This window comes from Pristis pectinata, chromosome 32 (genome assembly GCF_009764475.1).
Source record: "Pristis pectinata isolate sPriPec2 chromosome 32, sPriPec2.1.pri, whole genome shotgun sequence".
NCBI lineage: Eukaryota > Metazoa > Chordata > Chondrichthyes > Rhinopristiformes > Pristidae > Pristis > Pristis pectinata.
The window spans coordinates 20435606-20565740 of NC_067436.1; the positions used below are offsets into that span (position 1 = coordinate 20435606).

The following is a 130135-nucleotide window of genomic DNA, read 5'->3' on the forward strand; positions in this document are numbered from 1 at the left end:
CCATCTTGTTATGTCTGAGTTCCACCCATAGAGCTTATTGGATGTTCCCCCAGGAGTATACTCTCTAGTACTAGAGTCACAGAGTAATACAGCTCGGATACAGGTCCTGCGACCCAATGAATCCTTGCTGACCACAGTCCCCACCCAGCTAGTCCCAATTTCCTGCCTTCGGCCCATATCCCTCCAAGCCCTGCCCCTCCATGTACCTATCCAAGTGCTTCTTAAATGATACTGTTGTACCTGCCTCACCCACTTCCTCTGGCAGCTTGTTCCATACACTCACCACCATCTGGGTGAAAAAGTTGCCCCTCAGGTCCTTTTTAAATCTTTCCCCCATCACTGTAAGCCTGTGCCCCCTAGTTCTGGACTCCCCTACCCTGGGAAAAAGACTGTTACCGTCCACCTTATCCATGCCCTTCAAGATTTTATAAACCTCTATAAGATCACCCCTCATTCTCCTGCACCCCAAGGAATAAAGACCCAGCCTGGCCAACCTCTCCCTATAACTCAGGCCCTCAAGTCCTGGCAACATCCTCATAAATCTTCTCTGCACTCTTTCCAGTTTAACCACGTCTTTCCTATAGCAGGGCGACCAACACTGTTCACAGTGCTCCAAGTGTGGCCTCACCAACAACTCGTACAGCAGCAACATAATGTCTCAGTTCCTATACTCAATGCCATGACTGATGAAGCCCAGCGTGCTAACTGCCTTTTTCACCGGCCTATACTGCCATGATGTTCTCCCTAATCAGAAACATAACTCCACCTCTTTCACACCTGTAGCATCTGTACCCCAGAACACTGAGCTGCCAGTCCTGTCCATCACTCAACCATGTTTCTGTAACAGCTATAATATCCCAGTCTCCTGTACCTACCCACGCACTGAGTTCCTCTGCCTTACCTGTCAGACTTCTTGCATTAAAATAAATGCAGTTTAGTCTATCAGACCGTCCTCAATCCCTGCCCATCCTTCCTACTGAAGTTGCTTGCTTTAACTTCTATATTTGCCTCAACTTTCTCATCTGCCACACGACTGCTTTGGGTCCCAACTGCCTGCCGGTAGCACTAGCAAATCTAGACCATGATATTGGTCCCCCTCCAGTGCAGGTGCAAACCATCCCTCTTGTACAGGTCACCTCACCCCCAGAAGGGGTCCCAATGGCACGTAGATCTGAATCCCCCCCCCCTCCTGCACCAGCTTCTCAGCTCCACAGTAAACTCACGGTAAAAATCTGCAGATGACACTAAAATTTGTGGTGTGGTGAACAGTGACAAAGATTACAACAGGATGTAGATCAACTGGGAAAGTAGGCCAAGGAATGGCAGATGGAATTTAACTCAGGCAAGTACAAAGTTATGTATTTTGGGAAGTTAAACCAGGGCAGGACACACACAGCAAATGACAGGGACCTGGGGAGTGTCGTAGAACAGTGAGTCCTGGAAGTAGAAGTACATAGTTCCTTGAAAGTGGTGACACAGGTGGACAAGGTGGCAAAGGCTTCATTGGATGTGGCATTGAGTACAACAGTTGGGATGTCATGTGACAGCTGTACAAGATGCCAGCGAGACCACACCTGGAGTATTGTGTACAGTTCCAGTCACCTATCTATTATAAGCTAGAAAGGGTGAAATAAAGGTTCACAGAGATGTTGCTGGGACTGGAGGGCTGGAGACTGGACAGGCTGGGACTGTTCTCTCCGGAACGAAGGAGGCTTGAGGGGTGACCTTACAGAGGTTTATAAAATCATGAGGGACATAGGTAGGGTGAATGGTCACAGTTTTGTTTTCCAGGGTAGGGGAGTCTATAACTACAGGGCATAGGTTTAAGCTGAGAGAGGGGAAGGGGACCTGAGGGATAAATTTGAGTTTATGGAACGAGCTGCCAGAGGAAGTGGTAGCAGGGGGTGCAATTACAATGTTTAAAAGACACTTGGACAGGTTCATGGATAGGAAAGGTGTAGAGGGATATGGCCAAATGGGACTAACTCAGGAAGACTCCTTGGCCAGCATGGCCAAGTTGGGCCAAAGGGCCTGTTTTAAGCTGTATGACTCTATGACACTTTGATGGATGAAGCTGGAAAGTTGCTGTTGGGGTTGGTGGGTAGTTTGTAAGGTGGTGCACTCCTTCTGCCACACACAAGGCGTCTGTGAGCTCCAGGTGAATGGACTTTTGGGTTGTCACCACCCTCCCAAATGTTCCTTCAGAGTGGTCCTGGGCCAGAGGAGCCAGGAGTGGGGACATCGCATGTTTCAGACAGACTTTAAGCACATTCTCCAGTCTTTCCCTCTCTCTGCCTGGTGATCTCTTCCCAGCACAGAGCTAAGAATAGACAGTGCGTTCTGAGGATGTGGTCTCCCCCATAGAGCCGAGGTGTAACTGGGGCGTGAGTGCTGGGGATGTCACCACGGGACGTTTACACCAATGGAGGCGGTTTTGCAGGAGCAGTCTGATCCCCAGGGCTAGAACATGTCCTCGGTGCTGGTGACCAGTAGTTTGGAGCAACACACAATCTACGTGTTGAGCAGCATCTGTAGGGGAAAGGAATTGTCAATGGTTCGGGTCAGACCCTGTATCAGGACTTTGACCCAAGACGTGAATAATGGATTGGTAATAACATCTCCTCTTGCTGACCATCACCACAGGTGCACCTCAAGGCTGCGTGCTTTGCCCCCTGCTCTGCTCTCCACACACACAACTGTGTGGCTAAGCACAGCTCCAGTGCCATCTTCAAATGGGCCGACTGTTGGATGAATCACAGGTGGCGATGAGTCAGCTTATCAGAGCAAGACGGGACACCTGGGTGAGTGGTGTCGCAACAACAACCTCTCGCTCTACGTCAGCAATACTAAAGAGCTGTCGTTGACTTCAGGAAGGGGGAGGAGGGTGAATGTGCGCCAGTCTAAATTGGGGAATCGGCAGTGGAGAGAGTCAGCAGCCTGGCTGTTATCATATCGGACGAACCTGTCCTGGGCCCAGCATGTAGGTGCAGTCACAAGGAAGGCACACCACAGTCTCAGGTGGTTCGGCTTGTCACCAACACTCTAACAAGCTTCTACAGATGTGCTGTTGAAAGTATCCTGACTGGGTGCATCACGGTCTGGTACGGCAATTCGAATGCACAGGAACGCAAGAATGTGCAGAGAGTAGTGGACTCTGCCCAATACATCACGGGCACATCACTCCCCACCATCCGTTAGTGTCTATAGGAGGTACTGCCTCAAGAAGGCAACGTCCATCAAAGCTCCCCACCATCCGGGCCGTGCCACCTTCTCGCAGCTACCATCGGCCTGAAGTCCCACCCCACCAGGTTCAACAACAGCTCCTTCCCTTCAAACATTCAGTTCTTGAACCAAGCGATACAACCCTAATCACTACAGTTGAGCAACACTCTGGCGACTTTGCACTAAAATGGACTTTGTTTTGTTCTAATTGTGTTCTTACTGGTAAAAATTGTATATAATTTATGTTTATAGATAAGATTTCTTTATTAGTCACATGTACATCGAAACACATAGTGAAATGCATCTTTTGCATAGAGTGTTCTGGGGGCAGCCCACAAGTGTCACCACGCTTCCGTCGCCAACATATCAGGTCCATAACTTCCTAACCCGTATGTCTTTGGAATGTGGGAAGAAACCGGAGCACCCGGAGGAAACCCACACAGACACGGGGAGAACGTACAAACTCCTTACAGACAGCGGCGGGAATTGAACCTGGGTCACTGGCGCTGTAATAGCGTTACACTAACCGCTACACTATCGAGCCTGTCTTCTTGTGAATGTGGCTTATCTGATGCTCTGTGCCTGTGATGCTGCTGCAAGTAAGGTTTTCATTGCACCTGTGCACAGGTGGACTTGTACATACAACAATAAACTAGACTTTGAATTCTTTTGCCTGCTCAGATGCTGCTCGGCTCACTGAGTTCCTCCAGCAGATTGTTTGTTGCTTCAGATTCCAGCGTACGCTGCCTCCTGTGTCTCCTATAGCTTGGATGTAGATGGAGGGTGAATTGTTGTGGGGAGGGGAAGGAGAGAGGTTTGGGGGGGGAGGATGGGGGGAGGTTTGAGGGGAGGAAGGTTCGGGGAGGGGGAGGTTTGAGGGGAGGAAGGTTTGGGGAGGGATGCAGGAGGTCCGGGCACTGGGGAGGGTTCCGAGGCCGGAAACGGAGGAGCGCAGTGAGCTGGGAGTTTGCGGAGACGGGGAGGGGCGATGCCGGGGAGGAGACGCTGAGTCTCGGCCTGACTGAGGCGGGAGCCGGTGGACACCAACGGGCGCAGTGTGGGGTCGGGCCCGGACAGGGGGGGGGGTCCCGGACAGAGTCCGGGGGGAGTTCTCCGCCGAGGGCGGGCGGGGGCTCAGGCTCGGGGGGAGCGGCGCTCCGTAACCTAAGCGCCGTCCCGGACTGCGGAGCCTAGAGGGCGGCCGAGAACTTCGCTGCGAAACTTGGCAACAAAACTTTGGCAACGGCCGGGCGGCGGCAGCGGGAGCCGGACACCGAGCACCGGGAGCGGAGCGGCGCCGGGAGCCGGGCACCGAGCACCGGGAGCGGAGCGGCGCCGGGAGCCGGGCACCGAGCACCGGGAGCGGAGCGGCGCCGGGAGCCGAGCACCGGGAGCAGAGCGGCGTCGGGAGCCGGGCACCGAGCACCGGGAGCGGAGCGGCGTCGGACACTGGGAGCCGGGCGGCGGCGGGACGGGGGTGCGGGCGACCCCGGGACCCCCGGCGCCCTCGGCGATGGCGTGCGCCAAGGCCAGGGCTCTGTACAGCTTCCAGAGCGAGAACCCCGAGGAGATCAGCATCAGCGAGAATGAGGAGCTGCTGGTGTTCAGCCAGGACTCGCTGGACGGCTGGCTGGAGGGCCGCAACAGCCGCGGGCACCGGGGGCTTTTCCCCGCCTCCTACGTGCAGATCCTGCCGGCCAGCGGGGCGCCCGGCCCCGGGCTCCCGTCCCCCGCCGCCAGCTACGAGGACGAGGACGAGGATGATTGGGACGACTGGGACGATGCGTCGACGGTGGCGGACGAGCCGGGGGTGAGCGCAGCCCCGAACGGCCACGGGCACCCAGCGCTGCCCTACCCCGGGGTGAACCTGCGGCCGAAGCCGTGGCTGGAGCGGCAGGACAGCGCGGCGGGTCGGCGCGGCGCCGTGGGCAGGAACTTTAACCGCTTCTCCAGCTTCGTGCGCTCGGGCGGTGAGGCGTTTATCCTGGGCGAGGTGCCGTCGGTGCTGCGGCCGGCCGAGACCTACTCAGTGGTGATGAGCGCGGACGGGCCGCAGTGGAGCGAGAACCCGCGGCCCTTCACCTGCACCATCGAGGAGCCCACCAAGCAGACCAAGTTCAAGGGCATCAAGAGCTACATCTCCTACAAGCTGACCCCCAGCCTCACCAACTACCCGGTGTACCGGCGCTACAAGCACTTCGACTGGCTGCACAACCGGCTGCTCCACAAGTTCTCCGTCATTTCGGTGCCGCACCTGCCCGAGAAACAGGCCACCGGCCGCTTTGAGGACGACTTCATAGAGAAGCGCAGGAGGCGCCTGATCCTGTGGATGGACCATATGACCAGCCACCCGGTGTTGTCTCAGTACGAGGGCTTCCAACACTTCCTCACCTGCACGGACGACCGCGCCTGGAAACAGGGCAAGAGGCGCACCGAGAGAGACGAGCTGGTGGGCGCCAACTCCTTCCTCACCATCCAGATCCCGCAGGAGCACCAGGACCTGCAGGACGTGGAGGAGAGGGTGGACGCCTTCAAAGCCTTCTCCAAGAGGCTGGACGACAGTGTGTTGCAGCTCAGCAGCGTAGCCTCAGACCTGTGCCGCAAACACGCCGGCGGCTTCAGGAAGGAGTTCCAGAAATTGGGCAACGCCTTCACTTCCATCAGCCAGGCGTTCGAGATGGACCAGCCGCACCTGGCCGTCTCCCTCAACAGAGCCATCTCCATCACCGGCAAGACCTACGAAGCCATTGGCGAGCTGTTTGCTCAGCAGCCCAAGAATGACCTCTTCCACATGTTGGACACGCTGTCTCTGTACCAGGGCCTCCTGTCCAATTTCCCAGACATCATTCATGTCCAGAAAGGTAAGGTCATCTCCATCAATGCTCAGCCTGCTCCCCAGGCCCTGGTTGCTTCACGTCTCCCCTATGTAACTAGACAGAAGGTTCTCCCTCAGTGAGGTGGCCAGTCTCCCAGATGTACTAGAGAAACAAAGGACTGCAGGTGCTGGAATCTGGATGAAAAACACGATGATACTGGAGGAACTCAGCAGGCCAGGCAGCATCCATGGAGAAAAGCAGGCGGGCAACGTTTTGGGTCAGACCCTTTTTGACCGCCTGCTTTTCCCCCATGGATGCTGGTTGGCCTGCTGAGTTCCTCCAGCATCATGGTGTTTTTCAGTCTCCCAGATGGGGGCTCAGCACAAAGGAGAGGAGAAAGAGCAACAGTTTAAAACCCCAGCCACGTCTTTCCATTGCTACTTAGGTCTGTATCAGTGGAAGTTGAAGGGCAGTTATTGCAGTCTGACATCTGCTTCTGGACAGGGGTGACACTGGCAGTGCACAGGGAGGTAGTTGCGAGACTGGAGCCTGGATTGGAAGGGACAATGTAGAGTGTGGTTCATGGAAATCAGTTTGGACTGAGAATTGTATGGACAGTTAAATGGTAAACTGTATGAACTAACAGGGGACTGATGCTGATTAAATAAAACACTGTGTGTACTGCAACATCCCAACGTCAAGGGACCATATTGTCTGAGGACTGCATTACATAAAGGCATTTGAACGGAAGGAACAGTGTGCCACACAGAGACAGCTGTACAAACTGAACAGTGTGTGACATTGCGGGAGGATGGTGGGAGCTGTACTGAGAGAACGGTGATAAGTGGAGAGTTAATGTACCAGCTAGTGTGTGAAACAGGAAGAGTTGTATGGACGGGACAGATTGTTTCAGCAGGGGAGCTGCTGGGACTGGGGTTGGGGGGGGGGGGGAAACGCAGGGCACCCCCTCAGCTGGGGCTGAGCTACACTGTAAACTGTGACCAACTTAATGCCCTTCCTGCCTGTTGACCAGAGGAAACATTGGAAACTTCAAACCCAGTTCACCGCAGACCCCAAGATGTGCTGAAGTGTACTGCAGGAGTTTCCCTGGTGTTGTTCTGGTGTGTTCATTGTGCAGGAGGAGGCTTCAGTCTGAGTTTGACAATTAGGGGTGATGAATGGGATAATGAGTGGGGTGTGGGATCAGGTTCTGATGTTAAGTAGAAATAAAATCGCAGGTGGTTACAGTGCAGAAGCAGGCTTTTCATCCCACTGAACTTGTTCTACCTGAGACCAGTCCAGCTAATCCCAGTCCCCGAGCCCCCGATACCCTGCACCCTCCAGGTGCTTTTGTAATCTTTCTCGATTCCCTTTTTCAGCGCACTATGCCGGTTTATTGCTGTCTCTCTGCTCTTGGGCTCCAGTTTATTTCACCTCTTCTCATTCTTCCCATGAAAATGGAACTCATCACATTCCTCTGTGTTGTTTCTCTGCCACCTATCTGCCCACATCTTCCTGCCGTCACTACCACACTCCCCACAGTTAATGACACCTCCAAGTTTTGTGTCACAAACATGGAGACTGTGCAATGTGCACCCAGACCCAAGGCATTGATATGTATGTTAAACAAAGGAATGATCCTGGTACCGAATGCTGGGAACTCCCCAGTTCCCCCTCCGGTCTGATAAACAAACTTCCACTACTGTCCTTCCTGTGACTCAGCCAGTCTTCTATTACTGCTGCTTCTCTCCTTTTATTCCACAACCTTTGATCTTGATGACAAACCTGTTATGTGGCATTTTATCAAATGCCTTTTGAAAGTCCACATGGGCCACACTAACTGGGTTTCCTTCAATGACCCTGTTACTTCATCAAAAATTCACAGTAGTTAGACACAATTCACCTGTAACTGATCCACATGAGCTTCCTGTACTCAATATAAAGTACCTGCCAATTCTCTGTCCCATTATTGATTCCAGAATTTCCACTCTCACCGGTAAATAAGGTAACGCTCAATCACCGTCAGAGATACCTTTAATCTATTTCTCTCGTAATGAGATCTCCACGCAGCCCAGGAAGCAATGGCTCTGCTCTGGCACTTGCTGCCTGTTGGTTGGCAACACCTCTGGGTGAGACTATGACCGAGACAGGGAGCTCTCACTTCCTACCAATGTGCATCGTCATGGCTCACAGACTGGTGCTACATCGGCCTGACCTTTGAACCTTGGGGCAACCTGACGGTTCAGCTCAATGAGTAACTCCCACCGTTAGTCAGAGCTCTGCATTCAAACCCCCATACCAGAGGCTTCAGCATTAAGCCCTGGCCTCTGCTCCGGTGGTTGGGCAGTACTGAGGGAGCCCCGTGCTGTGGGAGGGGTGGTACTTAGGGAGTGTCACACTGTGGGAGGGGCATTACCCAGGGAGTGTTACACTGAGGGAGGGTCACACTGTGGGAGGGGGCGGTACTGAGGGAGGGTCACACTGTGGGAGGGGGCGGTACTGAGGGTCACACTGTGGGAGGGGGCGGTACTGAGGGAGGGTCACACTGTGGGAAGGGCAGTATTGAGGGAGTGTCACACTGTGGGAAGGGCAGTATTGAGGGAGGGTCACACTGTGAGAGGGGCGGTATTGAGGGAGGGTCACACTGTGAGAGGGGCGGTATTGAGGGAGGGTCACACTGTTGGCAGGAACAGTACTAAGTAAAGGCTGCAGTGTTTCCTGCACTACTAAGGTTACTGGATTTGTTTTTGTCGGTGCTGACTGACAGATTATAAGACAGTTTGGAATGTGCTGAGGTTGCCAAGGTTACTATGGCCGGATGTAGGTGAAGGACTCCCCGGTGTCACCACCCATGGAGTCACCGGATCTCCTGGGGTCCTGTGGGAGGAGCTGACACCACCCAACCTGCTTCATTGGCTGTTCAGTGGTGATATCACTGCACTGCCAGCAGTTATCATCCATCCCCAGTGACCTGGGGGTCTGTCGGGCCCCCTCACATCTACACACTGCTGGAACGTGCAGCCACAGTTGGCCCAGAGTGACGGGGAAGGGACCACTGAGGTGCATTTTGTGACCATGACTGACACCAGATACTTACACCAGAATTATATATTCTCCAGCAGTCACCGTACATTCAAACGGCTCAGTGTACAGCCCAGAACAATGATGTTAGGTCAGGAGTCTGCGCTGTTGAGATCTTGCAGAGCGGCAGATTATGGAGCCAGGCAGTCACTGTCCCCCAGCCCCTAACTGGGTAATGCCCCAGCTGAGGAGGGAGAGGTCCTGGTGGGCTCTGGGTCCGAGATAAAGGGACTGGTGGTGGAACAGACTTGGGGCAGAGCTCCACCGAGGCGCCAGAGAGCTCGGGTGCTGGAAGACAAGTTGTGGAGTGGGGTGGTGTTTATGACACAGACTCTGTGTTGGTGACTGCTCCAAGCAGGATTCGTCACAAACACATTATTCAGCAAGCACGTCAGCATTGCTTAGACTGGGCTGACCGGTTTACGGGGTGGAACCGTTAAAGTTCCTTCACCAGGCTTTAACTTCACGTATTGAAGGGGCTCATCTCTGGGCTGCTCACCTCTCTCCTCTGTGTTTATCCGGAATCGGTTAAACAAGGCCCAGAATCATTGGTAGTGCACACACTTAATCAACAGCAGGTCCAGGCAGAGCAGTCACCAGGGAGAGGATAAGGTGATGGACTGCACCCATCACTCACCTGTTGATACAGTACTGGGCTCTAGACAGAGTTGTACACGAGGAATATTCAGAAGCAGACCCGTCCCCACCAATACTGTACCCTTGTGTTGTACAGTGACAAACCCGTCCCCACCGATACCATACCCCGGTGTTATACAGTGACAGACCTATCCCATAACACACAGAGCACAATTAGGCCATTCGGCCCATTGAGTCTGCTCCGTCATTCATTCGTGGCTGATTTATTTTTCCCTCTCAACCCCATTCTCCTGCCTTCTCCCCGTAACCTTTGATACCGTGTTAATCAAGAACCTATCAACCTCCACTTTAATACACCCAATGACTTGGTCTCCCAGCCATCTGTGGCAATGAATTCCACAGATTCACCACCCTCTGGCTAAAGAAATTCCTCCTCATCTCTGTTCTAAAGGGACGTCCTTCTATTCTGAGGCTGTGCCCTCTGGTCCCAGACTCTCGCACTACTGGAAACATCCTCTCCATGTCCACTCTATCCAGGCCTTTCAGTATTCAGAAGGTTTCAGTGAGATTTCCCCCTCATCCTTCTAAACTCCAGTGAGTACAGGCCCAGAGCCATCAAACTCTCCTCGTTACGTTAACCTTTTCATTCCTGGGACCATTCCTGTAAACCTCCTCTGGAGCTTCTACAATGCCACCACATTCTTCCTTAGATATGGGGCCCAAAACTGCTCACAATACTCCAAATGTGGTCTGACCAACGCCTTATAAAGCCTCAGCGTTACATCCTTGCTTCTATATTCTAGTCCTCTCGAAATGAATGCTAACATTGCATTTGCCTTCCTGACTACCGCGTTAACCTTTAGGGAATCCTGCACTAGGACTCCCAAGTCCCTTTGCACCGCCCATTTCTGAATTCGCTTCCCATTTAGAAAATAGTCGACGCCTTTATTCCCTCTACCAAAGTGCATGACCGTACACTTCCCTGCGCTGTGTTCCACCTGCCACTTCTTTGCCCATTCTCCCAACCTGCCCAAGTCCCTCTGCAGACTCCCTGCTTCCTCAACACTACCTGCCCCTCCACCTATCTTTGTATCATCCACAAACTTGGTCACAAAGTCATCAATTCCATCATCCTGATCATTGACATATAACGTGAAAAGTAGTGGGCCCAACACCGACCCCTGCGGAATACCACTGGTCACCGGCAGCCAACCAGAGAAGGCCCCCTTTATTCCCACCCTTTGCCTTCTGCCAGTCAGCCAATCTTCTATCCATGCTAGTACCTTTCCTGTAATACCATGGGCTCCTATCTTGTTTAGCAACCTCATGTGCAGCACCTTGTCAAAGGCCTTCTGAAAATCCAAGTAAACAACATCCACTGACTCTCCTTTGTCTATCCTGCCTGGTACTTCCTCAAAAAATTCCAACAGATTTGTCAGGCAAGATCTCCCCTTTAAGGAAACCATGCTGACTTTGGTCTATTTTATCATGTGCTTCCAAATACCCCGAAACCTCATCCTTAATAATGAACTCTAACATCTTGCCAACCACTGAAGTCAGGCTAACCGGCCGATAATTTCCTGTCTTTTACTTCCCTCTCTTCTTAAAGAGTGGAGTGACATTTGTGATTTTCCAGTCCTCTGGAACCATTCCTGAACCTAGTGATTCTTGAAAGATCACCACTAATGCCTCCGCAATCTCTTCAGCTACCTCTTTCAGAACCCTGGGGTGTAGTCCATCCGGTCCAGGTGACTTATCCACCTTCAGACCGTTCAGCTCCCAAGCACCTTCTCCTTAGTAATAGTGACTACACTCACTTGTGATCCCTGACTCTCTTGAATTTCTGACACATTGCTGGTGTCTTCCACAGTGAAGACTGACACAAAATACTTATTTAGTCCGTCATTTCTTTGTTCCCCATTACTACCTCTCCTGCGTCATTTTCCAGTGGTCCGATGTCCACTCTTGCCTCTCCTTTACTCTTTATATATCTGAAGAAACTTTTGATATCCTCTTTTATATTATTGGCTGGCTTACCTTCATATTTCGTCTTTCCTCCCCTTATTGCTTTTTTTAGTTGCCTTCTGTTGGTTTTTAAAAGCCTCCCAATCCTCTAGCTTCCCACTAATTTTTGCAATATTGTATGCCCTCTCTTTTGCTTTTATGCTGTCTCTGACTTCCCTTGTCAGCCACGGTTGCCTCATCCTCCCTTGCAGCTTTCTTTGGGATGATCCTGTGTCTTCCAAATTACTCCCAGAAACTCCTGCCATTGCTGGTCTACCATCATCCCCGCTAGGGTCCCCTTCCAATCAAGTCTGGCCAGCTCCTCTCTCATGCCTCTGTAGTTACCTTTACTCAACTGTAATACCGATACATCCAATTTTAGCTTCTCCCTCTCAAACTGCAGGGTGAATTCTATCATATTATGATCACTGCCTCCTCAGGCTGCCTTTACCTTAAGCTACCTAATCAAATTTGGTTCATTGTACAACACCAAGTGGGTTCGACCACAAGTTTCTCTAAAAAGCCATCTCATAGGCATTCTAAAAATTCCTTCTCTTGGGATCCAGTGCCAACCTGATTTTCCCAGTCTACAGTATCTGCATACTGAAGTCCCCCATGATCACTGTAACATTGCCCTTTTTACATGCCTTTTCTATCTCCTGTTGTAATTTGTACCCCACATCCTGGCTACTATTTGGAGGTCTGTATACAATTCCCATCAGAGTCTTTTTACCCTTGCAGTTTCTTTACTCTACCCACAAGGATTCTACATTTTCTGATCCTATGTCACTTTTTGCTGAGGATTTGATTTCATCCTTTACCAACAGCGCTACCTCACCCCCTCTGCCCACCTGCCTGTCTTTTCGATAGGATGTGTATCCTTGAATGTTTAGCTCCCAGCCGTGATCTTCATTCAGCCACGACTCTGTGATGCCCACGTCATACCTGCTAATTTCTAACTGCACTATAAGCTCATCTACCTTTTTAGGTATACTGTGTGCATTCAAATAAAACACCTTCAGTCCTGTATTCACCACCCTTCTCAAATTTGCCTCCATGTTGCCTGAAGTTAAATTTTTCTCCCTTTCTAAACTTTCTGTCTTATTCTTTATTCTGGAGACTTCAGGAACCTCTCCTGCATGCTCCGTCCCTTTTACTTTATCCATACTTTTCCAATCTTTTGAACCCACCCTCTACTATTTAGTTTAAAGCCCTATCTGCAGCCCTAATTATGTGATTCGCCAGGACCTTGGTCCCAGCATGGTTTTGGTGGAGCCCGTCCCATCGGAACACCTCCCTCCTTCCCCAATTCTGGTGCCAATGTCCCATGAATTGAGACCCACTTCTCCCACACCAATCTTTGAGTCATGCATTTAACTCTCATCTTATTGACCCTGTGCCATTTTGCACGTGGCTCAGGTAGCAATCCAGAAACTATCCTTTTTAATTTAGACCCTGGCTGCTCAAATTCCCTCAGCAGAACCTCTTTCCTTGTTCTGCCCACATCGTTGGTACCCACATAGATCACAACAACTGGATCTTTCCCCTCCCACTCCAAATTCCTCTGCATGTCAGACGAGATATCCCAAACCTGGACACCAGGCAGGTAACACAGCCATCGAGACTCTCGCTCCTTGTGACAGAGAATTGTGTCCGATCCCCTAACTATACTATCCCCAATTACAACTACATTTCTCTGTCCCCTTTTGAGTGGCTCCCTGAACCACGGTGCCACGGTTCGGTTGCTCATCCTTCCTACAGCCTCCATTCTCACCTGCACAGGGAGCAAGAATCTCAGACCTGTTGGACAATCTCGTGGACTGAGGCTCCTCCAGCACTACCTCTTGGATCCCCCTACCTGCCTCACTCACAGTCACACCCTCTTGTCTCTGACTACAGACCAAATTTGAAGTAATTAATTTGGTGGGGTTCCATCCCCACCAGTACTGTACCCCTGTGTTATACAGCGACACCCCCGTCCCCACCAGTACTGTACCCCTGTGTTATACAGCGACACCCCCGTCCCCACTGGTACTGTACCCCAGTGTTATACAGCAACACCCCCGTCCCCACCAGTACTGTACCCCTGTGTTATACAGCGACACCCCCGTCCCCACCGGTACTGTACCCCAGTGTTATACAGCGACACCCCCGTCCCCACTGGTACTGTACCCCTGTGTTATACAGCGACACCCCCATCCCCACTGGTACTGTACCCCAGTGTTATACAGCGACACCCCCGTCCCCACTGGTACTGTACCCCAGTGTTATACAGCGACACCCCCGTCCCCACTGGTACTGTACCCCAGTGTTATACAGCAACACCCCAGTCCCCACTGGTACTGTACCCCAGTGTTATACAGTGATAGACCCATCCCCACTGGTACTGTACCCCAGTGTTATACAGTGATAGACCCATCCCCACTGGTACTGTACCCCAGTGTTATACAGTGACACCCCCATCCCCACTGGTACTGTACCCCAGTGTTATACAGCGACACCCCAGTCCCCACTGGTACTGTACCCCAGTGTTATACAGTGATAGACCCATCCCTATGCTGGAGGAACTCAGTGGGTTAGGAAGCATCTGTGGTTGGAAATGGATAGTCGACATTTTGGGTTCAGATCCTTCACGTGGGTCTGACCCATCAGTTTGTTTTTTTGCTCTTGATTCCATCATCTGCAGTTTCTTGTGTCTCCTACCAGTACTGTACTGGTTGTGACTTTGGGTGCCACAGTGGTTGTGTTTGAGTCCAGCTGTTCATCATCTGGCTCAATAACTGGGATAAAGGGAGTCCTGTACAGAGGTGTATTGCTGTATAACTCTGCTGTTAATTACAGGTGTACTGTCATCTAACTACACTCCAGTACTGGTTTGTCATAGTTACAATGGGTTCATTTCTGGTGAGTATGGATCTGTAAGCGTGTAACACTGGTGTACACTACTGTACAGCTGCATAAATAGGTGTAAACTACCGGTTGCTTTGGAGGTACTGCTGTACGAATGAATATCCATAGTGGCTAAAGGTCAGTCACATTCTAATATGTGGTTATGATGTAGGTGGCCACTTGTGTGGGAATACTATCAAGCAACCCCCTTGTACCCAGTGGTACTGTACTCCAGAGTCATTGATGAGAGACCTATCGTCACGGTTATATACTCCACTGTTACAGAGCATTAGACCTGCATCAACAGTACTGGAGCCCAGTGCAACCCAGCAAAAGACCTGTGTGCAGCGGTGTTACATGGGCAGTTCTGTACCTGTTGGTACTGTGCACCAGTGTTATACAGCAACACACCTGCCCCATAGAAACCATAGAAAACTACAGCACAGAAAACAGGCCATTCGGCCCTTCTAGTCTGTGCCGAAACATTATTCCACTAGTCCCATTTACCTGCCCCATCTGCACTGTACAACAATAAATATTTGAAAATCTGTTGGAGTTTTTAAGTTGTAGCCAGAACAGATAAGGGAGAACTAGTGGGATCCCCTTGGACTTTAAAAATCTCTTCTCTAAGGTGTCACACAAGGGATTATTGAACAACGTTGAAGGGTATTGGGACTAACATTTGACACAGATTGAGCACTTTTTAACAGAGTACAGGTCATTTTTGGGTGACTGTGGGTGCTGCAGGGATTGGTCCTGGGACCCAGTTGTTCTCCATGTAACTCAGTGACTAGAATCAGGGAACCAAGTGTCATGTATCCAAGTTTGCTGATGACACAAACCTGGGTGTCTGTGCAGATTGTGAGGAGGATTTCGGGGGATATCGAAAGGCTCAGTGAAACGAGTACATGGCAGCTGGCAATAGAATGTGAACAATTGTGAGGGCATCCATTTTGGATGAAAAACTAGAAAGGCAGAGTGATTTTTTAAATGGGAGTTTGAAAGCTGTTGGTGCTCAGAAGGATCTGAGTGACTGTGTTTATGACTCACTCAGAGTTAAAGAGAAGTTACAACAAACAACTTGAAAGGCAAAGGGAATGTTGGTCTGTGTTGCAAGAGTGTTTGAGTGCAAGAGACATCGTACTCTGATTATACGGAGCCCTGGTGAGACGGTACCTGGAACATTGTGAGCAGGTCTGGTCTCCTTTCTCCTGATGGAGGAAGTACAGCAAAGGTTCACCAGATCTGTTTCTGGGATGACAGGCTTGTGCTGTGAGGGATCTGGGCCAGTACTTCCTTGAGTTTGGAAGAGTTAGAGGTGAAATGTACAGAATCCTTACAGGTAGGTGCAGGGGTGATTTTTTTTTTCCCTGGAGAGTCTGTAAGGAGGAAGTGCCGGACTGGAGGTACCGACTCCTCCCCACTCCTAGTGCTGACACAGAGAGCCCCCTCCACCAGCTAGTATTGTGACTTTCCTGGATACATTTATCAGCAACCTAGAGCAGGGAACTGTTCATTGGTCATTGCCAAAGGTGGGCTTCCAAACATCGCCCTGTTGGCCATCCAAAGTGCCACTGGGCCGGTGGTACGGGGGATCCGACGATGAAGGACAGCATGTGATGACATCGAAAGCTGGTCTCACACTGGCTTTGTTATGGTGATGGTTCCAGTTCTGGTCTCATCTCTCACCCCAAACCAATGGGTGGGTTGTCTTGTGAGGAAAAGTTGAACTTGTTTCTGCTGGAGATCAGGAAGTTGGAGCTGACTTGATTGAAACAGATAACATCCTCTGAGGGCTCTTTGATAGGGTGGATGTGGAAAGGATGTTGCCTTGTGAAAAAGCTGGAATTAGGGATCATTGTTTATAAATAAGGCAGAAAATGAGGTGATTATTTTTCTCTTAGAGGCTGAGAGTCTTTGGAACTCTCTTCCTTAAAGGATGATGGATATTTTTAAGGCAGAGATAAACAGATTCTTGATAAACAAATGAGGTGAAGGTTTACTGGACAGGAATGCGGAGTTGAAGTTACAGTCAGATCAGCCTTGACTTGTGGGGCCCAGCAAACAACTCTTGCTCCTAATTTACATGTTTGTATGTGTGCTCCTAACAAAACACACCACCTTAACACTGCCTGTTGTCAGCCAGGCTGTTCTGGAGAACTGAGCCCAGCCCTTCAGCTTCACTCATGTTAGAAGCTCTCAGTTTGACTTCATTCTAGTAAATCCTGTTTGAACAATCTCCAGGCCTATCATATCCAGTTCTATAATGTGGAAACCAGACTGTGCACAGTCCTTCAAACCGCACTGGAACACAGAATCAGGATGTTCCTGTGAGCAAGATAGGAGCTGCTTTGGGTTCCAGCGAGGCGGCAGCAGGGAGAGAGTTGGCCCAGTTTCTGAAACATCTGTCTCTAACACTAGACCCAGGCTATGTTTGTGGATCTGGAGCAGGGCAGCTGAAGAGCAGAGCCCTCGGGCGACACTGAGAACTATTGACATCACTCCTCAATGAGAGGACTCGCCTGAGGCAGCTGTCTGGCTCCACATGCCTACTTGTTTTGTGTATGGAAATTAAAACCAAAATTCAGGTGCACGAGATAGGCGCAGGAACAGGATCTCGTTACCAGCTCAGTTGTCTCAGATCATGGGGATTAACTGTTGCCTGGTAATCCCTGGCTCTGAGTAAAGTTTGTGTGTGTGAATCTATGTGTGTATTTGTGTGAGTGTCTATGTGTATGAGTGTGTGTCTGTGTGTGTATATCTGTTACATAACTGTGATTGAATCTGTGTGTCTCTGAACGTGTGTGACTGAGTGTGGGTGTATACGATTGTGTGTGGGTGTGAATCTGTCTGTGTGTGTATGTGTCTGGGTCTGGGTGTGTGTGAGTGGGTGAGTTCTTGCACCACTCCCACCGCACTGTCCCTCTGACAGTGTTTCCTCAGCACTGCCCCTCCCAGTAGTGCAGGGCTTCCTCAGCACTGCCCCTCCCAGTAGTGCAGGGCTCCCTCAGTAGTGCAGGGCTTCCTCAGCACTGCCCCTCCCAGTAGTGCAGGGCTCCCTCAGCACTGCCTCTCCCAGTAGTGCAGGGCTCCCTCAGTAGTGCAGGGCTCCCTCAGCACTGCCCCTCCCAGTAGTGCAGGGCTCCCTCAGTAGTGCAGGGCTCCCTCAACACTGCCCCTCCCAGTAGTACAGTGCCCCTCCAACAATGCAGCACCCCCTGGGTTCCAGAGTGGAGTATTGTTTTGGATTTGGGATTCATTTTGTTGGGACTTGAAGCCATAAACCCTCTGAAGGTGAGTGTGACCCAGTTGTCACAGAGACATGGACAGCATCCAATCTGCCCACTCATTCTGATAAGCATTTGCTCAAATTTCAGCTCTGGGATTTTGCCAAGTCACTTGTCATTTTATGATTTTCCTACTGATTTATTTCCTTGTTCTTCTTGTCCCCATCTTCTGAGGAATGTGGTGGTCTTGTAGAGGTCCCCACATGGAGAAGTTCTGGATTTGCGTTAACCCTGGCCTCACTGTGTGGTGAGCTATTCCCCCCACACTCGCACTCTGTCTTCACCCTGGCAAGGGCCAGTCTTTGGTGGGCCCAGCTTGGGTTTTTACCCTGTCAGGATGCGTGGTACCGTTTCTGCAGCGAGTAACGTTGGCTTGGATTCTTGGGATGGGCATTCTTCCCAACACGCTATGTTCGGGCTGCCAGTAACCCTTCCATGTGAAAGCCCCTCCACCCACTGAAAACTCCCCCCACTCCCCCCACCAAATACACCCCCTGCAGATTTCAAATGTAACTCTCTCCTGGGGGGGTGGGGGGGTGCCTGACAGAATGTCTCCTTAACATGCAGGGTCCCTGCCCAGGGAGCTGGGAGTTGGTGTGCCTCTCCTGAAGTGCTCAGTCAACTCGGTGTCAGTGTACTGAGGAGAGGGTGCAGGAGGGAGGGCTTTAGATTTCTGAGGCATTGGGACTGCTTCTGGGCGACCTGGGACCTGTACAAATCAATCAGGTTCCACCTCAGTGGGACCAGGGCCAAGATGATCGCAGGGGGATTGCTAGTGCTCTTTGGGGGTGGGGGTGGGGGTGGGGGGGGGGTGGTTTAAACTAGTTTGATGGTGGGACAGGAACAGGAATTCAGGAAAGAGAGAAACAAAGCAGGAACTGGAAGCTGGAGAAGTAGTTAGCAAAGTAAGTAGCAGAAAGGCAAGTGGCAAATGGGGTCAAAGTAAGTAATAATGTTCAAAAGTTAAAGTTAGTATGTCTAAATGCTCAAAGCATTCACGATAAAACACATGAATTAAGGGCACAAATAGAGCGACCCATGGAGCTGCCATGGCGTAAACGTAACCAAAGCTGGGACGGAACGTTCAAGGATATTCCACGTTTAGGAAGGAGAAGGGAAAAGGAGAACGGGGTTGGGTGGTGCTGTAGAGGAGGGAGAGCTGGTGCAGGGCTGGGGATTGTTCTGGGCTTGATGGGTCATGATGTAGAATTAGAATCAATTTGGGTCGAACTAAGAAGCAGCAAAAAGCAGAAAATAGTGCAAGGTATTTATAGACCATCAAATTGTAGTAATGATAGGATGGCAAACATCAGGAGATTAGAGGGGTGTGTATCAGGGATAATGCAGTTATTATGGGTGGGTTTAATCGTCATGTAGGCTGGACAAGTCAGATTAGAGGTTATAAGGAGGGCAAATTCATGAAATTATATAAGAAGCAATTTTCCAGACACCAGGAAGAAGGTGGCTATTTTAGATCTTGTTTTCTACAGTGAGGAAGGGTTAAATGACAACCTCATTGTTCAGGGGCCCTTGGGAAAGAGTGACCATGATATAGTAGAATTGTACGTTGAGTTTGGAGGAGATGGTGGTCAGTCCAAACCTAGAGTCTGAAATCATGAAGGAAGGAATGAAGCTATGAGGGGGGAGCTGGCTGTGGTTGGTTGGGAGAAGACATTGAAGGGTGTGACTGTGGACGGACGATGCCTGGCAGTTAAAGGAATATTCCATTAAAGTACAAAAACTGAACAGTGGACCAAGCTGACAGGAGAAATAAAATAAAGCAGCACACACAGTGCCGGAGGAACTCAGCAGGTCAGGCAGCGTCTGTGGAGGGAAATGGACAGTCAACGTTTCGGGCTGAGACCCCATCAGGAGTGGAAAGGAAGAAGGTCAAGAACATAGTCTCAGCTTGTTACATTACTCCCTTTCATCCCCCTCCCCCAACCACCTACCTTCCCCCTCTCACCTGGACTCACCTATCACCTGCCAGCCTGTGCTCCTCCCCCTCCCCTGACCTTCTTATTCTGGCTTCTGCCCTCTTCCTTTCCAGTCCTAATGAAGGATCTTGAACAGAAACATCAACTGTTCATTTCCCTCCATAGATGCTGCCTGACCTGCTGAGTTCCTCTAGCATTTTGTGTGTGTTAATGCAGATTCCAGCATCTGCAGAATCTCTTGTGTCTCCAAATAAAAGAAAGCATTAAGTTCACTGAAGATGCTTCCGAAGTCGCCAGAAATAGCAATAGATCCGATAATTAGGAGCAATTTGGAACTCAACAAAGGAGTTGATAAGGAAAAGGAAGAAAGAATCGGAGAGTAGACTGGCAGGAAACATACACCATCTGAGAGAACTTTGCATAAAAAGGGACTAGCGAAGGCTAATGTGAATCCGTTTCAGACAGAGACAGAATTCATAACGGGAATAAGGAAATGGCAGAGGAATTAAGTTACAACTTTGTCTCATCTTCACAGGAGATACAAAACACCTGCTGGAGAAACCAGAGAACTAAGGGTCTAGTGAGAAAGAGGAACTGAAGGGAGCTGGTGTTTCTTAAACAAAGGGTACTAGAAGTAGAAGCTAGTGGAGCTGACCACTCGGGAATCCTGGGAACCCCATGATCCATGCCGACCAAGATTCCCATCTAATCTAGCCCTGTTTTCTTGTGTTTGGTGCATTCCTTTTAAATGTTGTTAATGTACCTGCCTCAACCACTTCCTCCGGCAGCTCATTCCATACGTGAACCACCCTCTGGGTGGAAAACTCCTTCAGATCCCTATCAAATCTCTCCCCTCTCACCTTCAACCTATGCCTTCTCATTCTTGATTCCCCAACCTTGGGAAAAAGACTGTGTGCATACAGGAAAGATGGTGAATCTTTTGGCCACCTCTTCCAAAATCCTTCAGATTCTGGAATTGTTCCTATGGATCGGAGGGGAGCAAATGTGATCCCACTATTTAAGAAAGAAGGAGAGACAAATGGGGAATGTCTGACTTGTTAGCTGGATGTCAATGGAAGGGAAAATCCTGGAATCAGTAATGAAAGTTGTCGTTGAACAGAATAATTGGACTGAGCTAAGTCATTGTGGACTTGTGATAGGGAAACATGTTGTCAGACAGGAAATGGAGAGTGGGAACAACTGGATCATTCTCATGGGCTGCTGCAGGGATTGGTGTGTGGGACCCAGCTGTTCACAACCTATAACGATTGGCTGAGGGGCCAAATGTCACCTTCAGAAGTCTGAGACTGTTTACAGAGGAGAATGAAAAGAGATTTCCCGGGGATGAGTGAGCAGGCAATAAAATGTGGAAATGTGAGAAGTTGTCCACCGCAGCAAGGCAGAGTATTCTGTGAATGGTGAGACACTGCAAAATATTGATGTTCAAAGGGATCTGGATGTGCTTGTATACATCACTGAAGGCCAATGTTACCGGCGCAGTGAGCGATGACGAGGGCATCACTCTTACTGCAGTTGTACAGGGCGTTAGTGAGAACCTCCGGGAGTATTGTGTACAGTTTTGGTCTCCTTACCTGAAAAGGGATATACTTAAAGAGGGAGTGCAGCCAACATTCACCAGACCGTGTGCAGTTCTGGTGCCCACACTACAGGAAGGATGTGGTTGCACTGTGGAGAGAGTGCAGAGGAAATTCACCAGGATGTTGGCAGGATTGGAGGACTTTAGTGATGAGGAGAGATTGGACAGTCTGGGCTTGTTTTCCCTGGAGTGAAGGAGTCTGAGGGGTGAGCTGATGGAAATATATAAGATTATAAGAGGCGTAGATAGTCAAAATCTTTTCCTCATGGTAGGGGTCCATCACTAAGGACCCTCACCATCCAGGACATGCCCTCTTTTTGTTATTACCATTGAGGAGGAGGTACAGGAGCCTGAAGACCCACACTCAATGATTCAGGAACAGCTTCTCCCCCTCCACCATCAGATTTCTGAACGGTCCATGAACACTACCTCATTATTCTTTTTTTTTGCACTATTTACTTCTGTAATTTATAATAACTTTGTCCTTGCACTGTGCTGCTGCTGCAAAACAACACATTTCACCTCATATAAGTTGGTGATAATGAATCTGATTCTGCCTATGACAATAAACTTGAACGGTATTACAAATGAGGGCATAGGTTTAAGGTGAGGGGAAGGAGCCTCAAAGGGAATCTGAGGGGTAGTTTTTTTTACAGAGTGGTTGATATCTGGAACTCACTGCCAGGGGAGGTAGTGGAGTCAGGTACAATCACCACATTTAAGAAACGTTCAGACAGGCAATTAAATAGGCAAAGTATAGAAGAATATGGACCTAATGTGGGCAAATGGGGTCAGTGTAGATGGGCAAAAGGGTCAGCATGGACATGGTGGGCTGAAGGGCCTGTTGATGTGCTGTACTCTGGGGCTCAGTGCTTGGCTCCAGGGAGGACAGGTTTGCCACACAAGGAGAGATTGCACAGACTGGGACTGTGTTTGCTAGAGTTTAAAAAATGAGAGGAGACCTCACAAGCTTGACGGGCAGGGAGGAGGTTTCCACAGGCTGAGCAGTCTAAACCAGGGGGCACAGTCTCAGAGTAAGGGTAGGCTGTTATAGGAGAGTGAAGTGAGGTGGTTACTGACCCGGGGGGGGGGGGGGGGGGGGGGGGTCCGTGGGGGGGAGGTTACACGTGGTTGCACTGACCCTGGGCACAGGAGTGCCGACAGTGTGAAGGATACACCCTCCATACCTGATGAAGGAAGCTGAGGATAGCATCACATTGAAAGAAAAGACACAGAGTGCAGTGAAGATTAGTGGTAGGCTGGAGGATTGGGAAATTTTTAGAAACCAGAAGATGACTAAAAATGTTCTAACGAGGGATAAGGTAGAGTACCAGAGTATGCTAGCAAATAATATAAAACAGGCAATACGAACTGCTGAAAGATGACGGTAGTTAAAGTAAACTTTGCTCCCTCAGTGTGTGAGACTGGGGACTAGAGGAATGGCAGTAATTCATCGAACATAGAATAATGCAGCACAGGAACAGGCCCTTCGGCCCACGATGTTGTGCTGAACTAATTAAGCTAATGATGCCTAATTAAACAAATCCCTTCGCCTGCACATGGTCCATATCCCTCCTTTCCCTGCATATTCAGTAGTAATAATAACAGAAAGTCCAGTGCCATAGGGAGGGAGGAACTTAAAACAATCTTCATCACTACGGAAAAGGTGCTCGGCCATCTAACAAGGCTAAAGACCAACAAATCCCCTGGACAGAGATGTTGGATCTACCAGAGTTCCAGAGAACTGGAAAACTGGAAATGTAACAACACTATTCATGAGAGGAGGGAGAGAGAGTAGGGTGGCACGGTAGCAGAGCAGTTAGCGTAACGCTATTACAGCGATCCATCACTGTCTGTGGGGAGTTTGTACGTTCTCCCCGTGTCTGCGTGGGTTTCCTCTGGGTGCTCTGGTTTCCTCCCACATTCCAAAGACGTATGGGTTAGTAAGTTAACATGGGTGTAATCGGATGGCGCAGGCTTGTTGGGCCGGAAGGGCCTGTTACCGTGCTGTACAAATAAAGTTTATAAAACATCCAAGAAACTGTAGGCTGGTTATCCTGGTGTCTGTCATTGGGGAAATGCTTAAATGCTTACTTACTGCAACACAGAAGAGGACCATTCAGCCCAAGGATCAGTCCCCCTCTGCTCATCTCCCTGTAGCCCTGCCTCTCTCACATGCCCATCGACTCCCCTTCTGTTCTTTTGCCACTTATCCTACACGGTAATCTACAGCGGTCAATTCACCTACCTGCCCACCTTTGGGATGTGGGTGGGTAGAAACCGGAGCACCCTTGGGAAACTCACAGAGTGACAGGGAGGACATGTAAACTCCACGTAGACAGCACCCGAGGTCGGGATTGAACTGAGCTGAGAAGAGGCAGCACTACCTATTAGAAAATCGTAAGACAATCAAACAGAGACAGTGCGGTTTTATGAAAGGGAAGCCATGCTGGAAAAAGTTGCTGAAGTTCTTTGAGGATACAACAAACAGGGAACCAGTAGATGTGGAGTATTTGGATTTCCAGAAGGTATTTGATAAAGTCCCACACAAAAGGTTCCTGCACAAGATGGGAGTTGATGGAGATATGGGGAATATGTTGGCACAGACAGGAAATTGACTAACGAACAGAAAGCAGCAAGTCGGGATACATGGATCATCTTCAGATTGACAACCAGTGACTGGTGGGGCCGCAACTATTTATAATCTGTATTCCTGACTTGGACGAAGGGAGTGAGGGTTGTGTAGACAAATCTGTTGATGGTGCAGAGATCAGTGGGTGAGGGGACGCACAGAGTCTGCAGGGGGATGTAGAGAGCCCAAGTCCATCGGCAAGAAATTGGCAGATGGAGTATAATGTGAGAAGATGTGAGGTTGTCACTTTTGAAGGAAAGATGAAAAAACAAATTATTGTGTAAATTATGACAAAGCACTGTGGTGCAAAGGGATGTGGCGTCCTATTGCATGAAGATAGCTTTATTAGTCACATGTACATCGAAACACATTGTGAAATGCATCTTTTGCGTAGAGTGTCCTGGGGGCAGCCCACAAGTGTCACCACGCTTCCAGCACCAACGTAGCATGCCCACAACTTCCTAACCCGTACGTTTTTTTTGGAATGTGGGAGGAAACCCATGCAGACACGGGGAGAACATACAAACTCCTTACAGACAGCAGCCGGAATTGAACCTGGGTCGCTGGTGCTGTAATAGCGTTATGCTTTTCAGCATGGAGGTACAGCAACAACGTGAAATGTTGGTCTTAATTACAAGGAATAGGGAGTGTAAGAGCAGGAAGTTTTGATGCATCTTTGCTGGGCCAGGAGTGACTGCAGCTGGAGTACTGTGCACAGATTGGTCTCCACATTTAAGGAAGGAAATATTCACACTGGAGGCAGGGTAGAGCTCACTGGATTGGTTCCTGGGATAAAGGGATTGTCCAATGGGGAAAGGCTGAGCAAGTTGATCAGGCCTTTACTTGTCAGGCTTGTTGAAGGTCAGCACAGTGCCACAGCAGGTAGTGCTGCTGTCTCTCAGCTCCCGTGACCTGGATTAGATCCCGATCTCATGTTATGTGTGTGGATCTGTATGTTCTCCCTGGGACTATGTGGATTTCTCCTGGGTGCTGCAGTTTCCTCCTATATCCCAAAGACATGTAGGCTGATTGCGACTGTAAATTCCTGGTGTAGGTGGGTGGTAGGAGAATCGGTGGTGGGGGTGGGGGGGGGGGGGGGGAAAGAGTTGATAGGTATGTGAGAAAGTGCAGGTTACAAGAAATAAGTGGAGAATGGAACTGATGGGAATGCTCTAAGACCTAAGGGGCCAAATGGCCTTCTACATCCTGAAGGGGATGTTCAGGGTGGGTTCTGAGGACATTACCTCTAGTGGGAGTATTGGAACTAGGGGGCATGGTTTCAGAATAAGGGGTCACCCATTTCAGAATTGAGAAATGAGAAGGAATTTCTTCTCTGAGTCGTTAATTCCTGGAATTCAGTATACCAGAACCATGGCGATGGATTCAGGGTTGAAATGGTGAAGCAGGGGCTGGAGGGGCAAATAAGGCAATGATTCTGTCACAAAAGTTGCCAGAATCAGGTGTTTAACTGGTGCTGTTGAACCACAGAGGGTCGAATTGTGCTGTCAATTTAATGCAGGGATTGGTATTTGGTAAAACGTAATAAAAAGGTCGAGGATGTGCAGAGATGGGACGGTGGTGAATTGTGGGAGTGCTGACTGACGGTGTGTGTGTCGGTGACAGGTGCCTTTGCCAAGGTGAAAGACAGCCAGAGGATGAGTGATGAAGGCAAGATGGACCAGGAGCAGGTGGATGGGATCAAGAGGCGGTGTCGAGTGGTGGGATTTGCTCTCCAGGCTGAGATGAACCATTTCCACAAGCGCAGGATCGTTGATTTCAAGCGCATGATGCAGTCCTACCTGCAGCAACAAATCCTCTTCTACCAGAGGATCAGCCAGCACCTGGAGCAGACGCTGCACTTGTATGACACACTGTAATCAAGGACCTCCTCCTCCACCCCCAACCTGCCACTGGCTTGGGAAGGAAAGGCTGCTGAGATGTTTCCCAGTCCCCACGATCCTTTCTTCAATCCCCTCCTCCTTTCCCACAGTACCTTTGACACCCGACAATCCCCTCTGAACTTTCCTCATCACCTCGATCCCAATTCCCCTGACCATTCCCCAAATCCCAGACCCTTCCTACAATCTCCCTGACCATTCCTCAAATCCTGGGCCATTTCTACAATCCCACCATTCCCCAAATCCTGAACTATTCCTACAATTCCCCTGACCATTCCCCAAATCCCAGACCATTCCTCAAATGCCGGACCATTCCTACAATCCCCCTGACCATTCTCCAAATCCCAGACCATTCCTCAAATGCCAGACCATTCCTACAATCCCCCTGACCATTCCCCAAATCCTGAACCATTCCTACAATCCCCCTGATCATTCCCTAAATCCCGGACCATTCCTCAAATCCTGGACCATTCCTACAATCCCCCTGACCATTCCTACAATCCTCCTGAGCTGCCGGTGCCGGGTTCCATGAGCCTTTGTGGGGATGGAGGCTCCTGGGTTGACACATGAGCTGTGTTCCAGTGAAGGTGAAGAACTCTCCCCTCCCACGGCCTCACTCCATGGACACGTGGAGTTGTTTACACTTTGTACTTTAAGAACCAGCGGAGGGAGCTTTGTTCGCCCAATCCTGTGTTAGTCCCTGAATGCTATGGATCACGTTACCAGCCAAGCCAGGTGGCACTGTGCTCCAAACCACTGCAGGAGGCTTCTACATACTGCTTATAGCCACGTTTATCTCTATGACACTTACAGCAGATTTTATTTTTTGAAACAATGGGGGTGTAACATTTTTTCAGTAGAGGTCACTTCTTCCAGCTCTAAGGTTTACATTAATTTTCTGACAGAGACAACATTTCTTCCTCCAGCTACCACCACCAGAGCTTGCTCTGGGCCGCTGACTCTGCAGTAATGGCATGTTTTTGTATAGTGTTTTAACTATTGGGACAGTTAACCTTTTTCTATACAGGGCATAACAGGGAGATCTGTAATGATAGAGGAGCTTTTAGTTTTTCAGGTTGTGTGGAAAGTGTTGGTGTTAACTGTCATTGGGGAGTAATCATTGCTTTGCGGGGTTGGCAGATGTACATTCCACAACATTGGGAATGTTTGCTGGCAGATATTATTGGGGCTCAGCTGTGTAATTGGGAGCTGGAAACTGAATTACGGCAATTGAGAGACATCAAGAAAGTGAGGTCGGTGTGTGAGGAGCACAGGCAATGTGACGGAATAGGTAATGAGCTGTGACAGTGGATAAAGAGGCTGACTGCATTCCTTAATCTGTGTGAAGGCCACTGTTGGCATGGTGGCCTAGCCCTCAGGTGTGCTGTGGCCTAGCCTACTGGTGTGTAGCCCACAGGTGTGCAGCCCACAGGTGTGGTGTGCCCAAGCCCACAGGTGTGCAGTGGCCTAGCCCACAGGTGTGCAGCCCACAGGTGTGCAGCCCACAGATGTGGTGTGGCCTATCCCACAGGTGTGCAGCCCACAAGTGTGGTATGGCCTAGCCCACAGGTGTGCAGCCCACAGGTGTGGTGTGGCCTATCCCACAGGTGTGCAGCCCACAGGTGTGGTGTGGCCTATCCCACAGGTGTGCGGCCCACAGGTGTGGTGTGGCCTATCCCACAGGTGTGCGGCCCACAGGTGTGGTGTGGCCTATCCCACAGGTGTGCGGCCCACAGGTGTGGTGTGGCCTATCCCACAGGTGTGCGGCCCACAGGTGTGTGTCAACTACCTGGGTCCACAAGTGCCCCACTGTTTAAAGAGTGCACTGCACTTTAGATTCTCTTCTTTAAAGCTGTTCCACTACAGTGCTGTAGATCTTTCTTCAACTGTACACTCACGGTCTGGATTATAAATCAGTGCTTTATCTGTGATATTTAATGCTCTGGATATAAAGATTACATACTGGTCACCATAAGTGATGAATAATCCATGGAGTGTGGTGCAGAGGAGCTGTGAGGGGCAGCTGTTGTGAGTACCACCCTTCAAAGTGCAGTCAGGATGGAGTCTGATGCTGCCCACCCTCACACACATCAGATGGGTTCTCACCTGTCGTGGCCGCTGCTCTCAGTGTTCAGCATGTTGAGCCACAGTGTACATCAGAGTCCACACCCGGCTAGGTCTCAGTGACCTGGCAACGGGTCTATGGGACGTTGGTTAGGGAGAGTGTGGGAGGCAGACGTGACTGCAACGCCTCCCTGTCAGGGAACTGTGGGCTACTGGTTCCCCAGATCATGTCCCCCCACCCCACTCACAGGAGGCTTAGTGAGGATTACTGGAGGAGAAGCCCCCACTTCGGGACGGCTGTACTGAGGGCCCTGGACCATACCTGCTGCCGACCCACTGCTCCTGGGACAGCCGAGGGGAGCTGTTCCCTGTAAGCCACACCATCCACAGCCCAGGACCACCCATGTGTCCGGGAGCTGGGGGTTTCTGTTCATCACTGGTACTTCCAGGTGCAGGTTGGCACCATCAGGTGCCAGGAGTCTATAAACCAGCAGGAGAGGAAGGAGCGCTGATGCTCACTCTGAAGCCCTGGTGGGAGGGAGAAGTGGGTAGTTCACGGCCAGTGTTGGTGTCCACAATGGGCAGCTGTTGGCTCAGCCGCACCAGCGGGTGAACACATTGAAGTGGGTGGTTGATCCCCATTGGTGGGCATCCTTCCAGTGCCCTCGCATGTCAGCAGTTTCTGCACTGCTCCCGGTAACATCACTTAATACCAGGAAATAGTGAAATAAAATGAAAACAGAAACAGGAATTGGTTCTGTTCTGTTCACTAATCTACTCAATGGTGAGTTCATGTGATATTTTTGGACAATGTGCTGATTGCAGGATCGGGAGACCGGGAACAGGGAGGTGTTGGAGTGTATTCCCGGAGAAAGGACTGAGTAACATTCCTGGATCTGGGAGCAGTTGGAACCCTCCCTGATGGTCGGACACCTCTCGCCCCTCTCCCAGCCTCTCTGCCCACCTCCTGTTGGAAGTGTCCTGTGGAACATCAGGAATATTCCAGGAACCAGCAACGGAGCCAGCTCCACAAACGCCTCCCTCAGCCTGAGGGGGTGGGGGGAAGGAGAGAAACGACATGCTGGAAAGTGTTGGAAACACTCTGGGTGGGGCAGCTTCCCCAGAGAGAGAAAGGGTCAACACTCCAGGTCTGGGCATCTTCATCAGACCTGAGGAAGTGAAGAAACGGGGGTGGGTGGGGGGTGGGGACAGAGTCATACAGCATGGAAACAGACCCTGCGCCCCAATTCATCCATGCTGAGCCAGTCCCACCTGCCCTCTATCCATGGACTTATCCAGATGGCCTTTAAACGTTGCTGATGTGCCCGCCTCAACCACTGTTTCTGGCAGATCGTTCCAAACACGCACCACCCTTTGTGTGAAGAAGCTGCCCCTGATGTCCCTCCCACCTCTGCACTCTTGTTTGTAGCACCCCTCCCTGGGCAAAAGGCTGTGTACCTTCACCCGGTCTTGCTCCTGACAGGGGTGTCTCCGCTGTGTCAGTGAGGTTCTGGCTGATGGGGAGGGTGAACACTCGGGCAGATCTTCAGGACCCGGGGGATTCATCCGGCAGAGTGGAGGCGAAAGGGTCCGGTGAACATCAGGGGCACCCGGCGCTGGGATTGGTTGTGAACAGATTTAGGGATGCGTTTGTACTTGCAACAGACAGGTTCCAGTGTTTGAGGTGTGACTGGGGAATAGCTGTACATGGCTCAGAGATTGACTGCGCTCCGGGCGTGCGAGGTGACGCTGTTCGACCCCCTCCTCAGTAGCCGGGTGCTTGTGACGGTCACTGCTGGAGCCGATTCCCATTGTGTGGGGGTCAGCTGGTGTCCGCTGAGCTCCCATGACGCCCGCTGAGCTGCTACACTGGAGGCGCTCTGTTGTCCCTGGATACAGGCGGGGAGCGGACCCCGAGGTGGGTCCATCACCACACACGCCCCCAAACCCTCACCCTCACCCGGGGGAATATTGTAACCCAGACAGAGAGGCACAGCCTGCCCGCACCTGCCCCCATCACAGACAGTTCCACCATCCCTCCCCCACTCTCTCCCTCCCACCTCTCCCTCCCTCCTCCACTGCCTCCCCTCTCCCTCTGCCCCCCTCTACCTCCGCCCCTCTCTCTCCCTCCCCCTCTCTCCCTCCCCCATTCTCTCCCCCACTCTCCCTCCTCCACTCTCTCCCCCTCCCCCACCTCTCCCCCTCCCTTGCCCCTACCCCTCCCCCACCTCTCCCCCTCACTCCCCCTCCCTCCCCCTCACTCCCCCTCCCTCCCCTTGCCTCTCCCCCCTCCCTCACTCCCCCTTCCTCTCCTCTCCCTCCTCCCTCGCCCCTCCCCTGCCCTCAGTTTATTTCTCCCTTGGTCTGGAATGTTAATAGTCTCCAGGTTTCGGACTGGTAGCAGCTGGCGTGCGTCATGGAGAGTGCCTGCCTTCCTGCAGTGTCCCCTGTGGAAACAGCCCAGTGCTCTGCAGACATAGTGAGTCAAGAGAGCAGCTTCAAAGCACAACAGGCCTGGTCTGGCACCAGGTAACTCTGTGCTCTTCCCGCGTGAGCATATCCTGCCAGACCTTTCCTGATTCAAAGCCGCCAGTTGTGGAAACAAGCCATCAAAGGAGTCCATTCCAATTACATGCTGTCCCACACTCCCTCCCACAGTACAGATCCCTCCAGCACACCCTTTACAGTAGCCCTGCAGAAAGGCCCAGCTACATGTGACCATCACAGTGGCCACAGTCATAGAGTTCGGAAACAGGCCCTTCAGCCCAGCTTGTTCATGTGCACCAAGCTAGTCCCATTTACCTGTGCTTGGCTAAATCCCTTTCCTTTCCATGTACCTGTCTTTTAAATGTTGTAATTGTACCCATCTCTACCATTTCCTCTGGCAGCTCATTCTATATACCACCACTCTCTGCGTGAAGAAGTTGCCCTTCAGGTCCCTTTTAAATCTCTCCCCTCTCATCTTAAACCTATGCCCTCTAATGTTTGATTCACTTTCCCTGGGGACCCTATCTATGCCCATTATGATTTTACACATCTCTATAAGTCATCCCTCATTCTCCTACGTTCCAATGACTGAAGACCTAGCGTACCCAACCTTTCCCTGTAACTCAAGTCCTCAAATTGTGGCAACATTCTCGTAAATCTTCTTTGCACTCTTTCCAGCTAAACAACGTCTTTCTTATAACAGGGTAACCAAAACTGTACACAATAGTCCAGGTGCAGCCTCACCAACATCTTGTACAACTGCATTGGATGAACACCATTTGCCATTCCTTAGCCCAGTTACCCCTCTGATCAAGATCCCCTATAATCTTTGATAACCTTCTTCACTGACTATGACACCATCTATTTTAGTATCATCTGCAAATTTACTAACAATACCTTGTACATTCACATCCAAATCGTTTCTATAAATAATGACCAACAAAGGTCCCAGCACCGACCTCTGTGGCACACCACTGGTCACGGGCCTCCAGTCCTAGAAACCATCTTCCACCATTGTCCTACCACCAAGCCAATTATGTATCCACTTAGCCAGCTCTCCCTGGATCCCATGCAGTCTCACCTTCCAGAACAGCCTGCCACGTGCGACCTTGTCAAAGGCTCTGCTGAAGTCCATGTAGACAACATCCACCACCCTGCCCCCATCAGTCCTCTTGGTTACCTCTTCAAAAAAAACTCTAACAGATTTGTGAGACACCATTTCTCACGCACAAAGCCGTGCTAACTGTCCCTAATTAGACCCTCTCTCTCCAAATGCTGGGAGATCCTGTTCCTCAGAATCCTGCCTGTTGTGTACGGAGTGCAGGCATTCCACAAAACAGTTGCTTAGTGTACGCTTCATTTCACCACTGTAGACCAGGCCGCATCAAGAGCACAAAATGCAGTAGAACAGGTTGGAGGAGGTGCAGGTGCAGGTGCACCTCTGCCTCACCTGGAAGGGATGTTTAGGTCCCTGGATGGTGGTGAGGGAGGAGGTGAAGGGACAGGGGTTACACCTCCTACGGCCACAGGGAAAATTGCCAGGGAATGGGGAAGGGTGGAAAGGGATGAGCAGACCAGGGAGTCCCAAAGACAGCAGGCCCCGTGGAAAGCAGAGGGGTGGGGAAGATGTGGCTGGTGGTGGGTTCGTCTTGGAGTTGGCAGAAATGGCGGAGGATGATGTGGAGACTGGTAGGTGAAAGGTGAGGACCAAGGGAACTCTAGCTCTGTTCTGCCTGTGGAAAAGACGGTGTCAGAGCAAGATGTGCGTGAAATGGAGGAAATGTGTGTGAGGGCTTCATCAGTTACCCACTTCTAGGACAGAGGGGAGGCCCCACTTCCATAAGAAGGAGGACATTTCATAAGCTCTGGAGCAGAAAGCCTCACTGAGAACAGATGGGGTGGCAAAGGAGAAATTGAGAAAGAGGGACGGCATCCTTACAGGAGGCAGGGTGAGAGGAGGTGTAGTCGAGGTAGCTGTGGGAGTCTGTGGGTTTATGGAAGATGTCAGTGGCAAGTCTGTCACCTGAGATGGAGACGGAGAGATGCAGAAGAGGAAGAGTAGTCCAGGTGAACTTGTGGACAGGGTGGAAGTTGGTGGCAAGTAGCACCAATGCAGTCAGTGGAGATCCAGCTGGGAAGGTGTGTGGAAATAGACTTGGAACAAGGACCGTTCCACGTAACCAACAAAAGGACAGGCATAGCTGGGACCCCTGCAAGTGCCCACGGCCACACCTTCGATCTGTAGAAAGTGGGAGGAATGGAAAGAGAAGTTGTTCAGGGTAAGAACAAGTTTTGCCAGGAGGACAGGAGTGTTAGTGGAGGGCAACCTATCAACCCCTCCCCATCTGGTTCCACCTATCACCCACCAACCCCTGCTCCCCCCGTCCACATCCCTCTCCCCCACCCCACCCCTGCCCCTCACCCCCTCCTTGCATACTGCTGTATACTGGCATTCGTTCCTGATGCTGGGTCTCGACTTGAAATATCGACTATCCCTTTGCCTCCACAGATGCTGCCTGACCCGCTGAGTTTTCCTTGTGTTCTGCTTTTGTTCCGTCTCTCTCGATAGGACAACCCTCTCACCCCAGGAATGAGGCTGGTGAATCTCTTCTGGACCGTCCCCAATGAACGCAGAGGGCGCGCTGTCCCTTAGCTGTGGGCTCACCATCGCCCTGCACAACTGTAGCAAAGCGCCCATATTATTAAACGCCTTAATAAGTTATTAAAGTGCATTGCAGCTGAAGCCAGCCAGGGCAAAAGAAACCTCCATCTCTTCCCCTCAAACTGCTGGGAGATGGGATCATTATGGAACGCTGCCCACTGATGGGCGAGGAGGAGATGGGCCGAATGGCTTGTTTCATCCTGTACGGTTCCACGACTAAAGGACTTCGGATGCCGGAGCTGGTCGCCAACAGCGAGCCCGACCGACGGGCAGTTCAGACCGAAAGCCAGAACACGTCCAAGGCGCGCATGTCCCGGCCGTTTAGTTATGCTGAAGACAAGGACATTTAAACCCAGGGAGCATTTATGTAACAGTTCCCAGAGGAATCAAAACCAATTCTCCAAAAAAATGTTAATGACCTTCCCAGCATCATTATAACCCCTATAATCAGCTGTCTAATATTCCAGGAAAAAGACGGGAAATTCCAGAAAGTTGCAATAAAACGAGAGTCCTCCACACATGTACAGCAGGGCGGGAGAGGTCTCCGTCCTGTTGTATAACTCGTTTAAAGCGGCAGAGACGCCCCGAATGTTTCACCCCATATGATCCGGAACGTGCAGAGACTGTGTCGCTTCCACAGGGCGGGAGAAGGGGCGTCTCTGACCGGGGGAGGGGGAGCCACCACCTGTCCCTGTGTTTGGGATGGACTCAAACTGTGCGGGTTGCAGAAGGGAAGCGGGGGTTTGGTTTCCCCGGGCGCTCCCTCAGTAATCCCACCGTGCGACGCTTCCTCAGTACTGCCCCTCCCAAAGCGGAGCGCTCCCTCAGTAGTCCCCCTACCGCGCGGCGCTCCCTCAGTACTGCCCATCCACAATGCGCCCTTCCCAGTGCGGCGCTCCCACAGCATTCTATGTGTGGGACGGGCAGTATTGACAGAGGCTGCACTATGGTGCATTACTGAAGGAGCGCCGCACTATGGGGGGGGGGGGGGAATACTGAGGGAGCGCCGCACTGCTGGATGGGAATGTTAGCCGCGGATGGGTGAGATTGGCACTGGTTGGCCATGCGCTAACCTTCTCCCCGGAATCTTCTGACAACGCCCGTAGGACGGGCAGGTGAGGAGGAGAGCGGGGGGATGTGAGTTTATCCACTGAGGCAGGGTGCACAGTGAGGACGTGGCGTGCAGAGGGACCGGGGAGGGAGGAGCAGCCGGCAGGGTGAACGGCGTTGGCCTCCGGGGTGACGTACTGGAGTGAGGAAGCCTTCCCGAGGGTGTGCGGAATCGGGGCGTGAGCACAGCTGGGGGAAAACATCTGCTGCAGGAACTCAGCGGGTCAGGCAGCCTCTGTGGAGGGAACTGGACAGTCAACGTTTCGGAGGGAGACCCTCCATTTTGTGTGTTGCACCAGATTCCAACATTTGCAGTTTCTTGTGTCCCCACTGAGTTGTAAAGTCGTGGGTGAGGCCGCACTTGGAGCACTGTGCACAGTTTGGGTCGCCCTGTTGTAGGAAAGACGTGGTCAAACTGGAAAGAGCGCAGAGAAGATTTAGGAGGATGTTGTCAGGACTCGTGGGCCTGAGTTATAGGGAGAGGTTGGCCAGGCTGGGTCTTCATTGTCTGGGATGTAGAGAATGAGGGGCGACCTTATAGAAGTGTTTAAAATCATGAGAGGCAGAGATAAGGTGGACAGTAACAGTCCTTTCCCCAGGGTCGGGAAGTCCAGAACTAGGGGGCATAGGTTCAGGGTGAGAGGGGAAAGGTTTAAAAGGCACCTGAGGGGCAACTTCTTCCACACAGAGGGCGGTGGGTGTGTGGAACGAGCTGGTACAACAGGATCAGTTAAGGGGCACTTGGATAGATACATGGAGGGGTGGGGCTTGGAGGGATACGGGCCGAGCGCAGGGAATTGGGACTAGCTGGGTGGGCATGGACTGGTTGGGCCGAAGGGCCTGTGTTCACGTTGGGGACGGTGTAGGGTTCCCACAGAGATGCCCGGTCCTTGATCAGGGGGCTCGGTGTGATGGGCCGCCGAGTGTCCCCGGATCCCAGCGCTGTCACTGCCCCGGGGGGAAGCACAGAGCCGGGGCAGCGAGGCGCTGCTGGGAGCCGAGCCCACAGCCCCGCGGCCCATCCGCCGCTCCCTTTCCCCGCCATCCTGCTAACACATCCGGGTTGGCTTCACATTCCAGGAATCCACAGGCCCCGCCTGTAACCAGAGCAATTAACGTGCTTCAAACCGAGGGCACGTCCCCAGGGCCCGAGGAGCTGCAGGAATCTGCCCCGGGCTCCCAGCCAGCGGCCGCAGCGTCACTGAACCCAGCACAACAGTGTCTGTGTCCTCCGGCGGGAGGAGGAGTGGGGGGAGGGGAGGAGTGGGGGGAGTTGGGGGGGGAGGGGACCGGGAGAGGCGTGGGAGAGTGATGGAGGGGAGGGGGGAGTGGGGGGGAGAGGAGGGAAAGGGGAGGAGGGGAGGGAGGAGAGGAGTGGGAGGGTGACGGAGAGGGAGGGGAGGTGGAGTGTGGGGGAGAGGGAGGGGAGGGGGAGAGTGTGGGGGAGAGGGAGGGGAGGGGGAGAGTGTGGGGGAGGGGAAGGGGGAGTGTGGGGGAGCGAAGGGGGAGGGGAAGGGGGAAGGAGAATTGGGAGGATGGGAGGAGGCGATGGGAGGAGGTGAGGGGAGGATGGGAGGGCAAGGGGGAGTGGGGGAGAGGGGAGGGGACGTAACAAGACCAAACTGGCCTCTGAAAAATGTACAGGACCTGGAAACAAAACAGGGTCTGTCAGTCCCTGTGCTCCATCCTGCACAGACACTTAACACAGCAGCAGGCAGTGGGCCGCATTCTTCCCTCTCGGAATGTTCCGGGTTCAAATCCCACTCCAGGGAGCTGGGCAGAAACCTGCTGCATCTCCTGCTCCCAGGACTGCACTGAACTTCAAAGGTCCATGTCAAGGGAATGCCCAACGGCTGGAGCACGGAGGGGACTGAGGCAATACTTACTGACCATGACATAGAGGGGGCCATTCAGCCCATCTGTTCTATGCCAGCTCCCATCATACCCAATCCCCCTCTCCTTGTCCCCCAAAGCACTGCAACTCTGGATCTGAGCTATAGGGATAGGTTGAATAGGTTAGGACTTTATTCACTGGAGCGCAGGAGAATGAGGGGAGGTCTTATAGAGGTATACAAAATTATGGGGGGTATAGATAGGGTGAATGCATGCAGGCTTTATCCCCTCAGGTTCATTGAGACTAGAACTAGAGGACATAGGTTTAGGGTGAAAGGTGAAATATTTAAGGGGAATCTGAGGGGAAACTTCTTCACTCAGAGGGTGGTGCGAGTGTGGAACGAGCTGCCAGCGGAAGTCATGGATGCGGGTTCAATTGTAACATTTAAGAGAGGTTTGGATAGGTGCGTGGATGGGAGGGGTTTGAAGGGATATGATCCAGGCGCAGGTAGAGGGCAGAAGATCAGGTCGGCATGGACTAGGTGGGCTGAAGTGCCTGTTTCTGTGCTCTGTGACTCTATAACAACTTCTCTTTCATTTGCCCGCCAGCTCCCCTTTGATTCTCTGGAGACAGACAAGAGACTGCAGATGCTGGGATCTGAGGCAGGGTCTCAGCCTGAAACGTGGACAGTTCCTTTCCTCCCACAGATGCTGCTCGACCCGCTGAGTTACTCCAGCAAATTGTTTGCTGCCCTCTTTTGTCACTTGGCTACAATAAGAGCTAATTAACCTGAGACACAAGAGGTTCTGCAGATGCTGGAATCTGGAGCGACACACACAAAGAGCTGCAGGAACTCCGAGTTCCTCCAGCATCTTGGGTGGCATTATTAACCTACCAATGTATCTGGGATGTGGGCGGAGCCAGAGCAGCCAGAGATACCCACACCTGAGGTCAGGATCAAGCCCGGGTCCCTAGAACCGTAAGGCATCGGCAATGATATTGTACCACCTGCCCCGGACCAGGGAGAGAGCCACACCGGGAGCGGTCATACCAAGAACGAGGGCCGCAGTGTCGGGGGCAGGACGTCAGGAACGCAGGGCAACAACAAGAGTTAAAATAGAAAGTGCTGGAAACACTCAGCAGGTCAGGCAGCATCTGTGGGGAGGGAAACGGTTAACATTTTGGGTCTGAGACCCTTTTGTCAGAAGTGGGGAAGAGAGATAACTAGCTAGTCTTCAGTAGCAGTGAAGGTAGGGGAGGGGTCTTCAGAGCAGGGTCACCCCCTGGCAGGATGGGGGCCGTCGCTCCCTGACCCACAGCCTTCTTGTAGCAGTGCTGAAGGCCACAGACAGAGAGGTCAGAGTGCAAGGGGAGTGGAGAACTAAAGTGGCAGGCAGCGGGAGCTCATGGCCATCCCTTGGACTACACATGGTGGCTCAGCAAAGTGATCACCCAATGGATGGTTGTGGGAGACAGTGAACAGCCAATGCAGGACATCAGATTGGAAGAAGTGTGAGTGAGTCGCTGCTTCACCTGGAGACACTGTCTGTGTCCCTGGATGGTGGGAAGGGAAGAGGCAAAAGGACAAATGTTGTGTCCCCTGCAGTTGCCAGGGAAAGTGTTGGATCCCAGGGAGTTACAAAGGGAATGGTCACTTTGAAGTATTGGGAGGTGAGGTGAGGAGAACATTGTCTGTGGGTGGATCTCAGAGCTTGTGGAAGTAGTGAAGGAGACTGGTGAGGACAGGGAAACCTGTATGAGCTCTGTCCAGGAGGAGGGAGAGCAGAGGTGCAGACAAGGGCATCATCAAATACAGTCGAGGGAAGCCACGGGGAAGAAGGAAGAGAGAAGGGGGAAAGTCGCATCAGTGGAGCAAAGGCAGCGAAGATGGAGGAACTGGGAGAATGGAATGGAGTCCCTACAGGAGCTAGGGTGGGAAGAGGTAGCCATGGGGGTCTGTAGGCTTGTAATGATGTTGGTGGGTAATGTAGGCTTGTAATGATGGTGGGTAATGTAGGCTTGCAATGATGTTGGTGGGTAATGTAGGCTTGTAATGATGTTGGTGGGTAATGTAAGCTTGTAATGATGTTGGTGGGTAATGAAGGCTTGTGATGATGTTGGATAATGTAGGCCTGTAATGATGCTGGTGGGTAATGTAGGCTTGTGTTGGCGGGTAGCCTGTCTCCAGAGACAGAGAAACCCAACAAGGGAGGGAAGAGTCAGAAACAGCTCGTGAAGGTGAGGGCAGGATGGAATGGGCATCAAAAGTGATGAATGTTCAAGTTCTGTATCAGTTAGTTGATGTTCTGGAAAAAGAGCTGAGAGAGCAGTGCAAGGACTGAAACAACAGAGACACGCAACACTGCAGATGCTACAATCTGGAGCATCAAACAATCTGCTGGAGGAACTCAGCCAGTCGAACAGCTGAGTTGTTCGACCGGCTGGAGGACCCTGCATCAGGACTGAGGGTGCAGAGGGAAAATAACTGGTATAAAGAGGAGGGTGGCGGGGTGACACAAGAGGGTGGTAGGTAAACCGAGAGGGGTAAAGGATGATGGACAGAAGGAGCCAGGTTTGGGGGGGTGGGGGGGTGGAGTTGAGAGGCAGAGGCAGGTCGGTGATAGGTGGAAGCAGACAAAATAAAAGGGCAGATGGAGCCAGGTGGGGGCAGGGGGACTTAGAAGGTCCAGGTAACCCACAGAAAACACAGGTGTAGTTTGGAGCCATGTGAGTGTGTAGGTACACCTTTCATCCAATGAGAGTCCCACATTAGAGGAGGGAGAGTGCTGAGGAAACACTGCACTCTCAGGGCAGGGAGGTGGTACTGAGGGAGTGTTGCACTGTGAGGGGCAGTGCTGAAGGAGCAGCACTGTTGGAGGGTCAGTAGTGAGGGGTGTGGGGTGTATCAGTGTTACAGTGAGGGGTGTGGGGTGTATCAGTGTTACAGTGAGGGGTGTGGGGTGTATCAATGTTACAGTGAGGGGTGTGGGGTGTATCAGTGTTACAGTGAGGGGTGTGGGGTGTATCAGTGTTACAGTGAGGGGTGAACCATGTTACAGTAAGAGGTGTGCGGTGTATCAGTGTTACAGTGTGGGGTGTATCAGTGTTACGGTGAGGGGTATGAGGTGTATCAGTGTTACAGTGTGCGGTGTATCAGTGTTATAGTGAGGGGCGTATCAGTATATCAGTGTTACAGTGTGGGGTGTATCAGTGTTACAGTGAGGGGTATGAGGTGTATCAGTTATAGTGAGGGGTGTATCAGTATATTAGTGTTACAGTGTGGGGTGTATCAGTGTTACAGTGAGGGGTATGAGGTGTATCAGTGTTATAGTGAGGGGTGTATCAGTATATCAGTGTTACAGTGTGGGGTGGACCATGTTACAGTAAGGGGTATGGGCTAAAACGCTGCAATTCTGTGAGGACGATGAGCTTCCACGTGTAGTGTGGGAGATGCAGCTGTGACGCTTGCTGTACCCAGTGCGTGGATCGTTTGTCCCGTGCAGTGACACATTCGGGCTGGGCTGCTCTTTCACCTGGTACGTTGTTTGCTGGGGACTGTCTGTAAATGCCATTTCCCACAAAATAAGCAAAACATCTTTGCTAATCTTGCCCTAAACTTGTTTTGATATGAGATTGACGTAGAAAGGCTCCAGGGTGTGCCCGGGGTATTTTTCTCTTCTGTCTTAACGTTCTTTATAGCCGAGGATCATTAGAGACGGTGCCTCAATATTCCCAACAATCAGGTTCAAGATTCCTGGTTGAGGGTATGTCAGTGCTTGTGATTGGCTCTCAGTGATATCATGCTGCATGGTTCCTGTGCAGTGCTGTTTATTGGCGATTCCTCCCACACACTCCTGATATTGTGCTGGAGAATAAACAAATCTTCATACCAAGCATACAGATCCCCAGCCGTGTCCAACCCCTAACCGCAAGTGTGCACAACACTCCCATCTGCTGGTCAGACACAGTATCTCTCATGGTCCAGCTTGATGCCAAAGAACTGTGAATGGGCGTGAAGTTTCTCAGATTGCTCATCGTTTCTGTTTAATTACAAGGTGCGGCATCCCTGGCAAGGCCCCATTTATTGCCCACCCTTGAGAAGGTGGTGGAGGGACCACAGTGCAGTAAGGGAGGGAGTTCCAGAATTCAGATCCAGCAATGATGAGGGAGGTATTTCTACTGAGGAAGGGCAGTGAAAGTTCAGCAGATTGATCCCTTGGAGGGTGGGTTGGTCTTGTGAGAAGTGATTAGGCAAACGAGACCAAAACTGTCTAGAATTTAAAAGAATGAGGTGTGATCTTGAAACAAAAAGATGGGGTTTGATGGGGTAGATGTGGTGTTTTCTGTAGCCCAGATGCCTAGAAATAGTTTCAAATTAAGCACATGACTATTCAAGGCAGAGTGAGGAGAGATTTCTTCACCCAGGGGATGGTGAACCTTTGGCTGTGGGAGTTCAGTTGCTGAATATGTTGATGGACATGGATATTAAGGGAAAGCGAGAGATCTGCTGGGAAGCAGTGCTGAGGTTAAGGATCAGCCATGATTTCAGTCAATGATACAGCAGGCACAAGAGCTGACTAGCAACCACCCTAACAATGAGGAGGAGTGTGGGAGATTTAAAAAGTCCGTTTCAGGTGAGGAGTTTGTTAGTTTCACTAGCCACCACCCTACCGTCCAGACCATCTGGCAGAATGCCTCATCGCCAGAACTCACCAACAAGCACCAAGACCTCGCTTGGCTGGCAGTGAGAGGGGCCCTCCCAGTCAGATCCTTCCTGCATAGGCGGAACCTCACTCTCAGCATGCGCTGCCCCCAGGAGGACTGCGCTGGGGACGAGACGGTCGCCCACCTCTTTGTGGGCTGTGGGTTTGCGAGGAGGGTGTGGCGAAAGATGCAACGGTCCTTGTCATGGTTCATCCCCAGCAGCCGCGTAACAGAGGATTCTCTGATCTATGGGCTGTTCCCGGAGAGACAGAGACAGACAATAACTGCTGCTGGAAGGTCATCAACTCAGTGAAGACGCCCTGTGGGCTGCCCGAAACTTGTTGGTCTCCCAGCACTGTGAGATGTCCGTAGGGGAATGCTGCCGACTGGTACATTCCAGGCTGCAGGAGTACGTGCTGAGGGACGCACTGAAGCTGGGTGCAGCCAATGCAAGGGCTCTGTGGGGAAGAACAACAGTTTGGGGTTCTTCTGCCACAGGAGGGGGGGGGGCAGGGTCAGGTGAGGAAGCCCCTTAAAGACTGTAAATATGGGATTGGGGTATCACCCCAGGGAGCCACACGAGTGGCATCGGTGCTGTGGTTTGTGTAAAAAGTAACACTAATAATTGATCTGTACATGAATGTAAAGGTTTGCACTGTTTTATTGTTGTTTTATTATTGTATATAGTTTGTCTTTTATTATGAATAAAGTTTATTTTGGACTAAAAAAAGGGAGGAATGCTGCCGCGGCCAGCATGTTCCTGTTAGAGTGAAGGGCAAGGCTGGCAGGAGCAGGGAACCCTTGTTGATTAGAGATAGTGAGGGAAAAGAAGGAGGCGTATGTCAGGTATAGGCAGCCGGGGTCAAGCAAGTCCCCTAAGGAGTATAAGATATGTAGGAGTACACTTGAAAGGGAAATCAGGAGGGCAAAAAGAGGACATGAGGTAGCCCTGGCAGATAAGGTAAAGAAGAATCCTAAGAGATTCTACAAGTATATTCAAAGCAAAAGGATAACTAGGGAGAGAACAAGTCCCCTTAAGTTCAATGTGTAAGTTATATTCAGGAGATGGGTGAGAACTTAAATGAATATTTCTCATTTGTATTTACTGTGGAGGGGTTATAAAAGCAAGGGAATTCAGGGAAGACAATAATGATGTCTTAGAACATATCCACATTACAAAAGAGGAAATGCTGGTGGTCTTACAACATATTAAGGTGGGTAAATCCCCAGGATCTGACCAAGTGTATCCTGGGACATTATGGGAAGCTAGGGAAGAAATTGCAGGGACCTTGGCAAAAATATTTACATCATCTTTAGTCACTGGTGAGGTTCCGGAAGACTGGAGAGTGGCAAATGTCATGCCTTGATTTAAAACAGGCTTCAAGGACACAACTGGGAAATATAGGCCAGTGAGCCTAACATCAGTGGTGGGAAAGTTGCTGGAAGGTATTCTCAAGGATAGGATCTAACAGCATTTGGAAAGGCTGGTTAAGGATAGTCAGCATGGCTCTGTGCATGGGAAATTGTGTCTCATGAGTTTGATTGAAGTTTTTGAAGAGGTGACCGAGAGGATTGATGAGGGCAGGGCAGTAGACATTGTTCACACAGCCTTTGACGAGGTCCGATATGGTAGGCTGGTCTGGAAGATTAGATCACGTGGGTCCAGGGTGAGCTGGCCAATTGGATACAAAACTGGCTGGGTGGAAGGAGTCAGAGGGAGGTGGTGGAGGGGTGTTGCTCAGATCGGAGGCCTGTGAGCAGTGGTGCATTGCAGGGGTCCGTGCTGGACTCACTGCCATTTATAATTTATATTAATGATTTGGATGAGAATGTAAGTGGCATGGTTAGTAAGTTTGTAAATGACACCAAATTTGGTGGTATAGTGGACAGTGTTCACAATCTTATCTAAGATTACAACAGGATTGGGGTCAACTGGAAAGGAGCACCAAAGAATGGTAGATGGAACTTAACTTGGACAAGTACAAGGTGTTGTACTATAGTAAGTCAAACCAGGGCAGAACTTGCATAGTAAATGATGGGGAGAGTGTTGTAGAACAGAGAGACCCAGGATACAGGAACATAGTTCCCTGAAAGTAGAGACATGGGTAGGCAGGGTGGTGAAGAGGGTATTCGGTGCAGTTGCCTTAATTATTCAGGGCATCAAGTACAGGAGTTGGGATGTCATGTTACGACAGTAGAAGTCGTTAGTGAGACCACAGTTGGAGTATTGTGTGCAATTCTGGTCACTCAGCTATAGGAAGGATGTGATTAAGCTGGAGAGGGTGCAGAAAAGATTCACAAGGATGTTACTGGGACTGGAGGGCTTGAGTTATAGGGAGAGACTGGATAGGCTGGGACTTTTCTCCCTGGAGCCTAGGAGGCTGAGGGTTAACCCTATAGAGACTTATAAAATCATGAGGGGATTTATAAAATCTTGGATGAGGTGAATAGTAACTGCCTTTTTCCCAGGGTAGGGGAGGGCAAAGGCAAGAGGAGAAAAAATTTAAAAGGGACCTGAAGGGCAAGTTTTTCACACAGTGTGGTGGGTATGGGAATGAGCTGCCAGAGGAAGTGGTAGAGGCAGGTACAATTACAATGTTTAAAAGACATTTGTACAGGTACTTGGATAGAAAAGATTTAGAGGGATATGGGCCAAATGCAGGCAAATGGGACTAGCTAGAGCAAACAATTTAGTCCACATGGACCAGCTGGGGAGAACGACCTGTTTCTGTACTGTATAACTCTATGCCAGGGTGGGGGTGAATTGTAGGGAAACTTACAGAGGATGGCGTTCCCTTGCATCCACTGCCCTCATCCTTGGTGGTAGAGGCTGTGGGATTGGGGGTACTGTCAAATGGAGCCTAATGTTACCCTACGGAAGCAAAGTCACCTGAGTGTTACCAGCGGGTGAGTTTTGTGCAGATCAGTTTGAATTTAGATTCTGGAGGTTACTAAAATGTAAATTAGACAGTTAATGTCCAGTTTATTATCCTGTTTCCACAACTGGACAATGGCTGATAATAAGAACAAATGTCTCACTCATACACTCACTGATAACTGTTATTTAAGTGGGAGAGCAGAGGTTCTAATGGCTAACATTGAGTAGATGTACCGCCTCAATTCTTGAGTCAATATTTCAATCATGGAATTCCTTATGAACAAACAAATCAGTAGGTAAGGAATTGCTGTTGATCATATCAGATCCATGAGACAAGAGCTTGAACAGGATGATGATCCCTTGTTCCTTCCCCTCCCTCCTTACACCACAAGCGAGAGGCAATAAGACTAGAGGTGAAACTGCAAAAGCAATGTAGGAAAAAAGTCTGGAAAACTCTCCATCACCCAACCCTCTCCCAAGGTGATCTATCCTAGTCCAGGAGATAGCTTGTACCATGTGACATCCATGAAGACTCACAATTTTGATAATAATACATTCTCCAACATGAAGATGAGGCACATTGCAGAGTCACTCCTCTCAACAGTCAACACACCCGTCCCTTTTTACTCTTACGGTGTTTAAACTAGAACCTGTAAGACTCTCGGGCGCACACCTTAGTGACTCCAAAAGACAATGGTTTGAAGACACTAGGCTACTATAGCTGCCTCCATACCACATTGTTTGTGCATATCTGCAGGCAGTGTCGTTAAATCTCAAATAATGGTCTGTAGGAGAGAGATGTTCAAGTTGAGACAGTGGAAAGAAGCACTGTGATTGTGATAGAGTCAGACAGTCGACAACACACAGAATTTCAAAACTTGCATGGCTCTAACTTTGAATGCTGTCCAGTCAGTGCCTTGGCCTGTTTATCGCTACTCATCTGTATTTTTGTAGATACTGTCTAACTTGTGCATGTGGACAATACTATGCAATGTGTGCAGAAGAAAAATACTGCAGCTACTGGAAATGCATAATGTTTGTGGGTGTGTGTTTGGTTTTGTTTGTGACATGCATGGGTGTCTGTGAATACTTATTTTGCTGTTTCTGCTGGCAGATGACTGTTCATTTGTAGAGCTGTGGGTGACTGTATGCACAGATTAGGCAAGGAAATCATTTCACTCGATATCTATACTACCCCTGAGAATAGCTTCCCTCCCATTTAAACCTAGGTCTCAGTGAACAAAAATTGCACCATCATCTGTAACTAGTTGACTTCCAAACTCAGCTAACCCCTTGATTTCCTCAGGCAGGTACTATGTTACAGTAAGACATTGCTCTTCCCTGAGTCATATTACAAACCTGCTTGGAAAGAAGTCAGCCTCCTACAGACCTGTAGGCAGTTCTTGCATTAATGGATTATCGATCGGAATCTCCCTGAGGAATTCTGGACTGTATACTGCAGATGCCCAGGTGTCCTGTTCATTGTGTCTATGGGTTTGTCACATCCCACACTATCAGCCTACAGCCATGCTATAGATTCTACAGTAAGCCATAGCTTTCCACATACCCATAGAAACTAATGCAATGAATTCAGTTAAAACTATTTCCTGTCCTGTTCCTGCCAGCATTGTACTCAAAAGGCCTGGAGGGGCTGAGCCCTGGCAGGAACTTTGATAACAAACTGCATTCTTCTGGAATAGGTGAAATCCACATGGAAGCTGGTTCTGATGCTGTTTTCAAGAATCTCTAGGGTCCATTGAGTGGAATAATGGGAAGTTATTGTCAGTGTGGAGCACGTGGCGATTGCTGGAGACAGGCTGAGTCTGTTATCTGTCAGACCTTGAGGGATCCCAGGACTGCTTATTCAGATCTTATTCTCTCTGTTCTGCTGGTTCTGAGAATGCTCAAGCAAAGTTCCACCGAGTCCTTGCCATCCCCCAATACTTCATCCAGTGACCATGCAAAATGTGTGAGCCCGGGCAGTAATCGTTAAGAGGCTATTTGGCTACAATGGTGTCACCTGTAATTTCCACCTCCACGCACACTTTTTAGGATGATAACAGTCAGGAGCAGTCATCTGGGACTACCTTCCACCTCTCAAACCCAAGACTCTGTGATGGTTAAGGTCAGGAAGTCCAGCTCAAACCTGGGACATTGTTTGTTCATTTGGCTCAGAGTAGCTGAAAGAAAGCTCCACACTGCGACAAGAACAATGACTTTATTATATCCAGCCAAAAATGTACAATGTGTTTGCCAATTTCATACAACCCAGGCGTGTGCTTGGACCTTCAGTCCTGGAATGAAATGACTCTTTGTTGGTCCTGACCTCCTCCTGGAAGAGTGCACAAGTATTGCATGGACCTCGACACTGGGTTCATTGGAACGGTACATGTGTGTCAGCCAGATGGGTGTTATGACCAGTTGCACTTGATAACGTTTCTTGTGAGGACAAGAGAAAGATTTCTATAGAACTTTTCCTGGGGTTACATGAACTTTAGTTGGTTTTCTGACTCATGAAGTTTCAACTTCAACAAACTGAACCCTAGGCAGTGCACATGATTAAAAAAAGGTTAATTATAACATATTCAGACCTGAGAATGAGTGATTGCTGCTCTGATTTCCCTGCAGACAATGCTTTATGGAAGGGTTGATATATTTCTGGGAATTCCCACTCTGACAACAATGGGCCAGAACTGGTGTTCACATGCTAGGGCAGGGCTGCAGGAGATGGGGACCAATCCCCCATAGTCATTGGATTAAATAAAAGCAATCACTCAACACTCCTGTCAACTGAAGCTTGAGTGTGAGTATGAGCCAATTTCATATCTTGAGGCACCACCATCTCTGCAGTAGTGTAACATGGTGGAAGCCAGATCCATGTCTGGTATCAGACCGGCAGACATCAACACTCATTCACACAACAACATCTTCAAACATTGCCCTGGGGCCCAATTGTATTCCATCTGAATGGCACCAATATTGAAGAGTGCAGATGCTAAACTGTCAGTAGATTGCATCTTGTTAAAAGAAAGTAACACTCAGATTGTTTTATAACATCCAAACAAGGAAAAACTTCTGAAAGCATTTGTACTCCTAATGCAACAACAGAAAGCTCCAACAAATAATGTCAATCTATTTCGCGGATGTTGTCTGAGGGATAACATGGACAAGACACCATGGAGAAATTGTTTGAATGATGCCACAGGATATTTTAAATCCAGCTGAGAGAGCAGACCAGGCCTCAGTATAACTTCTCACCCACGAGCCAAAACCTCCTGCAGTGCAGCATTCCCTCAGTACTGAACAGGCATAACTGAGCGTGGATCGTGTTGTCAGGGCTCTGGAATGGATAATCAACCTTCAACTTTCAGACAATCAGACTTCTAGCAACTGTGACACGCTGGTGCAGCTGGGGCAAGGTCAGGTCCTTGCACTGTGTCAGCGTGGCCATGGGTACTGGGAAGAGAAGCTTGAAGCAATCTGGAGGATACAGCCAAAGCAAGGACATGAAGTTAAAGAGGAAGAGAGAGAGAGAGGTTTAGGGAAGGAATTCCACAACAGTCCAGGCAACTGATGAAAAGACCGTCAGTTGTGGAGGAGGCACAAGCAGCTGGACTCAGAGGCAAGGATAGAGAAGGCTCTAGCAATAGGAAAGGGTAACGTGGAAGGTGTGGGATTGCCAGACTATCTGAAGCCAACCAGTCAGCTGGCCTGAGTTGGGTCAGGCTGGGTGGTCAACAACAATAAACAGTGTAACTCAGGAAGGCAGTGGAACACATGGTGCAAGAGGAGGTGCGTTAGCTTCTACTTGTTTCCTTACTACACTGGGATCAGGCAGGACTACAGGGAATCAAGGATCCAATAACCAATCATCAGCAGGATTAGAAACCTACAGCAAATAAAACATATCACATAAAACATAGGGAAATGATCAAAACCAACACACTAGTCACTGGGAATCTGCAAGCTTTTATATCCTAGTGAAATGGATGGTGTCATTCATGTGATGGTATCATTCTACAAATCTTAGCCCACTGTAGAATACATTCTGAACCGGAGCAATGCCCCACTAAAGAACCAAACCTTTATTAATCCTATTGCAGCATACAACAAACACAGCCCCAAATCCCATCACAACCTCACCACAGCAAGTCCAAGTCATTACCAAGTTGGCAAGGTTGCACTTCAGCAGGGTTGCTTCTCCAAGGGCTTGCTTGAAATTGGAATAAATATTATTTTGATACATTCTTTTAAAAAACCAGTTACTTTAATTTCTGGAACGTGGACAGGGTCGTCTGGCAGCAGGCATTGGTTTGGTTTGCAAAATGATCCATTACCCTTCAACAGACATTTAGATGTAGCAGGAATGCCATCCAGCATGGAAGATTTTCTTCCGGCTGGGACTCTATTGCGATGTAAACGTAAAGGCACAAAGGGAACCTTCCTGTCTCCAGTTCATAAGGTGCAGAGAAAGATGTGGTTGTAACTCGCTTGAAGCACCTTCCTGAGAAGGGATGGTGGGGGAGTACACTGGCACAGGGATCATACCCAGTAGTGATTGGTTTTCACTGTAGGGTTGCTTGTCTGGGAGAACTGGTTGACTTCAGGGTTAACATGGCCACTGTTGGATTGTATTTCTGTGCCATTCAGTGGCCTGATATTCACTAGAGGGACAGACTGAACATGATCTGTTTTCCGAAAGGTCTCTTTCTCCACTGCACCATTCCTGGGTTTTGATGGAGGTGCCTGCACATTGTGCTTTCCTGTCTTGTTGCGTTTTGTAATGTAGATTACAATTATTGCAAAAACCAGCAACAGCAAAATGATTAGGATAACAGCAATGATGATCGCTATGAGATTATTGCCTGCTGCCCTGAGGGCTCTCTCGTTGCTTGCTGTCGGTTGGAACTCTGTTGTCACACTGACCGATATTGGCTCATTGCCTCTTCCTCCAAATTCAAAGGGACTCCACGTTACTGTAGGAGTGTACACATCCATTTCACCTCCATCCTGTGCTGTAGGGCTTCTGCTGGAACTTGGTGACTTTGTACTACTCAGGGAGGAGATCTTAAGCAGTGTGGCGTTGTAATGCTGATTGGGTATATATGGGACAGTCCTAAATTCCAAAGCAGCTATGGCAGGTGGCACTCCATCAGCTTTCAAGAGAAATTGGAAGCCATCCAACTCTGGGTATGTCCCAGCCTCATCAGAATCAAAGACTTCAATGGCTATACTTCTGTCTTCAAGGTCAGACTGGGTAAAGTTATTGCCGAGCAGACTTTGAGTTCCATTCTGTCTATGCACCCTGATTAGTTTTCCAACCCTGGGCTGTTGAATGATGTGGAAGGAGGGAGTACTCTGGGTTTTATTGCCCAGTTCACTTGCATCCAAAACATCTGTATCAATCAAAACGGTGGTATTTCTGGGCCACTGTAGGTCACGGGCCACTCTCACCAGTGGTTGCACTGTAATGTTCACCGTGCCTGATACGTTGCCCTCGTGGGTCAGGGCCCAAACGTGGAAGCTGTCCTGGTGAACAGAAAAGTCTGTCATATGGTATCTCAGTTCTCCATTGTCAATCTGCTTCTGCAAGAACTCAGTCACCACAGCCTGGTTTACAGTTACCTTTCCATGCCTTGGCTGCTGAGTTATTTTGTAAAGTATTATACCATTTCCTTTGGTATCTACTAGAAGCTGCTCTCTGGTTATGGGCGCTGCTGGCTCACCCTGTAGTAATACAGTCTCTTTGTTGTGGACCATGGTCACAGTGACAGGCAAAACTTCAATAGTAACAGACCCACCAACTGCTGAATGTTTCCCATCAGAGACTCTGAAATGGAATTTGCTCATAGCTGGTGGGCCAGCTGCTTTGAAGAGCACTTTGCCAGCATTGATATCAGCCTGTGTGAATTGCTTTATGGCTGTGCTGCTGTTAACCTGATGTACAAAGAAGCCATTGTCTGGTCCTGTGACGATGCTGTACTGAATTTCTTCTGGCGAGTTATCAGGGTCGACAGTGTGCATGTGGTCGTGAGTCAACACCAAGCTAGAGCCTTGCAGTGCGCGGAGAGTTAATCCCATGGTCACAATCTGTGGAGGATGCCCCTTCACTGGCACCACCGTTATGTTAAAGAGCTCAGAAATAACAATAGCAGTTCTGTCATCTGCAGACCACGATAACGGCTTTCTCCTTCGACCCAACCGGGCTCGGAAGGTGAAGCTGTCAGTCAGTGACCCTGACCCGGTGTGTGTGTACTCCAGTGCAGACGACAACAAGTCAGACTGTGTGAAGTGCCGTACCTTTCTTTCACCAGACAAGGAGAGAAACCCATGGACTGGCTGAGCAGTCACCTCAAATATCACATCGTAGGTGGACCGAACGGGCAGGGGGACTGAGGCCAGGAGGTTGGAAGCATCTAGTGCTGACTGGTCAATTGCTGCACTTTGACCTTGAGGCAGTTTAAGGCCTGGAGAAGAAAGAAAGACACTTTGCTCATTTCACAGCTGGAAACAACCCCTCTGAGCCAGCCAGTGTTTATCCTTCCAGTTACGGGCCTGTTCTGTTTCAAAGTTCTGACATTCTCCTTTCCTTCAACCATCACTATACCTTCTAATGTTGACAGCTGCTTCAGTCACTGCCCAGCAGAGCTCTCCATAGCCTCACAGCCTTCTGCGTAAAACATTTCTCCTGCTCTCTCACACAAGTATCTGTGACCTTTTGTTCGGAACCCCTGACAATTGTGCACAACAGCAATCCTAGGAACACCTTAAGGAGACCTGGGTGCTCTGATTTTCCTGGCTGTCACTCCTGCAGTGTGTAGAAGTCAAAGCAGTGTACATTCAATTTCAGAACTAGGTCTGGAGGGGATCAGTGATGATCTACATTCAACAGACTGCACTAGGTACAAAGGCACGTCTTTCCAGAGGCATTACTTTGTAAACTGCATAGTGTTTACAACAGCCTTGTCATTACTGACAAACTGAATGTTATTCATTAACTCTTCTTGATTGTTTCACTTGTAGTTTCCTGCGAGCTGAACTGACACCCATCTGGAGCCACACTGAAGCAAGCAATCCGGAGGGAGGGTGTGAGAGGGGGAAATGTAATTCACTGTCAAGTGCAGCCTGTGCCTTTCCAGGTGCTGGAGTGAATCAGTTCCAATTAATTAAAGTGAACGAAGCAGAAGTCACATTGTAAGTGCTTCCCGCGTATTGCCTCGTTCGTGACTGATCATCCACCCAAAAAGTTCACTGTGATTTCTTCTCCACAGATACCAAGTATTTTCAGCACCTTATTCATTTCTACACTTACTATGTTTGCCAATATCTGTTCCCAAGTGTCAAAGCTTTACATGAAAATCAGAATGCTGGTGAAAATCCCGATAGTAACAGCAAGGCATCAATTTCTCACCACTGCACCACTAATCTTGCCCCAGCTTGTCCTTCATCAATCGGGGAATTGAATTTAGGAGCCGAGAGGTAATGTTGCAGCTATATAGGTCCCTGGTCAGACCCCACTTGGAGTATTGTGCGCAGTTCTGGTCACCTCACTACAGGAAGGATGTGGAAGCCATAGAAAGGGTGCAGAGGTGATTTACTAGAACGCTGCCTGGAATGCGGAGCATGGCTTATGAAAGTAGGTTGAGGGAACTCGGCCTTTTCTCCTTGGAGCGACGGCGGATGAGGGGGGACCTGACAGAGGTGTATAAGATGATGAGAGGTATTGATCGAGTAGATAGTCAGAGGCTTTTCCCCAGGGCTGAAATGGTGGCCACAAGAGGACATAGGTTTAAGGTGCTGGGGAGCAGGTATAGAGGAGATGTCAGGGGTAAGTTTTTCACTCAGAGAGTGGTGAGTGCATGGAATGGGCTGCTGACAACGGTGGTGAAGGCGGATACGATAGGGTCTTTTAAGAGACTGTTAGATTGGTACATAGAGCTGAGAAAAATAGAGGGCTATGGGTAAGCCTAGTAATTTCTAGGGTAGGGACATGTTCGGCACAGCTTTGTGGGCCGAAGGGCCTGAATTGTGCTGTAGTTTTTCTATGTTCTATGACTGCCAGTCACAGAACAAATAATGAACACCAAGTTACAACTTTTGTGCACTGCCACCAATGCCTGAGCAATGAAAATCAGGGAGGTGAGAAATTTGGGGATGAAGGAGATGACCAAGGCAGGAAAGAACATGGACATGTGAACAAGGGAGCAGGACGAAGCCACCTGGCCTCTCAAGCCTGCTCTGCCTTTAAGTAAAATCATGGCTGATCTGACTGTAGCCTCAGCTCAGGTTCTTGAACTGACCTGCACAATCCCAGCCGTACCTGAGCAACAGAGCACCACAGACCACCTCTGGCACTGCCATGGACTTGTCTCTGATTGTGTTCTTTGCACTAGGTTTCTTGTTTTGCAGTCTTTTTTTTCTTCACTTTCTGGTATAATTTTTGTTCTGTGTGTTGTCTGTACCTACGTACCTGTGATGCTGCTGCAAGCAAGTTTTTCATTGTACCTGGACCTCACCGTACTTGTGTATATGACAACAAACTTGACTCAACTTGACTTGAACTCTGTGTTCAGGTCTACCCCAGGTAGCTTTTCACCCTCTTTTTTTTATCAAGAATCTATCTCCCTCTGCCTTAAAAATATTCAGACTCTTGCTTCTTGAGGAAGAGTTCCAAAGACTCCAAGGGAAAAAGCTTCACCCTATCTTTTCTTAAATGGGCAACCCCAAGTTCTAGATTCTCCCATAAGAGGCAACATCTTCTCCACATCCACCCCGTCAAGAACCCTCAGGATCTTGTACATTTCAATCATCACCTCTCATTCTTCTGTGGATACAAGCCCAGTCTATCCAACTATTTCTCATAAGACAATCCCTCCATTCCAAATCTCCTTTTATTTACATCTCCAGTACTCCAGATGTGGTCTCACAAATGCCCTGTATAACTGAAGTATAACCTCCCTGCTTTTGTGTTCAATTCCCCTTACAATAAGTTAGCTGTTAGCTTTCCTAATTACTTGCAATACCTACATACAAGTCTTTTGTGAATCATGCACTAGGACAGGCAGATCCTGCTGCATTTCAGAGCTCTGCACTTTTCACCATTTAGATAATGTGCTTATTTTTATTCTTGCTTCCAATGTGGACAATTTCAGATATTCCCATATTATATTTGTCAGGTCTTCGCCCACTTACTTACCTTATCTTAACCCTTTTGTAACTCCCTCAGGTCTGCTTCAAAACTTACTTTCCTACCTACCTTTGTGTCATTGGCAAATTTAGCAACCATGCCTTCAGTGCCTTCATCCATATAAATTGATCCCTGTAGCACACCACTCATTACACCTTGCCAATCAGAAAAAGATCCATTTGTGCCTTCTCTTCATACCCTGTAGCCAGCCAGCCCTCTGTCCATTCCCGTACGTTGCCTTCTACATGATAAGCAATTATTTAATGCAAAACCTTTGATGTGACATCTTATCAAATGCCATCTGGAAATTTAAGCACAGTAGCTCGACTGGTTCCCCTTTATCTGCCTTCCCCAGGTTGCACTTTGCATTCAGGAACCATTTAATTATGAGGCTGAGGCCAGGATCAAAGATTCTGAAATCACGAAATGAGTCGACTGGAAAACCCTCTCTGACCAGTTGCCCATTTTGGTGGGTCCCTAAGAGCCATGAATGCCTGTGAACATATCTCTGCTTACCTTTATTCCTCCAAAGCTGGGTGCCTTGTCCAGGACCATGATTTTCAAAGGAGATCCACAGTGTCAGGTTGTGCTTCTCTGTAACTGCTGGGGGAGAGGAAACCGTAAACTGGAATGAATCCTGACACTTCCACAGGGGCTCCTTGGGCCAATCATGTTGGTAGAAAATGTTGGTGGCCTCCAGCTGTTGGTGGAAGGAAGACAAGTCATTGTGAACATTGTCGAACATTATCCTGGACAGATGTTACTATCCCTCCCTCTGTCACACAGCTGTATGGAATATACTGCACAGAAACAGGCCCTTCAACCCCACATCCCACCCTGAGTTTCTATCACTCATCCTAACAACATCTCCTCCTGCTCCTTTCTACCTCGTGTTTATCCAGCTTCCCATTAAATCCATCAATGTTATCAGACCCAGCCAACTCCTGTGGCAGCCTCTCTTCCGTCTGCACCCCAGGGCCTCAGGGTTGGTACCTGAAAATGATCAGCAGCCCCCAGTGTCAGAGGTTGGGGATGGGTCACAGAGCCCAGCAGCTACACCACTGACCCCAGATCTCATCACCACCTAAACCCACAGATTCTGGGATTGGTGACAGTCCAGAACCTGGTTACTATTGTTACCTAGTTCCTGGTTGCTAGAATTAACTAGGCATTGAACCCCTATATTGCCCTAACCTTCACCCCAAAGGTGAACTAAGTCACTGTATCTTGTTGCAGGAGAGAGTCCTGGCTTGATCATGCTTGAATTTTCCTGGAAGTCACCAGTAAGCTGGTGATCTAAGTTGTCCTCCAATAGGATTGCTGCTGGTTTGAAGAACTTCACAAGAGGAATAAAAGCTCAGGGAAATATAAAGCTAGTTGAAATCTGAGTGTGGGCTATCAGGTTAACAATAAGGTTACACCTATCCAATGACCCCTGCTCAGAAGCATTGACTGCAGCTGTGAATGGATCTGACTTGGCTGCTAAATTGCCCAATGATTGGCAAGACCTTGACTGTGCAATTGGGTACAAGGTAAGACATACCAAATGGCCCTAGTGAAGAATGTGGTAATTGAAAATAACTGGATTGCTGCCAGTCCCATCACATGGTAACCAAAGCCTTAAGTGAACAAAGGGGTACTCTGGGCATGAAGCCAACACCTCCTGACCAGAGGCAAGGGTCCATAACGTACATGAAGATCATGGAGTAAAGTTGTTGACAGAAGTGAATTACCACATGCCTTCTCGTTCTTGGGTTGGTCAAGAGGTGATAGGTGAGTATCTGTGCTTTAGTGGATACACACTGTACCTATCTCTAAATGTGCAAATGGCAAATGTCAATGGCAAATATACAAATGCCTCCATCTTGTTGAATGGTGGAACAGGCCCAATGGGCCAAATGGCCTCCTCCTGCTCTTAGTTCTTCTGTTCTAATGCTCTGACACTGATTTACCTTCAAGTAGCTTTTCCCAATCCACTTTTGCTAATTTCTCAGTCCAATAGAAATGGCCTTTACTCCAGTTTATATTTCTCCTTTTCCACAACTATGCTACACCTAACTGAATCACGATCACTGCCATAAAAATCCTCTCCCACTGATATTCCTTCCACATGTTTCATTCCCTTAAACTAATTCCAAAATTTACTCCCCATCTCCTATTGGATCTGCCACAATTTGGGTTAAAAAGTTCTCCTGGATTTAATTTAGAAGTTCTGATGCTTGTCTGGTGGTACATGGGGAACAAGCCCCTCCCACCTGCAGTTCCCTGTACCTTCCTAGTCTACGGCTGTCACTGGGGGAGGGAGGCATTGGTGCTCCTGGAGAAGAGGCCATTTGCACCAGGGTTTCTCACACTGTGCCCATCACTGTTACTCCTCAGCTGACAGAGGATGACTATAATTGACTCAGTTCAGTGCTTAATTGATCACTTTAACCCAGTGAGAACTAACTGAAATGTTTGACTTCTTATAAATGTCCTGGTGGAGATGGCTTGGCTTTGACATATTAACATCTCTAGGACCCGAACCTTGAAGGAAATCATTCAGTGAGCAGGCAGTGTGTGAATAAGTTTCACAATAATCTGACAGATAAGGTAATGGTGGCCATTTATTTTAGTCTGGTTGGAGATGTAACACTGAAGTCTATGATTGTTTTCACTGGGGATATTAATTACATTCTTCCAGCATGAAGTATGAGCAATGCGATTTCAGAAACTCATTTATCTCCCCTAACACTAACGACAGCAAGAGTTAGAGAGGTATGCTTCAGCGACAACCCATTAAACCAAAACTCCAATGTTCAAATTAGGAGGGTAATTTATCTGATATCTTCCTTTGTGTTCTTGTTTTTACCCTGTACTCTGCTTAAGGTCCTGTCAGGCCTGTCACTGCTGAGCCAAGGAGCTTCTCCTCAGGGACCAGTCTCTGCATCACAGGAGACCATTCAGCCCATTGGTTCTACTCTGCTCTCCATTAGCCCCACGCTCTCTCTTCCTCACTGCTCTAACTGAAATAGGGGTGCTGCCAGAAAGCCTGAGCATTTGGAAATGTTACTCCCTGTGTAACAAAATGGGAATGTTAAACCAGAAAATTCTCCTTTGAAAGTTATAATTGAATCTTTCAGGTGTATTTGTCTGGATTGTAACTTGTAGCCCCTTGTTCTTTCACCGATTAACTCATGAATGATCTGGTTACTTGACCTTACGGCCACAGGACCAGACTTTGTGGATTTAGATGGCCCCGTTACATCTCTCTTTGGTGAACAATCCCTCCCTCTCCAGTCTTTCCACGGATCCCTCATGCCCCCATTCCAGTAAATCTCCCCTGCACCATCTCCCAGGCCTTCACATCCTTCCTAAAGTATGGGTCCCAGAACTGAACGCAATAGTCCAGCTGGTGTCAAACCATTAACATCTTACAATTTTATGATCAGTGTGACACGCTTGTGTATGAAATCTATGTCCTTCAATACTGTAATTCCAAGCAAACTCATCACCAAACTCCGAGACCTGGGACTCAACACCTCCCTTTGCAACTGGATCCTTGACTTCCTGACCAACAGACCAATCAGTAAGGACAGGCAGCAACACCTCGGCACGATTATCCTCAACACTGGTGCCCCACAAGACTGCGTCCTCAGCCCTCTACTCTACTCCCTATACACTCGTGACTGTGTGGCCAGATCCTGCTCTAACTTCATCTACAAGTTTACAGATGATATCACCGTAGTAGGCCGTATCTCAAATAACGATGAGTCAGAGTACAGGAAGGAGATAGAGAGGTTAGTGACATGGTGTCATGACAACAACCTTTCCCTCAATGTCAGCATAAAACAAAAGAACTGGTCATTGACTTCAGGAAAGGGGGCGGTGCACATGCTCCTGTTTACATCAACGGTACTGAGCTCGAAAGGGTTGAGAGCTTCAAGCTCCTAGGAATGAAAATCACCAACAGCCTGCCCTGGTCCAACCACGTAGATGCCACAGCCAAGAAAACTCACCAGTGCCTCTACTTCCTCAGGAAGCTAAAGAAATTTGGCCCTCACCAATTTTTACCAATGCACCATAGAAAGCATCCTGTCTGGATGCACCATGGCTTGGTACGGCAACTGCTCTGCATGGGGCAGCAAGAAACTGCAGGGTTGTGGACACAGCTCAGCACAACACAGAAACCAGCCTCCCCTCCATATACTCCATCTATACCTCTCGCTGCCTCAGTAAAGCAGCCAGCATAATCAAAGACCCCACCCACCCTGGACATCTCTCTTCTCCCCGTCAGGCAGAAGATACAAAAGCCTGAAAGCACATACCACCAGGCTCAAGGACAGCTTCTATCCTGCTGACTATTGAACAGTTCCCTAGGATGATAAAATGGACCCTTGACCTCACAATCTACCTTGTTATGACTTTTCACCTTATTGTCTGCCTGCACTGCACTTTCTCTGTAGCTGTGACACTTTACTCTGCATTCTGTATTGTCTTACCTTGTACTACCTCGATGCACTCTGTAATGAATTGATCTGTATGAACGGTATGCAAGACAAGTTTTTCCACAGTACCTCGGTACATGTGACAATAATAAACCAATTCCAATTCCCTGGTTTATAAAGCCTAGCTTCCTGTGTGCGATTTTAAACAATCTTATCAACTTTTGCTGCCACTTTAGAACTACTCCTGCACCCCTTTTCCTAACAAAATGTGTAACTTCTCTACTTTAAAGAGCACCTGGCCGGTGTCCACCCCTTTCACCCACTCTCTCATTGCCTGCACTGTTTATTACAATTCTCAGCTTTGTGAACTATGCAGACTTTGTAATAATGCCCTGTCAAGCCTAGTTTATGACAATAGTATATATCAAAAAGACAGTGGTTTCAATACCAACTCTAGGGGAACAATATAGCCCTCTGGTCCATATCATAACTGCTGTCTACTATTCTCACTGCTTTCTGTCGAATATTATATCCAGTCTCCTTAAACCCAAGGGCTTTGGTTTTGCTAATGCCTTGTGGTACCTTATCAAATGCATTTTGAAAGTCCACATTTACAACAACAACCATACTACCCTTATCAACCCTCTCCCTTCAACAGAGAACTCAGGTTAATCAAACATGGTTCACTTTTAATCCATGCTTGGCAGCCATCTTCCATTCCTATTTTTCCAAGTAACAAAGAATTTTGTCTGAGATTGTTGAATCTGTTTCCCCATCACAGGGTGACTGTTGTTTTCTGATTTAACTTGTTCCTGGTTTTTATACAGGGAGTAACATTTGCAATGCTCCAGCCATCTGGCAGCACAACTATTTCTATGCAGGTGTGGGCAACTGTGGTGAAGCTTTTGCAATCTCCACCCACAGTAACATTGGATGCTGCCACAATAAGAATAGAAAATGCTGGGTTCTGATGAAGGATCATTGGCCTGAAACATTAACTTTGTTTCTCTCTCCACAGATGCTGCCTAACTAGCTGTTTGCAGCATTTTCTGCTTTTATAACAGGTTTACAGCGTTTGCAGTTTTAGCTTTTCAATTTGACGTGTCCCATCTAGTCTGGATGATTTGTCCACTTTTGAACAGTGCCGACCTCTAACGTATCATCACTTTGCCTGTCTTCATCTGTCTCCATTCCTGCACCATCTCCCCCTTTGACTTTGGCAGCGAGTGTTGGCAGTATCCTTCATTGCTGCTGAGCTTGCCTCTGTCCTCACCCGCAGTCCATGCAACCACAGGTTCCGGACATACTGGACTCCAGAGGAGCCGGTCCCTGCTCAAAGCTCAGCTCCCAGGTGGAAATCAGTTCAGCAACATTCTCCAAGGAAGAAAGGGGAATGAAACACAAACTCACATCTCCTTCAGTGAAGCTGAAAACATCCCTGGTTATATTCTCTTTGTGAACTGCGATTAGTTGTCCCAAGGCAGGAGCGGTCACAATTGTGTATATGATTGGTCGGTTGTTTGCTTTGCTGTCATCATTGGTTCTCGCTGTTAGGTGCCTGGTTGTGATTGGCTGGCGTGTTCCTGGGTGGTGGTGGGGGGGAATGAAATGAGGAGTGAATACTTGTATTAGTTTACTTCACTTTGCCACCTGTGTGAGCCACTTCCCTTTGCCTGGCCCCCCATGCCACTCACATCATGCACCCACTCCCATCCAACGAAGTGTCAGGCACCCTCTTGGTGGGGCTGTTCTGGAAAGGACTGGTTAACCACTGAGCCACACACCGTTTAGGAGCCTTACTGCTCCCTTTACTCTTGGTTCTGGGTCAGCTGACCTCAGTCTGGGAAGGGGGATCTGTAGAGCCCCTGAGCTTGTAGTCTGATGCAGCCCACACTAGTTACCCTGGCCCATGTCCTCACCTGGATAAACAACAAGAGGCTCCTCAGTTTTGATCTGAATATTCAAGGATCTAGCCTTGACTGTGAATAACTGGCTGGGGGTCTGGTTAATTCCATCAGACACTCGAAAATGGAATCCTCCAGACGCTGATCCTGGGGCAGACATAGAGGGGAAGAGCAGATTAGAATATGCTTCTTATTTCCATGGGTTCAATATCTGTCCACTTTTGGCACAGCAGCTTCCACTCAGCATTTTCTATTTGATTAATCACAACTTATTGAATTGGGCTGCAGAAGCAACATGTCAATCCCCTCAATGGAACAGAAGACAAAGAGGGAGTACAGGAGGACATGGTTCACCTACCACGGTCTGAGGGAGGGGTGGGAGGGAGGATAGGTGGTGAGGGGGTCTGTGGGAAAAGGGTTTGGCGAGAGGAGAGAAAGGTCTAGCAGGGAGGGGAAGAGAAGAGTTGGGAAGAAAAGGGGAGATTCCACAGGTGAGTACCTGGAAAGAGCTAGGGGAGAATGCAATGAGCCACAGTCAGGATTTGGGTGAGTGTAAGAGGGTGTTAGGTGGTAGGATTTGGACCTGGGAAGGATAGTTGGAGCATTGCCAATGTAGCAAGATGCTTTCTTGGCCAGCCCAGGACTGCAACATTCCTGTCGTATGTTAGGGTCAGGCTACTGGGGCTAGGTTTAGACCAATCTGCAACTCAGAGGCATGTATAATAAAGCAGATGAAACCTTCCTTTACAAATTCAAGTTGGTCTCCAGTACAGGAATACTAAAACATGCAAATGCTCCTTAATTGTTAAAACAGATTTTTTAAATGGAACTATGCCACATTAGGTTCCTTCCTCACACTGGTTGGGTGATTTCAAGTCTACTGAGACCACATCTGGAATATTGTTACAGGCTTCCCAAACTAAGGAAGAATATGCTTGTGACAGAGGGAATGCAGCAGATTGTTCCTGGGATGGCAGGTTTGATTAAACAGATTGCAGCTGTATTGTCTAGAGTTTGGAAGAATGAGGGGAAAATGTTTCAGGCCTTGGTGGGGTAGATGCAGGTATGATGTTTCCCCTGGTGGGGTATCTAGAACCAGTCTCAAAATGGAGTCACCATTCAGGATAGAGATGGGAATAAATTTCTTAACCCAGAGGGTGGTGTATTTGGAATTCTCTACACAAGAGTCTTTGTCTGAAGTAGGACTTGATCCAAAAATGTCATCTCTTCCATCTGTTGGACTGATGTTTCTCCATCCACATTGACAAGAACCAGGAACAGGCAATGTCAAGAAGACACTCTGCACCCCAATCCTCCCAGCCTAACTTTAATCTGTGGGAACTCCATGGTATCCCCGTCTCCCTGTGTCCTGTCACTGCCAGCCTTTGTGAACGTTGACTAGACTGGTTATGGGTACACTGTTGGATTGGCTCAGAGCTGTCTTACCATGGTGTACGAAGGTGATCTGCCCCACATTGATGTCAGCCTGCGTAAACTCCAGGATGCTGTCACTGGGTGTTGACTTCAGTGCCACATGTCCATTGGATGGAGGCCTGATAAAATAAAGCAATTGATCCGCAGGGCTATCGAGGTCCTCAGTGTACAGTAAATCCTGGGAAATCTCAGCGTTGCTGTCTTCCCACATCTGGGAAAAGCAACAGGAGATAGTTAAATTCTCTCCATTTGGAATCTCTGCCTCCACCCCTGTGCCCCCCGCACCACCACCACCCCCTACACACCCCCCCCACACACACCCACCCACACACCACCCCCCCGCGCACACACCCACACACACCCCCCCCGCACACACACACACACCCCCCCGCACCACCACACCCCCCTACACCCCCCCCACACCCCCCCCACACACAGACCACCCCCCCCGCACACACACACCCACACACACACCCACACACACACACCACCCCCCCGCACACACACACACACCACACCCCCCCACACCACACACACACACACACCCCCCACACCCCACACACCCCACACACACCACCCCCCCCCCCCGCACACATACACACACACACACACACACACACGCACTAACCGTGTAATTCTCTCCCTAAACCTTTCCATCTTCTCTCCTCCTTAGGACACTCCCTAAAACCTACTCCTGCAACCAAGCCATCCGACCTGATCTCTCCACACGTGTTGTTCAGTTTAATGACGAACTGTGAGTTTAGTTTAATGGTGATCCCATGAAGCACCCAGGGGCAGTCTGCTGCTCCAGAGTTTGCTGTGGTTGGTGCTGCTGTGCTGTGCTGTATGTACTGGTGTTACAGCACTTGGTTGTCATTTGTAAAGCTGTTCCACGGTGAGAGGTGACCTGAGACAGTGATTTGCCTCCAACCATTCAGCTCACTAACTGGCTTCATCAACTCCAGGACCCACATTTTTATTTCAAAAATAAACTTTATTCATAAAAGTAAACACAAGGCTTAATGTGGAATCCCCTCACCCTCCCCTCCATATCATCTCATTCCTAACATATTAAAATAAAAAGGTTACAGCTCTGAGTGAGATAATTGTTCAGAGGCAATGAGAAATCTATTTCATGCCCAGCACTTTGAGGAGAGACTCAAGTCAACAGAAACCCAGAGCTGTTTATTGTCTGATACTTGAAACTGCAGCAACTCCTTATATATCAGTCATTAATATACTCAGACACCACTATAGATAAGGTACAAATGTAGGAATGTGTTCAAACAGCAGACCGATCAGTCTGCAGTAGCTGCGCAGAGATTATTTGCTAGGAATAATAATATTGCCCAGAATAAACACCAGTTGGGTTAGGTCATTAAAACAACTGGCTAAAAATTCCTTTGTGTGATGCAACAATTTTTGCGTACCACATGAAGGAATGTAATCTTTTAAGGCACTCAAGAACTTCTAGACCAAATGGAGTATAAATAGACAGCATGGATCATTACAGTATAAATAATATGTACAGAATAATTAATGGACAAAATACACTGTAGGAATATTAAGTGACGTTGCTGTTTTGGAACATTAACCATTTCCCATTGGAGTATTAGAGAACATATATCCTTTTGGAGCATTAGTTAGCATCAATGCAGATGAACATTGATTAATAACACTGGATGCACCCATTTACACCAACCCTACACTGATCCCACTTTACTCTCCCCACATTCCCATCAACTCCCCTCAGATTCTACCACTCACCCACACACTAGGGGTAATCTACAGCAGCCAATTAACCTACCAACCCGTACTTCTTTGGGATGTGGGAAGAAACCAGAGCACCTGGAGGTGGGCGGAGATGCATGCAGTCAGAGAGAGAACGTGCAAACTCCACATAGACGGTGTTGGAGGTTGGGATTGAACCAAGATTGCACAATTGTCACATCCCTTGCTTCTCCTACTCATTGATCTTAGTTTAGTGAACACAGTACCTGAGCTTCCACATCTGGAATAGACAATTCCAAAGGTTCACCGACATCTTAAAGATTTGGTAGGTTTTGGTGGGATCTGATCTTATTCTTCTCAGTTCTAGAGAACACAGTCCCAGTTTTCTTAATCTCTCCTTGTACATCAAACCCGCCATCCCTGGGACCCGTCTGGTGAACCTTCACAGCACTCCCTCAATGGCAAGTACTTGCATTCTTGGGTAAGGCGACCAAGACTGTCCACAAATACTCCGGTGCCATCTCACCAAGACCCTATACAATAGGACTTATCAATCCTGTAAACAAACCCTCCTGTAACAAAAGCTAACATACTACTTTCACTCCAAATAGTTTGCCTTCTTAACTGCCTGTATGTTGCCCTCCAGCACAAACACACCTCAGTCCCTTTGAACATCAACACCAATGTCATTCAGCTCCTTCAGGGCAACTCCCCAGTTACCAATCACCCCACCCTGGTCCAGCAGCTAATGCCTGACTCCCGCAACCCAGCCAGAACCCTCAACAGCTTCCAGAAAATTTGGAGGGAACCTCCCTCTTGGTGCTGGCACACGTTGGCAGATTGTGGTCTCCTAGGGATCTGTGAATGGGGGGTAGACCTCATCGTGCTGCTTCCCTGTCAATTCATCCCAAGGAAGTGGGAGCATCTCACTCTGCCACCACTTTCATTCAGTGACCTCAACCCATGGTGTCTCCAGCTCCTGAACTGCCCTTAAACACTGTGACCAGGACACAAGAACATAACAAACAGGAGCAGGAGTTCTACACCATCATGGCTGATCTTCTACCTCAGCACCATTTTCCTGCATTATCCCCATATCCCTCCATTCCTCTAAAGTCCAGGAATCTATTGAACCCTGTTTTGAATGTACTTAAAGCCTGTGCCTGCAGGGCTCTCAGGGGTAGAGAATTACAAAGATCCATGAGTGAAGAAATTTCTCCTCATGTCAGTCCTAAATGGCCTGCCCATTATTTTGAGACTGTGATCCCTGGTTCTAGACTCTTCACCAGGTGAAATATCCTCCTCACATCTAACCTGTCAAGTGCTCTTAGGATTTTGTACATTTCAATGGTCATTCAGTTAAAAGCAGATACACAGAAGGATCAGACCATTTAGCTGGATTAGAGAGTATGGATTATGGGGAGCTAGGGCTTTACTCATTGGAGAGAAGGAGGATGAGGGGAGACATGATAAGAGGTATACAAAATATTAAGAGGAATAGATAGAGTGAACAGCCAGCGCCTCTTTCCCAGGGCACCAATGCTCAATACAAGAGGGCATGGCTTTAAGGTAATGGGGGGGGGGGGGGTGGAGTTCAAGGGAGACATCAGAGGGAGGTTTTTCACCCAGAGAGTGGTTCGTGCATGGAATGCGCTGCCTGGGGTGGTGGTGGAGGCTGATATGTTGGTCAAGTTCAAGAGATTGTTAGATATGCATATGGAGGAATTTAAGATAGAGGGATATGTGGGAGGAAGGGGTTAGATAGTCTTGGTGGGCTGAAGGGCCTGTATTGTGCTGTATTGTTCTATGGTTCTATCTACTTTAATAGAATCAGAGGCTGAGCATATTCAATCCCTCTTCATGGGACAGACTCACTTTCACAGGTCCTTGTCTGGTGGACTTTTGCTGCACTCCCTCTATAGCAAGTGTACCCTTGTTAAGTAAGGAGACTAAAGCAGTACACAATGCAGACACATGAGACTGCAGGTGCTGGAACCTGGAGCAAAAAAAAATCTGCTGGAAGAACTCAGCGGGTGAGCAGCATCTGTGGGAGGAAAGGAATTGTTGCCATTTCAGGTCGAAACCCTGCATCAGGATGCTGGACACCAAAACGTCGACAATTCCTTTCCTCCCACAGATACTGCTCGGCCTGCTGAGTTCCTCCAGCAGATTGTTTGTTGCTACAGTACACAATGCTCCAGGTGTGATTGCACCAGACCCTATATAATTGCAGTAGGATATCTTTATTCCTATATTCAAAGTCTCTTGCAATAAACACGATGACGCTGGAGGAACTCAGCAGGTTAGGCAGGTCCAACGGGACCCAACTACCAAGCATATTTTCCCCTCCCCACCCCTTTCTACCTTTCGCAGGGACTGCTCTCTCCGCGACTCCCTAGTTCACTCCTCCCCCTCCATTCACCCCGCTCCCACCCCAGGAACTTTCCACTGCCCCCACCATAGGTACAACACCTGTCCCTACACCACCTCCATCCAGGGACCCAAACAGTCCTTTCAGATGAGACAGAGATTCACCTGCACCTTCCTTAATACCTGAGCTCTGTCCGTAACCGCGATCTGCATCTCCCCATTGCCAGTCACTTCAACTCCCCCTCCCACCCCATCACTGATACGTCAGTCCTAGGCCTCCTCCACTGCCAGGAGAAGTCCAAGCGCAAACTGGAGGAACAGCACCTCATTTTCCATCTTGGAACCTTGTAGCCTACCGGCATGAACATCGAATTCTCCCCCTTTAAGTAATCCTCCCACCCCTTCACTCCCCAACAACCCCCCCCCCCCCACCAAACCATGCCTCTTCTTTTCTCCCCTTTCCTTTTTTTTTCCATCCCCTTTTCTTTCTCTCCTTATCTTTCACCCATCCCCTGGTGGATCTGCTCTCCCCTCCTGCCTATCACTATCACTATCATCTACCTATCACCACTTAGTGCCCACCTCACCTCTCCTCTATTGTCCACCTATCACTGCTCTGCTTTTCCCTCCTATATATTGGGCTTCCCCTTTTCCTATCTTCAGTCCTGAAGAAGGGTCCTGACCCGAAACATTGACCGCCTGCTTTTCTCCACAGATGCTGCCTGGCCTGCTGAGTTCCTCCAGCATCATTGTGGTTTTCATCTAGATTCCAGCATCTGCAGTCCTTTATTTCTCTTACAATAAAGGCCAACGTATTATTTGCCTTCCTAACTACCTGCTTCACCTATGTCAGCTTTAAGTGAAATGGCTACAAGGACAGCCCGGTCCCTCTGAACATCAACACTTCCTGATCTCTCACCATTAAAAAAAATACTTAGAATTTGATTTTATTTTACCAAAGTGGATAACCTCACATTTTTCTACTTTGTACTCTGTCAGCCACTTAGCTATTCTTCAGTGCCCTGAAGCCTCTTTACATCCTCAACACTCACAGAACCGCTCAGTCACGTTATCAGCAAATTTGGAAATGTGACATTAGGTCCTCTCACCCAAATCGTCGATCTAGATTGTGAATAGCTGGGGCCCGAGCCCCAATCCCCACGGTATCCAACTAGTCACAGCCTGCCAACCTAAGAAGGACCCGCTTATTCCTATTCTTTATTTTTTTTGATCTGTGAACCACTCTCAACCTACACCAGTATCACCACCAATTCCACATGCTGCATCCTTGTTCACCAACCTCCTGTGTGTAACCTTCCAAAAATATCCACTGGTTCCCCTCATCTATTCCACTAGACACATCCTCGAAGAACTTTGATAGTTTTGTCAAACGTGACTTCATGTGTTCACTATGCTCAATGGCATTATTATTTTCCAAGTGTGTTGATATCACATCTTTTATCATAGATTCCAGCATTTCCCAGTGCCCAACAAGCTGTGTCATTGTCCTGACATTTTTTACAGTGTTTACAGAGAACACAGTGTTGTCTGTCACCTCCACAAACTACCTGTGGGACAGGAGCCAACCTTCAGAACCAACAGAAAGCTGTTCAGACTGCAGCGACTACACTCCAGAACAAATCAGTGTTCGAGCTGCAGTACGCAGATGACGTGCTCCGAGGCATTATCGGCTCATTCACTGAAGCATACAAGAGGATGGGCCTCACACTCAACCTTCACAAGAGCTCCACCACTTGCCCACACTCACCACACTGTCCTCCAATGATAAAGGTTCATGTGACATCCTGGTATAAGTGAACCATTTCCCACCTCTGGGAAGGCAGACATCGAAGATGGAAATCACCACTGCTTTTGATATACCAACAGTCTTTGGTCAATTGAGGAAAAGGGTGTTTGAAGATCAAGACTACAGACCTGGCTCAAAACTCATGGTCTACCGGGCAGCAATGATTCCTGCCCTCCAATGGGCTTCTGAGACATGGACTACCTACAGCAGGCAACTCAAGGCACTGGAAAAATACCACCAGTACTGTCTCTACAGAATATTCACTTGAATAAGGTCAGTGTCCTCTCCTAGGCCAACATCCACAATACTGTGGCCATCAGTGGGTGACATTGGCAGGCCAAACCAGACCCCAACCTGACTTCTGAAAAGGAGATGTTATTCTAGCTCTGTCATGAGAGGCAGCGTCCTCAAAGTTTCCTAGAAGAAATGCAACATCCCCAGGGAACCTCTGGCCCATAACTGCTCAAAGGAGTGCTCAGATGTACTGAAAACCTTGAGGCCATGCTCCAGGAACACACAGAATCCCTGCATAAATGGCGGAGGGAGAGCACAACCTCAGGAACTACCCATCCACCTGTCCCATCATCACCTCTTGCCCCATCAGTGGCAGAGTCTGTGGCTCCCACACAGCTGACATCAGCCACCTCAGAACCCACAAAACCGGTGTGGAAACATCCTCATTGCTGAAGGACTGCTCAAAGCTGGTAGTTCCCTCTTTTCTCTCTCTCTTTTTTCTAAATAGCGGGGTCACATTTACTACCTGTGACTCTGCGGGAATTGATCTAGAGGCAATAGAATTTTTGAAGATGCACCTCCCCCACCAACACACTTTCACAGGAATCAACAGCAGAGTGCTCAGTGGAGAACAGAAGAGAGATAAAGTGCAGACGAAAGCTACATTCAGAGAGTGGGTAGCTGGAGGAGGTTGCTGATGCAGAAGAGGGAACTAGAAATGGAAACACAAATGGATCCAAAAACATTGCAGGCATTTCAACCACAGCAGGCACTTTTAAAAAAAATTTTATTTACAGCATGGTAACAGGCCCTTCCGGCCCAACGAGTCCACGCTGCCCATTTTAAACCCAATTAACCTACCCATACATCTTTGCAATGTTCTATAGCACCTCTGACATAAAACATTCCGAGGTGCTTCAGAAGACGAGTATCAGGTACACGAGGACGCAACAGAAAGCTTGGTAACAAAGGGAAAGTAATGCTGAGAGGAGGCGTAGTGAAGAAGAAAGGGTTAGGGATTGAATTACAGAGGTTGGAACCCATGCAGCTGAAAGCACAGCTGACAATAGTGGAGAATGAAATGGATTAACATCGACCAGAGAGAGTGTAACCCAGCTCTGTCCCCAGTGGTCAATCCCGGCCACACTGTCCCCAGTGGTCAATCCCGGCCACACTGTCCCCAGTGGTCAATCCCGGCCACACTGCCCCCCAGTGGTCAATCCCGGCCACACTGCCCCCCAGTGGTCAATCCCGGCCACACTGCCCCAGTGGTCAATCCTGGCCACACTGCCCCCCAGTGGTCAATCCCGGCCACACTGCCCCAGTGGTCAATCCCGGCCACACTGTCCCGGTGGTCAATCCCGGCCACACTGCCCCCCAGTGGTCAATCCTGGCCACACTGCCCCCCAGTGGTCAATCCCAGCCACACTGCCCCCCCGTGGTCAATCCCAGCCACACTGCCCCCCCGTGGTCAATCCCGGCCACACTGCCCCCCAGTGGTCAATCCCGGCCACACTGCCCCAGTGGTCAATCCTGGCCACACTGCCCCCCAGTGGTCAATCCCAGCCACACTGCCCCCCAGTGGTCAATCCCGGCCACACTGCCCCCCGGTGGTCAATCATGGACACACTGCCCCCGGTGGTCAATCCCGGCCGCACTGCCCCCTGGGTGGACATTACCAACCACTCTGCCTGTTGGTGACCACGTTCCAACCACATTCATAAGAACAAGAAAATACGAGGAGTTAACCCCTCAACCCTGCCCCGCCGGTCAATATTCATGGTTGATCTACTCCAGGCCTCATCTCCCCCTCTGTGACAGTTCCCGATATCCCTTAATTCCATAATAATTCACTAATTTATCAACATCCTCTTTAAATATTCCCAATGACTCCCTTTTCCACCTCATAGTTATTGCTGCTCAATACTTCCACCTGGTGGCCATCCCAAACACTGGCACAAAGCAAATACAAAAAGTCAAATGTGTTTATATTTCCTATCAATTGCTTTTGCTAGATTAATAAATCTACAATAAATCTTAAAATCTAATGGTTTTAACTGGACAATGAATATATATATATTATTCAGATAGATATAACAAAATTAACAAAGCTTTTGTAATGGTCAGTTGGAAGTTCAAAGAATCACAGGATAGTTACAACCTCAAACATCTACAAGAGGGTGAGATGGGTTTTCAGCAGTGCTCTCAACCCAGCTTTTGGGGTGTTGGACACTGTCACAGTTGGATGAGGGATATTTCAGTTGTCCAGTCCTTCCTCGTGTTCTCCCGGTGACTGCGTGGGTTTCCTCCGGGTGCTCCGGTTTCCTCCCACATTCCAAAGACGTACAGGTTAAGAGCTGTGGGCATGCTATGTTGTTGCCGGAAGGGTGGCGACACTTGCGGGCTGCCCCCCAGCACATTCTCAGTAATGCAAAAAGACGCATTTCACTCTGTGTTTCGATGTACAAGTGACTAATAAATAAATATCTTGTCTTATTGAAGTGCAGTCCATTTGCCCCCTCACCCTCTCCCCACAGCCCTGCACATCCTTCCCACTCAGTGACCCATCCAGCTCCCCTCTGAACACCACAGTGTGTTCCACATCCCAGCCTCTCACCACAGAAGGAAGTTTTCCCTCATATCACTTGTGGTTTGTTTGCTTATCACCTCCATTCCCCTGGCTCCTGACCCCCCTGCCAATTGGGACAGTTTCTGCATATGTTTTAAATCCCTCTGTCAGATCCCCTGGCCACATACTCTGTTCCAAAGAGAAACCTCCAACTTCTCCAGTGCACCAAAGAGCTAACGTCCCTCATCCCCAAATCAATTTGCTAAACCTTCTCTGCACCCTCTCCGAAGACTTTACATCTTTGGGATAAAAGAAAAAAAATTTAATATATTTTAAATAACATTATCCTTTCAGTAATTGTCACAGTGTCCAATAACATAGATCTGAAAGCAGAGCTCAAAAATCATCCAGCTCATCCTCTTCAGCTTGTAGAGGTTTCAGGTTGTCAGTGGAGTTTGTAACAAGTTCATTTGGACACCCAGCCAGTTAAATTCTTGTCAACCAGTAACCTCAATGTGGGAGTAGAGAGTAAAAGTAAACAATCCAGTTACCTCCAATTGAGTGTTAATGGTGACGACAGGATGCTCATCATTAACAGGGATCACAGTTACATAGGCTGTCATCGCCTCGCTCTGTCTGCCAATCTCTGAAGCATTTACAATCACAGTGAAACTGTCCATCAATGTTTCACTGTTGTCATGAAAATAAAACACTGCATCTTCTTTAACCTGAAAATAGGCAGAAAACAAACATTAAAAAGGAGGAAATTTCATTAAAAAGGAGGAAAATTGCACAGAGAGCAAATTTTAAACAGACTTCACACACATCACAGACCTAGTGACTCCATCACTCAATGTTTTAGACACACCACTGACACTACCCACATTACCAACCATTCCACTGCAGACAATGAACAGGCATCAAAAACACACCTGACCCAATGGAGGATTGTTAAACAATCCAAAAAACTGTAGGTGCTGGATATCGGAAATAAAAACAAGAAGTACTGAAACACTCGGCTGGTCATGCAGCACCTGTGGATTGAAAACTAGTTAATGGCTTAGGTGTGAGACCCTTCACTAGAACCGGGGAAAAGGGAGACCAAGTTAGTTTTCAGTAGCAGAGAAGGAGGGGGAGAGATGGGTAGAACAAAGGGAATGTCACTAATATGGTGAGACCAGATGGGTCAGTGCAGCAGTTAGAATCACATTATGCTTCTCTGTCTCTGTTACGCGTTGCTAATAGCGGGGCTGTGGGACATGCCCAGCAGGACAGATTATGGAACAGAGAGAGAAAAACTGAGCCAAAATGATGATAGGCAGAAATGGCCAGTTCTGATACACACAGAGTGAAAGAGCAAGTTACCTAAAGTTGGAGAATTTGATTTGAAGCTGAAGGCTGCAACATGAGCAGATGGAAGATGAAGTGTTGTTTCTCAAGCTTGCATTGGGCCTCATTGTAACAGTGCAGGGGCCCACAGACTGATGGGTCATAGTGAGAGTGAGATGGTGAATTAAAATGGCAGGAAACTCAGGGTGTTTGTTAGAACACCACTTGGGTCATCAACACAGCCAAGAAGAGAAATATCTGCATCAGTATTCTCTAAACAGAGCAGGCACTGGTGAAGTCCAGAGGAAGCTGTAGAGGTGGATACAATTATAATGTTTAAAAGACATTTGGAAAGGTTTGTGGATAGAAAAGATTTAGAGGGTTATGGCCAAACACAGGCAAGTGGGACTAGCTCAGATAGACATCTTGGTCGGCATGGACAAGTTGGACAGAAGGGCCTGTATCTGTGCTGTATAACTCTATGACCACATTTGAAGACATACACATGGATCCTCATCCATGATTGGAACACAACAGCCAACCTTACCTCCTTCATAGTGAAAAATGAAAGGCTGTCTTCAGGAGACCTTTGGTACCCAATCCTGCCATGTTCTGGGGTTTTCGTAATGTAAAATTTAAAATTCAAGGGGTTAAGGTAGTTGGAAATGTTGAGAATGTCTTCACTGAGGACCCGTGCACCTCCTTCTCTCACTGAGATATTCTGGGTTTCCAAAGAAATGACATCAGGGATGATATCTACCACAATTGTTAGTCCATCCACCGACTTAAATCCATTGGATACGTCCAGTGTGAAAGCATCCCCCTGAGGGCTGAACCTTTGATTAACATACTGAACTCTGCCTCCATTTACATCATCCTGGGAAAATGACTTGAGGGGTCTCTGTCCAGCAGCTGGCCAACCATCAGTGGCCATGGCTAAATGCCCATAAACAGGAGGAACTTTCACAGAGTAGATCAGATCTGATGGAAGACTGTCATCATGGGATACCTGTCCAGGGAATCACAATAAACAGACATATTAACATTAAATGCTATTGATTGCTTGATAATTCAGTTATCAACAGGCAACCAATTCAGCCAGTCACAGAACTGTACAACTTAACACATTTAAATACGTGATCTCACAATTCTTTCTAAAATAATAGGTTTTTGCTTCAACTTGAGACAAGTACCCTGCAAGATTGCACTTTGGCTTTCAATAAACGGCTTTACAGAGTTTAGGAGCACTGATCATGATGAAGACATTTGCCCAGAGTTTCTGGAATGAGAAAGTGTATTGAGGAAGCTGCAAACTGTTTGAATGCATATTAATAATGCACGGAGATTTCTCAGAATGATCGATGGGGGATGGCTGCATTATGCACACTTATAATGTATTCAGTGTCAAGGTAGCTCCTTCCCACTCAATGTAACTGCAACTTGCAGTAGACTGAGATGAGATGGGGAAGGGGAATCTCTACTGAGTCACTGAAACGACCTAAAAGATGGCAAACTACCTCCAGTACTCGGGGGTCCAAGAAGAGAATGACGTGGAAGGAAGGCCAAAAGGGGAATGCAATCTATATCATTAATTATTTTCTGTATCTTCCCAGGAGTTGGGCCGAAGGGCCTGTTTCCATGTTGTGTTACTCTATGACTCTTATGACAAGTTCACATACATGGACTTCCTCTGCTTCTAGCGACAAAAATACACTTTTTTTACACCTGTTTCAATTGTCGTCAACTAAGAGAGATTATGGAGAATCTTTCTCAAATCTGTCTGTTCTCAGAAGTTCATTACCGTTCAACAACTGCAGACCATGAACCTAACCAAAATGGGTCCACCACACACCCAATCTCAGCATAGGGTGGGGTCAAGAAAGGCTATACCAACCTTCCTGATGCAACACTGGAAGCTCCAACAAGCTTCCTACTAGAGTGCTCAGTCATCAAGAATGGCCAAACTTCACTCAATGGTTTACAAGTGTGTGGATGACACGTGCATATCTGCACCTTCACAGACAAAGTCATTGAATTTTTCACAGAAGCCTTGCACAAAACATCTGGAAGGCAAAGGCCCTCTACCAACACAACACCACACGGATAATCAAAACTCAGTGTGAGATCCTGAAATTTATGGATCACTTTCCAGACCTCAGGACTCAGCTCCCAGGGAAGGCAGATAACATTGACAAAATTCAGTGCTACCTCTCCTGTACAACCTGTCTTTGACTGACTGAGGACAAGAATGCCTGAAGATCAAGACCTCAAACCTGGTACCAAGACCGTGGTCTACCAAGTATCAATGAGTCCTGAGTGATTTAGAGACTTGGACAACCTACAGTACATACCTTACAGGACTGGAGAAAGGCCACCAATGCTGTCTCCACAAAACCCTCCAAATCTATTGACAGCATAAGTAAACAGAGGTCAGCATCTCTTCCTAAGCCAACATCCCCAGCGTCAAGGCTCTGATATGGGCAGGCCAAATAGTTCTCAGGGCTGACCCCAGACTCCTGAATTGGGTATTCTACTTCAAGGAATTACCAGCAGGACAAAGAAAACACTTCAAGGAAATTCTCAAAATCCCAGGCCCGCAAGTGCGGAAGGTGGAGATGGAACATGAGGAAGGCAGTGAGCACAACATAACAGGACATGCAGAGACAGTGCACAAGCAGTGAGGAAACATACAATGTCTCCCAACTTTCCACTCACTAGCCCCATCAAACATCTACCCCACCTGTGGGATAGTCGGTAGGTTCCTCACTGGCCTCAGAAGCCACCTCAGAACCCACAGAACTGGAGTGGAAGTAACTCATCCTCAACCCTGAGGAGCCATCCAAGAAGATAATGATTTACCTACAAGGATCTCTGAGTTTCTGTGGATCACCGCTGCTTCCAGCTAATCACCATTTACACATCCACCCTTCTCACCAGAGTGACTTCACATTTGCAGATATACTGAGATTCTCTCAGATCAGTGGGCAGGAAGAGTGAGATTTATGGATCTTTAGCTACTCAGAACAGGTTTAGTCCTGGGGTGCAACTGGTTGTGTCAGGAATCAGCATCAGCAGCACAATCTTGAAGCAATCTGAGACATGTGATGGCACATTCTTCCATCTGTTTCTTTTGAGTACTGTTCTAACAGAAGCTGCAACCTCAGCTAACATAGCTGTGGAAATACTGCACGACAAAATCACATATTTCAGCTAAAATGTCTGGATGCCCATGTACCCCACCAGGAACTTACTCATGAGATCTCCTACATTAAAAAAATAGCAGAGTACTTGAGCAATAAACACTCCTCCATCTCTCCCAGTATCTCAATCGCCCACTCTCTCAAATACTCACCAAATTTTCTCTTAAAATGTTTTCCTCATTGCTCATCCCACCTCCCTAGAGACAATGTTTTCCCTGGTCACCACCAGTAAGGTCATTAAATCCAAATTGTTTGTCCATCTTCCCTCTGAAGCTACAGTCCCTGTGCTGAACTCTAGATGACTGGGACTGGTTTTATCTGCTCCAGCTTTGACCTTCAGCCTTATCTCCCCTGCAACTTCCCTTCCTAGTGTCCAAGCCAAGGCTCCACAGCTCAGATCCTCAGTTACAGAGGTAAAAGGGAACTGCTGTATGAAAGGACCACCGCCCACCTAATTCACTCTGGTTATAAGATTCAACACAAGTGGCATAGATGACTAATGATATCAATTGACTTTTATTAGTCAGTCTACAACAGACCCACACATTCCCCAAGAAAATCACAGTGACAGAAAGCTTTGGGGAACATTGCTCCAAAGTCAACTGTTCCTCCCAGCTGTTTAAACCTGTGACAAATTTCTCATGTACAGCATTCCAACATATTATTTTCTTAAGGAAACCTATTTAATTTGAATGTCAACACTATCTAGTTCCACTATTTTCCCAGGAGTCTATCCCATAGACTGACCACTCATTCAATGAAACACTGTTTCTCCAGATCAGAATCAGATTTATCTCCTTCACATGTCCTCAATTATAATGTCTGAACAAGGTGAACAGCTCCTCAGAATCTGTATAGTGTGTTCCCTTCAGAATTTTAGGAATATCATTTCTATCAACTCTCAACTTTTCTTTCTCCAGCAAGACCATACTGAGTCTGTGGAAGTGCTCCTCATCATTCAGTTGGTCCACCCCCTCAGTCCCTCTGCCTGTTATTACCCATTATCTTGTTAGCTGTGGTGGCCAGGGCTGTACACAGCCTGGTCACGCAGTGCAATGTAAGGTGGAGGATTACTTCCACTATAATAATGATATTTTAACACAGCTCACATCTGATTTGCTTTACTCACTGTACTGAGCAATGTTGGCAGAGGCTGGACCTCTTGCTTTTTCCTTGCATTAATTTCCTCCCATTTCAGGAAGGCATCCCCCTGCATATTTTTCTCTACATCCGAGGTTATAACCTGTCTCTCGACAGTGAGTTCCCCATCACCTGTTTCCAGATGTTCAAATCCTCATGCATCTTATCCTGTGCATCTTGGTACCAGCCACCTTCACTGGCTTTGTGCCACCTAGTAATGAGGCTATTGTGTGACATCCAGACCTAGGTCACGTGAAACAAAATCAGTGCTCTAACCAGACCTCATGGGAACTTCCTGGCCAGCTGGTGACAGCCCCTATACCATCACCCACTGGGATCATTTAGGTCACTAACTGTATTTCCATTATAAACTAATACCATTAGTTCCCATTTTGTTTATTTCCAGAGGAAATAGATTAAAGCTCTTCCTGAAATGTAAACATTCAGCATTCACTACTCCAGGGAGGTCTTTTGTCACACTCACAAGGGAAAGGAGCAGATTTTATTGACAAGATCACAACGAACCCGAAATAAAAACAGAAACTGCTGGAAATACTCAGTGGGTCAGGCAGCATTTTTTCTGTTTTAATTTCAGATTTTCAGCAAATGCAGTTTTTGGCTTTTCAATCACCACAAATTTTATTTTTCTCCATTTCCTCAAATGGTTTTATTAATACAAGTTTCCATCGTTTTATGCCACAACAAATGTCAAACCTGCTAATCTGTAGTTCACAGGTCAACTTTGTTCCACCATTTAAAAACATCTCTCTTCCCTGTGTCCCCGGCACTTCCCATGTTCAGCCAATTCCACATGATTTGTGACAGTGTTTCTGTTATTTCCTGCCTAAAGTCCATTAGGATCCTTGGATAAAAGATTCAGCTAGAGGTTTATCTGTTTGGATTTGCACAGCTGTTCAGCTACTAGCGGTAATGGAGATGTGAATTGGAAACTTCTGACTGTGAGTGAACCGTGTCAGTGAACAGTGTTGGTCAGTGAACCATGTCAGCGAACAGTGTTGGTCAGCGAACCACGTCAGCGAACAGTTTTGGTCAGTGAATTGTGTCAGTGAACCGTGTTGGTTAGTGAGCCGTGTCAGTGAACCGTGTCAGTAAACAGCATTGGTCAGCGAACCGTGTCAGTGAACGGTATTGGTCAGCGAACCATGTCAGTGAACAGCGTTGGTCAGTGAACTGTGTTGGTCAGTGAACTGTGTCAGTGAACAGTGTTGGTCAGTGAACCGTGTCAGTGAACAGCATTGGTCAGTGAACAGTGTTGGTCAGTGAACCGTGTCAGTGAACAGTGTTGGTCAGTGAACCATGTTACAATTCACCTTTAAAGCGCTCCTGAGTTTCACTGCCAGATCAAACAATTATTTGTTCCATTCTGAGTAAAAACTGAGGCGAAACACACCTTACATAGCACTTGTGTAATGCATGTAACATCAGAATTCTTCATTACCAAAATCCACACAATCCCCCATTTTCCCATTCATGTTATTCAGAGACTTTAATTCTTCACTTTGCTTTGTGGTGGCAATACCTGATAACACCCCCGCCAAAACCCTTCCTCTCTGACTCTCATTCTTTTAACTTCCCCAGCATGACCCTAGCTATCACTTACTCAAGAGATAAGCTGAGCATAAATTGGCTCAATTTGTTTAACCATTCATTGGCAGATCTAGCAGGACCACAACAATCTTCAAACTAGACTTGACAAGAAGGCCCTTTCCCAGTAGAAAGTCCCCAGAATGCCTGTCCCCGGCTAGCCCTGAGTCCATACTTTTCTGCAGCCGTCATCTCCATAAGGCATCTTCAAGGTCATCCTGTTGATGGAAGTCCCTTCCTGCTCCCAGCTCACCATCCAAGCTTCCTTTCCAGGCCCCTATGCCAGCAGGGAGTAAATGGTTACATCCCTGGGATATGGCCACTATCCCTTTCAAACACCATTGCCAAAGCACTTCTCTGATACCTACCCCTGCCTGTCAGTCCTTCAAACAACTCTTCCATCAACCTCACCTCCCCCTCTTGCTTCTCACCAGGAGGGTTTCATCCTGACTGAGATCGTGTCAGCCACTAGTGGGTGAGCTATAGTAAGGTGGGCAGAAGTATGCTCTGCCATGGTGTGCTAGAATGAAAATGCAATCAACAATCAGCTGAGTTTCTCACCCTATATCCTCCCCATCTGAAAAACCCTTCCAGTTTCACCTGTACCTCCACCCACCTCCGATTTCTGATTAAACTCCCATCCAGAAATTTGGGACCTGCAGATTCAAATACTCCATGTCATCCAGACCAGCCCTGTGTACATTTCAGCTCATCCAAAACATTCCCCTTCACCAACCTGTGCAGCCTAATGGTGCAATTGGTAGAACTGCTGCTTCACAGCTCCAGAGACCCAGATTCAATCCTGACCTCTGGTGCCGTCTGTGTGGAGTTTGCAGGTTCTCCCTATGACAGTAGGCGTTTACCCCAATGCTCCTGTTTCCTCCCACATCCCAAAAACATGGTTTTGTAGGATGATTGGCTGCTGTAAATTGCCCCTGGAGTGTAGGTGAGTGGTAGAACCTGGGGACAGTTGATGAGAATGTGGGGAGAATAAAATGGGAATAGTGTCGGATTACTTAGTGTAAATGGGAACCTGACAGTTGGGACAGATGTTCTGGGCCAATGGGTCTGTTTCCGTGCTGCATAGCTCGATCATTCAGAGCCTGAATACCTCTCCACCACTGATGCTTTATACATTCAGCCAATCTGAAATCCCCAATCTAAAGCCCCATGCCTCTCACCTCTCTGCTCTTTAAAATCCACCAATCCTTTGGCTATCCCTCGTAATAACAGAATCATTAGTTCACTGCCCATTTTTCCCTGATTATCCCTTTGTGAAGTGTGTTAGCAGGATTCACTACACTAAAGGTACTCTAGAGTTGCAACCTGTAGTTAGCCAACTGTACCCATTATTAAATGACAACCAGGGTCTTGTGCAGACTATTCATTAAAGAGACAAAATTTAAGAAGGAATAGTTAAAGTAGTAATAAGACTACATTTTGAGTTCCAAATTCAGGAAATATTAGCAATGTTAGTATAAATAGCACTTTATGATAAAGATAAATAAAAGATAGAAGCTAAGTAATGCTATTTTTCCAAATAATAAGTTTCTTCTAAGAATAAAATCTCCCTTTCATACCTATCCAACTGGATTTAAACCCAAGGACCACAATTATGGCCCCTGAAACCTTCTTTAAACAGTGGAGATGTATTATCTAGTGGGTGTTGAATTTTTTACTTAGGGACAATTCTCCGCAACATGATTCAATAAGAGGCAATAAAACCATGAAAGTAATTCCAGATTCTGCAGTGAGCAAAGCAGAAAGTTGCACAACTGTTTCACCTCATTAATGTGAAATGAACATACAGGATAAGGACAGATCTAAATCTTCAACCAAAAAAAATAATGGGCACATTTTCACAGTGGTGGGGATTGGCCAAGAACGGAAATAAGCAAGTAGTGCCCCTGAGACTGAATCATGTTGCTACAAAAGAATTTTCTAAACCCATGAACCATCTCTAATAAGGCCAGACTATAACAGTTGCAAAGTGAGAAACAGATCTTGTCACATCACCACGAGATGGCGGTGTGAGGCAGTGCCCCACAAGTAACCATGGACAGAACTCCACACCACCCTGCTCCCTACCACCATCTGCATACATCCCAGGCAGAACAAGAGCTAAAGGAACACTGTGCAGGGCTTTCTGACTTCCATTCCGGAGCCTAACTGCCAGGCTGCAGGCAGCTTCTGCCACCTGGGAACATGGCTCACAACCGCATTTCCGATTTGTGAACTGTTTGGGTTACAAACAATTCACAGGAACGGAACCCTGCCATAACCTGGAGACCACCTGCACTCTACAGTTGTGTGGCCTAAATTTCTGTGTGTCAGAGGTGAGACTGCTCATCACTGAGACACAACTGACACAATACAATAAAACGTTAGAAGTTCCACACAGTGATGAAAATTAAAATAGGACAGAGCGTGAGCATGCTCACTGTCAGCTTCCCAGGTAGCTATCTGAGGCATTTGAACACCTCTCTGTCATTACTAACATTTGCCCCTTTCTATCTCCTGAATGCATCAAGTACATTATACTGGGGACAGATTTTAAGGCATCAAACAATGCACAAATTAACTGGACAAGGAAAGAATCAAGAGAAGGTGATTGTCAATCTTCCTGCTGAATTCCTCAATTCCTCTCAACAATACAGATTATTCCAGATAAAGAAAGTTGAGCTTGTATTTTTTTGTGAAAAGGAAGTTAAGGTCATAAAACTGAAAAGGATATTAAGAATATGGATGCATTGATCCGGGAAAACTGTTTGCTGGTAACACACAATAAAAATGAGGAGGTAAGAATAAGGAAATCTGAGGAACTATTTCACCCAGACTGTATCAGGGCTGTGGGATACATTCTCAGGTCAAGGACATTGACTCATCGGACTATCTATTTATGTTGTGGAAGGAGGAGCTAATCTCCTAACAATCTCCAGTGATGGTGCAATTGCCTTAGCCACCTGGGAACAGATATTACACACATAAATGTCAATGCCCTCAAAACAAGGAGGAAACAAGAAGCTGGGTTCTGCGGCTTGTCCACTTCCATCACCTGGTAGGGAAGTGTGGCTGTTAGGTGAAGGTGTGTATGAGCTCGATGATGCTTCTCATGACTGAATAGTTTCCCATGATCATTGCTGAGGTGGAGAAGGGATTCTTAGACAATACTGTGCCCCGGCACGGTACCTTCAATACATCAGGAGATAGGAAAGGGGAAACATTAGCAGAGTAAGGGAGCAGCTAAAGTGTCTCAGATATCTGCGTGAGAAGCTGACAGAGTGAGAATTTGTGGCACACTCTGTTATTGGCAAAGAAAGATAGCAAACACTTCATTATTTATTGATTTAATTGGGGATGCAAGAACTAAGAGAGGATTCAATTTAGTTTGTTAATTAATTAACCTGGATCAACAGACTGAAGTATAATTAACTAATGTTGATGAAGTTCAGAGATAAAGTGACAGGAATATGAATTGGAGAGTTAGGTAATTATTTATTTGATTGACAGGGACACAGAAACTGCTCAAAGGGGACTGTTAAATGTGAAGTGGAGTAGCAAGTAAGGAACAGGAGCTGAAATTTTTAATTCTCCTATTTGTTGATCCAACTCTAACAGCAGAAGAATGTGCTTTCATGATATTCTCCAAAATGGGTGGTATTTTATAATTTCCACACACACTGCAACACTGAAATGGTCTCAGTACAAAAGAATTGAAATTGATGTAATGCTTTATAATACCAAAGCACTTCCTCAACCTACACATTACTTTTGGTGTGGTCACTGCCGTTATGTAAATAGTTGAAGCCACTTGTCCACAATAAGATACTGCGACAGGAAGTTACTGATTAAGACTGGGAGAACTCCCCAGGTGTTCTTCAAATAGCATCATCAAACCTTACATCTGATTAATTGAATAAATCTCAGTACAGCACTACACAAATTGTCATTACTCCTTTTGGTATGCAGTAGTGCTCACTGCTATCGACTGAGCTAAGTGAGCATTTCACATGCTTGTTAGTCAAGCTTACATGAAAATGTTGGCTATAATAGTCAAATAAGTGGAGGATAATCAAACTAAATTCAGTGATGAAAACAATGGACAAGGTAAGTCCAATCCTTTGTTTCAGTGACTAAAAACAGAACTGTAGATGAATATTGTACAGTGATGGAAGCAAAAGTACAGAAACTCTTCCAAACTTCAGGGGTCTGTCAGCTCCGGGACTGCCTAGTGACTGGCACTGTTTAATTTATTGGCACCCTAAGGCCTTCCTCTATCATTTAAACAGGATGCAATTTAAAATATTTCTTAAAGACTTTGAAAATAACTATAGGCTGGAAGTTTTGGTAATAAACTACTCTCAAGCTAACCATTGATCCAAACCAGATGGATCTAATTAGATCCATGTGGTGGCAGCTATTCAATTAGAAAAAAATCCAAGCAAATAATTCCAACTTTCTTGCTGCTAATTAGCAACCGTAGAACTGTCTTTCAGAATGGATCAGGCAGCCTGCAGCAAGAGGCAATCTACTCAAGAACTCTCAACAGGCACCTCTTGGTGCACAAATAATACTGCTATTGGAACACTGCATTTTGTAACAACTCTTCAAATAATTTGTTTTATTCGGTACCATAGCACCACACACCAGCAACAAACTGAGCAGGTTCAGTTCAGGGTTTGAGATTCAGAATAGCTAAATTTGCCTTAATTTGCATGGAGCTATTTTATTTTAACTTTTTACTTTTAACGTAAATAGCAGTATAAGACTGGAAATAAACAAATTACCACATCAGAGAATCCCACCATAGCCCTCCCCATAAGACCTTAACCCTTTGTGAATTGGTTCAGTCAGGACAGAATTGAAGGCAATGAAATAAACACATAGCTGGATTGGACTTACGAGAAGTTGCTCCTTCAGAACGTTCTTTGCTCCTCCTTGGTCTACAAAGACTTTTTCATTGTGGACCACAACTGGCGGGTGCCGATGACTTTCCATAAAGATCAAAATGGGAAGAATTCCCTCTGCTTTAATCTCTTTCACTTCAACCATATAATTAAAAGAATCTCTTGAATGCCTGCTGTTGTCATGGTGAAAAACGACTTGGCCATTGTTTATATCCTTCTGTGAGAATGTCAGATCTGGTTCACCATTCACTAGAATCTTTCCATGTCTAGGGGGATGTGTTACTTTGTATACTATTTCTTCTTCACTCCGAATGTCCACATTAGACTCCACACCAAGAAAATAGCCATGGATATTTGACTCTTGTCCTTGCTGAACCAACAAAACTGAATTATTGACTATTCTCAAGTAAGGATCTAATGCATGAACTTCCAACACAGCTGCAGTTTGATGTACACCATCAGACACTTGCAGCTGGAATTTTCCTTGTTGAGCACCATGATGTTTAAATAACACACGCTTCTGTTCCATGTCCTCCTGACTGAAGCGAGAGAGTTCATGGGCAGTGTCATCTGCAGAGACAATATTACCATTGGAGGTCCCCCACTTAGTATAAATCAGTTTGGAATCATCAAAATCTGAGTCTGCATCATGAAAACAAAGCTCTGCTGTGGTTAGTAAGTGTTGTCCATTTAGGGTCACATTAAATGTCTTATTCACCACTCGAACAGGTGGCTGGTCATTTATTGGTTTTATGTAAATATTCATTGTACCGTGAAGCACATCTGCCTCAGGTCCATCACCTTTAAACTGTTCCACAACAACAAAACCAATCTTGTCTTCCAGGGTTTCAGAGTCATCATGCTTATACATTAACCGCTGCTGGAGAATGTCATCATTGGTAAAGATTGTGACGGGTTCCTTGATGCCTGGCCGTATGATCAGCTCTCCATGCTGAGGGCCCTCTGTAATGTTATACACAAAAGCAGTGGTACTCTGACCTACAGTGAAAAGTTGATCCTTGGTTATGATTTTTGTGCCTCCTTCTACCACAACTAATGCCTTACTCATCAAAATTGGTACATCTGGATCAATGCCGATCAATATTGGATAAGTATATACAGGGGACTGTTGGTCTCCAACAAAAACTTGAAACTGGAAACTGTCTTGGGTTTCTTCAGTGTTTCTAACAGTAGCCACATAAGTGAGTCCTACTTGCTTTAAGTCCTCTTGAGTGAAGGTGGATCCTGCTCTTAGCTCCTCATTTACCACCAGTAACTTTCCTTTATCAGGAGACTTTAGAATCACATACCTGAACAGGTCAGCAGGGATTGAATGTCCTTCTATTGCAGCCTCAAGTTCATCGTGTGTAATCTTTCCTCGTCTAACATTATTTAACTCATTTGGAGATATTCTGAGAAGTGTTATTTTGGCACTCTTTATCTTTATAAGAAATACATTGTTTTCAAGAATTTGTTGTCCAATTGTCACTGAAAACTTAAGTTTCTCAGTAATGTCTTGCCTACGAAACTCAGGATCTGTGCTGAAGTATCGAAGGTGGCCCTGTTCTATATCATACTGATGAAAGGTCCTCACTGATTTCCATTTCCCAGGACTGTCAAGTTTCTGGACCTCACCATAATGTAATGGCTCGGTAATGTTATACAAGACATCCACTTCCTGCCTGAATGCATTGGTCTCCACAGACAGATTGCTGATGGTTATTAGACTCACACCCCCTTGTGGAAGAATTAAACCAGTGTTCTTGCCCAATTGCACATCAGGTTTCACAGCCACAATTCTCAAGGGAGTTACATCACTCATTCTTTCTCCATCACTGACCTGAAGCAACAACTGGGACACTTTTGCCCCACTGTGAACATAGCGAATATTTCCTGCTTTAAGATCCTTACATGAAAATTCTCCAATTCTCTGGTTGGGTTTTCTCGCATCTTCAACATAACCTCGATCTTCTTTATTAATTACAATGATTTTTAATTCAGCACAAATGTTGTCAGTGTCTATGGGTAGAATGACATCTGGACCAAGGGTTTTCCAGGTATTTTGAAGAATCGTTATAAGATTCCCATTTGGGAAGGTTAGTTCTGGAGGGTCATTGACTGGGGTGATTGTTACATTAAAAATATACCGTTGACCCTTCTTTAAACAATTAGGGATCTCTTGCTTGCTGTGAACAGATACTTCAAATATTAACTGGTCAAACAACCCTTCAGACCCATCGTGATGGTATTTAACATGATGTCTGGTTACATCCAAAAATGTAAATGCTTTTCTACCTTTGGCACCTGGAATATTTAGTTCCAGGTGTCCATGTCTGCCATCCTGAATTATCTTGAAAACTACCTGGGAATGTCTTATTCCAATTCTGCGCAGATCAATAGTGAGATGGATGTGTTGGAGCTCCAAGGTAGAACTTCCTGCTTCCTTTACAGTCAATGGTGTCAGATCCAATAGTCTTGTAAAATCATTGAAGATATTGGACATGTTTTTAGTGATCAGACATGGTGGATTGTTCTTCAGACTCCCCTTAAAACTTGAAGTGGGTACACGTGAAACCATACCTTCTAGCTTGTTTTCACCTTCCTCCATTCCCTCATTCTCTTCATTCTTACATGCAGTATTAATAGCCCTGGTGACTAATGCATCAGCCAAGCTTTTCTTCTCTGAGTTTACCCGTATGTTGTGAATACAACCAATGAAGGAGCCAGATGCCGTTCTTTCTGCTAACACATAGGAGGGACCACGTTTAATTAATTCAGATGAAGTTCTGTTATCTATTCCACCAATGAACAGATGCCCTTGGAGACTCAGATATGCCACCTTATTGTCAATTAGTTGGTTTTGGAATAATTTATCATCTACTATAAGTTGTACATAACTTGTATTGAAAATCAGTTTAACGCTGTGCCATTTTCCATCACTAACAAAATGAGTATTGTCCAGTACCACAATTCCACTTCCATTGTCAATTAAGACTCTCAAATGACCATCTGCAATTTCTAAAGCAATAAAGTTTGTTTGCCATCCCGCGTGGTAAAGTAAAGGGGCCTGCAAAATCACCGTCTTCAGAAAGCACTCAAATCTTCTTTCTTCTTTTGTACTCCAGCTTGGAAGAGAAATAAAGGATCTTGGGCCTAGAAAGTTGGCAGGATAATTGTCCCCTGCTACAATAACATTGCTGCATCCATCCTCTATGTTATACTCAGGGTGTGAAACAAGTGAGGATAAGACGTCATGATCATTAAACTCGGCCCTGGAAATACAACCTCTGAACATGGTAGATGTCCTTGATAAGTAGGGGGTCTTTGCATCTCCAGGTCCACCCAAATACAAGCCAAAGTTGACTTGCAGTTTATTAAAGTCATCAGGTACTTCCACAGCCGTTAAGAGTCCATCTACAGTCAAGGTTAGAGCCTTGTTCTCATGAACAAGATAAACATCATGCCAGATAAGATTGTTAAGCTTTAGACCCTTCTGAGAATCCAGTATCACTTCCCTAGATCCAAGTTGCAATTTCACCTGAAAAATAAAAAATAAGTATCCAAAATTAATTTTAATTGGAACCACCAAAATTAAAAGCAACTAGATTATGTTTCCCCGATGTTACAGTTGTGCATCAGGGAGGACAGAAGTCACATGAATCCATCAGCATACTGAATGGGTAGCACATGAAAAAAGTCTCAAAATATGTCTTGTTAGTGCCAAAGTTGGAGATGACCCAGTAGGAAAGGCAGATATTGACCTAAAATCAGAGAGCTAGGGGAATTAGCAAAATTACATTAACATTCAATTGACTACACATGCGCTTCAATAAACCAGGTATTTTGCACTGAGTATCTCAGTCTCATTAGATTGTGTTCAATGCATATACAGTAAAACTTTGATAATCCACTGCTATCTGACCATTTGGAAATCCTGACGGTTCAACATCTGGCTCACCATGTATTATCTGCTGTGCTCCCTTCTGACTAACTGAGGCCCTGGTTCCCATGCCCCCTTCCACTCATCAGGGCCTCACCTCCTGTGCTCCCTTCCACTCATTGGGGTCCTGGTTCCCACATTTCCATTCAAATTACTGGAGCCCCATTTCCCATGCTCCCTTTAAACTTACCAAGTTCACTGGGAAATTTATTATAACACTTTGTAACATATAAATAAAAGTATATTTAAAAAATGTGTGGGTGGGTTAATAAAGAAAACATCAAATATTCTGGAATATCTGCTCATCTGGCTCCACTAAATGCCAAACATAACAGATTATCGGAGTTTTACTGTATTAACCAAAGGGAAAAGACAATGCAATTTTGGTCAAATTTCTTAAAACGATGAACCCCCAGTGATTGGTTCTTTATCAACTGTTCCCATTGCCTAACTTATATTTTGAAATCCTGGTTCAATAGGTGATGGATAATTTTCCAGTTAAAACTTCCCACACAAGGGACAATTTTATAAGCAACATCTGTGTTCCCAAAGCAGGAATTAGAATGGTAGAACTGTGTTTTCTGCCTTGACTCTAGTTGAATGTTAAATATAAATAATTACTAATGTGGTTAGACTGTTTATTCTATATATAACACTGTGGCAGCTGTGGTTTATGTTCCCCCATCCCAGGCACTAACAGGGCAAAGCAGGGTCTGACTGTCTGCTTCAGAGATTGGTATGAAGGGAAGTCCCAAATTTCAATTCATCTTCTTTCTAATAAATACCATATCTGACCCAGTAATGCTGGTTTAGGGTGGAAAATATCTCTCTCCAGAATTAATCTTTGAAAGGTGAAATCAGTCAAGTAAACACAGAAAACACTTCCCACATCCTGACAATCACCAACTATTAGGTAGGCTGCGCTCATGGTAATGCATGCTTGACGTCCAAATTTCATGCCAAATTGAGAAAATTACTCACTAAAAAACTTGGGTATCTGGCCAAACCCAGACTTAGTGCATCAACATCAGGACTGTGATATATGGGAAGTCCTTTTCTATTTTCCCAATATTTATCTTAAAAAAGACATTACCAGCAGTTACTGTGTTTATTTGTACATAGTTCAGTGCTTCTTTGTTCATTACTGATTTATTTGGAAATTCGATCATCTTGCTTGGTTGCTTTGCAAAAGTTCCACATATCTTCACATGGCAACACCTCAGAGTGGTCCCTTGGCTCTTTGTGGAGCTAGATTCTCATGGAAGTTATCTTTCACTGGCTGTCAGGATTGGAAATTCTGCCCCGTTCCCTTACTGTACCCAGGGCTCAACAAATGCTGGCAACTCTGCTGTCCACTTTTCATGATACAAAGTCAGTTGCTTTCACTGCAGGTGTTTGCACCTACAATAGCTATCAATACAGACAGGACCACATTGATCCCAATGTGATTCATGTGCCTGACTGACGAAAACATCACAGAACAACTGTATTTAGTCTAAGTTGGGTGTGGACTTCACAGAAACCAGAAAAATGCCTCAATTCATATAAATATTGTTCCGTTACACATCTGATGGAACATTTATTTCATACTAACTTAACTTGTGAATACATGGAATGGGACATTTTAAGGCAAAAGTGGTTGAATTAAATGGATGGATTAAGGAACAGAAGACAGTCAGAATGGGAAGAGAGATAAGAGCCTTGAACTCTCTGTAATTTATTTTTGTAGTCTGGGAGAATCTTTTTTGCGAGGTTTACTTAGTTTGGAAAGAACCCATAATAGATCGAGTCAAATATATACACACATATATATATATATATATATATATATATACCCTGTGGAATAATCAAATGATCTTTCTTGTTTCATGATTTCTTACATTATGTAGACAATCCACATTTGGAATTTCCTTGGGCTTTTCCTGCTCTGCTGTTACAAACCCCAGGATCTTGAAATGAGAGGCCTGAGAAAATCCAATTGCTTTATTCATTTTCAGAATGTTGTTGTCACTGGCAAGGATAGCATTTATTGCTCACCCCTAATTGCCCTCGAGAAAGTGGTCATGAGCCTTCTTTTTGAAAATGCCATTTAGTGGGGAATGCTAGGATGTGGATCCAGTGATGATGAAGACCGGTCATGTGTTTCCTTTAGGATGGCGTGCATCTTGGAGGGGAAGCTGCAGATGGTGGTATGTTCATATACCTACTGACCTTGTCCCTCTTGGCAATAAAGATCAGGTGTGTAGGAGGTGCTGGGTGAGTGACTGCTGTGCATTTTGTTGGTGGGACACTCTACAGACACTGGTGGTGGAGGAAACGAATGCTTAGAAAGGTCGGAGTGCCAAAGCAGGCTGCCTTGTCCTAAATTGTGGCAAGTGCTTTTCAAAGGAGTTGGGAATGCTGCGGCAAGTAACTTATCTCGTGACACCTCAAAGCCTTTCCATTCCCTAAAGGCAGGGGTATAATCGATTGGTCTCCACTTCCTTGGATAAGTGGTTAGTAATGAAAGGAGAATAACGTCAAGTCAGTGGAGAGGTTTCCAGTCTCGAATATCCTTACATACATGGAGCTACTGTGGAATACATATACACCAAATAGAAAATGTGAGATATTAGTGTATGATCCTGCATTACCTTTAAAGGACAGAAGAACAAAAAAAAACAAGATATGATTGTGTGGAAAGGGCTCAAGGTGTTTACTTCTCCTTTGATCCTACAATGGCAAGTATTTTGCAGCATAAAACAAACTTTTGGAGGAACTCAGTGGGTCAGGCAACATCTGTGGAGGCAAAGGGATGGTCAACATTTCGGGTCGGGTCCCTGCATCAGGATGAGAGTGTCGAGGGAAGAAAGGTAGTTATAAAGAGGTGAGAGGGAGGGGTGAGACAGAGGCTGGTAGGTGGGTGATAGATGGAAACAGGTGAGGTGGGGGATGATGGGCAGATGGAGTCAGGTGGGGGAGGGAGAAAATAGAGAGAAAGACGATGTGGAACCAGATAAGGGAGGGATGATGGACAGATAGAAGCAGATAGGGGAGGAGGTAGGAAGGTAGGCCAAGGGAGAAAAAACCCAGGTGGATGGGTGTGTGGGTGATGGGTAGATGGAACTAGTTGGAGAGGACGGCACATCAAGGTAACCAGGGGTGGAGGGGAATGGAAGATGTGAACAAAGGGAGAGAGAACCTAGGTGGACCAGTAGGAGTGGAAAAGGTACACAAGGGTTGAGGGTTACCTGAAACTGGAAAATTCAATGTTCATTCCATTGGATCGTAGACTACCCATGGAACAAATTTCTTAAAGTGTGATGAAGTATTCCCAGAGATTTACTGATTTCAAATACTGCTTGTTTTTTATGCCTGTAGACGACCTTTGGTTTAAATGTAGATTGCCCAGTGTAATACTATACCTGTAATGCTCCAGCATGTAACTCCATCAGCAGGTAATCATTGCGGCCTGCAGCCAGGAAGAGAATCCCATTGCGTCTACTGGTCAAGAACTTCATGGAGAGTCTACTGAAAGTAAGTGACCCTGGCTCTCTAACTTCCACATAACCATCTCCAAAGAAAGATACTGCAACAAATAGTAAGATATAATATCAGTCAATTTGAAGCCAGATGCAGCAGTACTAAATAGACAAGTCAGGCACAGCAAGTACTAATAATGCAAGAACAATGTTCTCCTTGATAGTTTTCTCCTTGCTTTATCTATCTCGGACCTTAATTCCTTACTGGATTATCATCCCGAAAGTACTAATTGTTCTTTTGCCCAAAAAGACATAATTCTTGTTAGGTTTTGACAGTAATTCAACCTCTGCACTCATCATAGTGAAGCCCAGTTCTGTTTCTGACTGTTTTCCAAAATACCCTTTGTCCACCAAAGAACATTGAATAACCATAGGGGCCATTTCCTCTCCTTTGTTCATTGATGTTCCATTAGTCCTAATATTATGCCCCTACTCCCAACTTGGTCAGGGAACTCTGCAAATGTTAAGGATCATACTCGGGAATTTCAAGTTCTGTTTGATTTTGGTTCCCAGATGTGAGCCTGCTGAGTATGAGAGGCCCTATCCAGTAGCATTTAACTAGCACAACACTTCCCCTATTTCATTAGTGACAACACTTCAAATTTGCTTCATCGGATGGAGATTGCATGGAAATTCTGAGGTTACAAAAGGCACTATATAAATTGAAATTCTCTCCATATATGGGAAAGAAAAAGTTAGCAATAATTTCTGACATAGTGGAAAACACACCCTGTCAGTGTGAGAGAAGAGAATTTGGAAAAGAAATGTGCAAATGAGGGAGGAACAAGTGCAGGTGAGAAATGAAGTGATTAGTGAAAGAGGTGAATGTTTATAATATACAATATGGGTAGCAGGGAGAAAATAAAGAGTATACTTTCTCTCCAAGCTATCTATATTCTATAATCTAAGTTGCTAAAAACAGGCCCCATTGTTTTACACGGAAAAAATCTTGGTGACTTGGCTTCTGTCTGCTTTCATCAGTTTGTGTAGAGCAGGAGTACTGAGCGAGCACAAGTACTGTTTTATGATGGGTCCAATAGAATGACTCACTATTTCCTGAGTAACTCTAGCATCCCCCAGATTATTTTCTTCTCTGACAGAATGTCTAAAAGACCAAATTTAGTTGTTGGGCAGCAGTTCCACTAAAGTACGATCCAACGCCATCACAAAGCCCTGCTTGAGAATAGCAGGCACACTGCCCATGACTAGCCTTTTAGTTCTGTGGTTCATAGCAAGTAATTATGATTTACTCAAAGGAGCACTGCTTGCAGCTGCAGCAACAGGCTACGACACAAAATGTGCATGTTTTCCAAAGCAAATGCACATCAAAGAATATCCACTAATAGTGCCCTTTTGAAATACAAGAGCAACTTTTACAGAAGTAAATTTAGTTCTGGGGTGAGCATTTGACATTTCAAATGCTTACATAAAATGCAGTTTTCACTGTAGTTTAGCCTTCCACTGCACTTAACCTTCACAGGGGCATCAGTGGAATGACTTCAATCCAGAGATCAACTGTTTATAGATTAGCTTGTGAAGTAGAATGATTGTAAGTCAGTATCCGGTGCCCTTCATTTTCTCCCTCTCTCTCCTGACAATCCATCTCTTGTTGTTTGACACCTTCTAATACAATCAAGTTGCCACTCTTCATATTACCAACACAGTTAATTAATATTAGCTAGTTATTTGACCATGAAGGACACAGTGGTCAAGCCGGATTTTATCCTTTCTTGATTTTTAGGCATGAATGCTCTGGCATGGATCACTGGATTGTGATTTTTCCTCAGTCTACAAACAATGACCATCTTGGTTCCAAATTGCTAGCCAGGTCAGAAATGCCTAGTTTCAATATCTGGTCCATGCTGGGTTAACTGTTATCAACTGGAATGAGTGGTGAGTGTTGTTCTCTCAGTGGTTCTAGGGAAGAACAGGATAAGATTACTCTCTGTGCCACTTGCCAGTGAGGCAAGAACTAAGAAGATAGTACTAAAGAACCGGTGTAGGAAGGATGGCTTCAGATACCTCTTCTAGGGCAGGTGGGACCTGTACAAGAGGGACTGGTTGCATGTAAACTGGAGGACATCAATATCTTGCAGGCAGGTTTGCTAATGTTACTTGGGAGGGTTTAAACTAATGTGGCATGGGGATGGGGGTGTGGGGGGGGGGGGGGAGGTGAGAACCAGAGCAGTAGATCAGTAGGTGGAGAGATTGAGGAGAAGATACAGGTTAAGTCAAGTGAGTCTAATAGGAAGATCAGGCAGAGCCAGGTTAATGAATACGGCAGGATTGATGGTGTGGTATGTGTGCTTATATACAGAATGATCTGTCTGGATGGCACACAAACAAAAGCTTTTCACTGTATCTCAGTACATGTGACAATAATAAACAAATTACAAATATTTTAATGCAAGGAGTATAACAAGTAAGGAACTATGATGTTGCAGTCATTACAAAAACTAGGTGAGAGAAGGTGAGAATGGCAGCTCAACATTCCAGGGCTTAGATACTTCAGACATGATAAAGAAGGACGTAAGAGCGGTGGGAAGCTGCATTACTGATCAGGAAGAATGTCAAAGCTGACTTAGAGAGTACATTTTGGAGGATACATTCCGTGAGGCCATATGGGTAAAGCTCAGGAATAAGAAAGGTGCAATCAGTATGATGGGATAATAGTATTGCTTCCCAACAGCCAGCAGAAGAGAGAGGAACAGATATGTAGGAAGATCATAGAAAGATGTAAAAAAAGTGTTGTTATAGTGGGTAATTATAACTTCCCCAATATTGACTAGGACTCCCTTAGTGCCAGGGACTGAGATGGGGCAGAATTTATTTGGTGCATTGAAACAATATGTAGGTAGACCAGCTAGGAAATGGCTGTAGTAGACCTGGGGAATGAGCCTGGCCAGGTGATAGGTTCAGTGGGGGAGCATTTTAGGAACAGCAATCATTATTCTATAAGTTTTAAAATAGTTATGGATAAGGATAAAGTGGAAGTGCTAAATTGGGAGAAGGCTAATCACAACAGTATTAGGCAGGAACTGGGGAAAATAGATTGGGAGCAGGTGTTTGGGGTTACATACATATCTGATATATGGGAGTCTTTTAAAGCCTGGCTGGTTACAGTTCAGAATCAGCATGTTCCTGTAAGGATGAAAAATAAGGATGGCAAGTCTCAGGAATCTTGGATAACGAGAGAAAGAGGAAGCATGTTTAAGGTTTAGGAAACTGAAATTGGACAAGGCCCTTCAGGAATATAAAGGAAACAAGAAAGAACTTAAACAAGGAATTAGGAAGGCTAAAAAGAGCCACGTAGCATTCTTGGAGAGTAGAATTAAGGAGAATTCCAAGGCATATTATACATATATTAGGATCAAGAAGGTAGCTGGGAAGGATAGGTCTGCTCAAAAGAGGGAATTTATATGTGGAACCAGAGGAAGTGAATGAGGTCCTAAATGAATACTTTCCACTGGTATTCACCAAGGAGGTCGTGGTTGATGGTGAGATCAGGGAGGGGTAGGTTGATGTTCTAGGGTACGGAGGAGGAGGTGTTGGGTGCCTTGAAAAACATTAAGATGGATAAGTCCCCAAGCCTAATGGCAAGGGAGGATATTGACAGATATCTTTGTATCTTCTTTTGCAACAGGTGAGGTCCCAGAAGACTAGAGAATAGCCAACGTTGTTCCTTTGTTTAAGAAGGATAACAGTGATAATCTAGGAAATTATAGGCCAGTGAACCTTACATGAGTGGTAGAGAAATTATTGAAGAAGATTCTTAGGAACAAGATTTACTTGTATCTAGGAAAGCATAGACTTATTAGGGATTGTCAATGTGGCTTTGTGTGAGGGAGATCATATCTTACAAGCTTTGGAGAGGATGCAGAAGAGATTCAGGATGTTGTCTGGATTGGAGTGTATTAGCTATAATAGAGGTTAGATAAACGGTTCTCGAGAGCATCGGAGGCTGGGGGGCAACGTGATAGAAGTTATGAGAGGTATATATAGGGTAGACAGTCAGAGTCCCTTTCCTAGAATAGAAATGTCAAATACTAGTAGGTATAGCTTTAAGGTGAGAGGGGGAAAGTTTAAGGGGAATGTGCAGGGCAGATGATTTACACAGAGAGTGGTAGGAGCATGGGAAAAGCTGCCATGGCAGGTTGTAGAAGCAGATACGATAGCAGCATTTAAGAAGCATTTAGACAGACACGTGAACAGGCAGGGAACAGAACGATATGGACTATGTGCAGGCAGATGGGATTAGTTAAATTGGCATCATGGTTGACACAAACATGGTGGGCCTGTTCCTGTGCTATACTGTTCTATGTTCTACGCTAGATGGTCCCAGTCCTAGTCCTAATAATCATCTAAAATGTTTAACTGTAAAATTCAGACATATGTACATTGGGTGAGAAATAGACTGGCTCAACTAGTGCCTTCTGACAATTAACTGCCCGAAAAAGTGCACCATCCAGGCTTATGCACACATGAAGAACAGACACTTGGACCAGGGACAGAAGAGCCGACAGACTACACAAATAGATTCACCAGCATGTCAGCATCTGCTGGAAAGAGAAAGAGAAAGTTAACCGGGTTAACATTAAGGCAGCCAAATCTGTCAAAATACAAAGCCTAGAAATCTCTTGTAAAATAGTTTGGATTCCTCTAGGCATGCAACTTAGGGCTTTATGACAAGACATACATTTCAGCCCTGGAAGAGATCATGTTTCTAGTTCACTGGCACTGACCTGGTCTTTGTTAGAGATGTGCAATGGAACCAGCCACCTATCTGAATGAGCAACAGTAAAAGTTAACTTGTCCATTTGATCCTTGCCCAGCATGAATGAACTGAGACTGCACAAACCCAATTCACAAGGCCTCCTTAAGCGTTTCAATGTAAACCAGATTTGAGCGCAAAAGTCAAACGTTTCTGTTCAATGCATTATGCTAATCATTCTCCCCATCCACCCACAAACCTTTTTTAAATTAAAGCTCCACACAAAATCTCAATCCTGTTTCCCACAGTGGAATAGAGTATCCATCTGTCCCCATGAAGAGGCTGCAGAATAAAGACTGTTTATTATGTCCAATGTATACTTTTAAACAGGAACTTGAAAATACCCTACAGCTGTTTAATTAATTATTCTGAACCTCGACCATGATATTCTTGTGGGAACTTATTATTTTACAATTATCTTGCTTATGGGATACATTTGTGGTTAGTTCTGACTGTCATGAAATTTTGATGTATAATATGTTGTATACATTGTACTTCGAGCAATTTGAATTGCCTGACATGAATAAAAGGTGGATCCTGGCCAGAATGAAGGAATTTGGAGGAGATTGGATTTATGCTTGGAGGAGAGAACATGCTCTCATTTAGAAACTGAAACTTCAACAGAAGTGAGAAAGTTAATGTATGAAAACAAAATTCTAGGCCTGGTTGAACAAAGGCTAGGAACGTACAGCTGGCGGAGACTCTGTAAATGAGTAGATTGAGGCTGTGAAGGGACTTGTAAACAAGACAATGTTGGAAAGAGAAAAGTTGCTTTGACATAAGGAGATAGAGCAAAAATGCAACCCATGAGAACAGATTTAGCCATTCACCTAGTCATTATCTTGCTTGAGGTGAAGACCACAGCTTGCATTAACATTGGCTCAATACAACACCAGTCTACACATTCCTGTTATCTCTTTGGCTGAAAATTGCCACTCAGTCAGGTTTGGTCCATGTGGATCAATATCAGAATAGGTGGTGCATTATTATCTGAGCTGAATAGCTAGAATTTACTCCTAAGAGTGAAACATGAGGCAAATTTGAGTGGAGAATTTGGGAGTGGATTAAAACAAAGTGAGGTGTACGAACATCAGGTCTTTTGAGCACTTGCACACTCCTGCTGAGCTGAGTTTCAAAATACCCAGAAACAGCTGGAATCTTATAGCATCATCATAAAAGCCTTTCAAAGCACCCCTGTAAAAATGTCAATAAATATTCATATGCATTATTGGTTAACAATGCTAGCAGCAGAGAGATATTATTGGAAAGGAAGTTCTTTATATATTATCAATTTTGAAGTGCAGGAGCTATTGCGCATGACAGGCAATTCCATTTACGTCCGTACACACAAAGTGTCAAATGATGTAAAACACAACTGAGGATTGAGGTAAGCACTGGAAATATGGCAGGAAGATGCTTGGTGATAAATCAGAAACTATTAGAACTGCTGGAAAAAATGTGACTGGAGCAGGAATTGAACAAAATGTGTTGGGAGAATGTCAGCCAACTTTACCTCTGAAACAAGACAACTCTGACTAACTGTGCATACATTCCACTAGAACAGTCACTGTTTGTGCATGCCAGTGAAGCTAAAAACTGAACGTGTGTTCACTTTAATAGCACTTTATACTAAACACATCAAATGACATCCACCAAAGTAAATACAACCCACATTGCGACACCAAAATATTGGTGCACATTGAATGATTCCTGTCACCTATGGAACTGTACCCAAGAAAGAAGCATAACTTTCAGCAGAGGTGGAAAGTAAATCAGTAAAATGGAAATTCATCAAGAGGCCAATAGACAAGGAGCCAGAGTCAAGTGGGTTGCGGGGTGGGGGAGGTTAGGAATTAGGCAAGGGGCATCAGTCAAGGGGGTTCCCATCACAGGCACAACCCTCTCCATTGAGGACATTTTCAAGAGGTGGTGCCTCAAGAAGGTGGTATCCATCATTAAGGACCCTCACCATCCGGGAATGCCCTCTTCACGTTACTACCATAGGCAAAGAGGTACAGGAGCCTGAAGACCCACACTATACAGTTCAGCAACAGCTTCTTTCCCCTCCGCCATCAGATTTCTGAACAGTCCATGAACCCATGAACACTACCTCATTATTCCTTGGTTGCACTATTTATTTATTTTTGTAATTTATAATAATTTTTATGTTTTTATGTCTTGCACTGTACTGCTGCCGCAAAACAACAAATTTCACAACACATGTCACTGATAATAAATCTGATTCTGATTCTTAGTCATGAGCCATCAGTGAAGGAGCCAGCAATCATCTGACTCAGTCAATGAGCCTTCAGCCATGGGACCATCAGTCACAAGCCATCAGTAATGGGCTATTGGTCAAGGGACTATCAGTAAAGAGGCAATCAATCAAATGGCCTTCAGTCGGGGCCATCAGTCAGGGAGCTGTCAGTGAGAGGGCTTTCAGTCAAGGCACTAGCAGCCAACAGGCCATCAGTCATGGACTATCAGTCAAGGACCATCAGTCAAACGGCATCAGACATGGGCCATCAGCTAAAGGGGTATCAGCCAAGGAGGGCATCAGTCATGGGTTATTTGCCAGGACCATCAATCATGGGCCATCAGCCAAGGGGTGGGGGGGGGCATCAGTCACAGGAGCGTCAGCTATGTATCTTAAGTCAAGGATAACCAGTTGACAAGCTTGTCTCTCAAATCACAATAATTATCATGAAATTGTACTATCCATCTAATTCTGTCTCACCTCCTGTCCTACAGATCGGGTACAAGAGAACAGTGGTTAGGTATTGCACTGTTAATCAGTAGCCTGGAGAAATGATCCAGCAACTCAAGTTCAAATCCAACTACAGCTTCTGAGGTTATTAGATAGTTAAAGAAACTTGGGACTTAAAAAATATCTAACATAATCATGATGACAATGAAGCTTCTGAATTGCCATGGAAACCATCTGGTTCATTATTGTCCACCACTGTGAGGGAGGGAAATCTGACATCCTTAGCCCAATCTGTCCTTAATGTGGCAAGTAACTACCTTTTAAAATAGTCCAACACACCACTCAGTTCTGGAGTAATAAATGTAGGTCTTGCTTGTGACACCCACATTCTACAATAAAACCAAACTTTCCATCCCCAATGACTGTAGCTCATGGAATATGCTCATGTTGTGAATCACTTTGAAAACTGGCAGATAACTGATGTAAATCTGTTCTTGATTTTAACATCTCCTGCTGTGAATTACTTACGAAAAGGCAATATTCAATAGAATTAAAATAGCCATTTCAGGAAATGTATTCTACACATTTTTATTTACATAAAATTAGACAGAGAACAGTGAAAATGTTTTTTGCTAATAGAATATTTGTTAACAAATGCACTCCTTTTAAGTAACCCTAATGTCCACTTTGCCCCTACCTATAGAACAGGTGCTCAGTTTACTGGGTGCAACAGAGTCAGTGTTACCTTTCCCTTCATGGTCGGCAGCATAACTCTGAATGTGGGAGGTCGGTTTGTCATTCACTCCACACTATGCCGACTTCAATATTCTGGAACAAACAAATTAACCCCCCTCTCCTATTGCTGGTCTGATAAGATTACCCTTTAAATCCATCTGATTGAAGAGAGTTCCTGTTCAAAATATGATTTAAAAGACATAAGAAACACAAAAATAACTTACGTTTTTAAGGTCCTGCTTGTAAGTGATTCATTTATGAAACATTGCCAAAAGACACGCAGCAAAGAGAATACCTATACAGATACAATGTCCAAGCCCATGCTTTTTGCTTTCCCATACAAATATTCTGTTTGTAAATGATCATTTGGGAGTGCTAGCTTTTAGATATCATGAAAAAGAAGTGTCATATGACCAAGTAAACAGAAATTGGAGGTGCAAGGGGACTTAGGGGTCCTAGTGCAGGATTCCCTAAACTTGCAGGCTGAGTTGGCAGTAAGGAAGGCAAATGCAATGTTAACATTCATCTCGAGAGGACTAGAATATAAAAGCAAGGACATACTGCTAAGGCCTTATAAGGCTTTGGTCAGACCACACTTGGAGTACTGTGAGCAGTTTTGGGCCCCATACCTAAAGAAGGATGTGCTGGCATTGGAGAGGGTCCAGAGGATCTTTACAAGAATGATCCCAGGAATGAAAGGGTTAATGTATGAGGAGCGTTTGATGGCTCTGGGCCTGTAGTCACTGGAGTTTAGAAGGATGAGGTGGGGGGGGGGGGGGGTGGAATCTCATTGAAACCTACTGAATATTGAAAGACCTGGATAGAGTGGACGTGGAGAGGATGTTTCCAGTAGTGGGAGAGTTCAGGACCAGAGGGCTCAGCCTCAGAATAGAAGGATACCTCTTTAGAACAGAGATGAGGAGGAATTTCTTCAGCCAGAAAATGGTGAATCTGTGGAATTCATTGCCACAAACGGCCGTGGAGGCCAAGTCATTGGGTATATTTGGAGGTTGATAGGTTCTTGATTATTAAGAGTGTCAAATGTTATGGGGAGAAGGCAGGAGAATGGGGTTGAGAAGGAAAATAAATCAGCCATGACTGAATGGTGGAGCAGATTCAATGGCCCAAATGGCCTCATTCTGTTCCTATGTCTTATGGTCGGTTTAATACCTCTGGAACAGGAAATCATGGCTGTTAATCACGTCAGAAGAGAGTCCATTCAGGGAGACCTTGACTTTGAAAGAAATACAGAGAGTTGTTCCTTCTAGATATAACCAACATTTAGAATGCTTTGCTGATCAAATTCCTAGTTACTTATCCGTTTACTGTGTTTTCTTGCTTTCTTTTTTGAAGTTTACATTTGTGTGCATAAGTTCAAAGTGGGCATTATCCTTTTCCCCTACTTCTAAGGGCACTGGAAAAAATAAGCAACAAAAGTACATCTGTTCAATATAGAAGTGCAATTGATCCCTGGAGGAATCTTTAAAAAAAACAGATTTGGGGCTTTTTAACAGTGGAGGAGTTCTTTTAAGTGATATATCTAACAATTATAAACGGGTTCTTTGTAACAGATTTCCAAATTGTCAGCTGCAGCACATAAGGGAGTCCTTCCTACTGCTAGTCACAACTGGAAAGCCAGACTAATTAGTAACAGATCCAAGGAAAGTGTGCATCATGCCACCCTCATGCTTATTTTACGGTAGCATAGAGACTGGAGTCACTAAACAGGAATGGCCCTCCGACAGGCAGTTACAATAAAGGGAAGGCAAAAGTTGCGAAGTACTGTTATTTCTGAAAGAGTAGAAACACATTTAACTCCTCAACAGCCAACTGTGCTTAAGTGGTCTAATATATCCCTGCTCTCCTTATTGGAAAATACTGCTCCTACATTTGATGGACACTGAGTGAAGGCAAATTGAAGCTTCACATTCAGTTCTTGTACTCTGTCACAGCTGCAAGGTACCAGAAAGAGAAGGATAAAATGTTGGCACAAAATTGTGGGCCGAAGGGCCTGTACTGTGCTGTAGTGTTCTATGTTCTATATACAATACAACACACATTTTTTGTCTGCATTCCAAAAAAGATATAAAGTCACTGCAAAAGATGCAAAAACTATTTGCAAGGATGATACCAGAACTGAGAACTTATCACAATCATTAAAGACTAACCAGGCTGTGGCTCTTTTCTCAATAAAAGAGAAGCTGAGAGATGATTGACAGAAAACCTTAAAATATGAAGGGATTTGATAGGATAAATATTGAGATGTTTCCACTTGTGGAAATGTTCAAAACCAAGGTTTATAAATGTAAAATAGTCACTAATGAATCTAATAAAGAATTCTGGCGAAAGGTTTTTAACCAAGAGTATTTAGAATGTGGAGTTTGCGAGTACATGGAGGTAAACAGCAGACATACATTGAAAGGGAAGCGAGGTAAGTACTTCAGGGAGAAAAAAATAGGATATATGATGAGATGAACTCGTTGGAGGAGCTTGTGTTCAGTATTAAACCAGGCATAGACCTATTTTTATGTTATAAATTCCATGCATCTGAACATCAACAGCATTATTTTACCAGCACAACGGCACTTGCTATTTTTTATCCTGGTAGACTTCAAATACCCATCCTACACAATCTTCACTTTTGTTGTATTATCCTCATTGGACAAATCCCAGCTCCCTTGTTGACACTTACATCAGCTTCTCTCACTTCAGCTGTTTTCATGCCAAAGCTCATTCACTTCTGTGTGATGTATCCTGTCTTTGTGACAAATGGTAAATTGCTATAGCTGCAGTGTCAAATGGAATGTGGAACACTTCATTGCTACTGACGTACCAAGGAGAGTGAGGTTGATGAATTCAGATTAACAGAGCTGATTGTGTCCTCATCATGGAAGTTGACCACTTGGCTATAAGTCTCAATAATATAACAGCTCCTGGATTGTGTTGAGAAAAACATATGCAGTTATAACTTTGAATTGGACTTCAATGAAGGTCAGTAAAAGAAGACTCCAATGTTGATCATAAGGACAAGAGAAACAGGAGCAGGAGTAGGCCATTTGGCCTCTTGAACCTGTTTCTCTTTTCATTGAGATGATGGCTAATCTGAACTTGCTGCTCCTAGTTTATTCCCCCATGTTCCTTCACTCTCAGCATTCAATATATTCAATGGCTCCACTTCCACCAGTCTCTGGGACGATGGAGAATTCAAACAATTCATGACACTCTCTCAGGCAGAATTTCCTCTTCGTTTCCATCTAAAATGGGCAACACCTTATTCTAAACCACCCTCGCCCCCCAACTAGGCAGAAACATTCTTTCAGCCAACACCCCACCAATTCCCCTCAAAATCAAGCATGTTTTGAACAGCTCTCTCTTTTTTTCTAAGCTCTGATGAGAATTGGTTCAACATGCTCAACCTTTCCTTAAAAGAGGACCCCATTAATTCAGAAATCAATCTATAAATCTTCTCTAAATTACGTCCAATGCCTCCTTAAATGAACTGACCAAAGCTGTATGCTGTACTCCAGGTGTTTTCTCCTTTGCACCTTGTGCAGTTGTAGCAAGATTTCAAAACATTTATAATCCCTCCACTTTGCAAAAAGTCCAACATTCCATTTGCCTTCTTAATTCCTTGTTATACCTGCAGGCTAACAATAATGTGTTTCATTTCCAAGGATTTTCAGGTTCCTCTGCATAGCAGCATTCTGTAGACTCTTTCCACTTAAGCAATATTGTTAATTTATTCTTCCTTCTATAGTGGATAAACTCACATTTTTCCACACCATCTGTCAAAATAACACTAAGCTATGGTGAGGATCAGTATCCATTGACCCTAGAGGGTACTGGCCGACACTGAGGATCAGTAAATCTGTATTCCAAATATCAATATTAAAGGACTCCAGGGAGAATGGTAAGGGACTGGACTCCAGTGAGTAACACCACTGAAGAGCAGCAATGTTGGACCTCAGTGAGGATCAGTAAGACCGGATCCCACTGTGGATCAATAAGACTGGTGTGATCATTACTACATCATCTGAAGAGAGAGAATGAATAACACAGGAACCCACAAAAAGTATAAGAAAAGGTCTATTCAGCTTTGCCAATCCAGTCAATATTCTGACCATGGACATTAGTCACCAGTTCCTGAACCACCCTTTGTCTTGGGAGGAGCAGCAAAAAAGCATCTTAGCAATTTAGAAAAAGTGGGAAATTACTTTCCCTTCCTGGAGGAATCAAGCAAAGTTCAGAAGACTATAATTTCCCATGGCTCATTATAATAGCAACATGTAATTTAAGATCTATGATGGAATATGTCATTTCAGATATTTTTAAAACTTTCATTAAAAAAATTAGGGAAGAATTTTGTTTATATAGGGATCTAGTACTAAATGGATACCATAATTCTACTGAGAGATGGGAGAGGAACACAGTGGGTGGCTGATGCTATGGTGTACATTAAGCACCAGTGACCAAAGGCAAATTTCTACCCTGGGAATTTTTACTCACCATCTGTTTCAGTGGATTTTTCCAGAGGTTGACAATTCTCCAAGAAAAGATGTTTCTCAGCATTTAACCTAATATTTTGGCTTCCAAATAGTTAGTTTGAATTAACCCATCTAATTGGATTTCATCTGTCCAAATGATCTCAATCATATACCTTTTATGTCACCTTCATACTCCCAGAGGTTCTCACAATGCTTGTTGCATGAGCTAACTATCTTTAGTATTTACTCAGGGCTAGGAAGGAAAGAATGGTGGGGAGAAGTGGGTGATGAGTGGGGAAGAGGGTAGGGTCTTTAGATGGTGATACGAACCCCAGGTTACTACTTAGTGAGTGTCCCTTTAAGGCACTTGAATGGTAGAGTGTGGCTCTGTCTGACTGCTACAAGTGGGAGCAGAGAGCTTCTATGACTGATATAACTGGAATGCTGCAGGTGTCTGAAGGCTAATTTATTGAAGTGCTGGTAACTGCAGAGAGATATCCATGAGCTGACGAGGGGGGGGTGGGGGAGGGGGTGGGGGGGCGGGGAGAGGGGGGAGAGAGGGGAGGAGAGGGGGGAGAGAGAGGGGGAGAGAGGGGGAGAGGGGGGAGAGAAAGGGGAGAGAGGAGGGGAGAGAAAGGGGAGAGAGGAGGGGAGAGAGGAGAGAGGGAGGGAGGAGAGGGGGGATGTGGGGAGAGGGGGGTAGAGGAGGGGAGGGAGGGGGAGAGTGGGAGAGAGACTGCCAGCCTCTGTATCTATGGGTGAAGCACAATCATTGTGACTATAACTTTGCAATCCATACATGGACTTTTGGAGCAATCTGTGGAGTCCACTTTGTCGCTAGCCTGTACCAGGAAGCAGGTATATCTGTGGGCAGCCACGTATCGAGTGCCTCGGTGTGGCAGATACTTTGGAACAAAGCAACGGAGATCTTCGGCGATTGGGGTGTTGTATTGGTTCCATTGTGGAACTTGTGGAATTCGTAAACTCCTTCTCTCTGCATACTAACATGGTTTTCAGAAGCCTTTGCTCATCGTTTTGTTTCGTGACTTACAGAACTGAACTTTGAGAACTGTTCCTAGACTTGGTGGTTTGGGAACTTGCCACACACACACTTCAGTTTATTTTGGTCAATGTCTGATATCTAACGTTTCTTTTTCTTATTATTACAAGTAGTTACTAATAAATAGGTTTTAATATTGAAACCTTGCTCCTTGTGTTTCTATTGCTGCTGGTACGTAACAATGAGAAACCCAAGAGTGTGGGTTCTTCAAGTTCTGCACTCACCTGCTGGTCATATTGATAGGCTAGCTGCCTCTGGTGCAGAAAAGTAGCTGGGAGAGATGACCAATCTACCTGAAGGGAAGTGAGACTTTGCAGGCACCTGGGTTGAATTAGATATCATGGAGATTGCATTAGGTATCTGAGGTTGTGGTTTGGTTGACCACAGGGTTCCAATTCTTTTATAGAAAGCTTGTTGGGTCTGGGAAGAACTCCTGCTTCTCTTGGCCAACATGCAAGCAATGAACTGAAGCCTTTCATAGATCCAGCACTTCCTCTCTGTTCTCTCCATGTTAGAAAAGATGGTGGAACCCATCTTCATGAGAAGCCTTTGTCAATATTGACCTCTGAGGAGTGGCTCATTCATCAATCTCCTGAATCTTTTAGTTAAAATGGTTGGGTAGAGTTTGTGAAGTTAACAATATTTTCTTCTCAGCCATCCCAACCAATCCATTTTGGAGGGTAAAATTTTCTCACTTACCTTGCCTCACAATCACTGAGGCATACACTCATTCTCATAATCATTCATAACCAATGATGCACTTACATACTGTCACAATTATTAGTGCATTGAGTTCTTGCACTAAGTCAGTCAGAGACTGACAAGAGCTCATATACTAATGGATTCATGCGTAACAATCCTGTTCCAACTCAGTCCGACAACGCCCTCAGATTCATGAACCAATTTATTGTTAATAATAGTCGAAGTCAGGCACACTGATTTCTATTGGAACTACGATGTTAAAAGCATTTATGTATATTTCCATTTGTTTAATGTAACCACAGAGAGGAATCCCACAACTAGACAATTGGGATATATTCTATTCATGCTAAGTATCCCAGTGTATTTAGTGTAATATGAGCTTCCAACAAACTGTATTTATGGAAACACTTTTTTCCTTGTATTTTTAGCTGCGCGTGGTGAGCTGAGGGATGTACTGACTGGGTTATTGTGAAATTGAGTGAAACAAGTTTTGCCTTTCATTGCAGGTCGGAAGGGATGACTAACAAATAATTTGGTTTCCATGAGTTTAGTCAAACAGGATTTGATTTTAAAATGGATGACTAAAATACAGTTCTGTTTAAAGATATACAGAAAGAAACCTCCAAAAGGAGCTGGGTTTGATCATAGATTCCTAAAGGTCAGGGTAAATAAGCAAAAGAACATAAACTGTAAGAATTAGGAGAAGGAGCAGGCTATCCCGCTCTTTGTGTGTGCTCTACCATTTATCAAGATCATGGCTGCTCTTCTACCTCAGTTTATTTTCCTACGCTATTCCAATATCCTTTCACTTCCTTAATTCCAGAAATGTATTGATCTCACTGTTAAATGAACTCAACAAGTGAGCCTCCACTGCCTTCTGTTTGGGAATTCCAAAAAATTCACCACCATCTGCATTGAGAAGTTTCTCCTGGTCTCAGTCCTAAACAGCTTAACCCTAATTCTGGGACTGTGGATCCTGGTCCAACATTCCTCAGCAGGGAAGCTCTTCCTGCATCCAGTCTGCTGAGTCCTGTAAGATTTTGTAAATTTTAATGACATCTCATCTCATTGTTCTAAACTCTGGAGAATATAGGCGTAGTCTTTTCACTCTCTCATATGGCAAACCAACCATCACTGGAACCAATCTAGTGATTTTTTGCTGCACTTTCCCTATAGCAAATACTTCCTTTCTTGGTAAGGAGGCTGAAACTGTGGACAATACTCCAGGGTGTGGTCTCATCAAGGCCCTATACATTTGCTGTGAGATTTCCTTAAACAAATATTCAAATCTTTAAATCTTTTTACTAAGAGATCCATCAAGGTAGATGCTTTGGGAAATAGAAAAATGTCATACAGATCCAGTGACTTCATGAGTTAGGAAATGAGACACATTGCAGAAGCAAGATGTTTTATACCATTTCCATACTATACCATTAAAGAATATGGTATTTTATGCCCATTACGGATCTATCCCTAACCTTACTGAGAGTACAATACTATAAACTTTTTTTTCTTTGAAGTACCTAGCTGTATGAAAAAAGTAGTTCTTCAATGGGAATTGCTTCTATTGACAGCTACCTGATAGTCTGCTTATATTAGCAAAGAATTAATTTAGTTTGCATTGTCTGAGAATGGTTGGATTTAAGGCAGCACATGGTACAGGAGTACAGATTGCTTTAGACCTGCCAAGACAGCTTATTTTCTCAGGCCAAGACTCATGTATGCTGTTGCTTCTTTACTGTTTCAAGTCAGGACATCATAAAGCAGTTGAAAGGTATGCAGAAGCTGTATCTGAAGGTATGTAATATTACTCACTAGGTTCCAGGGGTCTGTGGTGCCTGTACATTTTAACTATGTCTCCAGATTCAGCTCTATGTTCGAGTCCAACACATCAGTGTAGTACTACAAAAAGTCTTGCATTCCTATAGAACCTTTCACACACTCAGGACATTCCAAAGCCCTTGCATTTTGGAAGAACTTTTTACAGTGCAGTCATTGTTGTAATGCAGGAAACTGAGCAGCCAATTCATGCACAGAAAGCTCCCACAAAATAATGCCATGAAAATTGTGGTATAATATTTCTTTAAACAATGTAAGTTGAGGGGTAAATATTGACCAGAGACAGTACTGCAGAATCAGGGATGAAAACTTTCAGCTGAGGCATTAAACTGTCTCTTCTGGTACTCCAGGTGCTCATTTAAAAAAAAACATGCTACAATAGACAAAGAAGAGCAGAGAGTTTTCCATGCCAACATTCCTCCCTCAATCAATGGATAACTTCTGGATAACTTGCTGCTGGTGGATCCTACCATGTGTGCCTTCGTGACTTCACTTCAAAATCTGTTGATTGTGAAGGACTTTGAAATGTTCTGCGGACTTGAAAAGATGATTCTTACTTTTATATGTACAACACATTCCTACTGCGTGAAAGGATATTAACAGACAAGGTGTTGAGATTTCACCTGAGAGTGTATTCATCAACAATAAGATGTACTTTTGGCCTGGAAGAAACCAGACAGTATGCGTATCCCTTTAAGACACATAATCTTAATATCACTTGCTGTTGGTTATTACTCCTGTCTTTTTGCTGGCAGAAGTATTAATGGCTGTTAAAAGGATTCCCAGATTGAATTGCCTATCTTGTTCATGTTTTACTTCAGTAGAGGCAATTAATTGTGCATGACTCTTTTCATCTGAGGGTCTAAGTCCCAGTATTACCCTTGCCTCCCTTCTCTGAAATAGTTCACATGAGTTCTGATGGAAAATTCATGTTTGTGAAAATCAGATGTGGCCACTTTGGCCTTGGCTGTCAATTACCCTGCCAATGCTCGTTGTTATTGCTCACGTGAGAAGGCATTAAATCCTGTGCATCTGTATCTTGTCACTTTCAGGATACATGGGGAAGTAATTAATAGAATTTGCTTACGGTAATATGGTGCAATAAATTCCATATCAATAAAAAAAATAATTCTTTGGAAATAAATGGATATTATCTATAATTAACAGGATATAAATAATTTTGATGTTAGTTTTATAACATGGCTATTCCTTTACAAGAGACATGCCAGGTTTATCTGAGGCCTCCCTACAGATGAGTTTGGGTAATAACTACTGTCCTTGTCAGACATCCTAAAGTCCTAATAAATGAATAAATAAAAAAGATAAGTATTGACTGTGATTGGTAACAAATCAGAAGCCAGCTTTGAAATCAATGAAAATGAAAATGGATAGAGATATAACATGGGCTGTCAACTTTTCACAACATTCATGCACAAATTCAAGATCAACCCCATAAGTGCTGGATCACTAAGGGATATGCTTAGTGCTCCACCCTAAACCTCAAAATGCTCCAAAAGCAACACTGAGTCATTCTATTTCATTTCATTCACTTTCCACCAGTGCAGTAATAGTCTATATTGTGGTCTTTTCCAGGACACCAAGGAGGCGTCAGTATCTCTTGAAAACCTGTCAGTCCCCTGCAGAAGAATGGCTGTAATATAATTAACATAATTTATTGTTAATATATTTACTGCTTTCTCTTATTGCAGACCCTTTCCATCACTGAAAAAGCTCAGTGTCCATTTGTCACAAACTTTTGGAACTTTTGCCCTCTAATACCTGCCACAATGCTACTGCTTCACAACTTGATCAGTCCCTATATTGTTGCACTGTCTGTTTTCTTGTATGTCACCCATCCTTACATGACTGCTTAAAGATTAGGAAGAGTGAAGCCTTTCTGTATTCTCCCACAAAATCTGCACCCATTCAATCCCTTCTCTGGCCATTGCCTCAGGTTCACTCAGACAATAAACAACCTTTGCTTCCTACTGGACACTAAGCTAAACTTCAAAGCTTATACCTCTGATCATCTGTCTCCATCTACTTCAGCCATCTGCTGCTGAAACCATGACTGTAACATCCAGATAAGTACTCTGATGTGCTCCAATCTGCCCTCCTATCCTCCACCTTGTATGAACAATAGTTCATCCAAACCTCTCAGTTCCTTGGCAATGTGACAATGTGAAGAAGCAAAACATAGGCACCAAATGGAAGGGAAAGAATATTAATAGTACCAGGTAAAGTAAAACAGAATGGTTCAAGGAAGTTTTTGAAAGCGTGTAAAGTCAAGCCTGAATATAGCCACATTGTGGCTAGTGTGTCCTTGAACCCTCAGTAATTGCGTAAAGCTTCTGCAGGATGCCAGCAAAGAGTTAATACACAACATAATTAGCTTCAGCTGAAGCTAGAATGTGTTTAGGGAATCTGCAGCCAATCTGGCAGAGCAGGGTTCAAAGTTAAGTTCAAAGGCAAAATTCCAAATGCAAAATTATTGAAAATTGACATTGGAAAGAAAATGCCAGAGGGTACCAATCTACACAAAACAGAAGGTGCTCACCTGCATCTCCTAGCCCTGAGTATTACAACAACAACAACTTTCACTTACATAGTGCAAAAACATGCCACATGGGTTTACCTACAAGAACTGATATTGAAGCAAATGAGATGTCAGGGCAGATGACCAAATGCTTAGAAAAAGACATAGGTTTTAAGGAAAAGAATGTCAAAGAAATAGAAAGGTTTAGAGAACAAATTCCAGAGTTTGGGGCCTTGGCAGCTGAAGAAATGGCCACTAATAATGGATCAGTTAAAGCTGGGATTTAGAAAGGGGGCTTAAATTAAGGCAGTACAGAAATCTCTGAGAGTTATGAAGCTGACAGGGGGCTGCAGAGGGAAGGTGTGAGGGTAAGGACACGGAAAGTCTTGAAAACAAGAAAGAGAATTTTAAGATAGTGAACAAAACTTCATTTGTTAAATTAAATTGCACTATGCAGGATATATAAACAGATTCAAATTCATTTCTGCCTCACTTCTGTTTGTACAGGAAGATGCTTCTTTGCTCCTAATATCCTGCAGATGTAATATAGCATGGAGGGAGAAACACTTCTCAATGAAGACTGTTTCTTCAACAAATCACTTATAATTATATGACATGCTGTCCATACAAATATTAATCTCCTGGAAAATACTTGGCAAGGCTTCCCACTGCTGGTCCATCTTCAGAGATAGGTATAGTGGGACTCAGTAATCCCAAGTTATTCATTCTCAATTTGACACCATCATGGGTTCAGAAGCACAAGAAACATCATGGTTGACTCAGTGCAGCTCTTCCAGTCAATCAGTCATTTTGTTAAATTTAAACTCAAAGTCTGGAGAACCAAAATATTCAGCCCTCTTTGTTTCAAAAGTCAAGTATAATGAATTGCTCTGCCTCAATCAGCAGCAACTAATACCAGGGGAGCTTCTGCTAGAAATTCTTATCCTGCCATGAGGAGGCTTCTCACTTACACAGCTTCAACCAAAAAGTGAATTCGAGAAACTATAAAAGTTCCAACCATGTTGTCCAAGATATTGCCACAGAATAGTAATACCAAATTCATGGGCTATGTGTCACTTTAATTACATTATGCCACTAATTAGTGGTAAGCTCAGAGCTTCCAAAGTGTTTGAGCATTACAAGATGAGTGACATTTATCGTGAGACTTAGTGTAGCTCTTGAGGTATGTGAGGGAAATTTGAACTTAAGGCCTACTGTTCTTTTCCTTACCCATCTGTTTTTTCAAAAGGGCCGAATATAACATGGACTGGGAACAAGTCCAATAAATGGAATTTATATAAAGGTCTCGTTTCCAATCTGTTCTTCGTAAAGCAAAGATTTTTTTAAATTTGAATGCATAAGAATAATAAAATTTCTTTGTGAATAGTTTTGAAAAGATTAATTTGAACAAGAATGAGCCTTGCTGGGCCTTGTAACCCTTGTCCATTAGCTATTATCCCTAGTCTGGTACAAACACTGTCAATTACAGACAGAAGAGATACCACAATTATATACAGAAAAGAGAAACAGAACTAGAGCAAATAGGGAATTATTATCACTGTTTCTTGAGGTACTCATCCCAAACACAGCCTGAAATTCTACCAATGTAGTTCTTCCATCAGTCAAAGACTGGAATAGTTACTTCCAACAGTATATTCTATAACAAATGACTGTTTGCATAATTGGTCCTGCTTCACTGTATAAAAAAAATCTTACTCTCACCACCAGCCTTCAGATATGGCCTTGCACTCACCCTTATTTATCTCTTCTTTGATAATACAGTCAGGTTTCTGATTTTTCATCTCTTGTTCTTCTGAAGCTACAACACAATTTCCTACACAATCTTGCCTGTATCCTCACAATGAAACATCATCTTTTTATTTTTCATCCTTTTTTTTCTCAGACTTCATAACTATAGAATTCCTCATCACCTTGCCCCAAAAAGTCTTCTATTACTACTAGAACTCATGCAATATTAAAAGCAACACATGGTATCACTGACACTAATTGATTTTTGATTCATCTCTTTGATGCTGGTTTGTCCTTTGATCCTTATCCCAATACTTCACCAATGTTAAAGCCATTCTGCCACCTGGAATTCCTTCCCTAAATTTCTACACCTTAAATCCTCAACATTTTTCCCAATCCCTTCCACTTTTACTTAATCCACCTACTTATTCTTTCCTACAGCTTGGTGTCCATTTTTATCTACTCCCCATTGAAAGCACTCTTTGCACTCCAATAATACAAGTTAACGTCTGTTTTAGGCTTAAGAGACTGCAGATGCTGGAATCTGGAGCAACAATCTATTGGAGGAACTCAGCAGGTCAAGCAGCATCTTGAAATGTCAACAATTCTTTTCCTCCCACTTATGCTGCTTGACCAGCTGAGTTCTTCCAGCAGATTGTTTGTTGCTCTGTTTTAGGCTCTATGGACATTGAGGAGTATGAATCTGAGGTCTGTGCAATGCATTGAATGGAAGCAAGAAGACTGTCATCATTAGTAACTTTATGTCGAATGCACAATGAATTCCATTCGCTTCTATATCATACTTAATCACACAGCTAATTAACACAACAGGAGAAAGAATTACAAAACAGTGGAACTTTATTTCAGCTTTATGCAAAACTTATTCCAGCTGGTTAATTTATGGTAAATACATTGACAATTAAAATAGACGATATCCGAGGGATATTAAATTCTTGCAAAGCTATTTTGGGATTTGTTTTTTCCAAGTTCTACCTGTCCTCTCTTGGGATGTTGCAATTACAAGTATATTGACCATGGCCTGGTACTTCAGTTCTCATGTGCAGGCATGGACAAATTTCAACAAGCTATCCACCTGTGAAGGCCAATGAAGCCAAGTCTATTCCACGCTTCACCTAAAGTTCACCCAAATGAGCTTTACAACAAGGGTCAGTTGACAATGATAAGGATGGAAACACTGACTAATTTTTTGACTCTGTAAGTGACAAGCACTGAGACTAATCGTGACACTCCAGCTGTGGTCAAAACTGAAACTAATTAATTCAACATGTTAGAAGCAGGGGCACGTGTAGGCCACATGGTTCCTGCATCCTCTCTCCTTTTAGCAAGACCCTGGCTGATCTCCTCCCATGGTTTCACTTTGTCACCCCATCCCCTGGTCCCTGATCACACTGGATTCCAAAAACTATCTCAGTCTGTCTTCATGGATTTCTTCCAGTGATTCACAACATGGAGAGACAATATTTTCTCATTAAGCCCCCGGGGTCTAGAGTTTCCAGCCAAAGGAAAAAGCCTCTCAGCATCCACCCTGTCAGACCCTTTCAAAATCTTATGTTTGAATCTTATTTTCCTAAACTCCTAAGAATATAACCACAATCTTTTCAATCCTTCTCATGGGATTGCTCTCTCACCCCGTTCAAAACTGGAAAAATCTCTGGTTGGTTGTTCAGTGTATCATTAGTGGTATATCTAGTCACTGAGTCACTGCTGAGCTCAGGGAGTGCTCTTTAATTATTGTGTCTGCGGATATTAAGCACCATGGCACAAGTCAAGAGCCTCAGTTCAGTGTTGGGGAGGAGAAAAAGGGGAAAGTGATTGGTAAGTGTCCCTGAAAAGAGGACCAAAGAGATGAGTTTGGAAAGAGGAATGAGAGGCAGAGAAGAATCATTTCCAAAGTGCCAGCATTTCTGAAGAGATGAAGTGTGAAATTGCAGTGACAACTTAACCCTGCTTGGAGCACTTTTAATCAATAACGTTGCTAAGTCAGTATCTCAACTGCAATTTTGCAGAAAATGCAGCTCCTCCCATGTCTGTACTCTGTGACCCCTTCCTTAGCTGCTCCAGAGGTCTCTAAACTCCTTACCAGACATTCCAGGGGTTTCTGACCTCCATCTTGATCACTTTCAGACTCTCTGGCCCCACCTTTGCCATTCTAGGGTCTCTGTCCTACCACTTGACTGCTCCCAGGCAAATTAAATATTTGTCAAAATGAGCACCAATTTATTTTGTAATATCAGCAAAGATTCCAAAAGATCCCAAGGCATATCTTCCCCATTATCAAGGAATGAAACAATATTCAAGCTTTTAGAATTCTGAAACACTTGGACAATGGGAACGGTCCTCAAGCACCATGTTGAGGAGAACAGCATGAGTGGCTAGGTCAAAAATACAAGAATATGGACCTAATTTCAGCTGCAAACTACCTTGCTGAAATAGGTAATCAAGAGGACAATCCACAATTGGTCCTTTTGTTCTCTGAGACATAATTTGTGTGTTGACCCAAGAAGCAGGGTGATTGCAGAGAAAATGAAAAGTGGCAGGTGTGGATGCTGGTACTGGAACAGGCAAGAGTGCAGAGGGGGAAGATCAGTCAGAGACCCACTGTGGTTGGAGTTTAATCTGCAATTGGAAGAAGATGACTATTCCTCTGACCTCTGCACAGAGTTAAGTGCACCTCATAACACAGAACACTACATGGATAATGATTGCTGTGGTTAGGTGGGGGGAAAAGCAAAAAGAAGCAGAAAATAAGCACGAAGTACACAGTTTGTCCATGTCCTGAGTGATTACAAGGGGCTGAAATTAGCGTGATACTTTACATCCATTCAGCAGAGAATGAGCCATGCATGCCACACTGGACCCTTCAATGTTTCTTTGCTTTTGCCTTAAAGTCAGGTGCTGCACTTCTAATTTCTGAGCATTACTGCTCCTGGTGTTCCTGTTTGTTTCTCTGCTGCAGACGCATTCCAATTGAATGTATGTTGTTATTTCAACTTTCATTGATTAGATTTAGGCAATATCCAGTCTGTGAATTTCTAGTTTTAGGATTTAAAAAAAATGCCAAAAATGAACATGTAAGTGTTAATAGATTATGGAGTAATTTTTAGAGATTTTGTAACTTTCCATTAGAATGGTAAATAGAGTGTATTGTTTGCCTTGGCTAACATTCCACTAATTTCTCTGAAGGCCTGCCTCCATTGAAGTTATTATTTCTATAGAAGGAGCCAGCAGCTGGGTTGATATTCTACTTTATATGGAACTAAATCTATAAAAAAATGAAAAATGAAGAGTTTGAAGGCTGCACAGTGGGCCCATTACAACATCTACACATGCTATTGCGAATCTATTTATGTACACACCCCAGCAATATTAAATATTATAGTTAACATCAATAATCGTGAGTAATTTGGACTGTACATGCCCATTAAAATCAGATCTATTTATGGAAAGAAAGTCTGGCAGAGGAATCGAGCTTTTACAACATATGTAATAAGCAGCTTTGCCCATGTCCCAACAAATACCATTTTTAGACATCTAAACTTCAGATCTAACCCAGGGATAACATCTAAAGAGAAAGGTTGGAAAATGCATAAACAATAGTAAGAAAGTATTGCATTTCTGTATTTTCTCACGTGAAGATTTTTTTTGAAATTTAATAACTTTTACATCACATTCTCTGATTTTGGACTATACTTTGATCAATGTCTCAGAGCTACACACATGCGTCTTTTGAGTCACAGGCTCACACCAACCATAGGTAATAAATACCCGATGCATATGAGTCATTTCAAGCACACCATGCCTAGATTCACCATTCAGTTCTTATTGAAATGAGTTCTGCATATCTGTTTCTGGTTAGTTGCCTTAGCTGCCAGAATATATGTACAACTACAGTACAGACAATCTCCCTCAATCATAGTCTCACTTAAACAAGGCTAGTCAAAGGGCAAGGCTCCAGTTCCACTTGTACAGATCAAATAAACTCAAATGCCAATGTATTCCCTTTACACTCAAACCTCATTATCACAATCTCAACCACCGTTAAGATGTTGAGGAAAATGGTTCAAATATCCCCTAATGAACAGCGCTTGTATGAACTTTAGTGTAATATATCCAGTAGACATGTACCTTAAACTGCGACGAAAATGGTTCATAAATATTAGGGACAGATTGTGTTATAATCACCCGTGGTTTATATGTTTGTCTCATAAACACAAAGCGTGAGGGTTCCACGGGAATAAATATATAGCATCATATATAGTTGCACCCCTAGACAAGGTATACCGCGTCTGGTTCTGCTCCCATTCAGCTGAGCTGTGTACTATGCTTGAGAATATTTCAAATCACTTGGTTTTATTGATTGGATATTAAAGGGACCTGCGAATTTATTGTATATTTAACTGCACTGTTTGACTCGATCCTGGATAGTATTACTCCTTTAAGAAAGGAGGCAGCCAGCGCTTCTGACGAGTGACAGATGAGAGTTGTTGGGGCGAATCGTTACTGTTTCACCAGAACTCCTGGTAGAGATGGTTAAAAAAGACTTTCGATGGCAGATGCTACAACAGAGCATTTGTGCACTGATCTTAAACAAGTGGAATCGCGTAACAGGCTCCAAGAAGGAAACCTCTAACTAAAGTGCCAGCAACCGAAGCGAGTCGAACGCTCAACTTCCCTTCTGCTAATGACTGATTCCATCTCAGATTTGTTTTTTAAGCAAAAGTTAGCGCACTGGAGGGAAATGCAAAACTGTTTAAGAGTTGAATTAAGATCACTTACCACCAGAAGCTGATGCAATGCTAGTGAGGAGCACATATAAGAGACGTAATAGTGAAGAGATAGCCAGCAAAACGGATCCCTTCCTCGGAGCCATTTGTGTCTCTCATGCACTTTCCAAATGCCTTCGAAAAGACTTTTTCCAGCGGTGTGTGTGTGTATGTGGGGGGAGTGACTAGCCCACTGTTCCAGAGACCAACCCTCTCACACAGAGGCTCTCTCACATTACAATTCCGGGATATTTTAAAACGCGATATATCTGATGGGGCTCAACACAGCTTCATTCATAACCTGATGAGTCAATCTGACCGTTCTGTGTGTGGTTTAACTTGATGCTTAAAATATGTGGAGGTAAACTCCCGAACCATAACCACGGTGCCTTGGGTGGAGAGGAGTCACCCATGTTTACTTTGGTGGGAATCCCACTTTTGATGCGATTCCCCCCAAAATTCACATTTTCCACATTGAATTAAGTTTTGTGGTTAAATGACTCAGAATGACTGGAGTACTGTATCACTGGAGGTTGAACTAAAATGGGCCAAGTAGCAATTTTCCACATTTCCCGGTGATTTTTGGTGCTCTCCTTATTCCTGAGATCAGCTGCATGGATACAGTGAGCCTTCACCCGTCAGTCAATTCACCAGCCGGCTGCTGGATCACAGAATTCATCCAGCATCCACATAAATGCCTTTTCTGGCAGGGATGGAGCAGGGCTAGCTGATGTCCCTGAGTTAATGGGATGTCCAACCTGTTATCCAGTCACAAAGCACATTTATTTGCATTCATGCACACTAAACACACCATTGTTTAAGGGAGGAGGCTTTGAACTTATTGATTCATCAGAGCTGGAAGATAATCCACGCATTTGGATGAGTGTGGTTAAAGCAAATCTTGACTTCCTTCAAGACAGAATAGTTATTCATTTGATCAATGCTCTTGCTATTGGACTCGAAGTCTTCACCTCCACCAACTCACAATTAAGGACACAATTTGCATTGCAGTAACTCATTTAGGTGACCGACTGACTTCCCTTCCCCGCAATAGTAGGAGGATAGATGACAGGGTAGATGCTGTTAGGTTGAGTGATCTGGGATTGGGTGCATAATCTCAGGATAAATGTTCAATATTTGAGACAGGAATAAGGAGGAATTTCTTCTCTCAAAGGGTTGTAAATCTTTGAATTCCCCACCCAGAGAGCTGTGATTAATAAAACATCAAAGTTGAGGTGGATAGGTTTTTGAACTATTTGGAATTTGGCAGGGAATAGAGCTGAATGTTCGTATCGGTCAAGGTCTCATTGAATAATGGAGCAGGTCTGAGGGCTGCATGACCTTCTGCTTCTTTTTCTTACAAGAGCACAATCACCACCTCACTCATAATCCTGACTTTGATGACAGAGGAGACTCAAGAGACTGCAGATGCTGGAATCTGGAGCAAAAAACAAGATGCTGGAAGAACTCAGTGGGTCAGGCAGCATCTGTAGAGAGAAATGGACAGTCAATGATCCAGATGAAGGGTCCCGACCTGAAACATTGACTGTCCATTCATGACATTTATGGCAATTATTTTTATGAAGATCCTCATTGTATCTTTTGAAAGGAGTGGCATAGACATATGGAATTCAGGGTTGCTCTGACATTTCATTAGCCTAACTGTAGTAGCCCCAAACTCCATGGTGAATGCTGGAAAGTAAAAGCACAACCAGTGAGATGCAAATAAAACTAACCCACTTGTCTAAACTGTTCCATTAACTTATTGTGTCTATCCACAAATGCACGGATCCTGCGACTGATGGTATTGGATTACTGAGTACCTGCTACTGGTAGTATCAGGATCAGCAGAAAGATTCCAGGCTGTGATGTGGACACTGCTGCTGTGGTCTTGATCTTCCAACAAGCATAGGGTAATATAGTATTCAAAATAATAACATCATGGAAACCAACTATCCAGCAATCTTTGTCCTTGGGACCTCCCAATTAGCATGCCTAATGGTGGGCGTGTATGTATACTTATCTAGGCACTCCATTCTTGTTTTTGACTACATTCCTTCATATTTTTTTAATTCTGCAATATATCTCCTGTGACTTTGCTCCAAAGATCAAATAGTTCATTTCCTGTATTGTTGACTAACTGAGCCAGCTCTGATTTCACCATTGCACATTGTTGTGCCATACACTGTAGATGGTTGAATGTGACTTGATCAATTCCCACAATTCATTTTTCAAATTTGCTTTGTGTAAGTAATCCAACAACTATTTTTTTAATGAAGCAAGTTCTTCGATCAACAGAAAAATGCACTTTAGTACTCTGCCATTTTGAATTAATGCAACCATAACTGCAGTATTCTCTTTACAGTTCCCATCAATTCAGGTGACAGGTAAGACCACATAATTACATCACTGTAAATATACCGCACCATTATTCTGGATTGACTGATAAATACAATTATTTACAAAAAAATGAAGCAAAGACTAAATATTAAACGATACAATACTTATAAGAGAGAACTGGAATCAAGTCAAGAGGAGCAAAGATCACAAAGTGGTGGCGGGGGGACATCTAGGCAATGGTAATTATAATAAAATAAAGTTTAGAATAGCTATGATATATGATCCAAGGGAAAAATAGTCAATTGGATATGAGCCAATTTTATGGGAATGAGGACAGTTCTGGTCCAGGTAATCTGGAGTCAAAGCTTGGCAGGCAAAACTGGAATTAAACAAATGGTTGAGGTTTGGAGTGCACTGACAGGGGTGGTAGTGGATGCAAATTCAAATGTAGTGTTCCAAAACGGACCTGGATAAATTGGTGAGACTTAAAGCTGATAAACATTCCAGAATTTTGAAGGAGGTGGCTGTAAACGCAGTGGATGCATTTGCTTTCTTTCAGAATTCTACAGACTCTGGAATGTTTCCAGCAGATTGGAGGGTAGCAAATAGTGACCTAACTATTTAAGAAGGGAATGGGGAGGAAAGTCAAAACAACTTATCTGTTAGCCAGACATGGAACATAGAACATAGCACAGGAAAAGGCCCTTTGGCCTACTATGTCTGTGCCAACCATAATGCCAATTTCAAGTGTACATCTGCCTGCACATGGTCTATATCCTTCCATTCCTTGCCTGTTCATGTGCCTGTCTAAATGCCTCTTAAGCATTGCTGTTGTAACCACTTCCACCGCTTCCCCTGGCATCGCATTCCAAGCACACATCACCCTCTGTGTAAAAAAACTTACCCTGAAAATCTCCTTTAAACATCCCCCCCCCCACCTTAAAGCTATGCTGTCTCGTATTTCCACCTGAGAACTAGACTCGGACTATCTACCATATCGCCTCTCATGATTTTATATACTTCTGTCAGGTCGCACCTCAGCCTCTGACATTCCAGTGAAAACAAACAAGTTTGTCCATCCTCTCCTTATAGCTAATACCCTCTAATCCAGGCAACATCCCAGTGAACCTCTTTGGCACTCTTTCCAAAGCCTCCACATCCATCTTATAATGCAGCAATCAGAATTGCACAATATTCCAAATGTGGCCCACCCCAAGTTTTATGGAAAGCAAAGAGGAGGAATTATCAAATCCTTCTCAGGATGGCACACTGTAACTAATGCAGTACTGTGGGGATCAGTGCTAAGGCCCAAGCTATTTACAATCTAGAATAACTTGGCTTAGGGTACCAAATGTCATGCTTTCAAGTTTGCTGAGTTGACCAAATGTCATATTTCCAATTTGCTGGCTGGGACTCAGTGTATGGAGGGGGGTATAAAGAGGCTTCAAGGGGATATAATCAAGCTGAATGAGTGGGTGAGAACATGGCAGATAGAATCTCATGTGGAAAAATGTGAAATCATTCTCTTCAGTGTACAAATGGTGACAGACTGGGTAATTTGCAAGGGACTTGGCATCCATAGAGGTATATTATGACATTTAGGACATTGATGCAACTGGTAAAACACGTTGTTAAAGAAAAATGGTCCTGTGTTATTAAACTGTTCAGACCTGGTTTCTGTAATTGAGCTAGCAGGCTGGGCAGAACAAATAAGAACAAACAGATGGAGATATCTAAAATAGACTTGATTGACGTGCTGACTCCAAATGGGCAGCCCACTGCAATGTTTTCCAGGACATAATGGGCCACAGTCTTGTTCCTAAAGCAATTAACTTTTTGAGGGAATGCAGGGGTAGGTGATAATTTGAGAACACAGATGCTCAGTAGAAGATCTGCTGAGGACAAATGATCTTAGAAGGATGTGACATTGACTGGTTGAATCAAAGAGATGCTTTGTTATGATCAGATACTGATGTGGGGCAAGGGTTTCATCTCTGGTTGGTCAAAAAGGAACAGCTAAATGATTATAGATTAGTCAAAAAAATTCTCATCTCTGATGTGTAACCTTAAAATTGGATGATACCGGTCCCATGTAATAATGCTTAGGTTCTAATCATCACTTCACGTCTGTGATTTCTGAGTAATCCTGGAACCATATCTGGATATATATGCTCAAATAAACCAGTGTACAAAGCAACCTGAGTTTCGACTGATTGCTGCAGGAGTGTGGAAGGGTTTGAATTCCACAACAGTGCCCCTGTACACAAGTCACTGACAACTAACATTACAAAGTCAAATGCTATGTTGGTCTTTATAACATGATGATTTGAGTACTGGAGTAAAGATGACTGTAATTATTCTGGGTCTTGGTGAGCCCACAGTGGCACAGCAGCTTGGGCTGCTATCACACAGCTCCAGTGACCTGGGTTTGAACCTGACCTCCAGTCCTGTCTGTATGGAGTGTACACATTCTCCCTGTGGCTGTGTGGTTACCCCCAAATAATCTGGTTTCCTCCCACATACCAAATAGGTGATGGTAGTTTAATTTGCTGCTGTAAATTGTCTCTGGTGTAGGCAGAAGGACAAATGGGGCTAGTTGATGAGTATGTAAAGTGACTGAGTCTCAGGAAAATAAATGGAGGAATGGGACTGAGAGCCAGCACAGATTTAATGGGCTGAATGTCCTCTTTCTATGTCATAAGAAGATACGGGAATGAGATTTCTAGAGTACTGTGAACAGTTTGTTTCCTTACCTAAAAAGGGATATACCAGGTAATGAGTGAGAGTAAGGAAGATTCACTAGATTGGTTCCAGGAATGGTAGGTTTGCCAAATGGGGAGAGATTGAGTAGTCCTTGCCTGCATTCAATGAGAGGATATCGTATTGAAATTTAGAAAATTCTTACGAGGTTTGGAGTTGATGTATGGTGAAGCTTGTCCATTGTGGCTGCAGATGAATGGAATCCACATTGCAAGGACATCTCAAAATCTCCTTGAAAATGTGCATCGTGACCATTGACTTATGGGAATCCCTCATTAAGATAGCACAGTGGCACGTCTAGTAGATCCGCTGCCTCACAGTGCCAGAGACCCAGGTTCAATCCAGGCCTTAGCTGCTGTCTGTGTGGAGTTTCCATGTTCTCCCTGTGACCACATGGATGTCCACTAGATCCTCCACTTTCCTCCCACATCCCAAAGACGTGTGGGCTGGTTGGTGAATTGGCTTCTGTAAATTACCCCAAGCATGTAGATCAGTGGTAGAATCTGGGGAGAATTGAAGATAATGTGGGGAAAAGATTAATGTAGGATTAGTGTAAAACGGGTTGATGGTTGGTGCAGACTCAATGGCCTGAAGGTGTGTTTCCAAGCTGTATCTCTATGATTCCATGATTGCATAAAGTGGAGTGGATATCATTCAGAACCTTCATTCCTGTGTCAGGAGCACACAAAAGCCCAACACAAACAGTGGAAGCAGCATATCATCTCCCAAACTAGTGATGTACCTTATTGTCAAGATATGTGGTTAGAAATGAAAGATATGCTAGGTTTCTGCTTCTCACTGTAGATTATTTAAATAGTCTACATGCCCATGAACAGATGTGAGCTGAAATGATTCCCTCTCTGAAAGAGATAATAATACTTGCATTAACCTTGTTTGTGTGTTTTCAAACTTCTGACTTGGAGGAACATGGCATGAATCCTAGGTTAGAAAATTTAATATTTTTGACCTTTCTTGAGAACAAGCATTTCACTTAACACTCTAATAACTGCTATTTGTTATTTCAATGCTCAGCACAATACAGCAAAGATCAACCGTTTGATTGGCACTCAATCTACCATCCTGAACATCCATCACCTCATCAGTGCAAAGTAGCAGCAGTGCCATCTGCAAAATGCAGTGCAGTTACTTGACCGGGCTACTTCCACAGCACCTCCCAACCCTGCAACCTGTACCACCAAGAAGGATAACAGCAGTGGGTACATGGGAACACTACTGCCTACAGCTTCTCCTTCAAGTCATGCACCATCCTGACTTTGAAATATATCACTACTTCTTGTCACTGGATCTAAATCCTTGAACTACCTGTCAAATAGTACTGTGGGAGTATCTTCACCAGAAGGACTGCAGTAGTTTAAGAAGATAGCTCATTACCACCTTCTCCAGGACAGTTATTGATGAATAATAAATGCTGCCTTTGTTAGTGATGCCTAAATGCCAAGAAATGAAAAAATAAAAAATTCCAGTTGTGATCATATTCAAAGTCAGTTAAACTGCTGGGATTAAGACTTTCCTCCAAAATTTAGATTGGTGGTTCTAAAGCCCTCCCAAAGTTATGATGCTGCAGAAATATCAGTACCACATTATCAAGCTTCTACCACATTCCAATCTGCTTATACTTTCACCAGGGTCTCCAGCTTCCCTCATGTCTGTGATCTCAGACCTCCCTCTCAGACACACCCAGCATTTGCTGTCTGTTTGCCCAATCCAGAGCCTAGACTCTTCTTTGGCAGCAGACCTCACAAACAAACCAATCATATCCCAATTGGAGCAATTATCTGCAGACCATTAGGGGATGTCTATTGAAATAAAAACAATAATTGCTTAGGGAAAGTACTCCAGAGCTGTGATTTAAAAGAATATTTTAAATATTAAAAAGTATCTGTTTAATTTGATTGAACTGTTCACCCCTCCCCTGAAATGGATATGCCTATCAACCTTTGAAAATTACTGCAATTAATAAAATTAAATGTTACCTTTCCACAATTTAGACTTTAATTCTCAACTCAGTCCCAAATTTTTGAAGTTCATCCTACAATTGGATGGGCTCTTATGTGGAATGTAAATAAATAGCCACTGGAGGGCAGTAGCTTATAATTGAATAGTGTGCACAGCTGCACTTCATTTCCTCCATGTAGCTACATGGGGGGTTGTTTCACGTTGCTATGCACAACTTCATTCTGCAGGTTTCTGGAGACTCCAGCTTTCATTACCGTGCTCCAAAGGGATATTCCTTGCCACGTGTTCTAATTGTTACTCATCCTAATTTTATGCTATATTCACCCAATGAAAAGAACAGACTATAGAACAGAGCAAGCTTAGGCTTCTCTGTTCTTCAGTGAAATATTTTTTCTACACCAGCATTCTTTGAATATATAAAAGAAAATTATACTGTCATATTTCATAATAGCCATTGTGCTTTCCATTATTTTCCCTTACATTGGCTGCTTTTGCTTCGATCTGATAATTCCTCCTTGGTGACAACCGTTCAGAAACATTTTCCTTTCTACCTGTTTTCTTGACAAAATCTAAAATTTTATTGTGGCTGCCCCAACTTTTTGAAAGAACTATCTAATCAGTGTTTTCCATCAGAACAGTGGAGCAGCGCAGGCAGAGTGGTGCAGCTGGTCACAGCTCCATCGGACCAGGTTCGGTGCTGTCTATGTGGAGTTTGCATATTCTCCCTGTAATTGCATGGGTTTCCCCAGGGCCTCTTCTTTCCTCTCACATCCCAAAGACATGCAAGTTAGTAGCTTGATTGGCCACTGTAAATTGCCCCAATGCGTAAATGAGAATCTGGGGGTGAGGGAGTAACGTGAGGGGAGAGTTAGGAGAATAAGATGAGATTAATGTGTGCGGACTCAGTGGGCAGAATGACATTCTTCCATGCTGTAGAATTCTATGGATTCAAAAAACAACAGGAGTCTGATAGGCCATTTTGTCCCTCTGCCATTCAATGAGATCATGGCTAATCCAATCTTGGCCTCAGCACCCTCTCGTTTTTCCATACTCCTTGACTTCTTTGTAGTTCAGGAGAAACAAAGGACTGCAGATGCTGGAACCTAGATGAAAAACACTCTGATGCTGGAGGAACTCAGCAAACCAGGCAGCATCCGTGGAGAAAAGCAGGCAATCAACATTTCGGGTCAAGCCCTTCTTCAGGACTGAAGATAGGAAAAGGGGAAGCCCAATATATAGGAGGGAAAAGCAGAGAAGTGATAGGTGGACCAAAGAGGGGAGGCGGGTTGGGCACAAGGTGGTGATAGGTAGATGCAGGTGAGAGATAATGATAGGCAGGTGCAGGTGGGAGAGGAGAGCAGGTACACCGGGGGATGGGTCAAAGGTAAGGAGGAATAAGGGGGGGGGAGGGAGAAAAGAGAGAGATATAGGTTAAGAAAGGAAAGAAAAGAAGAGGCATGGTTGGGGTGGGGGGGGGGGGGTGTGTGGAGATTACTTAAAGTGGGAGAATTCAGTGTTCATACCGTTGGGCTGCAAGGTTCCTAGACGGAAAATGAGGTAATGTTCCTCCAGTTTGCACTTGGAATTCTCCTGGCAGTGGAGGAGGCCGAGGACAGACATATCTGTGATAGAGTGGGAGGGGGAGTTGAAGTGACAGGCAATGGGGAGATGCAGATCGCGGTTATGGACAGAGCACAGGTGTTCTGTGAAACTGTCACCTAGTCTGTGTTTGGTCTCACCAGTGTAGAGGAGGCCACACTTGGAGCACCAGATGCAGTAGATGATATTAAGGGAGGTGCAGGTGAATCTCTGTCTCACCTGAAAGGAATGTTTGGGTCCCTGGATGGAGGTGGTGTAGGGGCAGGTGTTGCACCTATGGCGGGGGCAGTGGAAAGTTCCTGGGGTGGCAGTGGGATGGGTGGGGGAAGAGGAGTGAACTAGGGAGTCATGGACAGCGCGGTCCCTGCAGAAGGCAGAAAGGGGTGGAGAGGAGAAGGTATGCTTGGTTATTGGGTCCCGCTGGAGATGGCAGAAGTGGCGGAGAACGATGTGTTGGATACGTAGGCTGGTGGGATGAAATGTGAGGACAAGGGGGACCCTATCCCTGTTGAGTCTGGGAGGGGTAGAGGTGAGAGCAGAGATGCGGGTGCAAGCTCTCTCAACCACAGGGGGGGCGCGGGGGGAGCCAATGGTTAGTAAAGAAATTCGACATCTCGGATGTCCTGGAGTGGAAAGCCTCATCAAGCATATCATTTCCTCCCCACCCCTTTCTGCCTTCCACAGGGATCGCTCTCTCCAAGACTCCCTAGTTCACTCCTCCCCCTTCCCGCCCACCATACCCATCCTGGTCCCACCCTGGGAACTTTCCACTGCCTCTGCCAGAAGTGCAACACCTGTCCCTACACCACCTCCGTCACCTTCACCGAGGGACCCAAACAGTCCTTTCAGGTGAGACAGATACACCTGCACCTCCCTTAATATATCTACTGCATTCGTTGCTCAAAGTGTGGCCTCCTTTACATTGGTGAGACCAAACGCAGACTACGTGACCGTTTCACAGAACACCTGCGTTCTGTCCGTAACCCCAATCTGCATCTCCCCATTGCCTGTGACGGTCAAAAACAATATAATGAATGTTCCTACTTCAACCATCCTTTCAGGCAGTGAATTCCAGATCCCCAGAACCCTCTGTGAATTTCTTTTCCCTCATTTCCTCTTCCTCTCTGAATGTATTTTACTGTCCAATAAAGATTTGTATAATTTTTAGAAAACAATCTGATATTTAATTTATGAAGTACTTTTTCAGTTGTTGAAGTGAAACCTTCACTCAGCATCTACTTCCTCCTCTCATACAACAGTTCTTCAATCTCCAAAGCTGCTTACATGTAAAGTGAATTTTTAACAAGGTAGATGTTTACAGTACCAGAGAGTTAGTCACATCCTAGGAGCTTTTATCCTGTGGATGTTGCAATCAGTATTGTTTTGACTTAGACCAGTTGCATAAATTATTTCCATGTCCTTGGATCCATGTCCAATAAAAAACATTCAGAATGACGTGATTATGGAGGGTTTTACTGCAGTGCACATTAATGTGTATGGGAATAATTAAATTACATGGTTATTCACATTGCCCCTCTTACTATAACAGACCCCAAAGCTTTACTCATAGTGATATGGAAATTAGCTTGGATTACATGACTGTAACACTCACAGAACATACCCAGAAACTACACAGAAAGTGAAACAGAAATAATTGGCTGAACTGATTACTTGCAGCTCAGCAGTATAAAAGATTTCGCACCATGTTAATGCAACATTGGATGTTATAGACCAGCTTTATTACCACACAAAGGCAACTTAAGACTAGACCACAACTTTCTGCATGTCTGTAAGTGGTTGAAAAAATTATATGCAGAAAATCACTCATTTTTAAAATACTCTTTTCTTTGTTACAGCTCCTGGCGCATCCACACTTATTCACGTTGCAGCAGGATTTCTGAGACTTGATTGCAGCATAAAAAACAATAATTTTCATTCCAAGGCAATGGATATTTTTCATCAGACAAACAAGAGGCTGCAGATGCAGGAATATGGAGCAAAAAAGACAAGCTGTTGGAGGAACTCAGTGGGTCAGGCAGCATCAGTGAAGATAAACGCCACTTGTCCATTTCCCTCTAGAGATGCTGCCTGACCTGCTGAGTTCCTCCAGCAGCTCAATATTTTTCATTAGATGGAAATGCTCAGCATAAGACTGCAATATTATCTTTTGCATTGGCGGGAATGAATCCTGAGTCCACTTGAGGCTAGAAAAGTGATCAGCTTTTTTTGTTCAGAAGATTTTCTTCCAACATCTTAAATGTCCTGTTCCTTCCTTCAATGTACTGATCTTTACTGGGGCACTTGCATAATGACTATGTTTTATGGCAAGTTCTGGCAGAGAACATCAGCAAGCTTTTGTCCTTGGTGGGAGGATCCCAGCAGGGTCTAATACTGCTCTGCTTCTTTGAGCTGTGTGAATATATTCAGTACCGGACTTTGGATCGTTATTTCCTTTCTCCTCTGAGACTTCAGGGCATGGATGCCCAGTGTGGCACCAATGCAGTCAGTCTAGGACCAGCAATGGATACCGAAGTCTTCCTGGTCAGTTGGGATCACCACTGCAGCTCAGCACTCATTCTCTGTCAAAGCAATTTCCTTGGTTGAAAACAGTATAAACAGGAATGAAAGATGATGAAAAATAACATCTTAGAACTAATAGTGTGGAAAGTGTTGCCATCAGAACAGATGCAACAGAGCTGGAAAAGCTGGATGAATGGAATGCAGTCCTTCTCGGTCACTAACTAATCTCCTGAGGTGAGGTGGTCAAGGGAAGAGAAGGAAAAAGTCAGAGATAGACATATAACAGAGAGAGCAGGGTGAAAATTGACAGAAAAGGGGGCTTCTCTCACCATAGATCCTACCTGATCTGGTCAGTATATTAAGCATCTTGTTATTTCAGTGTTCCAGCATCTGCAGCTCTGTTTTTCAATAATGTTGCCGTAGTTTAATTAACTCTTGTGCACAAGGCACATTTTGTCTCCACAGGATCTTGAAGGATCATTAATGGAAAAAAAAGCTGGTGTGATTCCCTAAAGATGGACGCAAAACTGAATATTGAGGAGAAAAAGTTCCAAAAATTAGCACCATACTTGCACAAAGGAAAAGAGTTATTGTTCATGTAAGGTCATTTATCTCAAACCCAGGAGATTGCAGCAGAAATTCCTGAGGGAAGTTTCCCAAGCCAAATCATCTTCAGTTGTTTTATTAATGAACCTCCTTCCTTCATATGGTAGAAAATGGAGATATGTCAGTGATAATAACCCTGACTCTGATGTTCACTTATGTTTGCTCATTGTTCAATTCTATTTGAAGCTCTTCAGAAAGTGAAGCACTCTATACTTGCATGCAGCAGGAGCTAGACAATAGGCACCATCCATGGGCTGAAGCTGCACGTAATATCTATGACACTCAAGAGAGCCTAACTACCTACCCTTATCTTCAATGAAGTTACCATCATAGGGTACCTCACCACTCATCTCCACAGGGCTATCATTGACCAGAAACATCGGACTAGCTACATAAATATTATGTCAGTTAAAGCAGGCCAGAGGCTGGATATCCAATGATGAGCGACTCACATCCTGACACCACAAATTATTTCCACCATTTATAATGCACAAGAGTATGATGGAATACTTCCTACTTGCCTGGATGAGTGCAGCTCCAACAACATTCAAGTAACTCAATGCCATCTAGGATAGAGCAGTCCACTGGATTTGCACTCTACTTCCAGAAAAGTTCAACCTTAACATCACTTGTGCACCCTAACTACAGTTAGGGTTCCTCAAAACTCACTGCAGTTACTTGCCTGGACTACTTTTATATCTTGACCACCAAGGACAAGTGTTGCAGGTACATGGGAACATTTAGAACATAGAAACATAGAAAAACTACAGCACAATTCAGGCCCTTTGGCCCACAAAGCTGTGCCAAACATGTCCTTACCCTAGAAATTACTAGGCTTACCCATAGTCCTCTATTTTGCTCAGCTCCATGTACCTATCTAACAGTCTCTTGAAAGACCCTATCGTATCCGCCTCCACCACCAGCTGGCAGCCCATTCCACGCACTCACCACTCTCTGAGTAGAAAAAAACTTACCCCTGATATCTCCTCTATATCTTCTCCCCAGCACCTTAAACCTATGTCCTCTTGTGGCCACCAATTCAGTCCTGGGGAAAAGCCTCTATCTACCCTATCAATACCTCTCATCATCTTATACACCTCTATCAGGTCCCCTCTCATCCTCCGTCTCTCCAAGGAGAAAAGGCCAAGTTCCCTCAACCTGCTTTCATAAGGCATGCTCCGCATTCCAGGCAGCATCCTTGTAAATCTCCTCTGCACCCTCTCAATTGCTTCCACATCTTTCCTGTAGTGAGGTGACCAGAACTGAGCACAGTACTCCAAGTGGGGTCTGACCAGGGACCTCTGTAGCTGCAACAGTACCTCACGGCTCCTAAATTCAATTTTCTGATTGATGAAGGACAATACACCATATGCCTTCTTAACCTGTGCAGCCGCTTTGAGCGTCCTATGGACTCGGACCCCAAGATCCCTCTGATCCTCCACGCTGCCAAGAGTCCTACCATTAATACTATATTCCGACAACATATTTGACCTACCAAAATTAAACACTTCACACTTATCTGGGTTGAGCTGCATCTGCCACTTACTGCATCCTACCTATGTCCCTCTGTAACCTCTGATAGCCCTCCAAACTATCCACAACACCCCCAACTTTCGTGTCATCTGCAAACTTACTAACCCACCCCTCCACTTCCTCATCCAGGTCATTTATAAAAAAATCACAAAGCGTAAGGGTCCCAGTACAGATCCCTGAGGTACACCACTGGTCACCGACCTCCAATCAGAATATGACCCTTCAACAACCACTCTTTGCCTTCTGTGGGCCAGCCAGTTCTGGATCCACACTGCAATATCCCCTTGGATCCCATGTCTCCTCACCTTCTCCATAAGCCTCGTATGGGTTACCTAATCAAACGCCTTGCTGAAATCCACATACACTACATCTACTGCTCTCCCTTCATCAACGTGCTTAGTCACATCCTCAAAAAATTCAATCAGGCTCGTAAGACAGGACCTGCCCTTGACAAAGCCATGCTGACTATTCCTAATCATATTATACCTCTCCAAGTGTTCATAAATTCATAAGGAAAGAGAAACCATGTTTCATAAATCTGTTAATTTTTTTGAGGTTGCAACTTATAGAATTGCTAGTGGGTCAAGCTGGTCGGGAAAACGAGTGGATTCAGAAGGTTTTTGATAAGATGCAAAAGAGGTTACTAAACAAAATTAGAGCAAATGGAATTGGGGATAGTATACTTAAATGGATTGAGGAATGGTTAAAGGGCAGAAAACAGAAGGAATAAACATATCATTTTCTGGTTGAAAAACTGTGACAAGTGCATTGCAGCAGGGGTTGCTGCTGGGTCCACAGCTGTCCAAAATCTATGTCAATGATTTAGATGAGGGGATGAAGTGCAATATATTCAAGCCTGCTGATGATACTAAGATGGCTGAAGAGAGATTTTGGGGGATGTAAAAAGGCTAAGTGAATGATGAGCACAAGACAGATAGAAACGTATGATGTGGAAAAGTATGAGGCTGTCTCCTTTAGGAGGAAAAAACAGGAAAGCAATACTTTCTAAATGGTGAGAGCTTAGGTGTTCAAAGGGACCTATATATAGATCACTGAATATTAACCTGCAGCTACAGCAATCAGGAAGGCAAAGGATATGTTGGCCTCTATTGGAAAAGGATTTACAGAAGAGAAGTCTTGTTCCAATTATATAGAGACCTGGTGAGTGCACACCTGGAATATTGTGTATTGGTCTAGTCTCACTACCCAAGAAAGGATATGCTTACAATAGAGGAAGTGCAGAAAAGGTTCACAAGACTGATTCCTGGAGTGGCAAATTTGCTGTATAAGGAGAGATTAAGCAGACTGGGCCTCTAGACTCAAGGGTTAGGATAAATATCATCACAATGGAATGTATAAAACTCTTATGGAGCTTGACAAGGTAGGGATAATGTTACCCTGGCTGAAATGTCTAGAACCAGCAAAGTCTCAAAATAAGCAGCTGACAGTTCAGGGTAGAATTTATTCACCTAGAGGGTTGTGAACCCTTGGAATTCTGCACCCAAAGGGGGCTGTGCACTCTCAATTGCTAGTATATTCAAGACAGAGATCCACATACTTTTGGATATTGAGGGATATGAGGTTAGTGCAGGAAGGTGGCACTGAGGTAAAAGAACTGGTGGAAGGGGCCAAATGCAGCCTGTATATCTTGTTATTTCACCACCTACATGCAGCTTCCCCTTCGAGTTATCCACTGTCCTCACTATCTCTATATTTTTCTAAGTTGTTGGGAGATCCTTCACCAGGGGTTCAAGGATGCAGTTCACCAACACCTTCTCAAAGGTAATTAGAGATGCAGTGCGACTACACAGCCCACATTACATAAGTAAATCTACAGAAGGTATGCCCGTGTTCTGAGCGATCAAGCAGCATAGAACTACCCAACACAAATCACCTCAACAATACTTTGATAACTCATCACTCTTCATTCAGGTCCTATGGATTGTAGCCACATATTGTTCCACAGATACCAAAACCTTCACACTCTGACCCATTGCTTTTACTCCAGCAAGATGGATGTTTGTAGCAACTTCAGACAGTCAACTTCCAAAATAGAAAGGGAATGAAGATATGGTGGAGTTTGTAGTCTGGATTTAATTGGATGAAGAGTTCCGGTGACATTGGATAATATGTTCTGTCCACACTCGAATGAACACATCCCAACGGGTGATTTATATGTTTCATGTCGGGCAGAATTACTTTGCCCATTAATTTTTTAAAATTTTAACCAGTTGGAATTCTAGTCAAAGTTTACCGAATAGTCGTAAGATGTGCAGGACTGAAACGAGTGGAAATGAGAGTAGGCAACAGGAGGACAGGCAGCTGAGCGGGACAGGAGAGAGAGACCGAGTACTGACCGGGCATTACCTGCTGCTCCGGGACCGAGAGGAAGGCTCGGGGCTGCCGGTGGGCTGAGGGAGAGTGAGCCG

The 130135-nt window shown here is 45.6% G+C and overlaps 2 protein-coding genes across 7 annotated transcripts; one reads left to right on the forward strand and one right to left on the reverse strand.

The window, feature by feature from the left end:
• Positions 1–4599: 4599 nt before the first annotated feature.
• Positions 4600–28774, forward strand: snx33 (sorting nexin 33). 6 transcript variants are annotated; one of them, XR_007958490.1, is made up of 3 exons: positions 4600–6083; positions 25686–27582; positions 27621–28774. XR_007958490.1 is itself a non-coding variant. In XM_052042691.1 (2 exons), the coding sequence occupies exons 1-2, from the start codon at positions 4736–4738 to the stop codon at positions 25937–25939; spliced, it is 1602 nt and encodes a 533-aa protein (XP_051898651.1). In that variant the 5' UTR covers positions 4600–4735; the 3' UTR covers positions 25940–28774. The 6 variants fall into 6 exon arrangements, 1 of the variants encoding a protein (XP_051898651.1); XR_007958492.1 differs by having other exon boundaries at positions 27659–28774; XR_007958491.1 differs by having other exon boundaries at positions 25686–27544.
• A 17244-nt stretch (positions 28775–46018) lies between these two features.
• Positions 46019–114478, reverse strand: cspg4 (chondroitin sulfate proteoglycan 4). The gene is made up of 10 exons (XM_052042590.1): positions 114385–114478; positions 88888–89051; positions 81539–85081; positions 71239–71700; positions 69914–70090; positions 60664–60862; positions 59233–59364; positions 58724–58896; positions 53403–53586; positions 46019–50166 (listed from the first exon to the last, which is right to left on the reverse strand). The coding sequence occupies exons 1-10, from the start codon at positions 114476–114478 to the stop codon at positions 48242–48244; spliced, it is 7053 nt and encodes a 2350-aa protein (XP_051898550.1). The 3' UTR covers positions 46019–48241.
• Between the last annotated feature and the right edge of the window lie 15657 nt (positions 114479–130135).

Bases quoted from the DNA above. Each gene is read 5' to 3' on its own strand.
- snx33 (XM_052042691.1), top strand. From the start codon at position 4,736: ATGGCGTGCGCCAAGGCCAGGGCTCTGTACAGCTTCCAGAGCGAGAAC. The intron at 6,084-25,685 runs GTAAGGTCATCT...TGTCGGTGACAG, and splicing joins CATCATTCATGTCCAGAAAG to GTGCCTTTGCCAAGGTGAAA.
- cspg4 (XM_052042590.1), bottom strand. From the start codon at position 114,478: ATGGCTCCGAGGAAGGGATCCGTTTTGCTGGCTATCTCTTCACTATTA. The intron at 85,082-88,887 runs GTATAGTATTAC...TTTATTTTTCAG, and splicing joins TACATGCTGGAGCATTACAG to GTGAAATTGCAACTTGGATC. The intron at 50,167-53,402 runs GTAAGCAGAGAT...TTTCTTCTCCAG, and splicing joins CCAGCTTTGGAGGAATAAAG to GCCTTAAACTGCCTCAAGGT.